This window comes from Notamacropus eugenii, chromosome 7, assembly GCF_028372415.1.
Source record: "Notamacropus eugenii isolate mMacEug1 chromosome 7, mMacEug1.pri_v2, whole genome shotgun sequence".
NCBI lineage: Eukaryota > Metazoa > Chordata > Mammalia > Diprotodontia > Macropodidae > Notamacropus > Notamacropus eugenii.
Window position 1 is genome coordinate 142,191,163 of NC_092878.1, and position 120,960 is coordinate 142,312,122.

The following is a 120,960-nucleotide window of genomic DNA, read 5'->3' on the forward strand; positions in this document are numbered from 1 at the left end:
TATATATATATATATATATATATACATATATATATATGTATGGAGTGTGCAAAGTCACCAGCCCCACTTTCTCCTGCAGAGCTTTCTGGGTCTAGTGGCAAGACATAGATCTAGACAGCTGGAGATGGCCCCTAATGCAGTGGGAGGCCTTGGCCTTCTTAAACTAAGGTCTTTCACAGGTCTCAGTTTGATGGAAGCAATGGTCATTCAGCGATTAAGGGTAGGTAAGAAATGAGAGAAAAAAATGATATCTTTTAGCTAGTCAAAAAAAATCACTCTGGGAGAGGAAGACTCTCAGGGTGTCTGGCCAAAACAGAAACAATTGCTATATACATCCACTCTGAGCTATCTTGGCCCAGACAATGACTGCTAAGTGGGACTTGGGGTGAGACTTATCTTGGCCACTCAATGACAGCCAGAGTCAGCTGGGTTTAAGACATAGTCCTTAAGATAGAAATCTAGCCAGCAAACCCCAAGATACCTTTCAAGGTTTCAGTGATCAAAATATACATTCCTTTGGGCAGAGCATCCACAGGTATGATACCCTATGAGGACAGAAGGACAAATAAGAGGAAGGAGAAAGGAGAGGAAGGAAAAAGGAGAGGAAAGAAAAGGAGATAAAAAAGAAGGAAGGAACTGTATTGCCCAATTGGAACTGGCCAGTTGGGTCCCTTTTTGGGTAACCTATACTACTCACAGGTTGTTGTTTGTACTCCATTGTCATAGAGGACCATGGCATCAGGAAGGAGACCCTGTGAATTGGATTTAAGTGAAGGAGGGCTGTGCAAAACCACTAGCCTCCCTTTCTCCTCCAGTGCCATCTGGGACCAGTGGCAAGATATCTTTGCCAAGAAAACCCCAAATAAGGTCACAAAGAGTCATATACAACTGAAACAATTGAACAACAACTAGCAGAATAAATAGAAAATAATCAATAGAGAGAAGTCTCCAGAATTAAGAGGGATTGGGGAGGTGGAAACAAGATGGTAAAGGGAGCATTCCACCTGAACTCTTCCAACATTCCCCTGTAAACAGCTTCAAAATAATATGTCAAATCATATTCTAAAGCAACATAACCCAAAAAATGTTGGAATGAAACATTTTTCTAGCCCAATACAATTTAGGAGGATAGGAGGAGAGGTCTATGACATTAGGGTGTGAGCTGGTCAGGAGCGTAGCACAGCAGCAACACCAGTTATGACACTTGGAGGTGGTGGCATCTAGAACAGCAGCAGCAGTGATACCAGGAGCTCTCACCTCCTAGAGATAGTGAGGGTATTGAACATCTGGTCAAAAAAGAGATTTCAAGGATTCCTTGTGCTAGCTCTGGGCACAAGACTGGGAACCATTTGACAACTCCATTGCCTGCTATGCAGCTCTAGGTCACAGTTCCAGGGCAGAGGGGAGCACTTGTAGTTGCAAGGGAGCAGGAAACTTACCTGGGTAAAGGTTACACACAGTTCTGGGAAGGAGAGGAATTGTGGTCATGAGAAAGCAAGGACAAAGTACAGAAGAGGGCATCAGTGACCACACCTCTCCCTGATGATACCTGAAAGCACTGAAAAGTTATAGGCCTTCAGAACTAGGTATGAAAAGAGCAGAGCAAAATAGCCGAAAGTTCAGGACAGTCACCACACCCCAATACTGCCCAAAGGTAACCAGGGGCCCATTCTTACATAAAGTACAAAGTTAAGAAATAGGCTAGAAAAATGAGCAAACAGTGAAAAAGAACTTCATGAAAAGGAAGCTCAAGACACAAACACAGAAGTATTATATAACCTCAACATCTGAAGAGTTTTAGAAACAAATATGTTTGTCCAGAGCCTCATATAGGGTCTGGAAGGTTGATGTTATGTAGGATTTAGGCAAAGGTATTTACATACAAACCATATTATGCAGTTAAGCAATTTTGAAGAGAGGAGAACTTGAAAGCAAGGTATATTGAGATGGATATCATTAAATATTAATTCAATAAAATTTGAGTGAAACCAAAATACAGTGAAAACCCAAAACACAAACTTGGGTGGACCCAAAACAACAATGTTTGGAGTGGATTTATGACCTGGGGAAATCCAAACTTCCTTGTAACCATCTCCAGTATTCCTGGAAAGTTACAGAATATTAATAAATTATAATTTACAGAAGACAACAACATGGAAGCATTCATAAACAAAGCCTTAAAATAAAATACAGATTGGACACAAGCCAAATAAGAATTTCTAGAAGAAATATTTTAAAAGAGCAAAAAAAAATTTTTTTAAGTAAAATAAGAGCAGCAGAGGGAAAAAAATGTGAAAGAAATGAGAACAATGAAAGAAAAATACAATAAGAGAGTTAACACTTTGGTAAAAGAGGCACAAAAAATAATGAAGAAATAAGTCCTCAAAAGCCAGAATTGATCAAATGGTAAAAGAGGTTAAAAAAACACTTCAATGAAGAAAATAGCACCTTAAAAAACAGAATTGGCTAAAAGGAAAAGGAGGTACAAAATTTCACTGAAGAAAATAATTCCTTAAAAATTAGAATTTAGCCAAGTGGAAGCTAATGACTTCATGAGATAGCAAAAAACAATAAAACAAAATCAAAAGAATGAAAAATATAGAAGAAAATATAAAACACTTCAACAGAAAAACAACTGACTTGCAACATAAAGAAGAGATAATTTAAGAATTGTTGGACTACCTGAAAGCCATGATCAAAAACAAAGCCTAGACATCACATTTCAAGAAATCATAAAGGGAAACTGCCTAGATATTGTAGGAGTAGAGAATCAAAATAAAAACTGAAAGAATTTATCCTGAAAACCACTTGAAAGAGTTCCCAAAATGAAAACTCTCAAGAATATTATAGTCAAATTCCAGAGATCCCAAGTCAAGAAGAAAATACTGAAAGCAGACAGAAAAGCAATCAATAATTTTATTAAAGATAATGACAACAATCAAACAACATTTATGGGGATCCACCAAAGAAGTACTTGGGGGGAAATCATATCTCTAAGCACTTACATCAATAAAGAGAGAAAGAACAGGTTGCTCATGCAAGTAAAAAAAAACTAGAAAAAAAATAAAAAATCTCCAATGAGACATCATAATGGAATTCTCAAAGGTTAAAGGAGAGATTAATAAAACTAAAAGTTTAAAAATCAACTAATAAATAAAGTTAGGAGTTGGTTTAATGAAAAACTATAAAATAGATAAATCATTGGTTCATATTATAAAAGAAAGAAAATCAAGTTACCAACATCAAAAATGAAAAGATTGAATGTATAACCAATGAAAATGAAATTAAAGCATTTATTGTTGTGCGCAATCATATGCCAATAAAACTCATAATTTAAATGTGGATGAATATTTACCAAAAATATGAGTTGCCCAGAATAATGGACGAAATAGAGTACTTAAATAATGCTATTTTAGAAAAATAAATTGAACAAAGCATAAGTTAACTCCCTAAGAAAAAAATCCCCAGGACCAGATGGATTTGTAAGAGAATTCCACCAAACATTTAAAGAACAATTCATTCCAATACCATATACACTATTTTAAAAAAATAAGTAATGAAGAAATTGTTACATATTTTTTCTATGACACAAATATGATTTTGATACCCAAATCAAGGAGATCAAAAAGAGAGGAAGAATACTATAGACCAGTTTCTCCAATGAAAATTGGTGTAAAATTTTTAAATAAATAGCTAGCAAGGAGATTATTGCAATATATCACAAAGATCATATACTATGACCAGGTTGGATTTATACCAGGAATACAGGGGCTCACTGAATATTAAGAAAACTATGAGTATATTTGATCAGGTCAACAACAAAACCAAAAATCATATATCAAAAGATGCAGAAAAAGCTTTTCACAAAATACAACACCCATTCCTATTCAAAACATTAGGAAACATAGGAATAAATGGAGCTTTTCTTAGAATGATAAATAATTATTTATCTATCCATAGCAAACATTTTCTATGAAGGGGTTAAAACTAGAAGCATTTCCAATAAGATTTGGGATAAACTTAGGATATTTATTATCACAATTATTATTCAATATTTTACTAAAAGAGCTAGCTATAGAAATGAAGAAAAGAAAGAGTAATTAAAGAAATAAATATGAACAATGAGAGAATAAAACTTTCACTTCATAGCTGATATGATGGTATACTTAGAGATCCAAAGAGGACTAACTAAAAAACTAGTTGAAATAATTAACTACTTTATCAAAGTTGCAGGATATAAAATAAACCCATATAAATCATCAGTATGTGTATATATGTGTGTATATATGTATGCATGCATGTGTGTATAACCAACAAAACCCAACAGGAAGAGATAGAAATTCCATTTAAAATAACCACAGACAGATAGTACAAAACACTTGGGAGTTCACCTGCCAAGACATACATAAGAACTATATAAATGCAATTATGAAACACTTTTCACACAAATGAAGACAGATCAAAACAACTGGAGAAATATTAACTGCTTGTGGATAGGCTGAATCAATATAATTAAATGACAGTACTACTTAAATTAATACATATTCAATGTAATACCAAACTACCAAAGATTTTATAAGTTAAAAAATATAGCAATTCACCAAGAAAAAGAAAAAGTCAAGGATATCAAGGAAATCAATGAAAAAAGTGAAGGATGATTTAGCGGTTCCAAATGTCAAACTATACTACAAAGTAGTAACCATCAAAATAATCTGGTACTGGATAAGAAATGTAGTGGTTGTTAAAAATAAATGACAACAGTAACCTATTTATCGATAAACCCTGGGACAAGGATTTAATATTTGACAAAAAAAACCTGGTAGGAGAACTGAAAAGTAGTCTGGCAGAAACTAGGCATCAACTAATATCTCCCATCATTTACCAAGATAAGCCCAAAATGCGTACATGATTTAGACAGAAGGGGTGCTATCATAAACAAACTTTGTTGCTCTTATTTTTCAGTCATTTTCACTTCTGTCCAGCTCTTCATGACTTTATTTTGAGTTTTCTTGGCAGGGATACCGGAATGGTTTGCCATTTCTTTCTTCAGCTCATTTAAAGATGAGGAAATGGAGGCAAAGAGGGTTAAGTGACTTGCCCAGGATCACACAGATAGCAAGTATCTGAGGTCAGATTTGAATTCCTAGCCTGGCACTCTATCCACAGCACCACCTAACTGCTCAATTTTACAAGGAGGACACAGAAATAAAGCTGAGACCAGCTTTATCTCCATGTCGGGCCATGAAGAAAATGTAAAGAGACAAAGTGAGACCTAGTTCTGGGGCTACAGAACAGGGTATTACTTGAATCATGTTTTCCACTTTTTTTATTTTAATCTACTTATTTGTCTTCCAATTTTGTCCTCAAAAACAATATTTTAATTTTTATCTTGTTTCATTTCTTTTCTCTTCTTTTGGAGTCCCTGGTGATCAAAGTAATTCTTCTTTTTTGACATCCCAGTAGTACTTACTGTGCTGTTACCCTTTCTTCTGCCATATACCAATTATGAAAATGATGGGGAAATTCAGAAGCTGCTAAATGAAAAAAGGCAGCATTTAATTCCATCAAAAGCAAAGTACAAGCAAAGCTTAGAGAGATGCAGGATTTCTGGCTCAGTAAGAAGGCAGATGAAATTCAGTTTTATGCTGATAGTAACAATCCAAAGCACTTTTATGATTCGCTTCTGGTGCGTCACAACTACTCAGAGCTGATGGAGCCACAATGATTAGTGATAAAGACGTAATCCTAGAGAGATGGGTTGAACACTTCCATGGTGTTCTCAACAGACCATCGCCAATCAATGCAGAGGCCATTGACTGTTTACCCCAGGTTGAAGTCAATCCCTCCTTAGCTCAGTTTCCAACTGAAGAAGAGGTTTTGATGGCCATTAGGCTCCTTTCATGTGGCAAAGCACCTTGTGCTGATTTTATTCCAGCTGAGATTTACAAGCCAAGGGGACCATTGGTCATACAAAAGCTGACTGAGATTTTCCAGGTTATATGGCAAGAGGAGGTTATCCCCCAGGAGTTCAAGGATGCCTCCACTGTCCATCTCTATAAGGCTAAAGGGAGTAGATTATTCTGCGACAATCACAGGGGGCTCTCTCTCACTCGTTGCTTGCAAAATTCTTGCTAGAGTCCTCCTTAATAGGCTGATCCTTCATCTGGAAGATTGGAAGCACCAAGAATGGAAGCACCAAGTATTAGGCACCTGAGAGCCAGCGTGACTTTGGAGAGGGCCAAGGAACAATGGATATGGTGTTTGCTGTCCAATAACACCAGAAGAAATGCCAGGAGCAGAACAGAGTTCTGCACACAACATTTGTGGATCTGACCAAGGCCTTTGACACTGTTAATCATGAGAGCTTACGGAAAATTATGCCAAAATTTGGTTGCCTGGAGAAGTTCATCAATATTACATGTCAATTTCATGATGGCATGTTTGCCCACGTTCTGGATAATGGACCAAGCTCTCATGCCTTCCCGGTCACCAATGGAGTGAAACAGGGCTGTGTGCTTGCTTCCATGCTTTTTAGCATGATGTTTTCAGCCATGTTGATAAATGCTTTCAATGAGGATGAACATGGCATCAAGGTCAATTACTGTACCGATGGTAAGTTCTTCAATTTGAAAAGGTTACAAGCCGAGACCAAAGCGGAGGTAGTGTTGATGCATGGTTTTCTGTTTGCAGATGATTGTGCACTCAATGCAACCTCTGAAGCTGAGATGCAACAAAGTATGGATCAGTCCTCTGCTGCCTGTGCTAATTTTGGTCTAATAACTAACATCAAAAAAACACAGGTGCTCCATCAGCCACCACCATGCCATCCATATGTGGAACCATTGCTTACAACAAATGGAGAAGTTTTGAATGCTGTGGATAAGTTCACTTGCCTTGGTAGTGTACTTTCCAGGGATGTACACATTGCAATGAGGTTGATGCACACATTGCCAGAGCTAGCTCAGTGTTTGGGAAGCTCTGAAGAAAAGTTTGGGAGAGAAGAGGTATTAGACTAACTACCAAACTGAACGTCTACAGAGTCATTGTGCTGACTTCATTGTTATATGCTTGTGAAACATGGACAGTCTACCAGTGTCATGCCAGGAAACTGAACTGCTTCCATTTGATTTGTCTTAGGAAGATTCTGAGGGTCACCTGGCATAATAAGATACCAGACACTGAAGTCCTTGCTCAAGCTGAACTGCCAAGTATTCAAACTATGCTTCAGAAAGTGCAACTCCAATGGACTGGCCATGTTGTTTGAATGCCAAATGTACACTTGCCAAAAAGACTATTTTATGGAGAACTTGCATGGGGCAGGCGATCACATGGTGGCCAGAAGAAACAATGCAAGGACACTCTCAAGGTCTCTCTCAAGAACTTTGGATTTGACTGTGCAACATGGGAGACACTGGCACAGTACTGCTCAGCATGGCGTGCCCACGTAAGAAAAGGTGCTGTGCTCTTTGAGCAAAACAGAATTAAGACAGCACAAAGTAAATGCAGGATGTGCAAATTTGGGATATCCACCCCAAATATTCAAGGGACTATCTGTGCCCAACCTGTGGTAGAACATTCCAAGCTCATATTGGCAGACACACTGAAATTTCCCTTGGCAATGGGTGATTGCCCATTTTGGTCCTCTTCAAAGATGAAGGACAACAACCACCAATTGTGAGAAACAACTAACCCAGAAGATAGGAATAACTTAAGAATTATTAGATTCCTCTCTGAGAGGTGGAAAGGGAGAAATACCAGAGATAACTATGATAAGGTAGGAAAGAGAAGATATCAATAAAAACTTAATTCTTAAAAATAGAATCAGACTCCCTGAATACTATATTTTAAGAAACCATAAATAAAAATTGTCCAGATCTATTAGAACAAAACAGTAAAGTGAAAATAGAAATAATAAACTGGTTACTTCCTAAACAAACCCCAAAATGAAAATACTATGTGCCAGGCATTGTGCTAAGTATTGGGCCAGAATTTCTGGGTCAAAGAGTATGAACAATTTAGTGACTTTTCTGGTAGGGTTTCAAATAGTTTTTCAAATGGTTGGACCAATTCACACGTCCTCCAAGAGTATATTAATGTGCTAAATTCCCACAACACCTCTAAAATGCACTATTTCCATTTATCATCTCAATCAATTTGATATTTATGAGGTGAAATATGAGAGATGTTTTAACTTTCATTTCTTTTATTTTTAATACGTGTCCACATGTTTTTGATCATTTGAATTTCTTCTGAAAATTTTTTTTATTCATAACATTTGTCTGCTTATCTTTAGGGTATGTCACCGGTGTGGCTCTAAATCCAACACCTTTAGTTCAGGTTTAATGTTGGGGTGAAATAAGGCACTTCTGAGTCATTAAACAAAGCAGATTTACTTTGTTCATACACAGCAAGATTACAACACTTAGTTTCTCTGAACCTGGCTCCTTTTGGACATATCTGGAAATGTATCTGGTTTTAGGTTTTAGTATGGTTTTAGGTAGTCACAATGTCTGAGATGCACCAAGTATTAGACTTGTCTGGGACCTTTTACCAAAAAGCTGCATCAGAAAAGCAGGGTGCAATCAGGTTGCATGGGATAAGGAAGTTCACTGAGGTATACTTAGTCAAGAAAAAGTGGTATCATCATAAAGAAACATGATCTGTTCTTCATAAAACCATTTTGGCTCTTTGTGATCACTACTTTCTTTTTTAATTTAATTTTAAATTTAATTTAATTTTAAATTTAATTAATTAAATTTAATTTAATTTTTAATTCTTTCATTTTTTAAATGTTTATTAATCATTCCTTAAATAAAGAATTCTAGAATTTTACCAGAAATTTAGTCAAGCTCTCTGATATGTGAACACCATGCTCTTTACTTTTTTGACAAAAAAAACATTTACCTTTCTCCAAACTTGTGGCACTATACCTGTTCTCCATAAGTTTTGACAGATGACCCAACTAGCTCAGCAATTACTCACCAGTACTTTTGATACCAAAGAATATAGTTTGTCTGAGCCTGGTGACTGGAACTGATAGATTTTAGGGTGGGAAGAGAGAATATCTAGATCAATTTCCTCATTTTACAGAGGAAAAAAACTGAGTCCCCTGAAAGGTTAAGTTACTTGCCCAAGGTCATTAAGGAAAGACAGCTAGGTGCTCTCTTAGTACCTGCCTATTTATATTTGGTATCAACTCTCTCTGCCATAGAGCTGGCCTCAAAGGCAGGAAGATCGAGCTTCAAATGATACCTCTGATACAAACTAGCCATAAATTGTTTAACCTTTTAATGCCCTAGGCAACTGACTAGGACCAAAAAACGGCAAAGGAGGCACATTTTAGGTAGAGCTTTCTCATCAGGGAATTCCCTATAACAATAAAATTCCAATCTCTCTTGATTCTCTAATCATTGTATTATTCCACCTTTTTCAAAAGTTCAGAGATAATTATCTTGAGAACACAGAAGCAAAATAAAAGTTGAATAGCTCTTCCTTCTCTGTATCATTAATTATCATCATCCTATCACCCTAGAGAAGTGGTTCTATCTTTTCCTTAATTCCACCAAATAGTTTTTTAAAAAGAAGAAAAAGTTGGAAATAACAAACATGAGCATGAACGTGGACAGACTTCAAATGATAGTGGAGGACAGAATGGTCCATGGGGTCACAAAGAGTTGTACAGAACTGAACTGAATGACAGTAATAATAGCCCTTAGTTTTCCCAGATTGCCTCAGCTCATTCTGAGCTTTACTGCTCCTTGCGCTAGTCTTACAGGAACATATCCCATTTTGTTTTTAAAGCTCAGATAAATTTTGTTTCAATACAAATAAATGTCAAAGAATGTTTTATACATGAAATGAAAGATTCAGAATCTGATATATTTTCTGAAATTAAATAGTTTTACTTTGATGATAGATTATATCATAATTGCAACAAACCAGATGATCCCTTTATGGAGATTCAATGAGTACCTTGGATGAATTAGAAAAAGAGTAGTGAGATCAGATGAGCAATGATAATGATAGGTGATACTACCCCTGCCCTGTGGGTGACCTTTAAAATCAGTTCGGGTGGAAATAGGTCTAAATTTTAAAAAAAAACAACTGAATTTATTGTGTCATCTAAAAGGTAATCATTTTGCTTTTTCTTTACCTATGATTATTCCCCTAACCTCCTTGTTTTATTGAGATAGTTGACATTCCTAGAACAATAGCAAATGAACATTTTGACAATGGACCTCCTTGTTTTATCCTTGATCTTACTGGGAAAGCCTCTAACATTTCGCCATAAAAATAATGCAAACTAATTTTACAAGAATGTGTATCATATCTAATTTTTCTAAAATTTTGGTCAGGTCCTTACCTTCTTTTTTGTTGATTTTTTTGGTTGGATTTGTCTAAATTTAAACAGGGTATATTGAGGTCCCCAACTATTGTAATTTCTCAGTCAACTTCATCCTGAATTTATTTTTTTCCTTTAAGTACTCAGTGGATACCATTTGTTCATACTGATATTATTTCATTGTCAAGGTGATTTGAGTTAACCAGCTTTTCTTTTTTAGTATATACAGTTGGTTTAAGATTGTGATTGACACCCTTCCTTTTAAAATATTGACTGAGGCATAATAAATTTTGCTCTAGCTCCTCCTATTAATTCTGGAAATCTTTTATCTTTTAAGGAGTCTCCTTTATAATCCATTTTGCTACCCTCTTCTGTTCTGTGGGCGTTTATATCATTGATATCTCCAGTTGTGATTATTGTGTTTTTCCTTCTGTCAGACCTTCTTATAATCTTTTCTCCTTTTGCATCCACTTCACCCACCTTTACAAAAAAAAAAAAAGGAAGGTGAGGAAATATGTTACAATGTAACAATGTGTTACAACTCAATACTAACCATCTATAATTGTAGTGATCTGATTCTACTTTCTCTACCCTTGCTCTCAATATACAGTCCAGACCCCAATCACTCTTATTCATGCTTTGATTTTTCTCCTTTTAATTTGCAATTTAGAATCTGAAGCTTGTTTTGCGTGTGTTTATTCATTCCCCAAACTTCTCTCAAATCCCTCTTTCCCCTTTCCCTATCCCCACATATTTCCCCTTTGAATTTCATATATTTCTATTAGGGTATTCTTTTTTATTGTCATTGTTGTTAATTTTCTTTCCTTTCTTAAAACTAATACAACAGGATAAAACCATATGAAGGCATTGTGATGCAGTACAGTGGCATAATTTATCCCAAATCAACATATGTCTCTGCTCTCTCTTATTTAGTCTCCAACATCTAACCTCATCTGATCACTATAGTTGGCATAATAATCTAAGTATTATCAACCCCAATGGAATGATTAAGAATAAAATGGAAAAATAGTTGCTCACCCTTGAAAAACCCCACAATGGTCCTTTAAACATTTAAAATCTTAAGCATTATGCAAAGCACTGTGTAAGGGATCAAGGCTACAAAGATAAAAATGAGTCCTTGTACCCAAGAACTAGGAACATGGAGAGAGTCTGGGGTTTAGAGATAAGCATAGTGTAAATTAGACAGGAATGGGAGCAAATGAGTGCACCTGGAAGACAGTAGACATTTAATAAATGTTTGTTGACTTGACTCAATGGTGAGATGCAAGGTGTAACTATTCCTTACTGAGGTTCTACTGAAATTATGGGAAGTGAGAGACTGATGACCTGTTCACCAATATTCAGCAAAGGTACATTGATAATCAAGTATGACTGAAGGCAGGACATGATATGAAGAAGAAAACAGTCAGATCACAAAGAAAGAGAATAACCTATAAGTCAGTAGTTGATAGTGACAAGAATATAGGTAGGGAAATATAACTGGATGGGATGAATTTCGGAGCAGGAGAGATGACTAAGTTATGATATCAGAAAGAGGGTCTAGAAGCAACAATGGAGAGGAAGGAATGAGCCAACTGCAATTTACTTTGGAGCAGTGAGTCAGAGGGTCAGAGGGAGCAGCCAACCCTAGAAAGAATGGCCACGTATGATGTATCATTCAGTGAAAACCAAAATTTTGTGAGCTCAAAAAGATGGAATGACTATATAGGGAAGATAGACAAGATGAAGGGGAGATTTTAAAATAATGATTTGAATAAAGATTCCACAGAACACAGTGGAAAACAAAGGAGGATAGGGACCAACCCTGTCATTTTCTGGGAGGAGTATACTATAGGGAGAATAGTGAAGGATCATTTCTTAAATGTATTAGGGAGAAAATTCTTATTCTCATCTGGATTGAATTAGATAGTCTCTGACATTCCTTCTGACTCAGAGATTCTAAGATACTATGCATGAAGAGGTATAAGTGAGAGATGGAAAATAGGCAGGGAAAGTTAGGAAAAGAAGGAAAAAAAGAGTTTTTTGCCTTCCTAGACAATGAATTAATTATAAGAGCAAGTGATAGTAGTTTGCTGGCTAGAAGACAGAAGGATTATCAAGTTTAACAGGTAGATTGTGTTGGGACAGTATCCCTAGGACCATCTTTTAGTTATCTCTGAAAGTCTTCTTCCAGTTCAGGTTGTTATTCTTGGCCCGTCCCTCACTCATTGGAAATCCCTCTTATATAGATTCAGCCATTTAAATAGACTCAAACAAGGAAACCTGGAAATATAGTAGACTAAGAAGTAGGCTATTATATAAAATTTTTGAAGATTTTACAGGAAAAAAAATGTGATTTGACTAACAATGGAAACTATAAAGCGAGGAAACATCTTTGTATTATGTATCAGCTAAAAAGTCTGATACCCAATGTACACTAAAGACTTGACACAAATATGTAAGACTAAGTAATTACCAAATAGGTAGTGGTCAAAATATGTGAACAAATAGTTTTTAAAAGAAGAATTTCAAGCGATCAACAATGATGTGAAATAATATTGCAAATTGTAAATAAAGAAAGTGAGAACTGTTAACTCATGAAAAACAGCTTGTCTGGGAGGGACCCAACCTCCCTTTTCATCTTCTTGCTGGGAGTGGTATTGTGAGTTAACTTTCTTTATTCCTACTTCTCTACTCCTCCTTCCTTCTTTTTTATTAGGTAATACAGAATACAATCTACCTTCAACTTTACTGACCCATCTTATAGACAGTAGAACAGACTTCCATTGGTACCAATCATATTTGTCTTTGTCTCCCAGGATAAAGGTCTCTGAATTTTGATGGGAACATGTATATAACCCCCTGTGTATTGCCCACTGTGGGCATACAAGCTGAATAGTAAGACTGTCCCTGCTAGCCCCTGTTCTTCTCTTCCCCTTTTGAAAAACAATAAAGTTGGGGGGCAGAGTCAAGATGGCTGAACAGACTTTGAAGAGTGCTCTAGCCAAGCCCAGCCAAATACCTATAAAAAAATGTCTCTAAACAAATTCTGGAGCTGTAGAACCCACAGAATGATGGAGTGAAACAAATCTCCAGACCAAGACAGCCTGAAAGGTTGGTGGGAAGTATCTGTCACCCATACTGCGAGCAGAGAGCAGTCCAGTGTGGGCTGCAAGTGCACAGTCCCTTGGAGGAACTAAATCTCTCACACCTGTGGTGGTTTCCAGACTTCATGATCCCAAAATGCTGAGGATAAATTAGAAGGTCAGTGGGAAAAGCCTGCGAGACCAGTGCAGGATAGTGGAGCGGGGCAGCCCCAGGGTGGCAGATGGGGGAGGGAGAGGATGAACCTGTGGCAGCCATAGCAGCAGAAGTAACAGGGGCAGCTGCAGCCACTGTTTCTGGAACTCTAGCCCCACAGATTGTGGGGGAATTCAGCAGCTGATAATACACCCCCACACACACCCCACTGGAAGTAGGGAACTACCTTGACAAAGAGCTCAAAAGTCAAGTAAATGGCTGGGGAAATGAGCAAAAAACAGAAAAAGAATCAGACAATAGAATCTTACTTTAGTGACAAGGAAGATCAAAGCATGCAAACAGAAGAAAATAAAGTCAAAGCTCCTCCATCCAAAGCCTCCAAGAAAAAAATGAATTGGTCTCAGGCCATGGAAGAGCTCAAAAAGGATTTTGAAAATCAAGTAAGAGAAGTAGAGTAAAAATTGGGAAGCAAAATGAGAGTGATGCAAGAAAATCATGAAAAACAAGTCAACTGCTTACTAAAGGAGACCCAAAAATATGCTGAAGAAAAGAACACTTTAAAAAATAGACTAACCCAAATGGCAAAAGAGATCCAAAAAGCCAATGAAGAGAAGAATGCCCTAAAAAGCAGAATTGGCCAGATGGGAAAGGAGGTCCAAAAGCTAACTGAAGAAAATAATTCCTTAAAGATGACAATGGAGCAGATGGAAGCTAATGACTCTATGAAAAATCAAGAAATTATAAAACAAAACCAAAGGAATGAAAAAATAGCAGACAATGTGAAATATCTCATTGGAAAAACAACTGACCTGGAAAATAGATCCAGGAGAGACAATTTAAAAATTATGGGACTACCTGAAAGCCATGATCAAAAAAAAGAGTCTAGATATCATCTTTCATGAAATTATCAAGGAAAATTGACCTGATATTCTAGAACCAGAGGATAAAATAAATATTGAAAGAATCCATTGATTACCTCCTGAAAGAGATCCAAAAAGAAAAACTCCTAAAAATATTGTAGTCAAATTCCAGAGTTCCCAGGTCAAGGAGAAAATATTGCAAGCAGACAGAAAGAAACAATTTGAATATTATGGAAATACAATCAGGATAACACAAGATCTAGCATCTTCTACATTAAGGGATTGAAGGGTTTGGAATGTGGTATACCAGAAGTCAAAGGAGTTAGGATTAAAATCAAGAATCACCTACCCAGCAAAACTGAGTATAATACTTCAGAGGTAAAAAAATGGTCTTTCAATGAAATAGAAGACTTTCAAGCATTCTTGATGAAAAGACCAGAAATGAATAGAAAATTTGACTTTCAAACACAAGAATCAAGAGAACCATGAAAAGGTAAACAGGAAAGAGAAATCATAAAGGATTTTCTAAAGTTGAACTGTTAACATTCCTACGAGGAAAGATAATATTTGTAACTCAAGACTTTTGTCAGTATTTGGGTAGTTTGAGGGATTATATACATATAGACAGAGGGCACAGGGTGAGTTGAATAGGAGGGGATGATATCTAAAAAAAAATAAAATTAAGGGGTGGCAGAGGAATATATTTAGAGGAGAAAGGGAGAAATGGAATGAGTCAAATTATCTCTCATAAAAGAGGCAAGAAAAAGCTTTTTCAATGGAGGGGAAAGCAGGGGAGGTGAGAGGGTAAAAGTGAAGCCTACACTCATCACATTTGGCTTTAGGAGGGAATAACATGCACACTCAATTTGGTATAAAAATCTATCTTACACTACAGGAAAGTAGGGGAGAAGGGAAGAAGTGGGGGGGGGAAATTATAGAAGGGAGTGTAAATGGGAGGAGGGAGTAATTAGAAGTAAACACTTTTGGGGAGGGACAAGGTCAAAAGAGGAAATAGAATAAATGGGGGCAGGATAGGATAGAAGGAAATATAGTTAGTCTTTCATAATATGAATTTTATGGAAGTCTTTTGCCTAACTACACATGTATAGCCTTTATTGAATTGCTTACCTTCTCAGTGGGGATGAGTCAGGGGGAAGAAAGGAGAGAAGCTGGAACTCAAAGGCTTAAAAATGAATGTTAAAAATTGTTTTTACATGCAACTGGGAAATAATAAATACAGGTAATGGGGTATAGAACTCTATCTTGCCCTACAAGAAAATAGAGGAGCTAGAGATAAGGGAAATGAGGCATATGACAGAAGGGAGAGCAGGTTGGGGAAAGGGGTAATCAGAATGCATGCTATCTTGGGATGGAGGGAGGGGAGAGATGGGGAGAAAATTTGGAATTCAAAATCTTGTGGAAAGGAATGTTGAAAACTAAAAATGAATAAATTTTTTGAAAAGGAGGAAAAAGAAAAACAATAAGGTTTATCAAAATTATCTCCATGCAAGATAACACTTTTCATATAGTCTCCCTAGTACTAAGGAGGAGAACAATGAACAGGGTGGTGGGAAGTTTTGTATAGTCTTTCTAAGAGAGATCTTCTATCCAAGACATGTAGGGAATTGATGCAAATATATAAAAATGAGGCCCATTCACTAAGAGACAATGGTCCATGGAGTATGAACAAGGAAAAAATGCAAGTTATCCCTAGCCATATAAAAAATGCTCCAGATCACTAATAAGGAGATAAGTGTAAATGAAAACAAAGGCTCTACCTCACACCAATCAGATTGGCAACACAATATGACAAGAAAATAACTGTTTTTGTGGGAGATGTAAAAGAATAGATATGGATGCACTATTCATGGAGCTATGAATTGATTCATCCATTCTGAAAAGCAGTTTGGAATTATATGCCACAAGTCAGTAAACTGTATATAGCCATTGACCTAGAAATGGTCCTGCTATACCCCAAAGTGATCAGAAAAGAATGGAAAGGATCCATGTATATGAAAATATTTGTAAAAGCAAAAGGTGTTCATCAATCGGAGAATGGCTAAACACATTAAAAGAATGTCATGGGATATTATTTCTCCATTTTAAAAAATTACTGAAAGGACTGATTCAGAGAAACCTGGGACAACTTGTATGAGATGATATGTAGTGAAGTAACCAGCACCGAGAGAACAATTTATGCAGTAAGTAAAACTTGCAAAGAAAAACAACTTCGAGAGATTGAAAAACTCTGATCAATGCCATGACCCATCACCATTCCAGCAGCCTAATGATGAATCATACTCCTCTCTGCTTCCTGAAAGGGAAATGTGTAGAATGATATGACCAATGTGTGGGTTAGTTTTCTTTGACTATATTTATAAGAGAGGGCTGAAAAATCACAATATAGAAAATAAAGAAAATTAGTGAAATGTTTTAAAAGGCAATGAAGGATAAGAAAAAAGGTCAGAAGGTGACAAATATAGCAGAGTGTTTAAAATACTATGTTAAATTCAATAGGTAGTTTTATAAAAACTATATAATAGAGATTCATGATGACATATGCAATCTTCTTTCTGTTCTCTGGGTAAAGCCAGTCATCTAACCTATCTCTTCTGCAATATCTTTATATGTAAAATGGAGGAATTGGATTTGATGGCTCCTCTTGGGTCTAAATCTGTGATACTGTATGAAATATTCATATTTGTTTATTCCTGCCAAGTTCAAAATAATAAAAAACATTCAATCACTAGTAATAAAAGTTTTTTAAATCACTAAATAATGGGAAATGTTGAAGCTCACTTTGAAGTTTCACTTTAAGCACATCAAATTGGCACAGAGAATGCTGGAGGAACAGTGGGAAAAAAATTAAAATTACGTGAGAAAAGTCAATAAACTATTCATACCCTTTAATCCAGTAATTCTCTTACTGAAAATTTACCTTAAGTGGTAAAAGACAAACAGAAATTTACCGTCTCTACTAAAATATTCATAGAAGTACCTTTTGGAGGCAAAACAAAAACAAAATTGGTTTCTATAAATTGAGAAATGACTGAACAACTTATGTAATGGAGTATTATTTTACTATAAGAAATTATTAAGATGAGGAAGTCAGAAAACTATGCAAACATTTATGTATATTTAAAAAGAGCCAAGAAAGCAATACCAGAAGAACAATTTACACCATAAGTAATAATATAAATGATGTACAGTAGTACCTAAAACAGCTCTACCTCACTTAACTCCAAGTCACCTGCAAATCAAGAAATCACCTTCCTGATGTCACTGGTCCTCTTTGAGAAGAAAGTTTGAACAATACACAACAAAATAGATTCATCGAGGAGACTGTCCATGGTCCTAATATGTAGAATGGTACCAAGGAGCCTGGTTTCTTGATTCTCCATCAATTCATACTTATATATGTATATATGCATGTATATATGTATATATGTGTGTATATACGTATGCATATGTGTATGTGTGTGTACATATATATATATATATATATATACATATATATATATATTTCTCTTAAATAAAACTGCTTTATGTATTGAGACCTTGTAAGCAGTAGAACTTGAAATAGGAAGATACTGGCTACCCTGTGGGGAAGCAAAAATACCAGATACTGAAGTTCCCAGTAGAGGCAATAGGCAAATAAGTGAGGAGTTCCCATAGTGTACCCAGACCTTTCATAACAGAAGAAAACCTCTTTCATAAAAATTTTACAGGAAGAAAAAGATAAGCCAAATCCTTTTATCTTAAGTTGCTAACAAAATAAATGTTTGTTGAAGCATTTCCAGTTGCATAGTGTTCTTTTTAAATAGGTCATCATAATCTACCATGAGCTGGGCAAAGAGTATTTTGTTCATTTATTTATTTTTTTATAAAAAGGAGATTTACTTGCATTCAAAATAAGGATAAAGTAAAATAAACTGTGGGACTAGTTACTAGCAAAAATTACACTTTAAAGAATTGTACCTCACTTGTCAAATTCGGGCACTATTAAATGTGCTCTTGAAAACAAGCCATCATTTGGGCTATATAACTTTGTAAGTTGTCTTCATTCTTCAAATATACTTCTTTAGTGAGTATATAAAACTTCTTAGAAACCTAAAGTATGATAAGGAATCATGTACCTGGTTGAAATTTAATGCTACCTCTAACCTTTAACCTGATTGTTTTTTTTGTCCTTATTCTAATTTTTTTTAAACTCTGTTCTTTTTGAGTCATGGATGGAATCAAATATCCTGTGTTATAGTAGGAAAAGACCTTAGAGAATTTATAATGAGAATTATAAATGATGAATATATATGATGAGAATTTATAATGAGAATTAGCAAATTATTTCTTTATGCTTAGCATCCCCCAAAGAAGAAGTATTATAAAAAGAACAGGGCTGCTGGACAGCCCCATATGCAAAAGGACACTGGCTCCATAACTGGATTCTGAAGAGATCAATAAATAAAATATGATCAGTTGACTGGGGTTAAATGAATTATAAATCTAGTTAAGATCCTGAAAGAAAACTTTGTCACAGCAAAATTTAAAACTTAAGCTAACGATCTCACAAATTCCTTCTTCATTTACATTCCTTATACTCACTAAATATTGAAATAATTATGTGTGCATGACAAGGGACTTTCTTGCCACTTTCCTCTCATTATCATTGCTTCACAATGCGATAGAGCAAAGACTATAGTTCTGCAATCATTTGTTTTCCTTAGCAGATAGAGAAGTCAAAGGTTCCATGGAGTAGCAGTAGCTTTGCAGATGCCTGTATCATCACAACTGAAATAGTCAAATGCTGCCAATGTCATATCTGAGCACACCAAAAGGCCTGAATGAGCTCCTTTCATCAAGATACCTTCCCAGATACAGTCAGTGATGACCAGTCCAAAACCCCAGTAAAAACAGAATGTGAGGACGCTGGTCACAGAACTCAGGTATGGATAGTTAGCTGGAAAGAAGCTAAAGAGCAATGTCCAGAGTCTTCTCAGCAATCGAACGCAAAGCTGCATTGTAAGAGTAAGTAGAAGTTGGCAGGCAGGCAGATGTACTATACTCCTGGGGCCAGACAATCCAGCAGAGACACTAAGACAAACATGGGTGTGTCTACTCATACTGAGGAGAAACTAATCCTTTTAGGTGTCGCATAGAAGATTCACAAACCCCAAAGCCACGTGCTATGAGCTTGTATGTCTGAAATTCTGAAGGTCACACAACAACCTAGATGTCCTTGGGCCACTCTTGCCCAACCTCCAAAAGATGAGAGAAGGATTGTGGTTAGGATGGGCACATTAAAACTCATAGAATATCCCATTTCTCCCGCTTGTACTGTAGCAATGATCTAGGGCAGCTAGGTTGCACAGTGGATAGATAGTACACTGGATCTGAAGTCAGAAAGAACTCAGCTCAAATTCTGACTTTACTAGTTGTGTAACCCTGGATGAATTTTTGGATGAATCATTTTCAGTGATTCAAAGAAAACATTTTTTTTAATCTGTATTTTTCTGAGAATAAGCTCTTTACCCATGCTGGGGACGGTATCAAGTTTTTGCCCAGTGAAGTGAGCCCTTACTACAGAAGTTGAAGTCTTTGGGTTTATCTAATACTATGCTACTGTGGTCATCTGCTTCAGAATCTTAGTGAGGAATTTCTCAGTTTCTGGTCCATAGAATCCCAGAAAGAATCTCATCCTCAACCTGGATCCACAGACTGGAGTTCCATAACTCTAGAAATGAACAGAAAAGGGAGCACTAAAAAGATTCAAAGCTAGCTAGGGAGCAACTTGATGCCAAGTGACTTTCCATTGTAGCATGACTTTTAGTAGAACTTACACAGCCATTACGCCCCACGTTGCATCAAACAGAAGTCAGTTGGGGCAAAGGTATCCTCATGAGGGGATGTCATTTTTTTCCTCCTCAATCTTGTGTTCTTAATTGACCATTGACCAATTTTCCTATTTTTTAAGCAATAATAAATAGTTTTAGTGATTATAGTATAGTTGGAGATCTAATTCATATTGCTAAGCCTCTTCCTTACTTTTCATTTTTTTACATTATTGACAACATTTGCACTATTCTTTTCATATCTTGAGATTCCTGATCTTTGCTTCCTCAAGATGAACACCACTACTATTTTTTCTAGTTCTATGATATAACCCTTTGGTAGTTTGATTGGTATGGCATGAATAGTCAATTAGCTTTTCTAGTATTGCCATGTTTATACTTGGGCATTGCCTAACAAGGAGAAATGAATATTTCTCCAACTATTTAGGCCTGAGTTATTTTAGTAAACAGTGTTGGCAAGTGGAATCTCCTATACTTTATACATTTTATAGTGTTTGTTAATAGATTTTTTCATTCTCTCTCTGCTGGATTTTGTTGGTAATATATGGGAAGGCTGATAACTGACAGTTTATTTAACATTCTTCTACTTCACTGAAGTTATTAATTGCTTCATTTAATTTTAGGTGAATCTCTAGGATTCTCTAAGTAGATCATCATGTCATTACAAAAAGTGGTAATTTTGTTTCCTCTTTTCATAAATTATTCCCTTAATTTCTTTTTCTTGTCTTAATGCTGTCGTTAACATGCCTATTACCGTATCAAATAGGAGTGCTTATAAAGGACATCATTATTTTACCCTCATGGGATTGGAAAAACCTCTAGTATTTCTCCATTGTACCTAAGGGTGACTCTTGGTTTTAAGTATATACTATTTATCATTTTAAGCTATGTCTCCAGGCTATAGCCAGGACTTCCTCCACAAAGCCCAAATAGGTACAGTTGTTTCCCCTCCTCCTTTTCAGCTTCCTTTTATGTGTTGAATTCCCATTAGAATATAAATTGTTTAAGGGCAGGGATTGTCTTTCTGCTTATTCCCATCATTTTTTTTTTTTTTTGCAGAGTGCTTGCTTGACACAAAGTAAATGCTTAATATGTTGACTTATTAATTAACTTCTCAATTGTAGTTTTGAGAACAGTCATCAAATCCCTATTACTACTCCTTAGAAGGATATTTCAATCAATTGCCCTATTACGCCAATCATCATCACCTTAATGATCATCAGCAGTAGAGTTAAGGTTCTGCTCTATGGTGATTACTAGGGATACTTTCTGTTGTTGTTGAGTTGTTATGTCTGACTCTTCGTGACCCCATTTGGAATTTTCTTGGTGGAGACACTGGAGTGGTTTGCTATTTCCTTCTCTAGATCATTTTACAGATAAGACACTGAGGCAAACAGGATGAAATGACTTGCCCAAGATGATATAGCTAGTAACCGTCTGGGGTCGGATTTGAACTCAGGAATATGAGTCTTCCTGACTCCAGATTCGGCACTCTATCCACTCTGCCACCTAGATACCAAATAGGGATACAAATAAAAGGCAAAAACATGGCACCTGCCATTAAGGATCTCAGATTCTAATGAGGAAAACAAAAACATTGATATTTCTTCATATTTTTATTGATAGCTTTTCTCATCGGCAACACTTTTGTTTTCCCTTTTCCCCCCAGTATTCTGCCTTCCTCCTATCAGAAAGCCATCCCATATAGCAAACAATATGTTTACAGAAAGAAAAACAGCAAAAATCAATAAAACTGATATAACAAATTGAGAGTTTGAAAATATGTTCAATGTACCAGAAAATCTGCCCTCTTTGCTAAGCAGATGGAAAAGGATTCTTATTTCCCTTCTTTGGAGTCATTCATATTTCCTTTTATCTTTTGTAACTACCTCAGACCCTTGGTTAGACTATATAGCCTGCTCACAGTTGTGAAATGTATTTGATATGCTACTCTTCTAATTTTTAGATATAATCTTTAAAACTAAGGTTGTACATCCATTTAGAATGTATTGTATAATATGGAGTAAAGTCTTGAGACAAGCCTAATTTCTTTTCTTTCTTTCTTTTTGGGGGGGAGGGGGTAGAAGTTGGATTTGGGAGCTGCCTAAGATCACACATCTAGTAAGTATCTGAGGTCAAATTTGAACTCAGGTCCTCCTGACTCCAGAACTGGTGCTGTATCCACTGTACCACCTAGTTGCCCTTCTAAGCCTAATTTCTGCTATACTGCTTTTCCTATTTTTTAACCCGTAATAAATAGTTTTAATGATTATTGTTGTGTAGTATAGTTGGAGATCTGATATTGCTATGCAAGATTCATCAAATAGGGAGTTCTTTCCAAATTTATGTTTTCTGGTTTATCAGACACTGAGTTATTGTAATCCCTTGTTTAGTTCCTTGATCTGTTTCTCTTTGATTTAACCTAATGGTTTTGATGACTGCTATTTTATTATATAATTTGAGATCTGGAGTTACTCTTTATCCCTTCCTCTTTTTATTATTTCCCCTGATAGTTTAGATCTTTGGTTCTCCAGATGAATTTTATTATTCTATTGAGTTATGTAAAGTATCACTTTTATAGTTTGGAGATAGTTAGCTGGCACAGTGGATAAAGCCCAGGGCTCAGAGTCAAAAAAACCTGGATTCAGATCAAGCCTCAGACACTTCCTACTTCTGTGACCTTAGGCAAGTTATTAAACCTCTGTTTGCCTCTATTTCTGGGGATAATAATAGTACTGTCTCAAAGAGCTGTTGTGAGGATCAAACAAGATGATATTTGGACACAGTAATTGGTACACAATCGGTGTAAAACAAATTCTAGCTATTATTATCAAGAGTGGTAGAGCATTATAACTTAAGAAATTTTGTGAGTATCCTCTTAGCTTAGAAACGTTCCTGGCACATAGTAGATGGTTAATAAGTGTTTATTGATTGACGGATTGATTGATTTACCATATCATCATAGCCCACCCACGAACACTGAAGATTTCTCCGACTATTTCAGTTATTTTTCAAGGAATATTTTACAACTGAATTTGTATCAATATTTTGTGTGCTTTGGTAGATTGATCCTCAAGCATTTTACAATTATTTTGAATGACATCTTCCTTTGTATCATTTCCTCTTGGATTTCATTAGTATTACATAGAAATGCTGTTGCTTTTTGAAGTTTTATTTTGAGGTTCCACCACCCCCTCTACTTGTAGGAGCATGCACTTCATAGGGTCACAGGTGTAGAGGAAGAAGACAACTTCTTTTCAGAAGGGATTCTGGAGAAGCCCAAAGAAGACAAGTTCCTTAAGTCCCAGAGAGAAAAGTAATAGCTTGGTTCTTTAACTCCTGATCAATTGCACTTTCCATTTTACCACACTTCTCACTGGTTACTTGCCCTTGAGAGGACAAAATTTCTGTAACAAAGAAACTTATTTATAGAAAAGTTTAAGACATTTTAATCTCATTTTTCTCAAAAAACAGAATCTATGACTTTTAACTAATGAAACAAGTGTTTCCTGAATAAAACGGAGATGTCAGTCATCAACTTACAAAGAACGGTTTTGGACCCAAAATGTTTTCGTTTCACTTTTCTTGCAAGAAATGAGAAGCGGTTAATCACAATTGGGGAGAGTAAACAGGTCACCACCCAGAATGAGTTCAGAAAGCTGGAAAAAAACTTAGTGAAAACCTATTTCGGCCCCATAACCTCCTTAATCAGATGCAAAGAGAGCAAGGAAGCTTTGCCCCCTTTAGGACTTTGTCCCCTCCCTGGTGTGAGAAGCTGGCTAGTGAGTAATCGGTTTGCAGTCACCCGAGCCAATTGCAGAAGACCTCATAAAACGCTGCCCTGCGGAAGGAGTCTTTCTCTGCCCTGTTTGTTTCCCTGATTGAGGAGCTGCCTAGCCCAAGGCGCTGATCCGCTGGAGAGCTCTTTGCTGCAAAAATGCACCTCGTTTTGGAACTACTCCTGCTTCTTCCTATTCTGATTTTCTCCATCCTAGAGTCATTCGTGAAGTTTTTTATTCCCAAGAAGAGAAAATCAGTCAGGGGAGAAATTGTACTTATAACTGGAGCTGGTCATGGAATTGGGAGACTCACTGCCTATGAATTTGCCAAACTTAAAAGCACACTGGTTCTGTGGGATATCAATAAGGTAATATCTCTACTCCGTTTCTAAACCTTTCACAAGAATGAATCTCTTACAGCATCTCAGTGAGGCAGGTATGTTGAATTATTTTTATTGCACAGTTGGAAAAATTAATACAGAGCAGTTAAATGTGTTTATTTAGGGTCATGTGACAAGCAGAGAAGCCATAGTTCTTAGATCTTAATCCAAAGCTCTGCCCACCAGTAATATGACACGATTTTATTCATCTAACTTCCTCCTCTCTGTACTCCCCAGTTCCCTGTTTCTGATCTCAAAGATTCTCTTAAATCCTTTTTCGCTCCACCTGCATCCTTGCCTAGGTGCAGGGAGTGAGAGATGCCCGTCTGTTAAGCATCTTGCCCAAGCCAGAGATAAAGGACTTGGTCATTCCTGTCTTTGATATAGTTCCACTTTGGTCACAGGTGCCGTGAAGTTCGCAGTAAGATTAACTAAAATTTCATGCGCGTATTCTTTGAGCTTTTCAGGCATTGGCTTTGGAGTTAGAAAACCTGGGTTCAACCCCACCCTCCCCTTTGATGCTTACCTACTGTGTGATCCTGAGCTAGTCACTTAACCTCTCTGGGTTTCGGTTTCTTCCTTTGAAGATGGTGGAAGGGATGGGATTGTGGGTCGCGAGGGTGGACTGGTTCCTGAAGTCCTTTAGAAATCTAGAGGAAACAGCTGAAATCCTGTACAATACAATGGAATACGTTTTGAATAAATCCCTGTTTGGGATTACTGATGAAAATAAAATAGCCTTTCAAGATTGTGCCCTCACAAGCCGCTTGAGACCTCCCAAGGCCTCCCTTCTTTCAAATGCCTCCTTGCCTAGTTTGTTAAATGCTTTACCTACTAGAAACAATAAATATTTGTGGATCATACTTTTTAGTGAGTATAATGTTCCTCTTGCCTTAGTGGAGTTCCAGGTTTATGGTAATGGAGTACTGATTGACCTTGTCTGTCCCTGCTTTCAGGTGACCATTCAATTATACCAAGGTATTCTGGACGCCACATTAAGGCCTGGGGCATTACTCAACCCTTCTAAGGCCAACTTGCAGTCTGCTGTGTTGGGGTCAGAGGGTGATAATTCCCACTTTAAAGTGGGACAGGGCGATCCAAAACAAGATTTGAGACGATCACTACCTACCTACCTACCCAATCCAAAATGCATTCACTCTAGGGAATTTGTACATGCACTTGTTTCACTTAATACAACTATGAAGTAGTGAAAACAAGTTTAGGGAGAGATTAGTGACCTATAATGAGCTGCCTGAGACCTTGTAAATCATCTGCTCAAACTCCCATTTTACAGAAAGGGTAACTTCAGGAATGTTAAGTGAGTATTACAGTGGCACAATGAGCCAAATTGGAATTCAAGCCCAGGTCCTGTAGCTTGAGATCCATTGTCCTGTCTGAGGCATCACAAGAATTGTTAATGTCAACTAGGCCAGTGTTAACTCATTGCGATTTAGTAAACTTTCACTGTTTTTTACAATAATGTCTTTTGGCGAAGTTATAAATAACGACTAAATTAAGTGTATTTTGCAACTGAACATTCTTCAAACATCCTTTCAAAAACTATTGTTAAACTAAATATAAGCTGATCTCATCCTTAAGCAGATGATTACTTTTTTAAAAAGAAAAGTTTTAAAAATTGCTTAAATGTAAACTATCTTATGAATATCTTGTGTGAACTGTTAAGAGGAAATAACACTCCCATAAAATGATTTGTTTTCTGAAACTGATGCGGTAACTTTCTAAGGCTGATGCTATAACTGAAATAAATTTTCTCCCATCCCGTCTATTATAACAGAATTAGTCACATTTTACTCTCTAAAAGGTCCAGAGTATAGTCTAAAATGGCAGTTCTCAAACTTTTTGCAATAGGGGAAAACTTTACTTTAAACAAAACTCTTGTATTAAAATATTTTTTAAAGATTTTATTTAAATAATTTCCACCAATGGTTTCAAATAATACTGAGCTAATTTTGAAAGAATTTTTTTCAATTTTTTATTCTCAGTCTAACAATATTACATCCTGTGACTATTGTTGTTTGCTACCAAAAAGGATCTTATATTTGAAAACATGTTTCACAATATTTTTCCCCTTTGACCTATATAAGAGTTGAATTGCCTGAGGAAAGGGGGTGGAATCATGAGAGTCAAAAAGAACTGAGGACAGAAAAGCTTCTTAGCAGCAGAAAAACTGCCTGTGTCCCTGGTCCTTAGCACAGTGCCTAGCACAAAGTAGGTGTTAGTAAGGAGTTAGCAAGTGTTGCAGACTAATTTAAAGATGAGTAGAGGGAGTTTACTCACTGCCCTTAAACCAGTGAAATCACAGTTTAGGAACATAAGATCAGAGATGGAGAACTTATAGGGGCCCTAGAGGTCAACTAGCCCAACGTCCTCATTTTACCGATGAGGAAACTGAGTCTACCTCCAATGGCTCCCTATATTGATTGAACACAAAAACTGTTTGTGGGTAATAGAGATAGTGGGTGGGTTTGCAGCATGTCCATTACCGTGTACTACTACTTTGGACTACTTCAAGAAAGTTTTTATAAAATTTAAGCCATAAGCAATATGTCAATTTGTTGTGTGATTATAGCCACAGACGAAGCCAATACCCATCTTTCCAGACCCTAGGTTTAGAGAAAGGTACTGAGGCTTCACATTCTGCATCCTGAATAGAGTTAGTTTTTTTAATGCTATTTTTATTTAAAAATTTTTAAAGATTGTTAAATTGATTTAAATAAAATTACCAACTTAATTTTCAATTGTCAGAATACAATGTGATAGTCATTTGAATTCTAGCCTCACCCCTTTTTTCTTTGCTTACAGCATGGCATCGAGGAGACAGCTGCACAATGCAAAAAATTGGGTGCAAGAGTTCACACCTATGTGGTAGACTGCAGTAACAAAGAAGAAATTTACAATTATGCAAAGAAGGTAACAATTCAGTATAGGTGTAATATAAGTGGATGGACCATCTAACATAGATTGACTTGCCTACTTGTGATGTAGATATAGATATAGATATAGACCTGGGATCTAGCTCATCTTGTCTACCGATATTTCTATTTCTACATTTGTGGAGAGTCCAAGGAAGTCCATGGATGAATTAACAGGCAGAATCTAGGACATTCTTGGCTGGGTGATCCATCACTCTCTTATCTGCAAGAGGGGTATTGGGCTAGAATTATATCTCTATTACAGTGTATATATGTGTAGTCTAGGGGTGTAATATTCTTTTACATTTTCAAAATAAAAGGGTTCAGAATAAAAGTCACTTTCCCTGGCTGTGCACAAAGGAGTTTACTCTTGGCAGCTTTGTTCTGTCCCACAAAATCCTGTTTACATGACACGTATAATGAGCTGTATATCAAGCAAAGGCATTTCTTTAAGCAACCAATAAACAGAGATGGGAAATTATATGGATTAGGGCAGATAATGTAATACATAAGAGCAAATCTCACCTCACCCAAGGAAAAACAACTTCAGTGTAGGCACAGAGAATCAAGGGATGGATTCCCCATATGTATGTTACCATTTAAAAGTTCAGCCTTTGTCTCTCATTTTCTGCTCTCTTTCCACTTCTCTCTCCTTCTCAGAAGTCTCTCCAAACTGAGGCAGCATTGCTCCATCAGAGGTCCCTCAGTTAATGAGCTTCCCAGAGATCAGATCTGAGGGTGGCTATTCCAGATTGAAAGTCCACAGCAGCAACAAACATTTGTTAGGTGTTTGTTATGTGTCAGGAACTATGAAGTTCTGGGGATAAAAATATGAGTAGAAAAAAAAAAGACAGTCCCTGCCTTCACATAAAAGAAATAAAGTGAAAAGCTATGTAGATAGGCTCTGACTTATTGATAGATTTTCTGGATCAACAACCACTCAAAACCATAGCTTCTTCTAACCCAATGTATCTCTTCACTGAAAGACCTATAATTCAAAGCAAAGCACATTTCATCAAACTATAAATCAAAAGTGAAATAAGTGGTACAGAAGAACCCCTCCCCCATGTACATAATGGTTGCCCTGATAGCAGGACACATGCATCAATCTGGTGAAGTTAGGGAACATGTATAACCAAGCCACTGAACAATGCATAGTCATTGAGATCCTCTGGAGATAGTGCAATGCTGCTTTTTGCTGACCTCTGTCCTGGAGAAATCGGGTTTTGTGTTTCAATTCTGTCTCCTGGTCTTAAGCTTGTAGCTCTGGGAACTGTCGAGAGTTCTTTGGTCACCATTCCCAACCAGCTGGCTGCAAAAGCCCTTAGACATATTTTTTAAAATTTAATTTTCAAGATTTTTCTCTTTTTATCATAAATTGAACAAATACACCAAATTTAAACTTTCCAGTCTAGTACTGTGCCTGGAATATAGTAGATGCTTAGTAAATGTTTGCTCACTTGACTGGACTTAACACTAAAAACCCAAGATCTTTTGTTTTCTAGCTATGCTCATTCTTGAGAAGTTGAGTCTTTGAACCTGTCTGAGACTTTATAATTATCCCTATTATGTTGTCTCACATTCACCCCAGTGCTACTTGAACCTGTCAAGGCCCTTGTAAGTATTGATTCTGGCATAAAATATGCTAGCTACCTTGGTGTCACCAGCACATTTAAAAAGTATCCTGTGCAATTAATTTTTTAAATCGTCAGTAGCATTGGAACCAGGCACAAATTTGGAGGGTACTCAACTTAAGGCCTCCTTCTAAATTTACATCAGAATTTTAATGACTGGTCCGCATCTGGTCCACATCTTTCTTCATCTTTTCCACAAGAATAATATGAGATATGGAAGTGTCTCAAATGCTTCACTAAAATCTAAGTATGGTGCATCTACAATATTACCTTGATCTACCAGTTTTTTAATTCTTCTTTTTAAAAAGGGAAAAGATAAGTCTGGCATAGCCTGCCTTTGATGAAGCTGGCCTAGGTCTTTAAAAGAACCCCTTCCTTTGTTGGATATTCACCATCTCTCTAATGATCCATTCTAGAATTTTGCCATCAATCAAATTTAAGTTTATCAGGTCTATTTAAAATGTATTTAAATTAATTTAGCAATCTTTTGAAAAATTTTAAATAAAAATAGCATTAAAAAAAATTTAACTCCAGTCGGGATGTAGAATGTAAAGCCTCAGTGCCCTGCTCTAAACTTGTGGTCTGCAAAGATGGGTGTTGGCTCTGTGGCTATAATCACTCAGCAAAGTAATATATTGCTTTTATATATCAGGTTTCCACACTGTGTTCTCAGATAAGTGGAGGACATTTGACCCCTATCCGTGCAGTCTCTCCAATTTTCCATATCTTTTCACTGTCACTGACAATGGTTCAGCAACCCCAAATTGCAGGGTTGTTTTTTTTTTTCAGTACAAAGGATAGAGTTCATCTGGTTCAGACAACTTGAATCTATCAAGGATAACTCAGTGCTTTCCTTATTTGTCTTTGCCATGCCATCTCCAGTCGTCCTGATGAATATCTGGCCACTGGACCCAGATGGCTCTGGAGGAGAAAGTGAGGCTGGTGACCTTGCACAGCCCTCCCTCACTCAAATAAAAATCATGTCATCTTGATGTCATGGTCTTCTCCGAGAATGAAGGACAAACACAACAACACCTTTGCTGTGAACTCCCTTATAGCCTTTTTTCGATCTGGCACTTTCATGTGCAGCTCATTATCCTTGAAAGAGAAGTTAGAAGCAAAATGAAACTGAGCAACTGAACCCTATCTCTGTCACCATCTTCCTGGGCATCTCAAGAAACCAGCCACAAGAGTGTCCTAGCTCCTTCTTTGTTTCTCTTCTTTCCTGTAATAAAGAAAAAAAACAACAACAAAAAGCAAACCCTCTTTTTGTTTTCCTCAGTTTCCCTCAACATTTTTGGCTCACTGTGAGCTGTAGGGCTCCGGAACTGATTCTTATATATAAACTGTGCCATATTTATATGCTCATCCATTATTACCTATCCTTGCTTGTATCTTCTGTATACATCTTTTAATTTCTAACTTTAAAAATAATTTTTACTCCAAATTTAAGTAGCAAAAATTTGAGCATTTTCATATATATGTGTGTACATATATGTGTGTGTATATATATATATGTATACATATATGTATATATCACAATGCAAAAAGAGGATTGTATCTGAAACCATTAGTCACCATTTCACACAACTTGATTTTTAAAAAACAGATAATGCCTTTCACATGTGACTTTCAGAAGAGCCCTGCTTATGTATGTTTCCTGCTAAACTTTTTTCTTTACATTTTAAAAGATGTTCCAATAAGCCTCTTTTTCACGACATTACTATGACTGATCTCCTTTCTCCTCTAAACATCTCCGATTAAAACATTTCAAGGAAGTGGGAGAATCTTATAACAAATAAACAGTCAAGCAAAATAAAAGATAGTTTCATAAATCTAGTAAATTTTTACACTTCGAAGAAAAATATATTCTAGAAGTACTGTTTTGTCATTCGCTTATATCTAAGCCTATGTTTAATAGTGCATTAATAACATTTTCATTTACTTTATTTTAAAAGGTGAAAGCAGAAGTAGGAGATGTTGGCATCTTAGTGAATAATGCCGGTGTAGTCTACACGGCAGATTTATTTGCTACTCAGGACCCTCAGATCGAAAAAACCTTTGAAGTCAATGTTCTGGCTCACTTCTGGGTGAGTACAATTTATTTTATAAAATTGTTTCATTTGAAATTGTCTGAAGGTCAGATTTACAAGGGCATTCTAGAAAAAACAGAATCTTATTAGGACTGAGTATGAGGTCTGGGTACAGTCAGGCTTCCCTTCAGTTCAATACAGCCACACTTTAGGAGTTTAGTATATTCCAGTTGATTTGCGCTAGTTACTTAATGCTCAGTTTCTGTGTGTACATACACACATATATACACATGTACAGAAAAAAAAGAGTAAAGAGTCCCTATCCCCAAAGAGTTTACATTCTATTGAAATTTCCCTCCACCATACACACCGATGAACAAATACACATTTAGCACAATCTTTGAGGTACTTATCTCAACTACCATTTTCATTGAGTCGGGGACCCCCCAGAATATGGAGACCTACCACTTCCTCTCAGGGTTCTAGGGTAGCTTTTCTAGAGATAAAGTTTCTAGTACTGAAGTTCATGCGGCCCTACTAGTGTGCTTCCTTCTGTGATGATCAGTTGAGAACCAGTTTAGTCATTCAGCCTTAAGTGGCCACCCACCCCCTTCCCTGCCCCAAGCTTGATCAATTTATTAGTTAGGCTATCAGTAACCCATAAACTGAGTCAATGACCAAAGACTCTGAGTGAGGGTCTTTTAAACCTGGGTGTGTCTTAAGTAACTTTAAAAAAGGATTATTTACTAAAGTAGAATAATGAAAGCAGTTGTTACACAAGATCCTCTTCCCCTTTTCTTGCCCCACACCACCCAAAAACCCCAAATCTTTGGCTCTCCCACAAGTACGGAGTCCAAAGAAAAGTAGGCTTAGTTTTGGAGAATGCATATGACAAAAAAATAACTCATATTTCCTAGCTGCTGGAAGTTCTCCTTAGACATGATATAGTTTTTTCACTGGGCTCCATCCATATGGAGCCATGAATGATGTCCTTGGCTCACAAAACAGATGATGCTTTCAGCTGATGAGTGTGTGCCACTAGGAAACCAAGGGGAAGATGGGAAGTCTAAAGTTCTTAACACTCTTCAAATCTCGTAAGGTTCTCCTCAGGCCAAAAAAGCAGCAGTCAGTAGAGGTAGAAGTCAGAGTGAAGGCAGGAGGGAGGAAAGTTTAAAAGAAAAAAGGAAATAAGCAATTTTATATATATATATTGCAGTTCTCAGAATTCACTTCCACAAGAATTTGAATTTAAAATTTTCTCCCCATCTCTCCCCACCCCCCACCCCAGGACATCATGCACCCCATCCACCCCTTCCTCCAATCTGTCCTCCCTTCTATTACCCACCCTTCTTCCATCCCCCTTACCCTCTGTTTTCCTATAGGGCAAAATAGTGAATTCTTTCCATTTCTATTTTACCCTCTGGTTCTAAAATATCAGGGCAGTTTTCCTTGATAATTTCTTGGAAGATGATGTCTAGGCTCTTTTTTTTGATCATGGTTTCCAGGTAGACCAATAATTTTTAAATTATCTCTACTGGATCTGTTTTCTAGGTCAGTTGTCTTTCCAATGAGATATTTCACATTGTCTTCTATTTTTTCATTCTTTTGGTTTTGTTTTATAATTTCTTGATTTCTCATAAACTCATTAGCTTCCATCTACTCCATTCTAATTTTTAAAGAACTATTTTCTTCAGTGAGCTTTTGAATCTCCTTTTTCATTTGGCCAGTTCTGCTTTTTAAAGCATTCTTCTCCTCATTGGCTTTTTGGACCTCTTTTGCCATTTGGGTTCATCTGTTTTGAAAGGTGTTATTTTCTTCAGCATTTTTGGGGTCTCCTTTAGCAAGCTGTTGATTCGCTTTTCATGGTTTTCTTGCATCAGTTTCATTTCTCTTCCCAATTTTTCCTTCACCTCTCTTACTTGATTTTCAAAATCCTTTTTGAGCTCTTCCACGGCCTGAGACCACTGCATTTTTTTTGGAGGTTTTAGATGTAGAAGCCTTGACTTGTATGTCTTCCTCTGATGGTATGCTTTATTCTTCCTCATCCAAAAGGATGGAAGAAAATATTTGTTTGTCAAGAAAGTAACCTTCTATAGTCTTATTTTTTCCCTTTTTTTGGGCATTTCCCTAGACAGTTACTTGACTTTTGAGTCCTTGGTCAAGTGGAGGATATACTTTAGGCCCCTGTAAGCTCTCAGTTCCTCCAAGGTGGCACAATCAAGAGAGAGGAGTTTACTCCTCTCCTGGTCTGTGCTCTGGTCCGTGAGCAACCACAAACACTCTTTTCTACCCTGTAATTGTGAGTGGGATTCCCTCTCCACTACTACCACCAGCTCCACCATGCCTGTGTTCCTCCTCACCCCAGGACTGCCCCTCAGGACTGAGACCCAGATCAGCTGCTCAGTTCTCCCAGGGTCTTTAGGCTGAGGGCTCCAAAAGTGGATGCTGCTGCCACAGTGGCTGCCACTGCTGCTCTGGGGCCAGGGCTGGGGCCAGACAGAGCTCCTCTCTCATCTGGGTGGAAGAGCTTTCTTACTGACCTTTGAACCTGTCTTTGGCATTGGTGGGTTGAGAAATCTGGGAACCACAGGTACTACCCATGATTCCACACCCTGAAGCCAGTTCTAGTCCTGTCCTTGCCATGTGACCCAGACTGCACTGCACTCCACTCCAAGCTCGGTGCAATAGACCCTTCCTGTTGACCTTCTAGACTGTCTTGGGCTGGAAATCTGTTTCACTCTGTCATTTTGTGGCTTCTGCTGCTCTAGAATTTTAGAGTCATTTTTTACAGGTATTTTTATGGGCTATGGTGGGAGAGCTAGAACAGACCCATCTTTCTACTCCGTCTTCTTGGCTGTACTAATAAGCACTTTTTTTAAGAGCCCACTACATACCAGGCACTGTTCTAAACACTTTAAAAGCACTATTAAAAATATTATCTCATTTGGTCCTTACAGTAACCCAATGAGGTAGGTGCTATTATTGTCTCACTATACTATTATTACAGATGGAAACTGAAACAAATAGAGGTTAAATGACTTGTCCAGGAGCTAGTAAATGTCTGAGACAGATTTGAACTTGCAACATTACCTACATGCACAGAGGGGTCGGGGGATCCAAGAAAGGTTGCCTAGGCCTAGGTTGGAGCTGAGGCTACACCTTCCTCCTTAGGGGTTCACCAGAACACCATGCTTGCTCCAATCTCTCAAATAACTCTGGTTCTCAACTAGTTTGATATTTTTATAGATGATCCCTAAGGTATGACAAGGTTTCCTCAGCCAATCTCAACATGATTCCAGTATAATTAAAGTTCCAGTGTCTTTTCATAATTAATCTAAAGCCTATGACTGATTACTTGATTAAAACCCAGACTCGTGATTGAATGAGATATAGTTACCTTGTTAAAGTATTAGGGTATCTTAAGATAGATAATTAGGGTATCTTAAGATAAGACATTAGGGCAAGTGAGATGACTTCATTGATTTAATTAATTAACTCCACCTTTTCACAAAATATATGAAAGCTAGATACAGTCTTTTTGGGGGGGGGGGAGTATTAATAACTGAGAGGATAAGGAAAGGCTTCTTATACAAAGTAATACCTGAGCAGGATTTGAAGGTAACTAGAGATTTCAAGAAATGCAGGTACAGCAGCAAAGTAGATAATAATGCATCTTTGTTAATATCATTTCTATTGACTAAAGCATATCTATTTCTGATGTTCCACTTTTTGGGGTGAGAACTTTATATCTTGTCTTCTTGATAGCAATGGAAGCCAAGGAAGAGAAGGATGCAGCATCTGCAGAGGCCAGGCTATTGGATGATTATTTGAGGGATAGAAGTGGAGAAGAGTCTGCTACTTCTAGAGCAATTGCTGATGGTTGGGTAGCAGTCTCATCTCCACAAGTTTTGTTTTCCTGGATGATGACTGTGGGATAGAGCTAGAGGCAAGGCTGGTAGTGTAGGGCCCTGGGCTATCTCTATTGGCATGTGAGGATGACAGTAATTGAGATGATAGGTTGGTTTCACTTTCCTGGAAGAAGGGGTAGCATGCCCCTTCTTTCTTCCTCTGAACAGCTTACTCCTTCAGTTAGGCTGATTTGTCTCGAACTAAGTCACAGGCAGGATTCTAATCTGCCTTGTAGATTGTAGATGTAGAAGGAGTTTCCACATTAAGAATCATCTATGCTAATAAAATCAAAACCTTTCACATATTTGCATAGTTGGGGGTAACTTATAAAAGTTTTATCATTACTTTTTGTTTTTAAAGATGTCAGTTTTCCAGGACTAAGATTCTTCATTGAAATTCTTTAGTACTCAACTGCCTTTTATTGTTCTTCTTTGTGTTATTGTAATTATCATTGTATATTTTCTTGGTACTGCTTTCTTCTCTATGTATCAGGCCATATTAGTCCTCCCGTATTTCCTATATTTTTCACTTTTTACATCACTGTAACAATCCATAATATTCATAATCCACAATTTTTCCAGCCATCCTCCAGTCAATGGGTACTTACTTTGCTTCTAGTTTTTTATTTTATATGTTATTGTGAATTGGTGAATTTTTTTAATGCTACAAGATCTGTGAAGATGAAATACAAATGGGATGAGGATGCTCTATACTTCATCTCTATTAACTGGTTGTTGTTCAATTATTCATTTGCGTCCATCTCTTCATGTCCCTGTGGACCATAATACACCAATTCTATCCATGGAGTTTTCTTGGCAAAGATACTGAAATGGTTTGCCATTTTCTTCTCCAGTAGATTGAGGCAAACAAAGATAAAGTTGTGCAAACAAAGGTTGCACAACTAATAGATATCTGAGGCGAGGTTTGAACTCAGGTCTTCCTGACTCCAGGCCCAGCTCTTTATCCACTGAATCACCTAGCTAGTCTCCTGGCCAACTATTTGTTAGTAATTTAGATTATTGTAGAATATTTAGATTAATTTATTCTTGCATGTGGTTGTTGATATCTTGTATGTCTTTCTTTGAAAACTACTGTTCATACTTTGATCATTTATCTAATATGGAATGACTTCTAGTTTTATAAATCTGAATAGGTTCCTTATATATCTTGAACATGAGACCATTAGCAGAGAAACTTACTGCAAAGATTTTTCCCAATTATCTGTTTCCCTTCTAATTTTAATTACATCCTATTTGTTCACACAAAACCCTTTTAAATCTTATAATCAAAATTGTTAATTTCATCTTGTGTCCCCAGATCTTTTCATTTATTATTAAATGTTTTTGTCTTTTATTTTTAATATCATCTACATTTCCCACAAAGTCAGTTATCCTTTCTAACAGCATAAAAAAAAGAGAAGAATATAACAATTTAGCAAAATTCACAAACACATCAATCATTAGGTGCAATGTTCAAGACCCATAATGGTCACCTGCACCTAAAAAGAAGAGAGAACAAAGCATTCTTGTACCTGTTCTTTGGGGCTCAGTTTACTTATTATATTTTCACAGTATTTATTTTTGAGCTTTTTGTTTTGGTTCTTTCCATTTCTATTGCTGTGGTCATATTGTTTCCCTGGTTCTTCATGTTTCCCTTTGCATACTTTGTTCATCCAACTCTCCCCATGCTGCTCTGCGTTCTTTATATTCATCATTTATCATAGCACATTGATATTCCATTTCGTTTATGTACCCCAATTCCTTTAGCTATTTTTCAATGGGCATAGACTTTGTTTCTTTGTTACTACTAACAGTTCTACTGTAAATATTTGGATATATATGAGACTTTTATTTTTCTCACTAGATCTTTTTTGGATAAACTATGGCCTCTCTAGCTTGTACTGTCAAAGTCGATTTTCTTGAACCTAAGTATAAGATGTTAGGTTTACTTTCTAATCCCCCTTTTCTGCTATCCTCTCATAGTGCCACAGTGGGTTAAGCTTTACTAAAAAGAAATATTTGAAATTTTAAGAATTTCAATAACAATTCTTGGTAGATCCATTTTTACATGAGGAACTGAAGTCCAGAGAAGATAGATCGATGTTTAAGGTAGAGGCAAGACAGATGCTCAGATATTTTTTAGGTTTTCCTATGTTGTTTAATTTTTTTACACTACACAGGCTAACCAAGTCTAGCCAAGCTTTAGCATTCATTTTTACTTAACATAATGTTTTGTCTTATCAAATACAAAAATAATAACTTTTCAAATCTCTAGAAGTGTGTTATGAATAGATAATAACAAGATCTTTTTTTCTTTTAAAAAAATGACAAAACTACGTCAAGACTACAAAAGCATTCCTCCCTGCAATGTTGAAGAGCAATCATGGCCATATTGTAACAGTGGCTTCAGCTGCAGGACATACGACGGTACCCTTCCTATTGGCCTATTGGTATGTTAGTAACTTATTTTTCTCGTTTTTGTATTGTTTTTTCTTTACTGTATGTTGTTTCCCCAGTTAGTTAACAAATAGTGTCTACTGTTAATGGTTACGTGATAGCTAACTTAAAGAGGTGACAATCACATGAAGTCATTTTTATCAGGGTTATTATGTATGTGTAAAACCGGTTTCCCTAGTAGAATCCTAATGATGTGTGAAAGGGGAAAAATGCATTTCCAAATCAGTCAGATCTCATAATATTTCTCATCCCTTGCAATATGGACGAATCATAAGAAGAAGATGGATGCTTATACTGTAAACATTGTTCCTTGTTCCCAAAAAAACTCCTGGTGTAGTGAGCCATTGAATAAACATATGGGATGTAGATTGTGGATCTCCTGCATTCCAGTTTATACCACTGCAGCGAAGTATTCAGGACCAGAAGTGGTGAATGCATCTGCACTCCTCAGAAGCTAGCATAATAGAGCAGTTCTCCCTGCTACCTTGAATGACAAGGCCATCTCTCTATCAGCTATGCTATGGCTGTTAGGAATAAAAGAATAGCCAAATACAAGGCTATGGACTAGGCTCATGCTCCCTGCCTTCCCTGTGTTGCAGGAATAACATTCTGACTCAATGGCAAGAATTAAAAATGGTGGAAAGCTCACTAATAGAATAGGACGTACACATTCCCTAAGCCAAGCCAACCTCCTTTGCTAAGAAGGCATTTCCAATTATAATCTGAAAATACTTTGAAGTTTTTGATCAAGTTCTGACCTATTTGAACTGACCCTCAGTCTGCTGAAACAAAGTCACTTGAGGAAGGGCCAGTGGAAGAGGCAAAGTTATAACTGGGTCACTGGCTGAAGCGTGCATCCTCTTACTCTTGTAAACATACCCCAGTGAGCCACGTACATTGAAGAGTTCCCAAATTTGGAATCAGTGAGCCTGCATTAAGCCCCTTTTGGCAGATGTTCTGTATCCCCTCCCTGACAGTGGCTTAGCCTGTAATACTTGTCTGGAACAGAAAAAAAAAATCACAACTAAATATTTTCATTATCCTCCCAAATGGATAGCAGTGCTTTTCCTGTGTTTCTCTTTGCAATTATGTTATACTATGGGAATTGCTTCTAGCAGGGCTTTGAAGACTGGAAAGCATCATTTCCACATTTCTCCTATGTAAATACTTACACACAAAAAAGACATCTAATCATAGACCCTGTGAAGCACCACTTTAAGCTTTAATCTCCAAATTACTTTATAACAGTGGATATATTCTTAGAATCATATCATTCTTTGATTCCTGCTTTCTTTGGTACTTCAGAAGAGCCACAATTCCAGCATTGTGGACACTTCTACTGATGAGAGATCATAATCTCCTCACATCTTAGTACACAGTTTCTTGAGTTGATATGGTCGAACAAATCATAACGTGGCAGCTACACATAGCTAGGCTGGGTCCCAGATGGTGTATTGCTGGACCTATATTCAGTGATTTCCTACCAAGGCATGGCCTTACAGAAATTGCATTCCACTGACAGTTTTTGAGAACCCAGGATCATGAATAAGTCACCAGCATTAACGGGAGCCAAGTTTAGTGAATATAATGGAATAAAATGAACAAGCTACTACGATAGTAACTTCCTCTGACAATTATAATATGGCTCTAGGTCATCACTAAGACAGTGATGCCATTGTCATAGAACCTGGCTATAGAGATGACCTTCAAAACAGCTGCCTTAGTAAATTGTTTTCATTGTACTCTTTAAAGTAATATTTAAATAGTTCAACCTCAGAGTTTTATTATGTTGATTCTTCATGACATCGAGTTGCCCTTAGGTTCTAGACAGCTCTGTCAGGAGCGAACAGGTTCCTTAAAAGACTACCATGTATGAAAGATTAGTAAAGCATAGTTCTGCCAACAGACACCATCTGCTTTGCAAGTCCTAACCAATTTGAATATAAGAGACTTAGCAACAGGATGCTAGTCACATGGTCATGAATTCTTTGGGCATAAAACAAATAAAATTATGAAATGGCCCTCAGTCTTATGAGCAGCTCCATGGTGCTTCTGCAGTAACAGAAATATAATTCAATATGAATCTGATTATAGTCTAGCATAACAGGCACTTACTGATGTGGCAGTCACTGTTTTATACTTCATTCAGTATTTTATTTTCCCCAGTTACACGTAAAACAATTTTTAACATTTGTCTTTAAAACTTTGAGTTCCAAATTCTCTCCCTTCTGCCCTCCCCCCCCCCCCCCATTGAGAAGGCAAGCAATTCGAAATGTTATACATATGTAGTCATGCAAAACATATCCATAATGGTCATATTGTGAAAGAAAACATAGACAAAAGAAACCTCAAGAAAAATTTAAAAAGCAAAAAATATATGCCTTAATTTGTATTCATACACCATCAGCTCTTTCTCTCTTTTTCATTATAAGTTCTTTAGAGTTGTTTTAGATTGTTGAATTATTGAGAATAGTAAATCAATCACAGCTGATAATCATATAATATTGCTGTTACTTTGTACACAGTACATTTCACTTTGCATCAGCCCATGCAAGTCTTTCCAGGTTTTTCTGACAGCATCTTGCTCATCATTTCTTATAGTACAATAGTATTCCCTAATCACATACCACAACTTGTTCGGTCATTCTCCTTGGAATTGATGGGCAACACTCAAATTCTTTTAAAAAGCTATCTAAATAGCCAATCACAGAGCAAGATAAAAAGATAAAAATCAACATCAAATTAGGATAAAAATTATATATTGCATGCAATTGAGTCGGCTCCAACATAACCAGTTTAAACAAGCTATTTATTCCATAAGTGAAAAAAAAGAAATAGATAAAGCAACATACATCAATACAGAGTATCATTTTCTGCTAGAGAAGTTTAGCAGATGGAAATCAGTCACCACACTGAGGAGACCAAAAGAGCTTAGAAACTTAGAAAATGTTGCTTATGAAGCAAAGAGATATTTCATCTAGATTAACATTGATTTAGAATATAATCTCATTTGTAAAATCTGACAGAGAAAGGAGATTATGTGAAGTATCATCTCTTTTTTTTTTTTGGAGGCAATCAGGGTTAAGTGACTTGCCCAGGGTCACACAACTAATAAATGAGGCCAAATTTGAACTCGGATCCTCCTGACTCCAGAGCCAGTGCTCTATCCACTGTACCACCTAGCTGTCTCCAGTGTCATCTCATAAAACAGAAACAGTGCAAGGGAAAACAAGTTTGTGGAAAGCTTGTGAAAGATTCGACTAATCCAGATCATCCCAAGGTCATTTGAAGATTAAATTGGAAGGACAATGAACAGATGAAAATGGAAAAGAGTTTTATAACAAACCATGATAATGAATCCTCAACATTGGGACTATAATATCACAATCCCTAATATGCTTTATGAGGAAGTGGAAATAATACTCAAGAAAATGAAGACAGAGCTGCTGAACTAGACCAATTATACAAAGAAGAGGTGAAACTGAAGCAGGAAAAGAATAAGTGATCCCTGAAGGATCAATTCTCAAAATGACTGAAATATCTCAGGATAATAATTGCTTCTAAAAAACCATGGGTATTATTATTACTCCAAACAAGTGGAGGAGAAAATTTAAATATCTAACAACCCATTATCCTGCTTTCCCATCCCTATAAAATTTTCATGAGAATAGTTGAATACATTCTTAATGAACACTGAAAAGGGGAACCCACTGAATATTTGAGAAGGGTTTTGTGGATAATATTCCCTAGCACACCATACTGTACAGTTGCACAAGTTATTTTAAAAGTGTCATTGAGTATTAGCTATTTGATTCAGTGGAGCAAAATACTGCCCTTAAATAAAATGACTTTCCTTCAACAAAGTGTCTCCTCTAAAAAAATATAAAAATTTCCTTAACTCTGTTATAAACAAAACAAAAACAACTTACAAACAAAAGTAATTTTATTCTGCCATTCCTTGATTCTTAGTATCAAGTAAGCCCTAAAATAAATATTTGCTATTGTCATGGGAGCTATCTAATAAAGAACACAAAGAGAGATGGTGAGATTTTCCAGATGTTTCTATTTGTGGGTAACATTATTCTGATTATATCAAGTGAAAGAATATGGAAGATGTTCCTAAATGAAATCCAGAGTTGCTGGAAAGTTTAGCCTAATTATTCACATGGGAATACTTAACTGGATAAAGAATGCCAACTGTCCAGATGGGATGGATTACCCCTGTAACTAGCCTTTGTGGACTGTTTCTTGGAGAAATGCTTCATTTGGACAAAGAGCCTGCCTCAGAATTAAGTAAACAAGAAAAACAGGTTGCCATACTTTTTGATGCTGAAATAAATTAGATTCTCCTTGAAACAGAGATTCATCTTTTGAGCACTGGTATTCTTACAGTGATATTATGTGCCTGCGTATCATGGAATATCATAATCTGTAAAGAACAGGAGTTGTAGGTTACCCAAAGTCATATGATGGGCACCATCAAAGACTGTATTGACAAAATGGCAGAAACCATGTATTAGGGAGATGGATGATCAGAAAAGGAAATATGCTAGTAATGTACAGAGAGGGAGAGATAGTCAATGGAAAGTGCTTGGGCCCCACCGATATTCTTACTGGGTCAGAAGATCTAGAGGAAAATCTCTGGTCCTGAGGGTGACTGCCTTGAAAAGATTTGTGAGAGCATGCAGACAAAATTCGCATAAAATAAAAAGTCATAGATGTTATGATTTGTGCCACTGAAGAGACTATACATGACTGTGAATTTTTAAAAGAGCATAGAATGTCACAGAAATGGATATGGGAGAGCTGTCAAAGTTAAAATTGTTTCTATTATGTTTTTTTCTTATCAGTTCAAGCAAATTTGCTGCTGTTGGATTTCACAAAGCTCTTACTGCAGAAATACATGCCTTAGAAAAAAATGGAATCAAAACATCATGCCTCTGCCCTAATTTTATAAACACGGGCTTCATCAAAAATCCAAGTACCAGGTTAGTGTAAACTCAAAGAAGGTAAGAAAAAAGAAACTGGAAGTTGCTATGACCATCAGCTTCATAGATAACACAGCATCTAAGGCAAACTTTTGAAAACCTTACCCAAATTTTGGGTTTTGTATCATGTGGGAACACAGATGACATGGGCAGAGAGAGAGCTGGGTCAGATAAATTTGTTTACTAGATCTTCTTTCCCCATTGGAATGGGGAAGTTCACACCACACGTGAGTCCCAAGCTGAATTCCTTCTTTCGTGCACGTACATAGCAGGTTTTGAATCTGATTTCCAAGTCCTGTTTGTTCCCACTATCCTCCCTCAGTTTTTAGCAATTTTGTTGAAATATTTCTCAAGCAAAGAAACAATATGGTTGACCTTATCAAAGACAGAACAAGCTCTATCTAGAAGACAGCAATCACAACCAACCCTAAAGATATAACAATAACAGTAATAATAATAGCGTGGCATGATTGTGGCATCATTTCTATAGTGTTTTAAGGTTTGCAAAGGGTTTTACATATATTACCTCATTTACACACCTTACCTCATTTGACTTCAGGCACCACCCACAATGATCTGAAAGCCCCCATGGAAACAAGGAAGGATAGGGAACTGATTGTGAAAGAGACTAGTTGAAATTCACTTATGTTGAGTGAGAATAGTCTTTTCTCTAAAACCCTTCCTGTTTCCTCTAGCATTATCTATTAAACACATTTTTTTATAGCTCAGCCTCAAGTTAGTCCTGACCATAATCATTTATCTCTTATATTTTTCAGTAGTTATAGACTCTTATAATTTGCTTCAGCTGAAATTCCATCTCTGATATAGGGATCATGGCATACAATCCAACTTTATGATATAAAGCCATATGATAATAAAATTATGTAGATTATCTTAGTTCATATTTACTTAATAGAAATGATGATACAAGTCTTTAGAATGGAGATGAGTGCCTATATTAATTAACTGGCTTTCCTTTTTTTCATCCTAACACTAAGGAGTTGCTACTAGGCCCACAGAGGGAATTGGGTTCTGTGCTCTCTCCGTTTTCTCTACCCAGGTATGTAGTCTGGGCTAAGTTTAGTCTTGAGAAATTTAGCTTCTAAGTCAAATGTTGGAGACCAGATTTGAACTCAGGTCTTCCTGACTCTAGGGCTGATGCTCTTTCTACTGTACCACCTAGCTGTCCCTTTTTCTCATATTCTTGGACTTGTTAAATCTACAGCCCAGTTTCCCCAGAAAAGAATTTTTCTTATAGCTTAAGTTATGACTTACACCCAGGATTTTTTCAAGAAGAGGGGCTAAAATGATACTCAGTTATACAATGTGAATCAAGTATGGGATAGGTAATAGGTAATTCTTTTGTGTATAGACTCAAAGGAAATGCTAAACATAGGATAACAGATTTAGAGCTGTAAAGAATTTTAGAGGGGATCAAGACCAATCCTCTCATTGTAAAGATTAAGAAAATGAGGCACAGAGAGGTTGGTGTCAGAGATAGGATCTGAATTTAGGTCATACTGACTCCAAGTCCAGTACTATCCACTAGGTCACAGAAAACACTCACAGCAAGCATTAACAGAACAGCTTAAAAGAATAGTCAGTAACAACTTTTAACTAATTTTATAATCTGTGGGCTAATACATAAACCTCACCAGAACAAAAAGCAGGTTTAAAATTTTTTTTTTATTAGGAATTTTACAGTTTATCTTAACTTTTTCACTATTCAATTCCTTGTCAATGTCTATACATAAAGTGACCAGATTTGTACCAGTACTCTTCTTGGTGACTATCCTCTCCAAAAATGCTGAAGCAATTGTTAAGAACTCTTTTTCTTGCCTCCATTGATGGGATCTATAAACCTCTTGAACTCACCAAGTCACCTCCAAGTCTGAACGTTCCATTAGAATGTGAGCGTCTTTGAGAGCAGAAACTGTTTTTACCTTTCCCCTTTACTTACTTAACACAATATGTGGCTTGCAGTGAGCACTTAATAAATGCTTTTTTAATGATCTGATATCAAGACAAAACTGGAAAAGGCAATCAAGGACCCAGGTATAGGCTTGCTTAATTGTGAGTCTCCCTGAACAAGCTGACATGTGCACATGGTCAACATGATGCTGGAGTACAGAAAGGCAGGCCTTTCCCTATCCTTCCTTGGAAGTCCTGTAGTTACATGATGCCTTCTAAAGAGTCAGGAAAGAGAGAGCTATGGGACATAGATTGTCCTGAGACACAGAATAATTTACCTCTAATAATTTACAGCTAATAAGTTGCAGAGGCAAGACTTGAATACAGGCGTTGCTGACTTCAATTCTACAACTGTATCCATTATGCTACATTACCTCTTATGGCAAATACACACACACACGCATTCATACACACATGTGTGTGTATATACACACATTTTATGCACACACATACTATATACATGTGTATGTGTATAATGTGTGTATTGATATATATATATATGTACATATATATAGGTATTGAAAACTGTGGTTTGTAAGAAAGAAACTGTCATAGTTAAAAGAACCCACAACTCACAATCTAAAATGAGAAAATTTAATTGCTATTATAAGCCAAGATGGGGAGAGATACCAGTTGGCCAAGGCAACAAGGCTATAAAGCCAGTAGGGTCTCCACATACAGACAGTTTTTAGCTGAAACCTAAGAAAATGGAGAAGTAACTACTAAGAGCAGTTATATTAAATTACAAATGATTGCAACAGAAAAAGTGACCGAAATTGTCTCAGCCAGGAAGCACTTGACTTCTTTGCCAGGAAGACAGAGGTGAGAGTCAAGGGTAGCACCAGTGTAAAAACATGATAATTTATAATTCTTACAGGGAAAGTCAATGGAAAGTTTTGAACAGTATTGTGTCACAAAACCACAAAAAGCAGTGGAGGAGAAAAATGTCTGAAGGAAACTTGGCATGAAACCAAGCTAAAACAGATTAGCCCAAGATCAGTCACAGATGAACCTGAAGAAAAAATACATATGAAATGGAACATATTTGCCAATGTTCCTATAATGACCTATGTTCATGAATGACAGTGAAATTCTCTTATGCATACTTTACTATAGAATCCTCAAAGTACCATAAAAATGACAATTATGAGGACAAACAGCAGGGTCCCATCAAATAGGTACAGAAGAAACCCATGCGGGAAGCAACAAAATGGAATTCAGAGGTTTATTTTTAAAGTGCCTCAAAGATGGGAAGGTTCCAGAAGAATGGGAAAAATCAGAGACCGTAAGTCTACTAATTTAGTTTGGAATTTCAAAGTCATCCAGCACTTATTAAGGGTGTATTATGTGCCACCCAGCATGTCTTGGCCACATCAGAGAAGGAGCTGTACCCTATGAGCAAAGCAGAATTGAAGTAGTTAGAAAGAAAATGAGATGTGCAAATTTAGAGAATCCACCCCAACTGTTCACATGGACTATTTGTACCCAATCTGTGGTAGAACATTCCAAGCTCTCATTGGTCTGATCAGCCATGATTGGACACACTGTAACTTGGCTCTAGTATAGTGATGCCATTTTGATCCTATTTGAGAAAAAGGGCACCAAACAACCCACTCTGTGCCAAACTCTGTGCTAAGTATTAGGAGTATAAATGCAGGCAGAAGAAAAGCCCTTGCCCTCAAGGAGTTCCTCAATGGAGGAAGACCACACACACACACACACACACACAAAGTTGAAAGTTGGAGGGTGGAAAAAGGGGAAGGTACTCGGTGAAAGTCCAGAGGGTTGAGTGTATAGGCTGGAGACGTGGCCTAAACTCATTCTAAAATAGAGGTTCTGGAAAGAATTAGCCAATGATAAAGATAGAGAGAGAGGTTAAAGATGGAGAGTACTTCCAGTGGGGGAAGTCCAAGGGTAGGACAAGCTTCCAAGGTGAAGAATTTTCTGTGGCATGGTAGAGAAAATCATGAGTCTTACAAAGGTGGGATTTATCGATAATATCCAAACCAACTTAGTGGATTAAAGGTATTGAGGATGCATCTATCCTGGCTGCTCCACCACCACCCACACCAAGATACTGAGTCTGCTTCTGAGAAATGAAGCACTATAAACAACAGTCCCATGCAACCATCCCTATCCCAGGGCAGTTAATGCCCATAGGTGTTATACTGAGGCAGAGAAAAAGGAGCTGGAGCTTTCTAACCATGCAACAATCGAGGGTAAGTAGACTCCTGCAGCATTAGACCAGTCATAAGTTGATGAGATAAAGATAAATACAGAAGTTAGTTTTTTTTAAAAATTAGAAATTTTTGGTTTCAGAGGTGATGAACTTGTGATTATCACATTCTTCAGCTGTCCTTTCCCACTACTGCTTAGATCAGCTGGAGAAGGAGAAAGGATCTAGATAGAAGAAGGGATATAAGGTGGCTGTGACAGAGAGATGTGAAGCTCAGACTTAGGGTGGTGGCAGACTTCTTTTAGATGGCTAGCCACTGAGTCTGCCCCACCCTACTCCATGATGGATGAGTTGTAGCCAAAGTCAGACTACAACTGCCAGGATAAGACAGGCAGAACTAAGATTACCACCTGTCCTGAGTCCCAGGTCTGGAGTCCCTGCAAAATGTCTCTGTTTTCATATACATATTGGTTGTGCTTTTGAGTCAAAATTGAATGTGCACAGTTTTGCCCTCTTGCAGGTAGTACAACTAAACAAATTCAAACTGTGGCTTTCCTGGAATTACGAAGTTTGAGAAAGCTCATGTATTATCTAAAGGCTTGTTTAGAAGCAGCCAGGTAGTGAAATGAATGGAGCACTGGGTCTAAAATTAGGAATATCTGAGTTCAAATCTGACCTTAAGTGCTTCCTAGCTGTGTGTGGCCTCAGTTTCCTCAACTGTAAAAAGGAGATAATAACACCACTGACCTTGCAGAATTAAATGAAATAATGTATCAATATTATTTGTGCCAATGCCTGGCACATAATAGAAGCTAAAAAAATTTCTTATTCCCTGACACTCTGAGAGACTGGCAGTGTCTGCCAGCAGATGTTTTATTGCTAGGCATTGTCTCCTACTTATTATACACAGTGCATTTTCTGGTCAGTTACATACTAAAGAAATGTGTGTGCCTGCCTGCTTTTGTGAAGGGTCATTTCTGTTTTGACTAGGATTTATCAAAATATAACAGATTCAGATAAAGAGAAGGGATTTATCAATGAATAGGCATCAGAGCTGAATTCTGGGCAAATCCCCAAATCCATGGGCTCTCTAACTAATTAGCATTGCCTCCATAGAAAGAGGCAGAACTGAATGATAGAACATTGCTGACTCAGAGAATCATAGAGAAAACAGCCCTTACTTAGGTCACGTTTTGTACCTCTTGGGATAAGAGGCACCCTCTTTGGAGCTAAATGGGATTAAGTGGCTGTCAGAGCCACCTGGTAGTGAATGACTTATCAGTCATTCTAACTGTTTCCTTCTACACATCCTACATCCTTCCTCTGGGTAGAAGACCTAGTCATATTAGCAAAATGTCATCAGTATTATTCCCTAAAAAATGAAAACCAAAAAGATTTTAGCAACTGAAGACTAGCTAAGATGGTAGAGTTTGAAGGAAATAGTACAACGGATCTCTCATCCACAACTCCTCCATGAAAATCTAGAATGTGCACTAAGCTGAGTCCTGATCAGGAAATCCAAGGAAAACAAATCAAAATGAATCATTTTTTAGTCCAGATGAGCATATGGAGACAGACATTGAAGTCTGTGTATACTAGGAATAAAGTACAGTCATGAGCACATTGTGTAGAGCCTTTCAGTGCTGGGATTGGACCTGTCTGTCCCTGGCTATGCTCCAGGACAAGAAGGGGACCATGTCTATCACAGAGGGGACCTGACCTTGTGCAGGAACAGATTGTCATCTGGCTGATGCTGGGTCACAGATCTGGTGCAGGGGAGAGGACCTGCAGCTATGGGTGGTGATCTAGGGCATGTCATGGTAGTGGGCCCTAAGCTATGTGCTGAGTGTAAAGCAAGTACAGAAGAAGGCAGCATCTGTGTGATTCTGATCCGGGGGAGGGTGGGGGTGGGGTGGGCCGGGCTGGGTCTCACTTTGAGCTTCTGGTCCATTTTAAAGTCTGCAGTAGAATAACTAGGGCAGGAAAGGCAAACCAAAGAGGTCCTGTAGTTCTGTCCCTCTGAACCTGCACAACTTTCCTTCTGGCAGACAGTAGCTGAGACCCCCAATAATCTACTAGTATTCCAACCAGGAAAAAATTCATAACTGTGTTGCTCAGACCCAGACACAGGTTGGGAATTTACAGAGCTCAGATCAAAAGAGCACTGCTGTCTTCTCTCTGGATTAGACCAGTTTAAAAGTACTGAGAGCTTGCAGGTTGCTCGACTGAGCTGTTCTTGATAACGCAATACCCAGAAACAAGAAGACCCAAAAACAGGAGTAAGTATAATTCCTTCTGAAGTGCCCAGAGCATGGCCCTAACACAAAGTCTAAAATCAGGAAATAAAGTCTGAAAAATGAGCAAACAACAGCAACAGATCCCACAATTAAGTGTTATTACGGTAACTAATGACAAAATCCTGGAAGAACTGAATGACTCCAGAATGTCTGCAGGAAAAGTCTCAAAAATGAACAGAGCTTGAGCACAAGTTCACTAGAATTCATGGAAGAGATGAAGTTTTTTAAAGAGTTAAAATGATTTTATAAATGAAATGAGAGTGAAAAAAGAGTTGAAAAAGAAATGAAAGAACTAGAGGGAAATTGGGTGGGAAGGGTGGGAATGAAAGCTATGGAAGAAAGGATTGGGAAGAAATTAATTGTGTGCCTCTTATTCCAAGAGGTACAAAATATAACCTGAGAAACAACCTTCTTGAAAAGAAGAATGAACCAAATAGAAGTTAATGACTTCAAGAGACAGCAAAAAATATTAAAACAAAGTCAAAAGATTGAAAAAAAATAGAAGGCAATTTTAAAGTATCTTATGGCAAAATCAGTGACCTGGAAAAACAGATCAAGTAAAGATAATTTAAACCAAGACTATTTGAAAGCCATGGACAAAGAAAGAGCCTAGATATCATATTTCAAAACATCCAAGAAGAAAACCACCTGGATCTCCTACAGGCAGAGGGCTAAGTGGAAATAGAAAAAACCCACTAGTCAGCTCCTGAAAGAAGTTCAAAATGAACTTCCAGGTCCAAGAAAAGATACTGCAAGTAGTTAGAAAAAAAAAAGAATTAAAGTTCCGAAGAATCTCAGTCAGAATCACACAAGATTTAGCATCCACCATTTTAACAGAGCAGAAAGTTTAGAATACAGTATTCAAGAATGCAAGAGATAAAGGCTTACAACTGAGAATAATTTACCCAGCAAAACAATATATTCTTAGATGGCAAAAAAACAACCTCTAATGAAATAAAAGATGTCTAAACATTGTAGATGAGAAGAACAAGGTTGAGTAGAAACTGAAATATGAATACAAGTCAAGAAAAAGAAAAAATATTTTATGTAAATATTTATGTAAATATTAGTAAATAATCAGAAGGGGAAAAGCCAGAATAAACTATTTACATTCTAATATGGGGAGATGATACATGTATCCTCTCAGAACCCTCTAATAATCCAGGTTCATAGAGGAAGTCACATGAAACAGAGCACCTGTAGTAGGTTTTGGGGGTGGGGAGGAGGATATTGTTGATGATTTAAAAGGAAAAAAAGAAAAGGAAGGGGAATGAACACTGAAGGAAAAAGGAGACAAAGTGTTGGAAGTGGGAGAAAGTTATTCCAAATATGCACAAATCATAAAAACAAGGAGGAAGGGGTAGGAGTACAGTCTAACTCTTGAACCTGGCTTTCATCTGAATTGGTCAAAGAGGATGATGAATACAAGCACAGGGCAGAAATATATTTCAATCTATTGAAGGGAAAGGGGAGAAGTAAGTGGGAGGGGAGAAAGTATGAAAGAGTAGGTTAAAGGGAGGATTAGTCCTAAGCAAAACAAACTATAACCACAGAGAGTAATTCAGTTTAAAAGGAAAAGAAAAAATTATAAGAACATGTGATTGGTCTCTGGATGAGGCAAAGAGAAGAGGAGGAGGGCAGGATCAGATTGCATTAAACCTAGAACACAAGTGGTGAACACACTCCTGTCATACCAGCCTCAAAACAGCTATCTCAATCCCAGCTAATTATTATTAGGCCCACCCAATAATTAAACCCACCCAACAGCCAAGTAACAGACTAATGTAGTCACTGAACAATAGTTTCAAATAAGGTATTCAGGTTGCTGCAGCCTTGCCTATAGAAGTCTTAGGAATATGTGGAATAAGGAAATCTCAGAAATAATTTGGATTTGTATGAAGGCATCCAACTTTCAATAAGGGATTTTTTAGATGAAATCTGAGGCTGACCTATGTATTGTATTGTTATTTCTACTTTTGAGATATTTGGAATAGTATACTAGTGGTATGTCTTCATTTCCTCTTGATTAGAGAAAGATATCTAGTTAGCTAAGTGATGACATGTTTGACTATGGGTGGAATCCCCCAAACATTTCATTCAAGCAAGTTGGCTTTTTGATTTGTTGAGAGTCATCTATTATGGTAAAAATGGCAATCTTGCTACACCATGACTAGGCGAGCAGATCCCAACATTGGTGCAGTGGTATGTTTAGACATGGCACCATTCTTTTCTGGGCACATCACTCACTAGTGTGGATTATGGGCCAATCTCAGGAATATTAAATAGATTGAATATATTTAGAAAGCTTAATGACCATCTCATCTAGAACTAATCAAATTTCTAATTACCTTATCCTAGCATATTACTTTAAAATGTGTATAGTCTTTCACCTGATAAGTCCTTAAAAAGGCACTCTTGTGGTCTAGAATATATAGAGGGGTGAACATCGGACCAGGGCATCCAAGACTGGTGTCAGTGTTTGAAGAAGCAGGAAAAGATCATTAGAAATTGTATGTAGTGAATACTTGAACTCAAGGACCAGGAAAGCCTAGTAGTTATTGCCCTTTAGTTGGTGCCAAGTGAATAGGAGAAGTTTTTCACTAGCACAAGATGAAAGTCATGGGACAAAAAAGTGAATGTGGTTGTCAGTGATAATAAGACATATTTATACATATATATGCTTATACACACATATACGCATACATATACACATATACATATACTGTATATATTGTATATGTGTACATACATATATGTATATTACATGTACATATATGTTTATGTGTGCATATATACAATACACATGTGTATGTTTATGTATTTGTGAGTGAAAAAATATATATGTATACATTTTGTGTGTGTGTACATATACAAACACACATATTGTATGCATATATTTAAGTTCTATCTTGGAATAATATAATGAAAATTATACTAAAGTTATAAAATAATTTTTCTACAGAATTAATAGTTCTCAAAAAAGTAAAGCAAGAGTAAAATCCCAACGTATAGTAAATGTTTAATTTCTGTCATTATTTCTATCACACAACCTACATCTTTAGTTAACATCGATAATTATTTTTATTATATTTGTTTCCAAGTTAAGCCTAAAGTCTTAGTGAAATATGACTAGTTTTTAAAGATTTCCTTTTAATTTCAGATTTTTACCTACACTGGAGCCAGAGGAAGTAGTAAACAAGCTGATGAAAGGCATACTAACTGAACAAAAAATGATTTTTGTTCCATCTTCCTTAAGTTTTGTACTGTTGCTGGAAAGGTAAGCATCTTTTATACTTGTGTCAGCATTGGAAATGAAAACTTACATGTTTATGTCAGATTTAAAATTAAATGTTTAGATAAAGTCTTATTTGTTTACACTAGAATGAAATTACTAAAAAATTGATAGGCTTAATGATGAATTTAATGTTCAAAAGCATATTTATGTTATCCATGAACCAAGGCTCTCCAAAGACTCTGAACACATTTGAATCTGATACTGAAGGCTGACTCCAAAGGAGTCAATATCACCCCAATCAGGTTCTCCATGGAATAACTCTTGTCTTGGTTGCCTCAGATATGAGTAAGGCTGACAGCTATACAAATATGAAGCTCTCAAAGTGCCCATTAAAATACTTAAAACACCCCCCAAAACCCTTTGTAAGGCTGCTGACTAAATAGTCCTCATTCACCTCATGCCTCCATCATCTGAGCAACTCAAAGAGTTGGCACTGTCTAGTACTGATCCTTCTTGGCATTGCTTTAGCCTTCTACTATAGGGTGAATCTTCTATGGATGATTCTCTTCTCTGAAAATGCTGTTAAGGAAATCTCTCTTCCACTTGCCTGGGCTGGGGGTGGGGATGGGGGAATAATTTTCAAATTCAGGAACTTTCAGTCTCTTGGGGACTCACAAACTCAGGTTTTTACCCACAAGGTCAAGACCCTAGGTGCAGAAGAATTCCATCATAAGGTAGTGAAACTAAAAACAAATGTGATTGCGCTGTCCACCGTCTTTCAGCAATCATTGAGAAGGTGCTAGAAGATGGAAGATAGGAAAACAAACCCAATTTTCAAAAAGGGGATGGGGAGACTATTGAGGTTGCTGTGGATTCCTGGAAAAACTGTATAATTTTTGAGCATATAGAAAAACTGTATAATTTTTGAGCATATAGATGTGATCAATAGGGGCCAGTTTGGGTGCACTTAGAAGTAATGCCCAACCAGCCTTATTTCCATCTTAGAGAGTAAACTGAGTATCTGGTCCAAAATGATGCCATATGAAAATTGATTAAAGGAATTAGCCTGGAGAAGAAACAATAGTCATAGGATTTATAGTTATGGGGGTCTTAGAGGTCAGAGGAGCATTATTTAGAATTAGAAGGAGGTCTTAGAGATCATCTGGTTCAACATTGTCACTTTACAGAGAAGAAAACTGAGATCCATAGAGAGTAACTTGACAACCAATAAATGGCCAAGTCAGGATTTTAAAACCAGTTCTCCAAGTTCCTAATCCAGAGGTCCTTTATTTGTTATCATCATTATCCATTATGCCATTATTTATTACCACCACCTTTAAGTAATAAAGGGATTAAACCTATTTTGTTAAGCTCCAGAGGGTAGAATTAAGGTCAGTGGGTAGAAATAACAAGGAAACAGATTTCAACTCAGTATAAGAATTTTCTAGTAATTAAAGCTGTTGGAGGACCAGCCGAGATGGCAAAGTAAAAGAAAGCAGTATAGCTCAGTTGGTCCACCCCTGGGCTACTACATAACTCAACCCCTGACCACAGCACAACTCAGCCCTCTGACCTCAGTTCCTCTGATCCAGATCACAAGAGGAGGAGGGTCCTCAGATAGCTACCAGGGTGAAGAAAAGGTTCTCAGAAACCTAGAAGAGAGGGGACCTCTGACAGCAGCTAGGGAAAGAAAATGTTGCCCCATAACTCTGTCCAATCTGAGGTCCCCTCTTAGACTCTAGACAAAGGAAGCCCCTCCCCCAGTAAAGAGTCTCAATAAGGTTACTCAGATCCAGAGAAGATCTGTTATCTCCAAATAAGATGATCTCAGCACCAAAAATGAAAAAAGATATGTTACCAAAGAATTGTTATAATGTCCATGATGCCTTGAGACATATACCCAGAAGAAAATAATTCCAAAACACCAAAGCCTCAAAGAAAAGCAAAGATCAATTAGAATTCCTAAAAGAAATTAAATTACACAAGAGTTAAAAGTTTTAAAAATATATCATAAATGAGAGCAGTAGAGAAAAGAAATAGAAAACAAATGAGAGCTGTGGAGGAGAGACTTAGAAAGAGAAGTAATAGCTTAAAATAAGAGGTTATCCAACTGACTCTTTAAAAAATTAGAATGGATCCAAGGTAATGACTCCAGGAGATAAGAAGGAATATTAAAACAAAGTCACAATATTGAAAAAATAGAAGAAAATATAAGATATCTCATATCATTAACAACTGACCAATAAAAGATTGAAAAGAGATAACTTACTAACTGGACTACTTGAAAGCCATGGCAAAAAAAAAAAGAGCCTGGATATCATATTTCATGAAATGAAAGAAAATTGCCCAGGTGTATTAAAACCAGAAGATGCCAGAAGACCAAGGATATAGGCCAAGAATAACTTACCTCACAAAACTGAGTAAAATGCTGCAATGAGTGAAAAATGAATCTTCAATGAAATAGAGTATTTCCAATGAAAAAAATGGAATTGCATAAAAAAAGATTAAAATATAAACAGAAGCCCAGGGAAATATTAAAAGGTAAATATAACAAACATTCAGAAGAGACTTTATGAGGATGAACTGTTTGCATCCTGAGGGAAGTGGAGATAATACAAGAGTTCCTTTAGAACCCTAATGTCAGGAGGGGGTCACAGGGAGTCGCATGAGACAGAGGGCTTGTATGTAGTTTTGTTATATTCTGATGATGTCTAAAGAAGAAAGGAAAGGAGGGAAGAAAGGTTATACTAGGGAAAAGGGAGAGGAAGGGTGAGGAACTTCTATTTAGGATGCACAGGTTGAAGTCTATACAAACAGAGAAGAGGTGGAGGGAATATTACATGAACCACACTTGATCTCCAGAGTGGAGAAGACAGAACCATGAAAGTTAGGTGTGAAAGTACTTTAAACTCAACATGGAAATGACAGAATTAGAAAGGGGAAAGGAAGGTATTAGTGATAAGCAAAACAACCTTAAAGGTTTCAGGGGTTTTTTTTTGAAAGGGTGGTAAAAAGGAAAAAAAGAATAATAAAGAAGGGATAGGAAACAAAGAGAAAAGAGGATGAGAATAGCATGGAGGGAAAAACACAACTAATGATCACAAATGTGAGTTTGAATGAGATTAACTCTCATATAAAACAAAAAAGTTAGGAAAATATATTGGACATCAAAATGCAACATTATGTTGCTTAGAAGAAACACTTGAATCATAAAGACTAACACACAGTTAAAATAAGATGTAGTGAAATCTTTTATGCCTTAACTAGACTCAAAAAACCTATGGTAGCAAGCATGATTTCAGATAATGGAATACTAAAAAATCAATTTAATTAAAATAGGTAAGTGGGTATAACACATTTTGCTAAAAAGGTACCATGGACGATGAATTAATTTTAATACTTAACATGTAGACATTAATGGAATAGTAACTAAATATTTAAAGGAAAAGCTAAATGAGTTTTGGATAGAAATAGGAAAACTGTAATAGTAGAGGACTTTAACATACCTCTACCGGAAATAGAAAAGTATGCTACAATAATCATCAAAAAAATTGGCATTGGTTATAAAAATAGACCAGTGAGGGGAACAGATTAGGCATACAATATACACAAACAAAAGAACATATTGACATAATATTTGATAAATCCCAAAGTCCCAGCCAGTGATTAAGGACTCACTATCTAATAAGAACTTCTATGAAAACTAGACAGCAGTTAGACAGAAATTAAATTTAGACCAATGCTTCACACAATATTATTAAGAAAAATTCCAAATGGTTATATGACCCAGATACAAAAAGTAACATCATAAACAAATTAGAAAAAAAAAAAATTATCTTCTCTGAATAGGGGGAAAATCCATGACCAAAAAAGGGATAGAGAGGATCACAGGAGATAAAATGGACAATTTTGATTACATAAAATTTAAAAAATTTCACACAGACCCAATACAGTTAAGATTAGAAAAGAAACAATTAACTAGGGAAAAATATTTACATTAGGTTTTTCTGATAAAGGACTCATTTCCAAAATGTATATAGGAAACTAATTCAAGAAGATTTAAGAGCCATTCTCTGGATGATAAATGGTTGAAAGCTAGCAGCTCTCTTGGGAAGTAATCTAAGCATTCTGTAGTTATGTGGGAGAATGTTGTAAATCACTAATTAAAGTCAAATGAATTGAATTATTTATTTATTGGTGATTGCAAATTAAAGCAACTCTGTTGTTCTGCCCTATGCCCATCAAATTAGCAAAACTGATAGAAGGAAAAGACAATAACAAATGTTAGAGAAGTTGCAGGAAAACAGGCAGATTGATGTAGTCACTGCTGGAGGAATGAATTAGTCCAGTCATTCTGAAAAGCATTTTTAAATTATGACCCAAAGTTGTTAAGCTCTGCACACTCTTTGACTCAATGATTCCACTACTAGGCCTATATCCCAAAGAGATCAATGAAAGAGAAAAAGCCTGTAGGCATACCAAAAAAAATATGTCTACAGCAGCATTTTTTTTTCTTTGTGGTGTGAAAGAACAGAAATCTAAGAGGCGTGCCCATCACTTAAGGAATGACTGAATATCTTATGGTATATGACTACAAATGAATGCTTTTATGCTATAAGAAATGAACAAAAAGTTTCGGAGAAACCTAGAAAGACTTGTATGAAACAGAAAGGTTCAATATGAGGATGTCCTGTCAGAGGTATTACAAAGGGAATTTACGCCTAGATGACCTCTCACGTCCACTACCAGCTCCAAGTCTGATTTCATGAACCAAGTGCAGTGTAATCAAAATCTCTTCATACTCCATATGCTGTTGAACTGATTCATCTACATGTTTGACTTCTTTCTGAACAAATAAACAAGGCACTAATATGTATTTACATTTAGCAATGCCACTTATTTGATCACTTTCTGGTGAATATAGGTATGAATTTCTTTTCAAGATTGGTAGACTTATACTTAAAATGTTCAAGGTCTAATGTTCTCATTTAAAGAAATTAAATGTATTCCAAAGAGGCAGCATGGCGTAATGGACTGTTCTCAGGTTGGAGATAGAAGACCTAAACTCAAGGGCTGCCTCTGATACATCCTGTCTCTGCAGCTGTGGGCAAGTCATTTGACCTCTCAGTGTCCCAGGCAAGTCTCTTAGACTATCAATTGCAGGACAGGTGCTAATATGCAGTGATAGAGGGTATTCTTTCATTAGGAGTTAGTTCCCTTAACCAACGAATCATCGGTCCAAAAGAAATTAAATATATTGCATCATCTCTTAAGAAGGAAAAGATAAATCTTTTTTAGTAGAAAATATCATTCATTAAATTAAAATTCATTAAATAAAAATTCTTCCCATTAATATATGGAGTCTTAAAACCTGTAGATTTTAAAACCTGGAGACAAGCTTTTCCTTCATTGTCCTAAAGAGAAGTTCAGCCTGTCTTTGATGAGCCCTGACCTCAGTTGTCTGGTTCAGAGGATGTGCTGAAAGCTCAGGTTCTTATCTTACACAATATGGAGATTTGAACATGAAGAGATCTTTGAAAGGTGACTAAACTTAAGGACAGTTAATTGTTATGCAAATACTGATGTCTTAAATTATTTCATACGTTGTCTTTCTTTTAGAATCCTTCCAGAGCGTTTCCAGAATACCTTGAAACGCCTCATCAATATTAAGTTTGATGCAGTGATCTCATTCAAAAACAAAGCACAATAAATACCTTGGACTTCTTTGCTGAAGAGTAGCTGCTATTTCATGTAATTTGGATACAGCTTATCCAAGACTTGAAGATTTGAAGGTTTCTATTTTTTCTGATTCTCTTTTTCTAGTAATAAATTTTCTGGAACCACACTCATTTTCATTTGCCCCCTGACGATCATATCCAGTGATGGTAGAGTGCCCTCAATTTTGCACCTTGGCATCACACACTATTCTACCACTAAAATGGTTCACAGCATCTGACATGGGACGATAGCTCTTCAAAGCTTATACTCAAATTCTTATACTTCAGTCACGTGAAAGTTTTCTAACAGTTCAACATTCTTGAGATGACTCCTCCTTTCCTCTACAACATCATTCAAAGCTTTTTTTTTAACCTTGACTTGTGATATCAATGGTGTAGGGAAGTCTTAATCCAGAAAGTTTCTTTATCCATGCAGATGTGCAACTGTACTTCAATTTAAAATCTTCAAGAGTTTCCTGGACCATTGAAAGGTTAAGAAACTTAGTTGAGACACTATGTGTCAGAGGATGGGTTTGAACTCTGGATCTTATAGTGTCTCTGATCAAAAAGTAAAGCTATTGTCATTATCTGAGTGAAGATGACCGTTGGGACATTTGGTGACGGAACTTTCTTTGGAACAAGAAATGGCAATTCAGACCATTTGTTAAGCCCTGTTTTTCCTGAAATATAACCTTTTTCACAAAGAAATTTAAAATATGGGGGTGTTAAGAGGAAATGACTGGGGTAAAAAATAAAAGGCAATAATAAAACTTTATTTTAAAAGAGGGAAATATCCTTTATTCTAATACCAAGTTTTTTTTAACTAAAGTATGAAACTAAAGAAAGTATAGATGTATTATTGAAATGGAAAGATCTCAACAAGAAACTTTGGCGCTTGAGGAAAGGAATATACTTATGAATCATGATAATAAAGGAATTAAATCTAAATTTTTGGTATCTATTTTCTTTGGTGTTTCCATGCTCCAGGATAGTGTCTGACTCAAAATAGTTGATTTTTTCTTAAAAATTGTAAAGACTGTAAAGAAATTGTAAAGGAAAAATTTCAATATTAAAGAAGCTCCCTAGATAAGAAATTACATTTGGAAAAGAAAACAATGTAATAGTACCACTACAAATGAAACAGAAGACAAATTAGGTAGGTTTCTGTTTAAAGAAACCACCTGCAAAAATATGCCAAACATATACAACCACACCAGCAAAGTGGATGTGAGGGTTTACATTAGCCTTCAGAGATCTGAAATTGGCATGAAGTTTGCATGACCCAAAAGAGCTCATCCCCCTCTCTTAAGAATTGATCCCCTCATTTCAGGAAGTTATCAGGAGAGAGACCACCATTGTCACCCAGATTTGAAGGCTGGGAACTTAGTATCTAGCCTTATTTTATATCAGTCAGCACGTAGTTATTAAGGGTTTACTATGTGCCAAGCACCGTGCCATGCATTGGAAATACCAAATGAAAACACAACAGCCCCATTCCTCAAGGAATTTATGTGCTGTGATTTGTCCAGTGAAGTGCTAATGCATCTGCTACCTTTGCTTCAAATAACCTTAAAAATTAAAACCTAATTTTGATTTAAAATTAAATCAAAATATTACAGAAGTAGTTGAAGATTCCGGTTACAGTCCTGGGCTTTGTTTGAAGATAGAGGAAATGCAGAATAATGACGTTAGTTTCAACTCTTTATTAAGCTCAGCAGAACTGAGAATCAGTAGGATATAGAGGAAATGTCAAGTTTCCAAAGTGCATGCTGTACTTTTAATTGTTATTATTGTTACAGTTAACTTGCTACACTTTCACTGACAGCTGAAAAGATTTGTTTTCCTGATATGTTCCAGAGAATAATCAAATTCTGTCTGTCTTGCCCACCAGATCCATATATATATATATATATATATATATATATATGACTCTATATATTACATCATATATATATATATGACTCTATATATTACATCATATATTTATATTATATTTACATATTTTATATCTATGTTTATCTATCTATATCTCTATACATATACACATACATACATATATATCCCTTCTGGCTCGGTAATGTATGCATTCCCAAAGAATCTTTGCATGAGAATATTGTGAGTCATCTTAACAGTATGCCCTGTTTCTTCTTTCGTTATCTGATAAGAAATTAAACATTTAGGTGGAATACTAAATAGAATTCTAGTACCCTCAGAAATGGTAGAGATCCCTACTTCTCCCACAGCTCCTCAACATTACTAGTTAATAGTCTTCTGTCACTTTTATTGTGATCAGCCAATCATTTTGCACCCACACCTGAGCTTATTGATGGTCCAGGCTGAATACTAGTTTCCAAACACTGTGGATGGCTTCTTTTCCCTTAGGTCTTCCAGCTAACCCATAGGATGATAGATTTAAATGTGAAAGAGAAGTAGGATGTCATCAAGGTTATCTCCTTGATTTTACAGATAAAGAAACTGAGGCAAAAAGCAGTTGTGGTTCCCTAAATCAGAGTTAGATCATGCCTGGTGCAGAATTTGATCTTCTGACTTACATCTCCAACTGCTTGCTAGACATCTAGAAATGGACGTCCCACAGACTTTCTACACTTAACATATCCAGTTTGAATTCATTCTCTTTCCCCCCACATCTTCCAGTCTTCCCTATTTAAACTAGTCTTCCTAGTTTTCCCTATTTACTGTCAAGTGCTTTCATCTATCCAGACTCGTAACCTAGGTATCGTTGTTAACTCCTCCCCCTCTCATACCCCATCCCCATATCCAATTAGTTGTCAAATCTTATCATTTCTACCTTCATAACATCTCTCATTTATTTTCCTTTCTCTCCCTCTGATACTGAAATCACCCTGGTTCAAGCCCTTATCTCCTCACACCTACACTATTGCAACACCTTGCTTGGTGTTCTCCTTGCCTCATGTCTCGCCACTCCAATCCATCCTCCACTCATCTGTCAAGTTTAGCTTCTCAAAGTGGTCTGACCATATTACCCTTGTATTTAATCAACTCCAGTGGCTCCGTTTTACCACTGGCATCAAATATAAAATCCTCAGTTTGACTTTAAAAGTCCTCCATGACCTGGCCCCTTTGACCTTCCCAGTATTCCTAGACCTTATTTCCCTCTCTTATAGCAAGGACCCTGGCATACACAGGAGGGCCTGCTGGACAGATTCTTAGGTCTGTTTTTGTAAAAGGAAAGCAACTTTTGAGGGGTCAACAATCACTTTAATGAAGTATGTATATCATTCACTTAGTTAAGGGGGAAAAGTCAGCACCCTGAACTTCAGAGAAAATACAGAGAAATAGAGACCAACAGACAAGGCTTCCAACTGTCTGACCATAGACAATAAAATGGAAAGATCTGTCTGACCATTACATACATACATACATAGTCACCAGAGAGAGGAGCACCAACATCTGGGTTTTCAAAGTCAGGGGGAGAGCGCTGCTTAGCAGCTATCCAGAGTCTCATCTGGCAAACAAACCTTCTTCCAAAAAATAAGTCCCCCAAACAAAACCTCACCTCAGAGTATGTATACACTTTTCAGAACCAGAGGGCATCAGGACCCTAGAGAAGCAGTGCCTCTTAGAAATTAACAAAAGGTGTGGGCTTCCCCTAATCAAGCTTCCCTTAATAGGCAGATCCACTAATGGATGGGGAAGATCTTTAACTCTCCTTAACATAATTAACATTACACCCTCCCAGGTATTCTACAATACAATGACAAAGATCTCCTTGCTGTTCTTTGGACAAGACACTTCCATCTTCTGACTGGGAATTTTCATGGGAGATTGGGCTTTCCTCTATGCCTGGAACACTCTCCCTCTTCATTTCTGCCTCCCAACTTTCCTGGACTCTTTCAAGTTCCACCTAAAATCTCACCTTCTACAGGAAACCTTTCCCAATCCCCCTTAATTGTTGTGCCTTCCCTTTAGATTATCTTCAATTTATCCTGTATTTAGTTTGTTCACAGTTATTTGTGTATTATCTCTCTCATTTGATTGTGAGCTCCTTGAGGAGAGATGTTTTTTCCCTTCTTTTTATCCCTAGTCAGCTTCGCACGCTGACTGGCACAGAGTAGGTACTTAATAAATGCTAGTTGACTCTACCCACTGTGCCACTTAACTGCCTCATAATTCTACCTGGTTTTGATCACATAAATCAGAAGTGTCAAACTTGTGGACCACATACGGTGCAAAAACTCAGGCTTAAAATGTAACTGGGAAGTGCTTAACAAAATAAACAAAAATACAGTACAACATAGATAATGTTAATTTGTGATTTTCTAAGTCAGCATGCTACCTGCTGGGATCAGTTTTCCCATTTTAGTTTGATGCCACTGGCATAAATCATTGTCTAAATTTAAAAGTCTACTTGCATCTGGTAAATGAGCTCTTCTTTTTTTGAACTTCTTTGGTTAATTCCATCATTCTCCTGTGCACCAGGGAATCCAACTAACTCTTCCATGAGCAAGAAACACAATGTGTTGTCCTAACAGGTCCCAACCACTCTCTGGGGTTATTTTGTATACTAATAAGTTGTCTGTTCTCTCAGCTACTTGGGATAGTTTCGTGTTCTTGCCCTGTATACCAAGATTTCTTAAGAGAACCTTACTTAAGTTCTTGACAGCAAATTCAAGCATCTTGCTGTCACTTCTTGACATAATATATGTTACATTATGCTTTCTGTTTCTATCAGAGCTTTTCTGAGGGAAGGTTATACCTAAGTGATGGGCTTCCTTTACAAATCCTCAGGCAAAGTACACACATGTAGTGAATCTCTATGTCTTCTTCTTCTGGGACCCCAAAGGATGTATTTTTTTTTCTGTATTTAAATTTAAGTTTTCAACATTCATTTCCACAAAATTTTGGGTTCCAAATTTTCTCCCCATTTCTCCCCTCCCCCACCCCAAAACGCTGAGCATTCTAATTACCCCTATCACCATTCTGTCCTCCCTTCTAACATCCCTCCCTTCCCTTATCCCCATCTTCTTTTTTGTCCTGAAGGGCAAGATAAATTTCTATATCCCATCACCTGTATTTCTTATTTCCTAGTTGCAAGAACAATACTCAACAGCTGTTCCTAAAACTTTGAGTTCCAGCTTCTCTTCATCCCTCCCTCCTCACCCATTTCCTTTGGGAAGGTAAGGAATTCAATATAGGCCATATATGTGTAGTTTTGCAAATGATTTCCATAATAATCGTGTTGTGTAAGACTAACTATATTTTCCTCCATCCTATCCTGCCCCCTGTTTCTTCTATTCTCTCTTTTGATTCTATCCCTCCCCAAGAGTGCTCCCTCCTCCCACTGCCCTCCATTCCATTATCCCCCCCACCCTGCTTATCCCCTTCTCCCCTACTATCCTGTATTGTAAGATAGGTTTTCATACCAAAATGAGTGTGTATTTTATTCCTTCCTTTAGTTGAATGTGATGAGAGTAAGCTTCATGTTTTTCTCTCACCTCCCCCCTTTTTCCCTCCACTGAAAAGTCTTTTACTTGCCTCTTTTATGATAATTTGCCCCATTCCATTTCTCCCTTTCTCCTCCCAATATATTTCTCTCTCACCGCTTAATTTCATTTTTTTAAGATATGATTCCATCCTATTGAATTCACCCTGTGCTCTGTCTCTCTCTCTATGTGTGTGTGTATGTGTGTGTCTGTGTGTATGTGTGTGTGTGTGTGTGTGTGTGTGTGTGTGTGTGTAATCCCAGCAACTACCCAGATACTGAAAAAAGTTTCAAGACTTACAAATATTGTCTTTCCTTGTAGGAATGTAAATACTTCAACTTTAGTAAGTCCCTGATGACTTCTCTTTGCTGTTTACCTTTTCATGCTTCTCTTCATTCTTGTGTTTGAAAGTCAAATTTTCTTTTCAGCTCTGGTCTTTTCATCAAGAATGCTTGAAAGTCCTCTATTTCATTGAAAGACCATTTCCCCCCCCCCAGAAGTATTATACTCAGTTTTGCTGGGTAGGTGATTATTGGTTTTAGTCCTAGTTCCTTTGACTTCTGGAATATCCTATTCCACGTCCTTTGATCGCTTAATGTAGAAGCCGCTAGATCTTGTGTTATCCTGATTGTATTTTCACAATACTTGAATTGTTTCTTTCTAGCTGCTTGCAATATTTTCTCTTTGACCAGGGAACTCTCGAATTTGGCCACAATGTTCCTAGGAGTTTCTCTTTTTGGATCTCTTTCAGGAGGGGATCGGTGGATTCTTTCAATATTCATTTTGCTGCCTGGTTCTAGAATCTCAGGGCAGTTTTCCTTGATAATTTCATGAAAGATGATGTCTAGGCTCTTTTTTTGACCAAGGCTTTCAGGTAGTCCCATAATTTTTAAATTGTCTCTCCTGGATCTATTTTCCAGGTCAGTTGTTTTTCCAATGAGATATTTCACATTCTCTTCCATTTTTCATTCTTTTGGTTTTGTTTTGTGATTTTTTGGTTTCTCATAAAGTCATTAGCCTCCATCTGTTCCATTCTAATTTTGAAAGAACTATTTTCTTCAATGAGCTTTTGAACCTCCTTTTCCATTTGACTAATTCTGCTTTTTAAAGATTCTTCTCCTCATTGGCTTTTTGAACCTCTTTTGCCAATTGAGTTAGCCTATTTTTCAAGGTGTTATTTTCTTCAGCATTTTTTGGTTCTCCTTTAGCAAGGTGTTGACTTGCTTTTCATGCTTTTCTTGCATCTCTCATTTCTCTTCCCAATTTTTCTCCACCTCTCTTACTTGATTTTCAAAATCCCTTTTGAGCTCTTCCATGGCCTGAGCCCATTGAATACTTATTTTGGATGTTTGGGATACAGAAGCCTTGACTTTTATGTCTTTCCCTGATGGTAAGCATTGTTCTTCCTCATCAAAAAGGATGGGAGAAGATATCTGTTCACCAAGAAAGTAACCTTCTATAGTCTTATTTTTTTTTCCCTTTTTTGGGCATTTTTCCCAACCAGTTACTTGACTTTTGGGTCCTTTGTCAAGAGTAGGATATACTCTGGGAATCTGTAAGATCTCAGTTCCTCCAAGGTGGCACAATCAAGTGAGTACTGGTCTGGACGCAGAGAGGTATTTTTGTGCACAGAATCTTAGCAGTTTCCTCTCCACAGCCACCTGGCCTCCAGTTCCACCAAGTCAGCACTAGGGGCTGATTTTCAGATAAGCTGGATGGGCAGGGCCACCATTCAGTGTGAGACAAAGACCTGCTCCCCCAGGGTCTCCACATAGAGTGAAGGCAAGAATCCAGTCCTCAGTGGCCTCACGGTTTTTATGCTCCAACTATGGAGACTGCTGCTGCGCTTGCTGATGTGGCCTCTGTGGCAGCTGCCTAAGGCCAGAGCTATGGAAGGCCCTTCTCCCTTCCTGGTCAGCTGAAAAAAACCCTGTCACTGACCTTTGGCGCCTGTGGGTTGAGGCATCTGTGGACCTGTTACTGCTGGGACTGGGGATTATATGACTGGAGATTCCACCCCCAAGGGCTGTTCATGACCCGTGGGGTGGGTGGCCAAGGCTGGGCTGGGCTCTGCTCCATGTCTGGTGCAACAGATGTTTCCCATGGGCCTTTCAGGTCACCCTGGGCTGGAAATCTCCTCCACTCTGTTGTTCTCCACTTCTGCTGCTCCAGAATTTATTGAGAGTCCTTCTCTACAGGTATTTATGGGCTGTGTGAGGGAGCATCTGTATATGTGTCTTTCTACTCCATCATCCTGGCTCCGGAGACCCAAAGGATATATTAGTAGGCAGTTATGGTTCCTGTCCTGTCCCTCAAAAGGTATAGAATAAAATATATGGTATTACCATTGGTAATACCATTGTATACAGACAGTAGGATTGTTGAGAGGAACATTCCAGTGGGCTCAGGTTTCCAAATCCCCAACATGTTCAGCAGTATGCATCTTGCTGAGGTGTAAGATGTAGTCCTACACTTCCTGAAAGAGAAGTCTATATACTGAAATATATATATCTATATAGATATAGATATATATATATTGAAAAATATTCCTCCTTCAATACCTTAACAACTATCGAAGCTTTCTCATTCTTGGTTGGGTGGTGTTGTTCAGTAACAATTTGGCATAATTTCAGTCATAACTGACTCTTCATGACCCCATTTGGAGTTTTCTTTGCAAAGATGCTCAAATGGTTTACCATTTCCTTCTGCTGCTCATTTTACCCATGAGGAAACTATGACAAACAGGTTAAGTGACTTGCCCAGAGCCACACAGCTAGTAAGTGTGTGAGGTCAGATTTGAACTCAGAAAGATGAGTCTTCCTGACTCCAGACCCAGCACTCTATCCATTAAATGCTGGCTGGGTACAACTCAACATACCAGGTAAAATGGTATGTCATCACTAGGATAATACTCATGATCTTCCTTCTTCCAGAGATAAATTTATAAATACACATACTCCAATAATTCACTAGTACTTGTGTTATCCAAATATATAAGCATGAGTTGAGAGCAGTTTACTCTGAAAACATTGAGCACAAATCTTACACTACTTACAAAGATCTGCTACCATCTTAGGCCAGTAAATTCTATTTTTAATTAATTCAAATGTTCTCTCTCGACCCATGTGTTCAAAGTCATCATATCTTAATTTCATGGTGAGGGAACATAATGCCTTGAGTAGCCCCAACCCTTCCCTGATACTATGTGTGATATCAATGACAGGCAGTCCAGTATAGCAATCCACCACTCCATTCTAGGTTCTGTCATATTCTAAACAGTTGGGTTCCCTCTGCAAAGCAAAACTTGTGTTCCCTAAGATCACACCCTGCCTTCTTGGTCTTTATCACTTCACATCACCTTTTTTCATGCCATCCCTTCTTCTACCAGCTATCCAAAGACACTTGGAAGCAGAGATGATTGTTTCAAATGCTACAAGATTTACTTCTACTGATTATACTCTCTCTGGTGGGCATCCTAAACTTTCAGCTGCATTTTCATATGGTAAAGGCCTCCATCCCTATATGTCACATGTCATTTTCACCCTTTCCATGGGTATTATCATAGTTTCACACTCATGTGGTCATGGGAAAGGGAATCTGCATTCACATTAGTGTTCATTGGTCAACAGTTCAGCTTGAACTCATACTTGACTAGTGCCGGTACCCATCTCTATCAGAAAGCATCTAACAACACTGGTCAAAACATGATAATGGGTTATTATCTTTTCATACTTGAAATCTGGCTCTATAGCATAGACTTTGAACTTCAAGAACTTTAATTTGTATAAAACAGGTTTCACTTCTTGCAACACAGCTTAAAGGCTTAAGGCTACTACTATCAGGGTGTAACAAAAAGAGCTTGCTTGTGCTGTATCTACATAAACCCAACACAGGTGAGTGTGTGAGGCAACTGACCTCACCTAGAAATCTGTTCATATTGCCCTTCCTAGTGATCTCCAAATAGTGTTGTAAGGGCCAGGCTACACTGTTCTTTCTTACCTTTCTGTTTTGTTCCTTCTCAACTAATTATCTACAAGTGAGAATGTTACAGCTTTCACAACAATGGCTTAGTTCTTCACAAATTTTTTTATAGTGGTCACCAAAGCTGAGAAGAATCTGACTCTGAAAGTCCTTGTATTTGGCCAACTAATGAGTATGACAATCTGATAAGTATTTGTATCTTTTCTAGTACAGTGTTCATTCCATATTGAGAAACTATATGACCCAAACAACTAACACTTAGATAGCAGCTACTATGTGCCAGGCACAGTGTGAGAACTTTACCATTAGTATCTCGTTTGATCCTCTGGATTAATCCTCAACCACTCCTTCCATTCCTCAAGAATTAGAGTCAATAATCAGAGCCAGGAAGACCTCGGTTCAAACTCCACCTTTAATATTTATAAGCTATGTGATCATGGGCATGAGGCTTACTTCTTCTCTGAGCCTTAGTTCCTCATCTTTAAAATTAACATAACAATACTACCTTCAAGACTTGTGAGAGTCATATGATGAAATTATGTGTAGAGTTTTGCAAACTTCAAAGTTTACGTAAACTATTTTTAGACAAAAATTTTCTGTGCTCAATAATGTATAAATTCAAATGATACTCAAGAAGACAGTACAAAAATAAGTTCTGAGCAAGTTAAATTATGTTGATGTAAATAAAACAAAACTCATTTTCTCCCTTTTAGAATTTAAGTGTATATTAAGGGAATATAAGCCAAAGTGAACAGTGGCTAAGTTAACGAAGATTGTTTACAGAATGACAATAAAGTCTGAAATTCTGCATGTTTATGAGAACAATCTCTTTTTAATAGATATTCATGCCCTGATTTCACTTCTGTAATTTCAAATGTTCACAAATCTTCACCTTAACACTAAAGGGTTACAAATTGGATTGTAAATATTTTCAATAAGGCTCCAGACTCCCCCATTGCTGAGATTTATACTGCCCTTTATACTTCCAATTATAAAGCAATTGTTTACAAACTTATATTTTAAGTAAACAAGTAAGCAGTTAGTTGCTGCTTATGAACTACATGGTCTAGTTCCTCTACAGAGTGAGATAGGAACTTTGAAAACATGTCATGGAAATAATTGTCAACTAATCAAATAACTGAGCTTCTTTTGCGACTTTTAAGTTGAAATCCCAAAGCGTTTTTCTTTTTGAAATCCATTTAAAACTCCATTTCTATTTTTTTCTCTCATGCAAATGTTCATTTTTGTGAGAAAAAAGGCCAATTCCATTAACTTATGTAGTGTTTTTAGAATCACCCCAAATCTAATAATTCTCTAATTCTACCAGGTGCTTTAGGATTTAAGGATTTAAATCAAGAGAGATAAGAGGATTGTCCAATCCACCCTTCTGCGGAGATGCCCCAGGGATGGCCCATTGCCCATGTTTTTGGATTTTTTCAGTGTATTGATCAATGGTGTTGACTTTTTTCCTCCCTAAAAAAAAATATTTGTCCTACAGGATGGAGATAACTTTGGCAAAAACAGAAACTATCAATCCAAACTTATTTTTTAAAAAATTTAAAGTTTTTCACATTGCCCCTTGCATTAAAGAAGTGATGCTCTACAGGTGTGGAATTCGCATGTGTTATCAAATGTAGTTTGTTTTGCCTAATCAAAGGGTTAATAAAATTAATTACATTATAAAAAAAATTAAAGTTTTTTTTAAGAGTTCTGCAAACAAATGCCATGAATAGGTTAATTCCTCATCACCTTTTGTGCAGGCGTCTGTCAGCAGCTGGCACCGCTTCAAGTGAGTCTATTGCAAGAGAATCAACAGTACATGAGGAGAAAGCCTGCTCTTGTGGCCTCCCTTATCAGCCTCCAGTTCCCTTTAATACCGGGGACGCAGCTGGATTTCCAACCTTCTGACACTTACCTCTCCATACTGGGGCTCTCTCCACTAACAGAAAATAATAGGTTAGAAGACAGAACTGCAGCCAGAACAATGAACATCATCCTAGAACTCTTTCTGATCCTAGCTGTTGTCATCTTCTCCTACCTGGAGGCCTTGGTGAAGCTATTTATTCCAGTGAAAAGAAAGTCTGTCAGTGGAGAGATTGTCTTAGTTACTGGTGCCGGACATGGAATTGGGAGACTCACTGCCTATGAATTTGCCAAACACAAAAGCAAACTGGTTCTGTGGGATATTAATAAGGTAATGAAATACATTTTTATTTCTTTCACCTTCACAACTTGTGGGGCCCAGAGGAAAAAATACTGGATTTAGAGTCAAGAGAGCTTGGGTTTGAATTTAATTTCAAATATTTACTATCAATGTTACTACCTTCAGCAGGTCATTAAATCTTTCTCAGCTTCAATTTCCTCATCTGTAAAATGAGGATAATATCTGTAGCATTTACATTGCACAACTGTTATGAAGATTGGGATAATATCTGCCAAGTGCTTTACATTTCTTAAAAATCAACCCAATTATCAGATGTTCTAACTACCAACTGAGAACCTTGTAAAGAGACCAGGAGAGTTTTACTGTCTTTTTTTTTTTTTTTTTTTTTTGCATTCTCAGTTTTAAAACTCGGGGAAACATCTTTGGAAATAAACTCTGTGGTGCCATATTCTCCCCTTGCACATGACATCTTAGAGCTTTAGAACTCTGTGTGAGACCCCACAGTGACAAATGAGCCTCTCTTTCACAGAGCACTACATGTGTGGAAATCCAGTTCATTCCACAGACAACACTGAGCTTTAGAAGGAGAGATAAACAGCTTTCCTCCTTTCAAAAGGGATAATGCCACCAGATCATCTCACTTCCATGGAGAATTTTCAGTTACTAATATTGGATTTGAGTTACCATTCATATTGTTTAGACTGAACAGTCTTTGATGGCACTTGCCTTGTAACATGGTCTATTGGTCTTAAAAAAAGATTCTTGAAGTCATCAAAAGAGTTTTTATTGAGCCTTTTTGACTCAATAAAATTGTCTTCTGATTTTTTTCTAATTTCAAATTAGCAACTGCTACTTTCAAAGTCTATTTTTCCCCATCTTTGATCTACAAGAATCTTGGAAGTAGCCCATTCCTGCCTTTTTATTATCAAATCAAATGGCCCTAGAATCATAGATTCAGAGCTGGCAGGAACCTCAGAGACCACCCTCCTTCAGATGTTCTTAACCCCATCTTTTTCAAATAAATATTTTGATAATTGTTTTTCACTATTGTTGATTTTCTTTGACATTTTATTTAATGCATTAAGAAAAAACAGTCCTCAAAAGGAACCTATAGGTTCCATCAGAGTGCCCCATGGGTTTTTGACACAATAAGTTAGTCTAGTCCCTGGTCATTTTACAGATGAGGAAAGTGAGCCACAAAGGAGTGGAAGTGACTTACCCAGGATTGCACAGGGACTAGGAGTTTGGAATCTTGTTCATGTATATTATAAATTTAATGAAAAAAATTCTTAGTGTTCAAGAATAAAAAGTTGTTGTGTAGGGTCTTTTCTTGTTCCTTTACCGTGCAGGAAATTAATAGGTGGCCATGTTTACACAGTTGCTGAGTCTATGAAGTCATTACTTTGTACCTAGAATTCTAAAGTTCATTTTGTTGAGTAAAGATTTTCTCATTAAGAAATTTGCAGCTAAGCAATGATGTAATGATGATCAATTGTGAAAGACTAAACTACTCTGATCAATATAATTATCCAAAATAATTCTAAAGGACTCATGCCAAAAAAAAATGTTATTAACCTCCAGAGAAAGAGGTTATGAATTCTGAGTGCTAAATGAAATATAATTTTCTCACTTTTTTTGGCATTATGGCTAAGATGGAAATACATTTTACAGGATTTCACATGCATAATTGATATCATTTTCCTTGCCTTCTCAGTAGATACAGGAGGGTTAGGAGGGAGGGAGAGAATTTGAAACACAAAATTTTAAAAAGAAAAAATACTAAAAATTGATATTTTTAATAAATTTGCAGCTGAACTGAGAAATGTCTATTGTAGCCAGATAACCTTCACAGAATTCTGTGACATGAAAAAGAACCTACATGTCATTAAGTGTTCTAATACAATCTTTTACCAGCTCAGACACCAATAGATTTCCCAGAAAAGTCCCTTGTGTTTTTTAATAGGCTTTTCTTAGTACATAAACTATTCACGGATTTTCATCTTTTCTTTTTAATTTACCAGATTATTTTTAGAAAGCATTTCTACAGTGAAATCATGAAGTAGAAATTTGTTTGTAGACAAAGGAATTAACAAAGAACTTCTTTTAAAACAGTAATTCAGTTTCAATAAAAATTAGTTACCTTTATAGTCATATCATATTTCCTTCTCATTTATAGACCAGAGGCATTGTATGCCCCAAGCAAAGATGCATGGAATTGAGCGTAGTAACCAAACATTTCATAACATACATATGAATTACAGGAAAAATCATACAATATGCTAGAGCAGCCAGATCTCCTTGAATCAGTTGAATTTTCATTGTAAATTATATCATTTGACTAAAAATCCCTCACATTATACAATCTATGTAATGGAAAGATGGCCGAATCTTAGGGGGCTACAATCTCTCTAAAACTGCCTTATTATTCCCTATGTCAACAAAACCACCTTAAACCCTTTCTCTCCTTATACCCAGATGCCCAGGTGTGAACAAATAACCTAGTTCTCATACTTCAGTTTAAAAATGTAAGGGAGAAAGTTTGGTCATATTAAGCAGCAAAAAGGAAAGGTTTCATTAATTTCAACAAACACAATCCTTACCAAAAGTCAAGCTTGCCCAGACACAAGGAAGGAAGGCACATAGTTTGTTTGCCTTCTCATATACTCCTCTCTCCCCTTTCTTTCATGTTAACCCAAGGAGAGGAGGAAGAAGAGAAAATTCAGAATCTACAATCTGTACTCCTTAATCCCACTCTCTAGCCCCCACCCCAACACCACCACCACCACCCTGTCCTGTCCAAGGCAGACACTTCTGTTCTCTTTAGTCTCTTTTGAGCCTGCCACTAGAGGATTATATGTGTTTTCCAAACTCTAGACAAACCAGGAAGGAATATTCTCTGCTGATACCTAGTTAGCACTCATTCTCCTTGCATATGTATCTTAAGATAGTGTGTGTTCATCCTTCGTTGCCCAAGAAGACCACGCCATCAGAGAAATCATGACATGACTTGCGCTTGACCTTGTTTTGAGTGAGGGAGGTTTGCGCAGGTCACCAGCCTCACTTCTCCTCCAGAGCCATCTGAATCCAGTGACCAGATATTCATCAGGATGACTGATGATGATCCAAGATGATCCAAGATGAGGCAATTGGGGTTAAGTGACTTGCCCAAGGTCACACAGCTAGTGAGTGTCAAATGTCTGAGGTGAGATTTGAACTCAGGTCCTCCTGTCTCTTGCACTGGTGCTCTATCCACTGCACCACCTAGCTGCCCCATTATCTTAAGATATAGAATCTTCAAAGAAGTTACTTTGTAGTTCTGGTTTTAGGAAGATAACCATCTGCAGTTTTTCCTAGTAAGTAGTAACAAAATTCTCCAAGCTAAGGCATATTATCAGTTAACAAGTATCTGTTACACCCTTACTGGACATGTTTTGATAAATAGTAAAATGATTAATTGGAGTCTCTGTCCTCAAGAAGCTTAAGAAGACAGCAAGATGAAAAAAATGTATAGGAGAAGTGTGTGTGTGTGTGTGTGTGTGTGTGTGTGCGTGTGTGTGTGTGTGTGTGTGTGTGTGTGTAGTAAAACAGCATTACAGAAAGAGTCAAAGCAAAAGAAAAAGATTGGGAGGTAAAAATAACAAAGAAAAAGATGGGGAAAACATGATTCTGTCCATGAAAAACAGTTAATAGAAACTAACATCCAAAATATCTATTCAAATATGTCCTTTTAGGAAAGCAAGATTTTTCTTGGAGATTTTTAAATCTTATAACTCTCAGTTATATAAGGATCAAAAATTGAATTGAAACATGAAGGGGTTGTGTAGTTAGCTCCCTGCCTGAAGAATAAATAAATAAAATGGCCTCATAAAGTCCCGCTGAACCCCAGGATTCTGTGATTTGCAATTTGGCACAATGCCCAACTCTCAGACATTTTGCAGCTCTGGGAGATGTTTGATATTCCCTTGTACCTGGGTCCTTTACTCCCACAGCCTGAGGACCATACCCCCATTTTGCCCTTGGTGATACAAAGTGTGACCGTGGGAAAGGAATGGGATATGCAGAACAAATATAACACAGAAAGAATAGTCAAGGTTGAAGCTAAACAAACTTTCATGTAAAACCAACATCATATTTCATAATCCCCTACTCAGGCTACAAGTCTGTAATACCTACATTTCAGTGTCCATTTTGTAATTTTAGAGGTAGATTTCATAATGAAAGCTCAGGTTCCTTGTTAATAGTTGATAATGGATATAGGGGCAGCAAAGAAGGTGAAATGGCCTAAGCAGATTCTCCCCCACCCTCCTACTCTCAACACCCACAGACATGACTTGTAAATGGACCACCAATGGATCATATGGGGTCCAATTGGCATTGACTCACTGAAAGGCTTACCTTTATTCCAGCTCTACTTACATGTGATCCCAAGAAAGGACAAAGAGGTAAGGTTAGCTCTGTGACTGGAAAATATCTCTATGGGGTCTGATTTTGACTCACCATGGATCTTAACTTTATAACCCTATAAACAGGGACAGTTTGTTCATTTTCTAAGGTTGACTTACAGACCAATATAGCATCAAAATGCTAAGGGAAAGCGTTATAAGACCCAAGGTCATGGATAAAACCAGCATAATTTTCATCAAACTTTACTTCTTTCTTTTTGAGAAGAGAACCCAAGTAGAAAGAGGTAAATAAAACTATCCAGAGTTAGGCACCAAGTAAATCTCCCCCACTAGAAAGCCTGGTAAAAGTACCATATTTCCTGAAATATTCATTAAAGAACACCAAGGTAGTTACTTCAGGAGAAGGGAACCAAATTTACTTTAGTTTAAAAATGACCAGGAGGGTCTCAGAACAAAGCTATGCTTTCAGTGTATTTCAGTGGTTTCCTTTTAATGATGATTTTAGTTCATTATGCATAGTTATCTAGCTAATTAATATATAGGGAGCATTGTTTGCTTCTTCTTCAAATCCAGATTCTATCCAGACTAAATAAACTTCTTTCATTATACTTTGTAGGACACATCCTATAGGAATGTTCTTAAAATTATAAAACCATTCCACCTTTGAGAAAATTCCAAGGGCCAACTAGGTGGTACAGTGGATAGAGCACTGGTCCTGGAGTCAGGAGAACTTGAGTTCAAATCTAGCTCATAAACTTACTAGCTATGTGGCCCTGGGCAAGTTACCTAATTTCTGTTTGCTTCAGTTTCCTCAACTGTAAAATGGGGATAATAACAATATTTCACCTCATATGATTGTTGTGAGGATAAAATAAGATTATATTTGTAAAGTGTTTAGCACAGTGCCTTGTACGCTGTGGGCGCTATATACATACTTTTTACTTTCCCCCTTTCATCTCTTTTTCCATTTGCAGCATGGTGTTGAAGAAACAGCTGCTGAATGCAGAAAATTAGGGGCCACAGCTTGGGCCTTTGTGGTCGACTGCAGTAAAAAAGAGGAAATTTATACCATGATAGACAAGGTAAGGACTAAGTATATCTCTGCACAAACTCTTAATGAATCAATTACATGGGATCCTGGAGAAAAGAAAGCCTCTATCTAAACATTTGAGACCAAAGCCTTTTGCATTATTCTTAGCCTTGAAGTAGTTGCTCTGTGGTAGGATTTGTTTCTTGCCTATATATCATACTCTCTTATCCAAGCATTGTTGTTTTGTTTTGTTTTAACGGGAAATTACCAATGAGGAAACTCCATCTACTAATGCAGCTCTTCTCATAGGTTTAAGAGAATTGCCTGGGGCTTCAAGAGGTCTAAGAACCTGCCTGGCAGGTAGAGTCAGCACAAACACACACAAGCACACATAAATGCACATGCTCATTCTCACAACCACATAGATACACATGAACATTCTAACACACTGAGCTATCATGTTTTTATTTACCTGGAGATTGACTGGAGACAAGATATATATTTTTTATTGGGTCCATTACTTTTTTAAGCATTCCTGTTTTGCATTGCATTGGCGGAGTGGTACCATGGATAGAGCTCTAGGCTTAGAGTGAGTAAGACCAAGTTCCAGGATGGACCAAATTGTTACATTTTCAGAGTGAGCCTTTACAATTTAAAAATTGGCAAATGATGCAAATCAGGTTTATTTATTTGTTGATTGTCTAGATTTGAGAAAATGATAGAAAAATGTTAATAATGCAGATTATACATAAAAGTATGTCTTGTGTACATTTGGGGGGAAAAGGAAGAGTTGTTTGTTAAATTTTAACTAGCATATTCCTGCCTAACTTTGAATCTTGCCTCAGACACTACCTGGGGGAACCTGGACAAGCTACTTAACCTACTCAGCCTTAGTTTTCTCAGCTAAAAAATGCGGATAATAACAGGACCTACTTCACAAGGTTGTTGTGGGAATCACAAGAAATTATATATATATATTTGGAAACCTAAAGCATTATGTAAATATTGGCTATGGATAGGTATCAGAACTTCCCTGATGAATGCAAGTCAAGGTACTTTATCTACAATTTATAATCTTAGTGGGATGTATAAAATATTGAGAGATTATATGACTTGCCCAGAGTAACTCAGCTAGTATGTGTTATGGGCAGGATTTGAACCCAGGTGTCTCTAGCTTCAAGGTTTTCTCTCTAGCCATTACAAGATATCTTCATAATGTTACTGTGTTATGATGTTACTTTTTTCTGCTAATCTGTAAAAAGATCTCTTGAGATTTGGTGAGAAACATTCTATAAAATAAATTTGGATAGCTGTAACACCCTGTTGCACTGATGAGTTCATTTTTAAGCATAAGGACATGATTCCCTTCTCTGTATCTTGAAGGAATTTCTTTTAGATGAAAAGTTCTAAGTTCAATTAAAATTACTCTAGCCCCCCAGTTTGGAACATTCCTAATATTTAGGCAGAGGATGGACTTTATGCTTTAACTTCTGTTTAAATCTGTCTCTAGCTAACCCCTGGTCTCTTTGTGGTTAAGCCAAAATTCAGGTTGCTGAGCAGTGTACGTGGATAAACAGGCATGGGGTAGGCAATTTTAAGACAAGAGGAGCCCTTTTCCCTTAGTCCTTCAAAAGTTTGTGGTTTCAATCTGAGTCTTCTGCTCCCTAGAGATCCTCTGACAGATTCTCCTTCATTCTGTCTCCTGGCTTCATGCCTTCACCCAGGCTGGCTTCTTATATATTCCCAGTCCCATAGTTTCCTTCAAGGCTCATATTAAGTGCCATCTCTTCTCCTATCCTCCCCCACCCGAATAACTTTATATTGTTTCCCTTCAATCGATCAGGTATAAGCTTCTTGAGGGCAGGGACTATTTTTATTCCTTTGTATCCCCAATGCCTAGCATAGTACCTGGCAGACAGTAGGAACCGAATATATGAATGAATGTTTGCATTAATATAATTCCTGCTTAAGCTAGGGATTGTAGTGGGGGTGGAGGTGTGCTTCCTCACAATGCAAACTGAGGAAATAATTTAGTGTTTGCTTACCTCTACCTGAAACCTTCAGGGACATTGTGTTACACAAAATTAATCTGTTCTTTAAATTTCAAAAGATAAAGAATGAAGTTGGCGATGTGACCATCGTGGTGAATAATGCTGGAACAATTTATCCAGCAGATCTGCTGAGTACCAAAGATGATGAAATTACCAAAACATTTGAAGTCAACATTCTAGGTCACTTCTGGGTAAGTATAAACCACAAATATGGACCTGCGAAAGGATCATTTCACTTCCGTTGGCATCGTTCTTTGCTGAGATTGACTAGAATATCCAAAGAATAAAATAAAAATCTGTATGGAAAGTAACGTCCATGTCTCCATCTCTCTCCCTTTTGATAAGATTGTTAAAGCACTCCTGCCTTCCATGATGCAGAGAAACCATGGTCACATCATCACTGTGGCCTCCATATGTGGTCATGGAGTGATTCCTTATCTGATCCCTTATTGGTATGTATTGATTTTTATGAAGGCACTTTTCTACTTTCTTAGTTTAAAGGATTGTTCATGCACTCAATCCTCTTCCTGGTACTTTCAGAATTGTAGAGCTAATACAGTTTGTTATGTCTTTACCTGCACCAGAAAAGATGCTTTTATACATATTTGAACTACTTTTAGATTAGAAAACAGTATGGTGTCAGTCAGAGATAACCATAAAAAAAAAAAATAATGTTCTTTGAACTGTAGAATACAATAAAATAAAAAACGATAGAAGCAGAAACACTATTGCCCATATGTGATAGCCTCAGAGCCAGTGCCAAGACAGCTGGAGATCTCCTGCTTACAAATTTGCATGTGTATGTGTATTTGTTTTAAATGACTTGGTGTGTGAACTATTCTTTATTTGTTTCTACTGTCTCTTTACATAATAATATTAAGATAAGTAGGCATTAGACTAACAAACATGGTGCCAGTGCCTGTCTGTGAAAGAAAATCGGCTTGTAGTGACACACCACTTGCACAAAACTCTACATTATACATTCTATCAAAAACTATTCTAGTTTCTTCCCCCTGCCCTACACCATCCACCATGCTACAGGTTAAAAAAATAGCATCCCTTTGTTGATATTTTGACAAGATCTTTACTTACTTGCAATATGTTATGATAATGGAAGTATATGTCAGTGACTTAGTGGGGACCTTGGCTCCATATTCTTGGCGATATTCAGTGTTCTCCCTGGCAGACATAATGTAGATATGCCCAAAGGACGAGGAAGAGACTAGGCAGGCATAGGAGCACCCTAAATGTTCAAGCTCCTTTCTCTGCTTGAGACATATATATGAATTATACAACTTAAAACACATGCTACTATTTCAGTATTTGGGGGGGAATCCAAACTCAGAGGAATTTCCCCTTTTTTCTCCTCTAAAGAACAATAGCTCATATTTATACAGAACTTTAAAGTTTATAACACATTTTCCTCACAACAACACTATGAGATAAGTAGTATATGCAATGTCATCCATACTTTGCACATGAGGAAATTGAGTCTTAAAGAACCCCAGAGATCTTCAGAACTAGATTGGACTTCAGGTCCAGCTTGTTAGCCTCTCTCCTCTACCACCTGTGTAAGAAGCTGCTAACATTTTTCTTTTTCTTTTATATATTTTATTTATACTTTTCATTTATTACTTATACTTTTATAAACTTACAATTATTTATGATTTATAGTTTTTGTCATTTTATATATTAACTTATTAATTTTATTATAAATTGAGGAGTTCAGATATTACAGGCATATTAAAAAGAAAATTAAGAAGTCGAAGTGGTAGCTATTTTCCTGATTGAAAACTGCAAAGCTGTATGCAAATGCTAATAGGGAAATGTTTACCAAAGGGTCATAACTTTAGAGCTAAGAGGACACTAGAGACCATCTAATCCAAACTCCTTATTTTACATCTAGGGAAAGTGAACCCCAGAGAGATGAAAAGGCTTGCCCCAGGCCACTCAGCTCCTAAATATGGGAGCCGGGATTGAAACCCAGATCCTCTGTCTCTGAAGCCAGGACACTTTCCATCATATAGTACAAATATTTCAGTATAGCTATTGTTTTTATAACTTTTTGCAGTTACATTTATTTTTTTCCTATATAAGAAAAAATAATTAAAACTATAGAGACTGAATTCAGAGACATTATAAGGACAATTCATGATTAACTAAAAATACGTTATAGTTAAGATTTTAAAAATCACTTATGCCTGTGAGTAATGGCCATGATTTGTCCTCGGGAAATGGCCAATTTTACAATTTTCTTTCATATATTCACTCTAAGCATGTAAGAGATTTAAGCTATGATGAATTTTTTAATAATCTAAGAAGATTCAATGTGGAAGATTTCATGAAGTTGGATAAAATATTCTACTCATTTTCTAATCAAATAAACACTTTATACTGTGGAACTCTCATAGAGAAAGGAGCCTCTTACTTTCCATTAAATGATAATTATTCATAATTCTTTTGTAGTTCCAGTAAATTTGCTGCTGTTGGGTTTCACAGAGCCCTAACATCAGAACTTGCTGCCCTGGGAAAAAATGGAATCAAGACCTCTTGTCTCTGTCCTGTTTTTGTGAATACTGGATTTACCAAGAACCCAAGCACAAGGTAAGAATGACAGAACTTAAGAAGTCTAGTTTTCATGTGGGTCAAAGCTGAGAGAACCTGAAAGACTGGAGGAAACAATACAGCTTTACCTATCAATCTGACTATATTGTCTATGTGACCTCTAAGTGCGGGGCAGAGTTGACCGCCTGGTACTAGCTCCTCAGTTCCCCCTGCAAAAGAAAATGGAAGGACACAGCACTATATCTATCTCCATCCATAGAACTGGCAGAGAGATGCCACTCTCTCCTCTTCTCCTCCCTTTTCTCAGAAGTGGAGACTGCCTACCACAACCACCCTGTTCAAAGCAACACAGGCTGCAAGAGACCAAAAAGATAAGATCACAGTTTTTGCTACTAGGAACATCCTAGATTCACAAAGATCCTTTCCTCTGCTTATTTAGAAAGTTTACAAAATATAGACTTTATTATTAATCATAAAACACTCAGTAAATTAATGAATAATAAAAAGTTTAGAGGTTAGAGTAGAAATATCATTTAAGCATTGGATGGACACTGAAATCTCCCTGCATTACCTTACATTCTGCATAAATCTCCATTAGGGACTGTTTCCTCTTATCCCAGGACTATTTCAGAAAATACAAACAAATAACATTTGTTATTTGTTAACACAGATGCTTATGAAAAGGAAAATAACTTTTTATAAAAAGTAGAACAATGTCAATAAGACTAATGAAAGGGACAGAATTCCATCTGAACTATTTAAAATCCTAAAAGATGATGCTGTCAAAGTGCTGCACTCAATATGGCAGCAAATTTGGAAAACTCAACAGTATCCACCGGATTGGAAAAGATCAGTTTGCATCTCACTCTTAAAGAAGGGCAATGTCAAAGAATGTTGAAATTACCAAACAATTGCACAAATTTCACACAATAGCAAGGTTATACTCTGCAAACTAGGCTTCAGTTATATGTGAACTGAAAATGACCAGAAGAGCAGGTTGATTTTGGAAGAGGCAAAAGAGCTAGAGACCAAATTGCCAACACTTACCGGATTGTGGAGAAAACAAGGGGAGTTCCAGAAAACATCTACTTCTGCTTCATTGACTACACTAAGACCTTTGACTATGTGGATCCTAACAAAATGTGGTGAGTCCTCAAAGAGATGGGAGTACCAGATCATCTGACTTGTCTCCTAAGGAACCTGTGTGTGGGTCAAGAAACAACAGATAGAACCAACCACAGAAATGACTGGTTTAAAATTGGAAAAGGAGTATGACAAGGCTGTACATTATCATCTTATTTATTTAACTTATATGCAGAGTACATTATGTGAGGTTCCAAGCTGGATAAATCAAAACACATGTTTGTAACATGTTTAGATTCACATTGGTCCACCCACTGGACAAACCTTGTCTTCTAAGGCCAAGAAGAACAAGTCTAACCCTTTTCATATTTTTTCATGTAAAAGAATAAGTACATAGAAACAAAGTGTGATCCTTGTGCTTGGGGAGATAGTACAATAGGGACACAAAGCAAATTGCTAATATTTTTTTAAAAAGTAAATAACCTATTTGCAAAAGGTTTCTTTTTTTCAAATTTCTGTTTTAGCTCATTTTAAATCTATTTCTTTTTTTTTTTTTTTAAGGTTATGGCCTGTTTTGGAGACAGATGAGGTTGTGAAGAAACTGATGGATGGGATTCTAACTGACAAGAAAATGATATTTGTTCCATCATATTTGAATCTCTCTTTGGTATTAGAAAAGTAAGTACGGTAAAATACACACTTTACTGGAGGAAAGGAAGCAATTGGGGTTAAGTGACTTGCCCAAGGTCATACAACTAGTCAGTGTTTGAGGCTGAATTTGAACTCAGATCTTCCTAACTCCAGGGTCAGTACTCTACAATACATGCCATTAAAACAAGTCACCAGTAGTAGTACCAGAGGTTTATAGCTGCACAGTTTGTCAAAGACATACTATAGCCCTGGGGGAAGTAGTCTGTGACCAACATTCCTTCAGGAGAGTAGTAATGACTGCTTTCTACCATTACCATCCACTCTCACTTTAATCATCTAGTCAAACAATGAGTATTTAAGTCTTTACTATGTATCAAACACAGCGCTAAGCAGTAGGGAGCAAACAGCATAGTCCCTACACTCAAGAAGCTCACATTCTAATGGGGGAGACAACACGCAAAGAACTAGATATTGACAAGATACAGAGATAGCACAAGAAAGGTAATCTCATAAGGAAAGCCACTTGCAGCTGGGGACACCAAGAAAAAATTTCCATGCATGGAAAATAGCTAGTACAAAACATGGAAAGGGAAAATGGAGAGCCATGTGGGCGAACCTGCAAGTGGGCCAATGGAGATACAGCAATCTTTGAACAAGTGTTTATTAAATGCCTGCTATGTTCCAGATTCTAAGCTAGGTCTGGGAATGTAAGTATGAGAAACAGTTCCTACATAGTAGCTTATACATTCTAAGGAAGAAGATAAGTACATGTATAAATAGAAACAACATGAATATAAGATGAATAAATGCAAATAGGTACAAATCAGTTCATTACAAGTTAGTTTGGGAGGAAGAATGCTGGTGGTCAGGGGGATCAGGAAAGGTTTCATGTAGAAGAGAGTGTTTGAGCATCATCTTAAAGAAAGTGAAGGACTCTCTGAGGTAGAGGTAAGGAAGGAGGGCATTCCAAGCATGGGGGGCAACCAGTGCAAAAGCATGGAGATGGGAGATAGAATTTCATGTATGAGAAACTGAGGTGACCAGTTTGACTGGATCACAGAGTGTGGGAAAGGGAGTCTAATATTTCCAAAGAGTTATGGAACTGTCCTTGGAAGGGAACAGATCAGATTATGAAGGGTTTTAAGTCCCAAACAGAGGATGTTGTATTTGATCCTAAAAGTAATAGGGAGCACTGGAGTTTATTGAGCTGGGGAGTGGCACAGGCAGACCTATTCTTTAAGAAAATCACTGACAGAGAAATAGAAGCTAGATTAGAGTAGGGAGAAATTTGAAGCAGGGAGAGCAGTTGGGAAGGCTATAGTCTAAGAGAGAGACAGGTAATGAAGACGAAGTAGAATGGAGGCTATGTGAGCCAAGAGAAAGGAACATAGAGCAGTGATGCTGTCATGGTAAAAATGACAAGATTTGGTAGCACATTGGATATGTGGAGTGAATGCAAGTGAGGAAGACTCCAAGGTCTTGATGATTGAGAAGAAGGTGGAACCCTACTTAGATTATTAAGTAGGAATTTCAGAAAAGAGAAGGGTTTGGGGAGGAGGAAGTTAATGAGTTCTGTTTTCGATTTGTTAGATTCATAAGAGATTGCCTTTTCTAAAAAGGAGGAGGTGTGGTGATTAATGACTGTGGATGGTGGAGAATGCTTCTCCTGCTGTAAGCTCTAGAAAGAAGGAGGAAAAAAAAGATAGGCACGCCATTTTTATACATAGATATCTGTTTTTCTGGATATCCCTCTGAAGCCTTTTTCCAAATGAGTTTTTTTTTAATTCTTAAGAGCGGTAGGCAATGAGGATACAAAGAAACAATGGAAAATGTTTTTTGCCTTTCTTTACACCCCCAGCACTTAGCAGGCTACCTTACACATAGTAGCATTTAGTAAATGCTCATTGATTCACTTGGAGAGAAGGGCTTTCTCTTCTGTCATGCTCCTCAGTGCAGATACTCTATTTTTAGTTAAGTTGGAAATGAGGAAACCTATTCAGAGATATTGGAAAGGATGGAAGTTTTGCACATCAAAGAGGAGTTCTTGAATAGTAACTAAAGTACAAAGAGATGATCAAGGAGGAATAAAAATGTGGTTCCACAATGAGGGACCACCACCCGAGATTAGACAATATGAATTGGCAGTAGGGCTAGTTAGCATGACGTCACAACCTCCTCCAGCATGTTCAGCAGCTCCAGAGTAGGTGGATGGTGCGAATGAGTCAGGGTTAATGATTAGCAAGGGTGAGAATGGCAGTAGAACAAGAGGGAAAGTAGGTAAAGGACAGTGAGTAGCAGAACTAACTGCTACAGAGTCCCAGATGTGAACAGAGGAAAGTAAGGCCAGAGCAGTAATGGACTACAGGGTTGTGAGGACAAAAATAGCTTTAGGAGGAATGACAGACAGGAAGAAGTAGAAAAGCACAAAATAATAATCCAGAAGGAGAAATCTGTGAGATTGAAATCAAGGGAGCAGAGTTATAGGTTACCTGGGTTATGAACATCCTTGTCAATTGCTGAAGAAAAGGAAAGTCAATGGACTAGAAGAGGTTGTTGACCTTGGAGGTCAAAATTTGAAGAGTTTATTTGATATCTCTATGAATGACGGCAAAGATTCAGCTGGATAGAAACCATGAGCCAGCCAAGAGGAGAGGGTAATCTAGATCCTAGTAGGCCACAACAAAAATCTGAATAGCATATTTATTTCATATAGGTAGAGTGAACCTCCGGGAGGAGAGATTGTTGAGTGACACTGGTAGAGGGAGAGAATCTAAGGCAAAGACAATACCAAAACTGTGTAGTAAATCTTCGCCAAATAGAAGCAGACATTCAGTTGAGAACCCAACAAGTAAAGATTTAGCACCATAAGTCAGGGACAGGAAGTAAGAAGATTCACTTGTAAAATAATCTCACTTAGTTATGCTCTTGGGAGGGTATGATTGGTTTTCTTTTTTTTTTTAAGCAAGAAAACTTCAGCTTAACCAGGAAGTATACTGGATTTTAATATACTTATTGCCATATGACAATTTAGACAAATAAAGATTCCATTTAGATAATTTTGTTAAGTAAAGTCACCCCTGTGACTGCAATTGGAAATGTGTGATCTTGTTGAAATTATTTAACTTCTCTGGATCTCAGTTTCCTCATCTGTAAAGTGGGGGATTGGGGCAGAGTTAGACTCAATGAACCTTAAGGTCCCTTTCACTAAGGGAAAATATCTCACAGAAAAACATTGAGTTAATATTATATTCTACAAATAAATGTTTTCTTTCTTCATCTTTAAGCCATGAAGGAAAGGTACCTAGAGCTATAATTTAAGCCTAGGGTGGTCTGAAATATGCCTACCTATGCCAGGTGTTAGAGATGCAAAGACCATAAAAATGGTTACCAAGAATTTCCAGGCATCTCCTTCATTAACATTCAAAGGATGGTCAGATTGGACTTTCTCACTGACAATTAAAGTGAGTTTTCTCTCTTTCTCAATCGCACGTGTCTCTATTTCAATAAAGTCTTCTTTCTGCTGGTATATTTAGTTCCTTCCTGGTTTTAACTAACCAGTACATCCAATTCAGTCATTAGAAAAACACTGGAATAGCCATGACAACATTGCAAACTATCACAAAATAGGGAAATATTTCTTTTCAGCATCAAGTACTAAATGATACTTTTCATTCTGAAATATTTTCAATATTGCAAGTTTTCAGTATTTTGTGGTTCATTCTGATATAATCATCTTGCTTATTCTGTAGCCTCTCCTTGCCTAAGGAAGTTATTTTCAACCTTGATTCACATCTAGTAATCATATTTTTTTCTTTTTTTTAATTTATGGAATATAACAAACAATTCCATGACACAGTAAAATAAAAAGAAATCGTACATGAAACTACAAATCTACTATGCACAACTCTCAGTAAAGCTGAATGTGCTGTTTAGTTGGTATTTACATGAGCATGTCATAGAAAGGTTTTGGTTTGGGGGAGGGAGGCGCTCAACCTATTTTGGGTCTGAGATATTCCAGTCTTATAATCTTCTATTACATGACTATTTTATCTCCATTTCCAGGGAAATTGTCTTGGTGCTATACACAGAAAATAAAAATGTTATATATGTGATGTCCATCTTGCAAATCTCTCCAAAAACCTCTGAGCATTTATTAAACACTTACTGTATGCTAGGTGTTTGGTATACAAAGTTTACTGGGGAAGGCAAGATATAAACCTATGCAAAGTTAAATAATAATAATACATAATTAAAATACATATTCAAGGTAAAAGTAAAAGGTTAGTAAAAGTAAAAGGTGCATTGGATAGAGTACCAGGGCTGGAGTTAAATTAGGAAGACCTGAATTCAAATTCAGCCTCAGATATTTACTAGCTGTGTGACCCTGAGCAAATTACTTCACCCTGTTCCCCTCAGTTTCCTCATCTGTAAAATGACGTGGAGAAAGAAATAGCAAAGCACTCCAGTATCTTTGCCAAGAAAACCCCAAACAGAGTATTGAAAAGTCAGTCACTACAAATAACTGAAAAACAAAGAGAGAAGAGGTCCCCTAAGGACCATACCCTTGAAAATAAATGATGAGGATTCTTTTCAAGTTTGTAAAATCACCAAGGGCTCTTCCAGCTCTCAAATTCTGAGATTCTGTATACCAGCTCCCTCCTTCTAGTTCAACGTGTTGAGAATTAATGGAAAAAGAAGCAACCAGCTTTGAAGCAGATGGCCAAAGATGTAGGGTCATTGAGAGCAAGCCAGTTTTCTGTTAGTGCAAAATGGAGATAAACAGTGTAAAAAGACAGTATTGAAGAAAAAAGGATGTTTCTTAATAATTTAGAGAAACCTTGAATGTCTTCTAAAATATAGGACTGACATATTGGGGACTTTGAATATGAATATGAAAAGGCAGTAGGGGAAGAAAGAACGTTAATGTTTTCTCTCCCAGTAGAATATAAGTTTCTTTAGGGCAGAGAGTATTTCATTTTCCAATACCTAGCACAGCACCAGGAACATAGTAGGTGATCACTAAATGCTTGATTAATTGATTAATTAAGAGAAAGGAACCGAATCCAGGCTAGGCAATCATCAGAAAATCAAAATTTGGCTGTGAGAAACTAGGTGGGGTAATGTCCTGTGCATCTGCTACTTTCACCCATTTCATATGATTCCTGGTATCTACATTCTCAAACAATGTTCATTTGAAAAGTTCTTATTTTTCTTCCACAGATTTCTTCCTGAGCGTGCATTGGCATTCATAAACTGGGTTCAAGATATTCAGTTTGAAGCAGTGATTGGCCACAAACACAAAAAGAAATGAGGACATTAGACTGAACTACTTTAAGATGCCTTCCAGTGCTAAATCTTAGGAACTTTTATAAAGATAGAATGAATACTGGGTGATTATGCATATAGGATTGCTATCTTCATCTTTCTTAATTTTGAAAGAATATCTGTTTCAAAATTTTATTGTATTTCTGTTTTATGCAAACATTTTTATTCTACTTTATCCTTTTCATACCAGAATGTACAAAAATAACTTTTCTGCTAGGTCTCACAAAAAGATTGTAGAATTAGAGCTGGGAAGGATTTTGGTGGCCATTTCCTCATTTAAAAGATGAGGAAACAGTCTCAAGCATATTAAGTGACTTGTCTGTCACACAGGTAGACTCATCAGAGGTAGGATTTGAACCCAGTTCCTAAATAGCTAGGGCTCTTTCTATTATACCAGCTGCCTCCCAAGAAGTTGGATAATTTAGGCAAAATGGCAAGTTCTCACCTCTATGTTTCCTCTGCAAGACTAACTGGTCTCCCAGGTGACTTGTAGCTCTAATTCTATGATCCCATTATCAAATATTGCAGTCTTAAATGAAGTTTAAACAGGCAAGCAGACCATGAAAGGCATAGCTCTTAAATAATTACGTTTTACAGTTAGAAAACTGTAGCTTATTAGTGTGATGTCCCCTTTGTCAAGTAGGGTGGCTTTTATCTTCTCCCTCCCACACAATTCAGTTGAAATTGGAATACTTCATCTCACTCTCTCTGTGACATTTTAGTATCTAAGATTGCTGTCCTATACCTCAAAGTCCCCCTGCCTCTATCATTCCTCTTCCCCTTCTACTTCCAAAAATCCCTTGAGCTCAGAAAAGAGGGGAAGGGGGAATCAATCTTAAAAGCCTCGTTTCATTTAGAAATCTAACCTTAATGTGGCTTCTCTATTTAGACAACCAAGGACCCTGCCTACTCCTGTGTTCAGGGATATTCAGCCACCACAAAGATTGAGAATGAAAGCTGACCCAGAAAATGAGCCAGAATTCTTGAGACTCTTACAGTATATCTGGGACATTTTGCCTTGGGGGAATTAAAAAAATTTATAAACCAAAGTACAATATGTGTCAACTAAATATTTACTCGTAATTAACGTCATTTCAAATCAGTTATGTTTTTGCAATCAGCTAGATGGCAGAGTACTAGCCTGAAGTCAGAAAGACAGATCTTCCTAAGGCCAAGTCTGGCCTCAGACTACTACTAGTGACCCTAAGCAAGTTACTTTACCCTATTTGCCTCAGTCTCCTCATCTGTAAAATAAACTGAAAAAGGAAATGGAAAACCATTCTAGTATCTTTGCCAAGAAAACCCCAAATGGGGTCACAAAGAGTCAGACACAACTGAACAAATGTTTTTGTGTCAAGTATCTCTTACTTACCTTTAGATTAAAAAAAAAAATCATACTATCTTTTAATAAATGTTTGTTTTGTATCATGCTTCCCCCCCCAAAAAAATCCAGTACCAACAGTACAAACATTTAATTTATTTTCTATATACTCATCACTTTTTCACAAATGTGGTCTCTATAAGGAACTGGGTGGGTACAATTAAAGGTCCCAGAGGATGGGAGATCATGGATGAGATACACAGAAGGAATACAGCGTTCAAATACCATAAGTCAGGTCATTTCTTACATGAATGCTTGCAGAACCATAGCCCCATGGGCAATCACAAGCTTGAACTGAGGTGCATGCATGCCCTGAACTCAGAATTCTGGGCCCCTCTCCTTTCATCTTACTATTGCTAGGCAGATTCATGGGGACCAAGTAGAAAGGGAAACCTTAGAGACAGGTGACCTGGATTGCAACTTCCTTATTAACTCCAAGGGGATCAGGATTAGGAAAGACACTCCAGAGAGTCTTGAAGAGCTTGTCTAGATGAAGCTGGTTGGCTTCAGCTATTGTGTTGTGTTTGTCCTTTGTTTTGAAGAAGACCATGACATCAGGGATGTGGTAACATGACTTGCAACTGACTTTGATTTGAAGGAGGGAGGGCTGTGCAAGGTCTCCAGCCTCATTTTCTCCTCCAGAGCCATCTTGGTCCAGTGGCCAGATATTCATCAGGATGACTGGAGATGGCCCAGGATGCAATGGGAGACCCTGACCATTTTAGTCTAAGGTCTTCTCAGAGTATCACTTTGGGTACATAAGAATGTCAAGGGACATAGGTGGGACAATCAGGGATCAAACATGGAGTCTACAACATGACTTCTGTCAGTTAGGGCCTAGCAATATGCCATTCCTCACAAGGAAGTTCACCACTCTCTCTAGTCTGTGAGTTACCACAAGCCCTGGAACAGTAAACAGGGTCCTTACACCCTGGGCCAGCAAGCTCTAGTATGCTAGTGTTTCTCCTCATCCTCGGAGCATGATTCAGGACTGTGAGCTGGATCTGAATATGGGCAATGCAACAGAGTCCTGTACCTGATGCCAGTAAGAGGACCCCTATATTCTCCTTCTGACAAGTTGTCCAACCCCCATCTGTGGGCTGAGAACTCCAGAGGCAGCTGCTGCTACTCTTGATTCAGTAGCTTTCAAGGTCTTCTGCTGTTTTGCTGGGGTTCATCCTGCCCTCTACTCTTACCCCCATGCAATAGACCTTTCCTGCCTACCTTCTAAGTTGTCTTGGATTGAAAAATTGTTTCACTCTGTCCTTTCTGCCACTCTAGAATTCGTTTTGAGGTGCTATTCAAAGTTGTTTGGAGGGGGATTTGAGAGAGTTCAGATGAGTCCCTGTCTTTTTTCCGCCTTCTTGACTCCATACCACCCCCCTCAAAAAGGCCTACATTTGACAATAGCCAGTAGCAAACAACATTAAAAAATACTCCCTAGCTTTCGAGGGTTCCAGGGTGGTGATTGACAGAGAGCAAGGTGTTACCTATTACCTCCACTTTCAGATGTGTCATTTAGGTTCTTTGGGTGTAGTACGTGATTGAGGAGTACAAGAAAATGAAATTTGAATATCTCCTCATTAATTTGAGTAGAGAAGACTTTGTTTAAGATCCATGGTGCTATGGGGCCATTTGGGCCCAGAGGAGTAATTAACTATAAAGTTATAATTGGGGAAACAGGGGAAGATCTTGCAAAAGCAAGAAGCAAGTAATCGAAATACACAGGAATGGTGGACCATAGCCAATTAAAATAAGCATTAGTCATCCCAGGGAGTTCTGGTCTTAAACTGGCCCATTCCAGAATGATTGTTCTGAATTGTTTTCAAAAGCAGGGATCCAAGGTAATTAAAACATTTTTCCTTGAGATATTATATGTGACTGTTCACTCAGGTTTTATGGGGAGAAGGAAATAAACTTACAATATACAAAAATCCTCACTGAAAAAAAGGCTTTAATTATTACTGTAGTTGCATATAATGTGTGTATGTATGCTTTTATTTTCTAGCAAGCAATACTGATTCATTTGCATTCCCTAAATGAAGATTGGCAGTTATAGCTACAAAGGAATCATTCTTATACACATGCTAACAAGGGTCATTAAATGAATCGCAGCAGTGAAAGTTAAAGGTTCCCTAAAACACTCAGTCCCACTGGCTTATTTTAATTTCATATTGTTTGTTTAGTTAGAAGATGAGAACCGGAAAACCTTTAGTTGCTAAGGAAAAACAAGAGAATCAGTCTTTAAGATGCTCCAGTTCACACACCGAAGTCCTCTGCTATCTTCCTTGTGAACTAGTGATACATGGAGAAACCAACAATTCTTTGAGTAATTAGAAATATAATGATGAGGAAATGGAAAGGTCTTACAGGGGTTTTCTTTTCCATATATACACCCCTATTACTTTGGCTTCAGGGATTCATGATGAAAATGATACTGAGATTCATCTTAAGGCATCTCTTGATGTCTTATCATGGTCAGAGGAATTTGCTACAAGAGGAGATAGAAAAACATGAGAAAAATATTTGGTTTACCAGGTGTGATTCTTTAAGTCACAAGCTGATAATCAAGTATGATGGGACAAGAATCCCTTTCTCAATATCATCTGTCATCAAAGGTTACAGACATTTGTGGAAGGACTGATTTATGAAATTGTAACTTCACGTGTTCAAGGGCCATAGTCACCACACTTAAGGGCTAATTTGGGGGAAACTTTCCCTTTCAAAGGCAACAAGCAGAACAGTGGGGAAAATGCATAAGGGGAAATCTGACACTGCCTTCTAAGGATTGCTTTTGTAACCTTCTCACCAAACTACACCCAACTGGAAATGATGGACATTCTAGCCAGGACTCCTTGTAAGCAACCATTGGTCTTTTGATCTGTATAATAGGTGCCAACTTGTAGATACAGACACTTTTTCTCAATGGGTGGGGGAGAGGCTTGAGAGAGAGAGAGAATTTGGAACAGAAAATAAAAATTTTTAAATAAATTGTCTTAAAAAGAAAGAAAAAAAAGGAGAGGCAATGATACTACAAACTACTGTTAGGAACCTCAAATGTCCTTCTGCCCTCCACCCCTCCTAGTTTCCTGTTCCCTTCAATACTCCCAGGTGTATAGGCTCCAAGTGTGCCCATCAGCTGCTTTGATGTAGGTATCAGTTGCCAGATCTTAAGTCCTTTTTTATACTTTAGGTGTGTACTTAGAAACATAGGGCAGCCAGGTGATGCAGTGTGCTTTGGATAAAGCACTGGGCCTGGAAACAGGAAGACTGAGTACAAATGTGGCCTCAGTCTCTGTTTGCCTCAGTTTCCTTGTTTGTAAAATGGGGATAATAATAGCATCTACCTCCCAGGGTTGTTGTGAGGAGCAAATGAGAAAATAATTGTGAACCACTTAACACAGTGCCTGGCTATCTATCTATCTATCAATATATACACACATACGTACATATCTACATATATATACATATCTATCAATATATACATGTATATACATAACACATATATATGTATATATTACAAAGCTATAGAAATATTATTCTTATTACTTGATAACAGTAAACAAGGATCCTGACGTACTTGCTGCCTCAGGACACAAGAAAAATGATCATCAATTATCTGAGTTCATTATTAATGTTATTAATTTCCCTTATGTATTCTTATACACTAGTTTAGGTTTTCTAAAACATGTTACTTCCCATCCATCACTGCTCTTTTAAACTTGTTAGAAAATCTGAATGAATTTGTGATTGAATCAACTCATTTAATTTTCTTTTTTATCATAAATTTGACAAACATAAACAAAAACCAGAGGAAACGTATAATTTTTCAGGAGAAAAATGTACCAGTCTTTGAGACCCTATTATATACACCTTGTTATTTATGTATATGTTAAATTCAACATGGTAATAATATCAACTGCTCTCTGATACTTTTCTGAATTTCATTCTTCTGTCTTCTGTATATGTTTGGTTATTTTAATACCTTTGTTTTTGTATCCTATTCATTTTTTCTCCCTCCCTCCACAGCAAACCATAATTTGAAACAAATATTTTTAAAGAAAAAAGCAATATAGAAAAATTGAATAATGATTATCAAGCATTCTTTTTTTTCTCCCTCCCACCTCCTCCATTCGAAAAAACACAAAGCCCCCGTATTACATAAGCACAGTCAGGCAAAAAAAATTCCTGCAACGGTCACATCCAAAAATGTGTTTACTGTTCTTCATTAGTATTATTTTTCTGTCATGGAACGGACAGCATTATTCTTTACCAGTCCTCTGGAATCACGGTCATTTTTTTAATTCATCAGAGTTCGGACATTTTTCAGAATTGCTTGTTGGATATTAAGAGCATAAAAGGTTTTAGTTCTGCTCAGTTTGCTCTGCATTATATATGAACAAAAAGGTTGTTCCTAAAAGTTTTTCTGCCTTTTCTCTCATTTCTTACAATAGTATCCCATTACATTCACTTGCCACAACTGACTTCACCATTCCCCAGTGGGTGCCTCTACCCTTTAGTTTCTAGGTTTAGTTTGGTTGCTTTTCTTTTGTTTTATTTTTATCACTCTCTGTTTCCTCTATGTCACTGCTACCCAAAGAGATCAGAGAAAGAGGAAACTCCATTTGGAAATGCAGCTCAGGACAGTCTTTTTATTCTTTTCCTAGCTTCCCTTCTTACTTTGAACTCTGGTCTTTGCCACCATGACCCCACTGCTTTCTCACACTAGAAGTACCTTCTCACATTGGAAGTTCCTTCTACCCCTATGACCTCATCTCCCTTTGGTGAGTTCCTTCAAGGAACTCCATTTTGACCCAGGGCCAGGTCTGCATTACTTTTCCAGCTTTGCTTCTGACTCTTTATTCTTTACTTGCCTGATTTCTGAAGAAATCAGCCTCTGCGTTTTTACTCCCTGTTCCTTGTGTTGTCTTTCCCCATTCAAATGTAAATCCCTTGAGAGCAGGTACCATCTTTTTTTTATTTGTTTGTTTATATATGTATCCTCGGTGCTTGCACAGCATGTGGACTGCCTGGAATATGATAAACATTTAATAAATGTTCATTGTTACATATGTGCAAAAATATTTCTAGCACCTCATCTGAGTATTTTAAATATTAAATTGATGGCCTTTCTTTTCTTTTTTTTGCATCATTATCACTAATCACTCATACCCCACCACAATTCTCCCCTCCCCAAAATAATAACCCTCCCTTGTAATAAATTAACGTAATTGTGTTCATCCTTCATTGCTGAAGAAGACCATGCCATCAGAGAAATAATGACATGACTTGCACTTGACTTTGTTTTGAGTGAGGAAGTGCTGTGCAGGTCACCAGCCTCACTTCTCCTCCAGAGCCATCTGAATCCAGTGACCATATTCATCAGGATGACTGGAGATGACCCAGGACATAATAAAACCAAGCAAATGGACACAATGGTCATGTTTGAAAATGTATGTTTCATTCTGCACCTCTAGGCCACCAGCTCTCTACCAGGGTAAGACGTGGAGAGCATGCTTCATCATCAGTCTGGTAGTCATGCACAGTTGACAGTTCTTAAGGCTAAGCTTTTCTTGATAATATTGTAGTCACAGTGTACTTTTTTCTCTTGATCCTGCTTTTTCCACTCTGTATCAGTTCATACCAGTCTTCGTAGGTTTCTTTTAATCTATCATTCATGTCACAATGATATTCCATTTATACTTATAATATGGAGTGTGGAGAGTGTTCAGGGAGGACTAACACCTCTGATGAGAAGGCTTAGGCTACTTATCTATCTTTGGTGTCCACCTGTCACCCATTCCAAGAAGCTATAGTACGTGCAGCAGCCACACCCTGGTAAAACTGTCTTGGCAGATTGGCTAAACCAGGTTAAGGATAAGGGACTTGCCTCAAATCTGTCAGTGAGTCAGAGAATGTCTAACCTAAGCAGGCAGAATGGGTAGATGAGAATAATTGGTTCCAATGGCCATGGAGGTGGCTGAAGCAGGTGCTGTGGAGTGCTTTGAGCTTGATCAGCTGCCAAGGTCATACATTATACCCTGGGCCATGGCCAATCATCTTGACTACTGTCCTGCCAGTGAATTTTTATGACCCTGAAAGAGAGAGTGAGGCTGATGACCTTGCTCAAGGTAGCTTCATTTATATCCAGTTCACAAAGGAGTCAAGACATCACTTTGTGACATCATTGGTCCTCTTTGAAAATGAAAGATGAACAACCACAGTACTATAATTTATTCAACCACTCTCCAATTAATGATATCCCACTTTATTTTAAGTTTTTTGCCACAACAAAAGCTGATATTATAAATTTTGCTGTACATGTGTTCTCTTTCTTTGACCTCTTTTAGGATAAATGCATTGCTGGATCAAAGAACAAATCAATTTTTTTTCCCTGAGGGAAAGGACTCAGTTGAGCTTTAATTGTTAAACTCTGAAATATCCTTGTGGTCTTCATCACCACCAATGCTGTCCAGACCTCTGTCAAAGCATCTTCCACTTCAGCCTCCCAGTCATATGGTACTACCATGGTGAAGCTTGGGAAGATTGCTAAAAATCAAAGTGAACCAAAAAAATGGTCTCCTTCCCCCAAGGAGATAGAAGAAAGAGGATGAGGACACATCAGAAGATGAAGAGGGAAGCAAGGGGGGAAGGTAGTGGTCCCTCAGAAGGGGTAAGAAAGCTATGGCTACACAAGTAAAGGTACTACCAGCCAAAAAAAAATTGTTGTTGCCACCCAGAGCAAAAAGGCAGCCATGGCCCCTACCAAGAAAGTGGCTTCTCCAGCCAAGGCTACCATTACACCAAGAGGGCAAGAAGGGAGCCACTCCAGCTAAGGCAGCAGTTCTTCCCTCCCCCCAACCCCAACCAAGCGGTCAAAAATTGGGAATAATGACAAGAATGGGGAAAGTGATTCTGAAAAGGATAACTGTGAAAGTGAGGAGGATGAAGAATTCATCACCCAAAGTGATGAAAATGGGAACCACTAGCGTCAAACAAGACTCTGAGGTTGAGGAGGAAGAGGATGAAGAGGAAGAAGGTGCTGAAGATGAAAATCAGGATGACTCTGAAGGTGATGCTATGGATGCCACATTTGCCAAAGGGAAGGTTGCTGCTCCTGGGAAAGCTGAAAAAGACAAGAAGTCAGAGAAAGGGAAAGACAGAGGAGGAAGATGGACCAGGGAAGAGAGAACAGGAAATGGGCAAACAGAAAGCCCCTGAATCTAAGAAACAGAAATTGAATGCGAAACATCAACAAATATCAATCTTTCTTTGTAATTCGAATTTCAACAAAACTACTTCTGGGCTTAAAAACTAGTATCATGGACTTCTTTGCAAAAAAAAGTGATCTTCCAGTTGTGAACATCCCCACTGATGCCACCAGGAAGTTTGGCATTGTGGAATTTGGATCTGTTAAACAAATGGAAAAAGCTCTGAAACTCAGTGGCTCCAAAGTCCTTGGTGAGAAAATCAAACAGATTCTGATTCCACTGTGTAATTGATTCTACTCTGTATCACTTCCAATACGTTGGAAAAATTTCCTGAACCATATTTCTTTGTCTCTCAGTTAAGCGCAAAAGTTCAGCTTTCCTCTGTGAGCTAAGTTGTCCCATAAATCACCTTAATTCAAAGAAATATTTTGTATCTATATATTTCACTGGCCAAGTACAATTAAGGGAAGTCTTGCTCACTAGATGTTGGTGGTCACAAGGAAGTCTGCTATCTCTACAGTACGGGCTGGACTGTTATCACTATGGCTCTACCACATGGATTCATGCAGGGGGACACCACTAATGAGCTTTCCATAGCAATAAGATGGGAGGAAGAGTTGTGACTAGTCCTGCTTTCCTAACTTCTGTCCAATCACATTGTTTTCCATAATCTATGCTACTTCAGACGTTGTAACCAATCATATTGTTTTATGTTTTATGTTCTTTTTTCTCTTGTACTTCATAATTGCTAGCCTTACCAATGAAATGGATGTGCTTGGAACTTTGTGCCTCAGTGTGCCTTAATTTCAATCATAACTGACTTTGAAATGAAACTGGAAACAGAAGATAAAAGAAAGCAAAAAGATTGAGATTCAAAGATATTCTTGATCAAAAATCTGCCCTATCAAGTAACTCATTAAGGAACTCAAGGAAACCTTTGAAGATGCTATTGAGGCTAGACTGGTCTGCACCAAGTATGGGACACCCAAAAGGTATTGCCTAAGCCGAATTTAAAACAGAAGCTGACAAGGACAAGGTCTTGGAAGGGAAATAGTTTACTGAAAATGATGGTCGGTCACTCCTTCTGGACTACACAGGGAAGAAAAGCCAAGGACAAAAGAATTCAAGAGACTCATAGACACTAGTGCTGAATAGCCTAGCCTACAGAACCACTGAAGAAAGTCTCCATGTAGTGTTTGAGAAGTCAGTCAGCTTGCTCCAGAACAACCAACACTGATCTAAAGTGAATACATTCATTGAATTTGCCTCTGCAGAAGATGCAAAAGAAGCTTTGATTTCTTGTGACAATATAGAAATTGAAGGCAGAACCATCCATCTGGCTGAAGCTAAATGGACTGAAAACATCTAATGCAGCACCAAGGAGCCAGTCCTATGAAACTTTGTTCATTAAAGTTCTCTCTAAAGACATGACTGAAGAAATATTGAAAGATTCATTTAATGGTTCTGTTGGTGATAGTAACTGACAAGGTAACAAGGTCATTTGAAGGGTTTGGTGACTTTAACTGAGAAGATGCTGAAGCTGCAGAAGGGAGTATGGAAGATGGGGAGACTGGTGGGAACAAAGGAACTCTTGATGGGGCCAACCTCAGTGGCTTTGGCATTCATAGAGATGGCAATCACAAAGGCTTCAGTGGGGCTTTGGTGTCAAAGACTGAGGAAATTTTGGAGGTCAGGATGATTTCCAAGGAAACCAAGAAGGAGGAAGAGGAGGAAACAATAAGCCACATGGAAACAAAAGATTGAACAATTTCTCCCACATTCTCTTTTCCTTTATTATTTGGGGGTTTTATCTTGTCATCAAATCATTGACAGAGCCTTCTGTGGACATTCCAAAACAAGCATAGTCCAGAGGTCTTCTTCAAAAAACCTGCATGACATTTCAAAGAGAATGTGTTGGTTTTGATTGTATGGATGTTCCATATAAACGTTTTGCAGATATGGGTGATAGAGGTGGAAGTCAACTTTTTTGTCTATGAGTTGTCTCAAGTTTATAATGTTATATCTCATGTACAAAACCATTTTTTCCTATTAAAAAAAAAGTCTGAAGTACTAATTGTGGCATCCATTCTGAAATAGATAGGAGGCAAGGAGAAGTTCCTCAACAGGAGGCACTTTCACCACATCCTGCATCAGAGATCTGGACCTTTGTTCACTCCAGCCCAGAACTGATGCTTACTGATCCTCCAGGTTGGAAAAAAAATCACAGGTCCAAGTCCCCAGGGTTCTCTGAGTCTTCTAGAGCTGGGAAAGGGGGGTGGCAGGGGAGACAATTGTCAGGACAGAAAGCCTCAAAAACTGGCCATGAAGTTTTGGGGTAACTCTGCATTCATCCAGTAATCAGTCACTAGAATAGATAGAATCTAAGTTTGAGGGAAAAGACACTTGATCTCACAGTGGTAACTAAGCGGGGTGAACTGGGAGTTAGCATCACTAAATAAGCACATGGAGCCAGAATAGGTTCCCTAGAACAGGGGAAAATTCATGATCTTGTTCATCGATTGGATCATGGCTCCACATCCCTGCGGGTATGGGGATTTAATTCAATTCAACAAGCAGGTATTAATCACCTACTATGGGCCAAGAAGTGCTAGGGGTGTCTTTTTAAAAAGGTAAAAGCAAGTCCCTGTCCTGAAGGACTTTACAATCTAATGGAAGAGATGACATGCAAACTAATGTGTACAAAACAAATCATATAACAAACAAATAGGAAATCATTAAAAGAGAAAAAGTAATTAAGGGGGTTTAGAGAAGGCTTCTTATAGAAGATGGAATTTCAGTTGGGACCTAAAGGAAGCCCAGATGATTAATAGTCAGAGTGGAGGAGGGAAAGCATTCCAGGAATGTGGAATCGATAAAATGCCCACAGGCAAGAGATCGAATTGTTCATGGAACATCCAGGAGCCCAAGGTCACACAATCAGAGAGTTCTTGCAGGAGAGTATAATGTTACAAGTCTGGAAAAGTAGGAGGGAGCTTTTAAGGGCTTTGAGTACTAGCACATTTTGCCTTTGCTCCTAGAGCAATGGGGAGTCCCTGCAGTTTACTGAGTACGAGGTGGGGATAGGTGTGACATGATCAGATTTGTGTTTTAGGAAAATCATTTCAGTAGCTAAAAAGAGGATGGAATGAAGTGGGGAGAGACTTGAGACAGGAAGACCTACCATCTGGCTTTTCAATAGACCAGGCTTGAGGTGATGAATTTTGGGCCAGAAAATTCCCATCTGTAACAAAAGTCACTAAGACAAGCTCCTGACATATTTAATTTATTAGAGATATCAATGGTCCCTAATCAATTGGGTCCAAGATCTACCCCATGGTCAGGGACCCTCTTACTTGAGGAATAATTGCTTTTATAGCCATTGAGGCTTAAAGCCATTGAGCCCCAAAATAGAATGGGGCAGCACAATTCTATAATTGGTCATTTCCAGAAGTGGGAAAAAACTCTTTGATTAGTTCAGGAGCATGCACAGTAATCATAAGTACTTGGTCAGAAGGCTTTTAAACAATTAAATCCAGGTCATTAACCACAGGTTTTTCTTAGTAAAGGTGTTTCACCTGCCACCTCAGCAGAGGTTTTGATAGGGAATCAAACATCTGGTATTTTGGTCAGCAGTAGCCTAGTCATGCTGCTTTCTGATTGGCTAACTATTGTGGTCCTGTCTTGGGCTAGATGTATGATGTGCTTGTGGTTGAGTACATGGCAACACCTGTTTAAATGTGAAAATTGAATCTGAAGGCAGTGGCTAACTAGGGGAAGAAGCTGTATTGAGTTTGGGAGCTTGTGATGTGGTTAAAGAAAAATTGTGTGGTCAAATCAAGTCATGCCTGCTGTTCAGTGGAGCCTACAAGGAAGTTAGAACATTGGTGCTGAGGGAGCTTTATTAGGATTCCGTCAGTTTTGATAAATTTCAGTCTTTAAGGTTTCCAACTAAAGTACTTCATGAAAGTTTAGTGATTATTCCTTTTACCATCAGGATAAATTGTAAGCTGTTTTTTAAGAAAGGGAAATGCTTTTTACAAAGAAATGTTTTGAAAAATCTTTTGTGTGATTTGAGAAGGCCTACTAAATTTACATTTGCAAGCTAATTTGTTACAATAATAATTTGATTCTGATAACAATTATATCCAACCTACTGTGAATTTTCCAAGCTTCATTTGTAGGTTTTTTGTAAACTTGGATCAGCGTTAAATGGGTGCTTTTGGAGAAACAAAATCAATGGTTCATGCTTCGAGTGCCCTAAGAAATGGCACTGGTCTCACGAATGCTTGTTGCAGAAGATGGCCCTCCTCTCTCTCCCTTACCTCCACCATGTCCCACCAGCCAGCAGGAGGGGTACTGGAAAAGAGACTGCCTGAAGGGTGATAGAGTGACCAATTCCCAATACCACAGTGTCTTCTGTGTGTAATCTGACATACTGTAAGGTTTGAAAAGTTAAGACAACGAAAATCATCTTAGCAGATTTACAATCCCATCACTCCCTTCCCCCACTCCCTCCTCTTGAGTCAAGGGGGTATCTCAGTATAGGAATTACAAATAGCCCCACATTGGGCACTGTAAATTTTTTTGTGGGTAACACAACAACACGCCAAGCAGGCTCCTCTACTCTCAGCTAAATGGAGATGGGTCCTTAAAGGAGACACCCATCAAGGAAGACCCCAGCTTAATGGGGATATCCTCTGACAAAGGAAGATGCTCCAATAAGGAAGATGTCTGAGTAAGGGATCTGCCAGGCCCTCCCCCCCCCCCCCCCCCCCACTTAAGGGGATGATTTCTACTTAAAGAAGACACACCGCTAGCCAGGAGAGGTTAGAGATTCTTATAGAGGAAAACCTATTGTGGGCAGAGAGATGAGGTGACCCAGGAGTTTGGACCATTATCTTTTCCAGTGGCCTACAATGGCCAAGGTCCCACATTGCATCCTGGGCCATCTCCAGTCATTGCAATGAATATCAGGCCACTGGACCCAGGTGACTCAGAAGGAGAAAATGAGGCTAGTGATCTTGCACAGTCCTCACGCACTCAAATAAAAGTCAACTGCAAGTCATGTCATCATCTTGATGTCATGAGGGGAAATTTAGATTCTCTGAACATGCAAGAGCTATAGTTCCTAAAGTCCCTAACTTGTGTGATATAAAGATTGCTGTTTCATTTTCATTAAAGAAAGAAGTAGTTCCCAGAATATAGATGGTACTTTCTGGGTTCTTCTGGCCTCCCTTTGATGGTCACAGTGTTGACCCTCAAAAGGAACAATATATAAAAATAAATCTGAATTAGTCATGAAAGTAAAATGCCAAACAAAATTCAAGGGGAAAATTCAACAACTGAAATGAGACTTCTCAATATATGAATCCAAGCTCTCAAAAGAAGAGAATGAATCAGTTTCTTCATTCCATTTTAATTCCTTCATTTGGTAGCAAATAAGTCTTCAAATGAATGATAATGTGGCAATCCAAAAATCTATACTAAAGAGGGGAAAAAAGAGAAAATATGCACACACAAAGACTTAAGTGTCCAAAGAGATTTACAAGATTACAGTTTTTTTTTAAAGCAGACTAAAGACAGGAAGGGAATGTTGCAGTTTTCCAAATCTGAAAGATTGAAATGATGGTGTGGCAGTGCCACCAAAATGATTTCCCATCTTTCCCTATTCCTAGAGATCCTCTTTCCTTTCAAGTGGAGGGGTTCCATGATAGTGATTGGTGGAGAACAAGGTGTTATCTATTACTTTTACTTCTAGATCTAATTTTTTCCCTTGAGATTCTTCATGTATGTGCTAAGATTTGACAGGGAATTTATTTCCAATATGCAAAGATCATAAAGAGGGAAAGGCCTTCATTATTAATTATTATTCATAATCATCAATATCATATCTTAATACCTTATGGTATTAATATTGCTATTAATTATTAATTTATTATTGTTAAAAAAAAACACTAACAGCTAGATACAGATAGCTAGGAGCCCTCTCTGGTTCCATATAAAAGACAAAATTCAGTAAAAAGGAAACCTAGTCTCTAAAGAAGGGGTCTGTTACTGCCCATGAGCTGATGCAAAGTGAAAGATATTGTCTCCAAAGTAATAACAATATTATGAGATGATCAGCTGTGAATGAATGACTTGGGTATTCTCAGCAATGCAATGATCCAAGACAACTCTGAAGGACTTAGGATGAAAAATGCTCTCCATCCTCAGAGAAAGAACAGATGGAATTGTAGATTGAAGCATGCCTTTTTTTCTTGCCTATGTTTACTTTCACAACGTAACCATTATGGAAATGTTTTGCATGACTATGCATGTATAACCTATAACTAATTGCTTACCTTCTCAATGATGGGAGGGGAGGAGGGAAAAAGCAAGAGAATTTGGAACTCAAAAGTTTAAAAAAAACAAATGTTAAAAATTATTTTTACATGTAACTGCAGAAAAGTAAAATACTAAACAAATTTTTAAAAAATAAAGAAGGGGTCTAACTCTTGTACACTCTAGCTCTGTATACCCCCACCCCAAAAGCCCAAGGAAAATCATTTAAAATGACTGACTGAGGGGTACTGGGTGGCACAGTAAATAGAACACTGACCCTAGAGTCAGGAGGACCTGAGTTAAAATCTGGCCTCAGGCACTTGATACTTACTAGCTGCGTGACCCTGGGCAAGTCACTTAACCTGGATTGTCTCACAAAAAGTAAATAAAATGAAATGACAGATTGGTAAAGATAACAGAGTAACAGGAATTCTATTAAACTTTAAAAAAAAATTAGTATTAACACTATACAAATTATTCTCAAAATTTGAGAAAGCACCCTACCAGATTCCAGATTCCTTTTAAGAGACAAATATAATGCTAATAGCTAAACCAGAGAAGGATGAAACACAGAGTTATAGGTCTATATCATTAACAGCACTTTCAAAATTTTAAATATAATCCTGTCAAACAAACTTCAATTGTTCATCCAAGAAATTATTGTTACCAAGTTGAATTTACACCAGAGCTGCAAGGACGATTCAACATTAAGAAATCAATTAACATAATCATATTAAAAACAAAAACATTGGAATAAGGAACATCAACTCCTTGGATAGACTAGTGCAATGAGGAAGGATGGTATTTGGTACTTGCTGTTTTGTTGGAGTGCCTTTCTAATTTGTCCTGATGGATCAATAAATACCTATTGTAGATGTGAGGGGAAATGATTTGTTACAACATAAGTCACTTAATAGGCAAGATTGTATTTCATCAAGACTTTTCTTTAGTTGAATTCCATATGTTACAATAGATCTACATTGTTTCAGTTTTGAATATTTTGAGTCTTCCCTTTAATTAGCAGGAAAGGTTTCCATTTCTAGAACTTTTACTGAAAGAGAACCCTTTCATCGTCAAAGAAACCCTACTTGCACCTTAATGCACTTAATACATGGATGATAACAGTGAGGATCTTGGAAGTCAAATAAGTGATTTTCTGTCTTTCTATGAAATGATTTCTATTTATCAGGAAACATTCCCTCCTTGCAAATCCCTCGTCTAGCTTAAGAGGAAAGCAAGCTATTGAACTCCCATTCATTTACATTGAAGCCAATGCAACATTAGGGCATTTGAGTTTTCACCATAGATGTCAAAACACAGACTTTACGAACAGTGTTGGGAATCTTTCAAGAAGATTCCAATGTAATCTACCAGAATCAACCAATGCCTTCAGTATCTTGGAATATTCCCTAACAAAGGATCTTTTGTTAAGATCCTCATGGATGGATGCATATTGCTATGAAATTAAACGGACTCCACTAAATGAACTGTCGTCATTACGTACAAAGAGGAAGAAGATCTTAACAGGGGTGTTCCGGTCCAGTGCTCTATTTATCCAGCAAGCCATCTAGTTACCTCTAGAGTCAAGAAGATCTGAATTCAAATTTGGCCTCAGACACAAAAAGAACAACGAACACATCCCAGAGTTCTTGTGGGGCTCAAAGGAGATTATATTTGTAAAGTATTTAGCATAGTGACTAGTACATAGTAAGTGCTATGTACATGTTAGCTATTATTATTTTTAGCTATCTTTGCTCTAGTGGTGACCCTAAAAGTGTTGACAGCAGAGTCGGCATCAGGGGCCAATGATATACTGAAAGAAAGGAGGAAAGAGATTCAAGGCTGGACAAAGATGCCAGGAAAAAAGTTACACCAGATGACTGAGGACCACATCTTGATGGCTTGTACAAAGGAATTTCAAGGAGCTGTGAATTAATCTTTTACTGAAGGAATTCTGTGAACTTGAGCCTACTTTCCCCCTGAACGTGAAGTATCAGCAGAACAATGTGTTGCAGTGGTTAAAGGGGAATACTTTCATCAAGTGCTTTTATCACACCCCTAGAGTAAATACTTATCTCTAAAAGCAAATTAAATCTATCTTACTTAATGCTATCAAAATGATAATCGTGGCAGGCAGCTGTACCAATGGGACCTCTCCGAGTGAAAAAGCATTAGAAAAACAACCATAATCCCTCAAGGTTGACCCTCAAGCCCTGAGGTGGCATAGAAACTACCCTCTGGAGACCAGATTCATGAGTATGAAGAGAATTCAAAATGGTAGCTTCAAAGCATGTGCTGCATTTAAAAGTAAAACATGAAAGTCTTAGTGCAACTTAAACAGATTTTTCATCTTCACTTCTGCTCTGCATTATCCAAATAACTCCCATAAGGTCCGTCTCATCTGGCCAGCTGGGAAAATCCGAAGGACACCCAGGTATGGTGCCAAACCCTTCAGCACTGAACTAGACCACACATGACTCACAGGGAAGTACCTCAGAGTCCCCCAAATCCAGCAAGACACCTGTTTTCCTTTGTCATACTAGCTATACATAATTAACTTAACTGTTAACTTTGCCAAAGATGAGACTGTTAGAGGCAATGCACTATGCTATCAATTTTTTTTTGTAAAGGAAATCAATTTTATTGAAATACAGATATAATTTTTCTATCTAAATTCACTGATTCATTGTGATCTATTCATAGACCCTAAAATACTTCTTATGCAAATTTCATTTATATATTTTTAAATAACTTTTTGTTTTCTTTTATTTTTTACATCACTATAGTTTCCCCCTGTATCCCTGACCCTAGCTTATCCTGAGAGACATCCTCCACATATGTATGTCTACATATACATACATAAAATAAAAAATATTTTTAAATACAAAAAATCAATAGATGATGAAAAATGGGATAACTGAACAACACATACAATAACATGCTTTTTAAAAAACAGAACCCTGATAATCTTGTTTTATTTCTTCCAAGAATTCTAGTTGAGAACCATCACATTTAAAGAGCTATAGATTTAAACTCAAACTACAACCCAAGATGTAAATCATAATTCTATATATGCGTATATCTGTTTCCTAGGAAACAGTAACAATAACAAGTGTTCTAGAAACCACAAACCAATCACTATTAAATCATTTCAATTATAATCTAAACATAGATCCATTAAAATACCAGAAAAATCCATTAATCAACCAACAAGTATTTATTAAGTCCCTACAGTATTCTCAGTACTTGGAAGGCAAAGATAAAAATGAAAGTCCCTAGCGCTTACATTCTATAAGGTGAGACAACATGAACTCATATATCTATCAATATCTAAATATATTACTATACATACATATATACACACATACAAAACACATGCAATAGAGGGAAGAAAAAAGTTACATGATTATTATATATTTAAAAGGAATAGCAAGTTGTACATAATAGATTTGCAATTTCATATAAAATCATATTTTTATTATACTGTGTTATGGAAATGTTTGCTTAATTTCTGAAGAATAAAATAAAGGAAATTTTTTTTAAAAAAAGATAATTTGCTTTTTAAGACAAACTTACACTTGAAAAATTGTTTTCATATTTTTTCTTTTCTTACTTTTTATGAAAGGGATTAAAGACCTGGTAAATTTTTTTCCAGGTAAATAAAGACCTGGTCAAAGTAAATTTGGCTTAATGAGTGACAATGGGTATCACTTCCTCTCATTCTGATGATCTGCTTATTTGTTAATGTGGGCAAAGGTAATGAGGCCATTCTATCTATCTTGGCTAAGTTAAATGTTTACATGAGGACTTTCATTTTTTAAAAGTTAAACATTCATTATTTAGCTAAATGACATCCTTGAACCTGTCAGGAATTCACCGTGGCATAACACTCAATACTGCCAACTAAAACAAACATTCATTTTTATCCCATCAGACTAAAAATATAAAATAAATCACAGGGTCAATTAATCTACACAGAAGGAGATTTAATTTTCAATTATTCCATATAAATTATATTTCGCACGACCTTAGATATATAACCTATATAAAATTGCTTGCCTTCTCAATGAGGGAGGAAGGGAAGTTGGAACTCCAAAAATTTTAAAAAAACAAATGCTAAAAATTGTTCTTACATATAATTGGGGAAACAAAATTTAAAATACCAGATTCAATTATTCCATATAATTACCATAAATAAGAGCACATTGAAGAGCTATCTAGGGCATGATACTCTGCTCCCTTTGCCCATTTCTTTTACATATTTTGAAAGCAATTGTTTTCCTTTAAAATTCCATCCAGAAGTTCTAAGTGCTATGACTAATCTAGTGATCTATCACATTTTTTCCTGTGTATTTTCATTTTATTTGTTCACCTGCCTCTTTTTTTTCCAAATTGAGACCTTGACGATTTTATATAAGCATAACCTATAAATCATAAATAAGTATAAATTATGCACAAGCATTACCACTTCCTAGAATGTCCATTTTAAGATGTTCCAAAGAAAATGTCAGTGCTAAAGGCCTGGTCAACACAGATTCATTGCACTTGAAAAGTGGGATAAGAGGAGTTGGATACAATCTTTCATTTCTATAGGGTTCTATACACTGGTAGTAAGAGTGAAAAAACTGATGGTACTGATGGAGTCCAAAAAGAGCTGCCCCCAGCCCCAGTAGTCTAACTTCATTACAGGCCCATTGTACCTACCTATGTGCTCACTAGAACAACAGGTGTGTCCCTGAAACTCATAGTTCTCACAGAAACAGCAGGCATGGGAACCCAGTCACTGCCTCTACCCAACCATGACCTTAGACCCATTCCCACAGAAACATGTGTGTTCATGTAGTGAATCACAATCACATCATCCATCGAGCCCAAGACAGGATCACAACATCTAACTCTCTATCTTGACCAGACAGGATCACAATAGCTAGCCAACTGGAGGGTAACCACCAAACCATAGTTGGGAGCCCTCCTCCATTACCTAATCCCTTAACAAACTCCTCCTGCCTTCTTAGTATTAATCATATTACTATATTCTATGCAAATTTCTTTTATGTAATTGCATCTTTACCCTATAAAAATCCACCTTGTTTTCTCTGAAGTTGCCGGTTCCTCTTGGAACATAACCTGCTTCAGGAGAGGCATCAGTCTCCATAAATGCTACACTTAGATTACAGGTGGTTTGACTCTAAATTATTTGAGATGGTCCCACCACCACAAATCATGAAACCTCAACAGTTTTTGGTGTCTCTGGGTTTAAACCTCAACAAGAGCACAGGTCAGGAGAGTAGTAAACACCTCTCCTTAGATGAAACCACCTTGAAAGAACTGAAAACTTAGAAGTATCTCTGAACACAGCTGCACAAAACCTGTGAAGCTTGGGACAGTGTGCCTTCCACCCTGGAAGCAGAGCCTTACTTTAACAGAGAGTTAAAAATCAAGTAAAGGACCGGGGAAATGAGCAAGCAATAGAAGAAAAATTCTGACCTAAAAGTTACTATGGTGACAAGGAAGATCAAAACAAACACTCAGAAGAAAATATCAGAGTCAAAGCTCCTACATCCAAAGCCTCCAAGAAAAATAAAATTGGTCTTAATCCATGGGGGAGCTCAAAAAGGATTTTGAAAATCAAGTATGAGAGGTAGAGGAAAAATTGGGAAGAGAAATGAGAGTGATAAAAGAAAATCATGAAAGATGAGTCAACAGCTTAGTAAAGGAGATACAAAATATACTGAAGAAAATAACACCGTAAGAACAGACTAGGCCAAATGGCAAGAGAAGCACAAAAATTCCTCAAAGAAGAAACCTCCTTAAAAAATAGAATTGGTCAAATGGAAAAGGAGATACAAAAGATCATGAAGAAAATGATTCCTTCAAAATTAGAATTGGACAAATAGAAGCTAATGATTTTATGAGAACTCAAGAAATGATAAAAACAAAACCAAAAGAATGAAAAAATAGAAGACAATGTGAAAAATCTTGTTGGAAAAAACAACTGACCTGGAAAATCGATCCAGGAGAGAATTTAAAAATTATTAGACTATCTGAAAGCTATTACCTTTCAAGAAACTGTCAAGGGAAGTATTCTGATAGTCAAGAACCAGAGGGTAAAATAGAAATTGAAAGAATCCACTGATCACCTCCTGAAAGAGATCCAAAAGTGAAAATATTATAGGAATATTATAGCCAAATTCCAGAGCTCCCAGATCAAGGAGAAAATATGTGTTTCTTCTCTGCAGTAATTTGCTCACCTTGGTATTATCCCACAAGCTGATCTAACTACTCAGATAGTCAGAGACTGTGCTGTTTGCTGGTCTTTCTACTCATGAAGACGTAGACTTAGAAGTACCATTCCTAGATCTCCCTGTCCTCATGAGTTATGGCAAATGGACTAATTGGACCATATGGGCAGGTTTTTATTTTTCTAACCTATTTTAAACCTTGGGTCAAGCAGTTAATGCTCACACCTTCTGGTTCAATAAAACTCTTGGCTGACCATGGTGGCCTATGAGCTATTTCTCTTCTGCTGCCTCACATAGCCAACTCAAGCCCTCTCCTAATCCGCAGTCTCCAAAAAGAAACTCCTTCTTCCCAAGACTCACCTGAGCCTGAAATCAACAGGTGGCCAAGGGAATTCTCCATATCTGGGTCTGATTAGGAATGGTCCTCCCATATCTGGCACTGATTACCTAATTCTCTGCCAAATCTATTTTGGGGGTGGTAAAACTTCCCTACCTAGACCCCAATTTTGACCATGTACTCTACCCCACACAACTTCCTCCACCTCACATTGGGTGAATTTCTTACATCTGTGGGGATGAACCTCTGCCCATCTATATTGCCATACAGTACGTGTATATGTATATTTTTTTTTGTTTGCTCCACTGCATAGCAATAAATCTCTTGTTGGTACCAATTTCCTGTAAATTCCCAAATGAAGGGTCTTTGTTTTAACATGAGCTGAGAGGCTAAATAAAGAACAGAGAAATTCAAATGAAAGCAACTTTGGGACTTCATACACACTAATCAGATTAGCAAGAATGACAAAAGAGGAAAATGACAAATGTTGGAGGGGCTATGAGAAAGTCATATAATGAATGTGAATTGATATAGTCATTCTAGAAAGGAATTTGGAACTACGCCCCCAAACGACTAAACTGTGCATATGCTTTGACTCAGCTGTTTAAAAAAAGATAAAAGGACCTATGTGTATAAAATATCTGCAGCAACTCTTTTTGTGGCAGCCAAAATTTGGAAACTAAAGAGATGTCTTCCTATAAGGAAAATGCTAAACAAATTGTAGTGTATGAATCAATGTACCACAGATAATGATGAAATGGACAGTTTCAGAGAAAACTAAGAAGATCTCTGAACTGATGCAGAGTAAAGTGAACAGAATTGGAACAATTTTTACAATGACAACCTTATATAAAAGGGAATATAAAAAGAGAAAATTTAAAGACTGGTCAACTGAATCATAAACTGTGAGTTCAAAAGAAAGAAGATGAATCATGCCTGTCACCTCCTGGCAGATGTAATAAACAAAATGTAGAAAAAGACATACATTTTCAGGTATGGTCAACTTGGAGTTTCTTTTGCCCCAACTCTCCATCAAGGATCTGGGGAGATATTTGCTTAATCTGGGGGATATTTGCTTAATCATGATGGGAGAGGGGGGGAGAACAGTATAGACAAAAAAAAAATCGATGGAGATAACAAAATGTAATTAAAATTAAACTGATTTTCCAAAAGAGTGAAACTTGTTAATGATTGTGTTCCAGCAGTACCAATTCAGTCCGCTGAATTCTGGGAGTGTATAAAAATAAAAGATAGGCAGCTAGGTGATGCAGTGGATAAAGTGCCCAGCCTGGAGTCAGGAGGACCTGAGTTCAAATTAGACCTCAGACACTTAGATGTGTGACTCTGAGCAAGTCACTTAATCCTATTTGCCTCAGTTTCCTCATCTGTAAAATGAGCAAGAGAAGGAAATGATAAACCACTCCAATTTCTTTGCCAAGAAAACCCCAAATTGGGTCACGAAGAGTCGGACACAACTGAAACAACTGAACAATAAAATGAAATCACTAAGTTACTAGAGGTCATGTGCGTTGACTTTTTGTCAATGGAAGGAGAAAGGAAGAACATGAGCGCCCCCTAGTGGTAACAGACTCTTTCACTTAGAATGTGTAGACTTGTCCAACTATAATATATCCAAGAGGGGGTGACCCAAGGTTGAAGTGATAAGACATTAAAATTACCTGGATATGAGGAATTAATTTCCTGTGAAGGAAGAGTCAAGGATGAGTCTGATATTATGAACTTGAGTGACTTCCCTCAACAGAACTGGGGAAATAAGAAACATCCCTTGCTCAAAGAGTCTTGGTTTCTTGAACAAGCAAGCCTCTGAAAGAGAATTTACACTCTTCTGTTTGGCATTTAAAGCCCTTTCTCAATTGACATTTGCTTCCCATTGCAGATGTATCAAACATTATTTCCCCTCATGCTGTATCCCACCAAATGGTTCTCTTTCTTCATCCTCACTTATGATATTTGAATTTCCATCAATTTTCCTTCCACAGGGTCACCCTTATGCCTCAAATTCTCTCCTTCCTTACCTCCACCTCCCAGAATCCCTTGCTCACTTCAAGGCTCAGCTCAAATGATTCTTCCTTCTATAAGAAACTTTTCCCAATAATCCTAGTTCTTTTCCAAAGTATATTTGGTGTAAATGGGAATGGATGGATGTAACAAATGTTACTAGATTAGATACAATGTGCCAACTGATTGAATGTGGGGTAAGAGAGGGCAGAGGGAGTCCAGGATCACTTCAAAGTTAAGAACCCATTATATCTGTAAAGTAATGGAAATGGAAATAAAATTATAAAGTTGGTACCATAAAGTTCTTCATTGTTAAATATGTAACTGCATATTACATTTTTATCATACTGTTCCTTGGAAAATATACATTTTTCCCTTAGCTTTTTTTAATAGAAAGATAATTTCTTTCTCCTTTCTTCTCCAGGAATTCTCAATTTTCTATCAATAAGACAATAAATTCTGTTTGTTTCTGTTGCAGATAAAATTAAGCTTCCAAAGATTCTAACTAGAATTTACTTTTGCAATAATAGATGCTTGGCAAGAAATATAAACCTTGGCTTTTAGCTATGATTGGCTCAAATCAGACAAGTCTTTTAAAGTACAACACAGTAATCCCTGGGGCAGCTAGGTGGTGCAGTGGATAGAGCAACACTGCAGGAGTCAGGAGGACGTGAGTTCAAATCTCACCTCAGACACTTGACACTCACTAGCTGTGTGACCTTGGGCAAGAGACTTAACCCCAATTGCCTCATCCTGGGTCATCTCCAGTCATCCTGATGAATGGATGACTGGATTCAGATGGCTCTGGAGGAGAAGTGAGGCTGGTGACCTGCACAGCCCTCCCTCACTCAAAACAAAGTCAAGTGCAAATCATGTCATTATTTCTCTGGTGGCATGGTATTCTTTGGCAACAAAGGATGAACACACACAGTTATCCCTCTATTTAAAAAAAAAAAAGATACTATGCAGCACTCTCTTTGTCAGAAACTTCATTATCCAAGGTAGGACAATTTTAAACAGCATAGAGATGTGCTCCAAAATGTCATCTTGGAGGGTTGATAAATGAGTTAAATGATAGGAAAATACTGTAACAGATCATAATAACATAAAACATGACAGAAAACATAAAATGTGTATCTTGGAGCTTTGGGACAGAGGAAAAGGAGAGACTGGTTTAAAGTAAGACTAAGAATAGACGGAAAGAGCTGGCTTGTCCCTAGATAGCCTTGCAAGAATACACCTCACTCCAAATCTGGTCAGAATCATGTGATAGAAGCATTCAATCCCCTATTCTCTTCTCCCAGTTTCTCGTTTAATTATCACAGACCATGCTATCTAGTTACTTGACCCAATTCATTGATAAGGAACAGCGTCCAAAAATACCAAGTTCATCCTGGAAGTTATGTACTCTATATTTCTAAGAGGGGGGGCTAACTCTCTCCCCAGCTCTGCTCCTTTCTGAGTGACCTCATACCTCTTATTAGTCTGGTAAATATGGGCTTATCCAGTTAGTCTCTTGGTTCACTTTCTAACCACTGGAGAAACTGTGCCCTTCCCTTCCCTGCTGCATTCCAATACATGCTAATCATGTAAGCACAACACAGTGGAGTCAATTACACCACATTCTCGTTCATTTACTTTTCTATATTCATCCTTATTGAAAGGAAGCAGCCCTGCTAAAAGGCAGCTTGGAATTATTCCTTGGAGAAGAGTTTTGTGAGCTGAGTGCTGAATACACAGAGCAAGACAGGACTCCTGATTGACTGAGAGATTGCTGAACGTGTGATGAGGATGCAAGGTATCTGGACTTGGGAGAAAGAGAGAAAGAAATTGAATTCGAGAGATCTAGGAGAGAGAAGGATCAATGGGAATCCCCACAGCTACAGACATGTAAGAAATGCTGCCCCTACCTACCAATATGCCCCTTGGCTTTCAGCACCTTCCAAGCAACTTCAGAGACCATTAAGAGTCTATTTTTCTAGTGGGATCTTTCTTTTGGTTGTTGTTGAGTTCAGAATTCATTTTGCTCCTGAATCAAATAGCTTATTTACTTTTCTTGTCTATACTATCATTTACTCTAATCTACATAATTTCCTTGATTTCTGTTTTACTATTTGCCTTCATAAACATGTATTTGCTATTTGTGATTGTCTTTTGTGGAATCAGCATTTGGTGATTTCAGGAGTTCTGAGCTGCAGTGGGATATATGGATTGGACCCATTAATTTCTGAATTAACAGAATGAGACCCAGAGAGAAGGGGGCCAATAGATGGCCCAAATGAGGTCCAACTTTCCCGGGTCAGAAACAAAACAGATCTAAAGCTCTCATATAAATACTAGCAAAAACTTGTGCAAAGCCCCTTTTCTTCTGATCAAGCCTAGAAAGGAAAATGAAGTTAAAAAAAAAAAGATTACTGCTTTGCAATATAGTTTGAGATTTGGTATCAGTAGGTCTAACTTCATTCATACTTTTTTCATTACTTCCCTTGAAATTCTTTCCTTTGTTTCTCCAGGTGAATTTCATTATTATTTGTTCAGGTTCTATAAAGTAATCATTTAGTACTTTGGTATAGCACTAAATAAATTATTTAGGTGACATTGCCATCATTATTATATAATTTTGATTATTATGTTTAGCTGACTTGTGAGAATTTAATATTTTTTCCAATTATTTAGGGCTGTGCTTATTTGTGTAGAGAATTTCATAATTGTACTCATTACATTCCCCATGTATGAAATGGTAGAAAAATTCTTGTGTCTTATACATCGTTCTTTTAAGTGGCTTTTTTTCCTATCTCTTCCTGCTTTGCATTGTTGGTAATATACAGAAATGTTGACAATTTGTGCAAATTAATTTTATATCTTGCAATTTTGCAGAAATTATTTAGTTTCTTTTCAATAGACTCTTTAGGGTTCTCTAATTGACTGACATCATCTGTTAAAAAGTATTATTTTTCCCCTCTTACTTATTCTAATGCTCTCAATAGTTGAGGTGATAATGGACATCCCTGCTTTACCCTTCATCCTTCTGGAGAGTCCAAGCTTAAAATTTTTTCTGAGATTGAGTTAAGTTCTATATTTCTTGTTCTGTTGATTTTTCAATTTTGTGCATTTTGTATTTTTGTAAATATTTATTCATTTCATTCAAGTTGCTTGTTTTACTATCTTATAGTTGGATAAAGTAGTTTCTAATAATTTATTTTATTTTTTCTTCATTTGTTGTCAATTACTTCTCATTTTTGATATTGGTAAATTTGGTTTTCTCCTTTCTTTTTAAAATCAAATTAGTTAACTGTTTGTTCCCCCCCCCAAAAAAATCCCAAGTATTAGGATTATTTATTGATTCCATTTTGTTGCTTTTAATTCTGTTAATCCCTTTTTTGATTTTCATAATTTCTATTTCAATGTTTATTTGAGTTTTTAAAATTTTTTGGTTTTTTAGTCATTTTTTAAACTTGTGTACCCTATTCATTGATTGATTCTTTCTCCTTTTTGTTTCTGAAGGATTAGGATGCATAAATTTTTCCCAAAGGACTGCTTTGGCTATATAAAAAAAAATTCTGTTGCATTATCTTAGGTGAAAGTATCTATTGTTTATCTAATTTGTTTTTTTAATCAATCCAATTAATTTTTTTCAATGAATAAAAATCTATTTTCTCTTCCCTTACTTCATCTCTCCCAATTAAAAGAAAAATCCTCCTGACAAATATACCTAGGTCAGGCAAAGCAAATTCCCAGATGGTCATATCCAAAATTATATGTCTCATTCAGCTCCCTGAGTCCATCAGCTGTCTGTTAGGATGTTAGTGCCATGCTTTATCATTGGTCTGCTAAAATACTGATTAGCTATGGCATTGATAAGAGTTCTCAAATTTTTCGAATTTGTCTGTTTCACAATTACATAAAATTTTCTCCTGATTTTGGGCATTTCATTCTCCATCAGTTCTTAGACAAACTTTCCCAGCCTTCTTAGAAACTGTCCTTTTCATCACTTCTTACATTATAAATAGTATTCCATTGTATTCATATACAATAACCTCATAGTTTAGTTATTTGACATTGCAAAAAAAAAAACCTGCTAGAAATACTTTGTACATATGGATCTTAGTTCTATTTCTCTGATCTTGATATTAGTGGTATGGTTGGGACCTATCAATTTTTTAGGATTAAGTTATTTAGTCTCCAATTAATTTTTAATCCATTTTTAAGGGCTCTTTATTGAATATAATTTTTATTGCACTGAGTAACTAAAAAATATGTTATTAGCTCTGCTTTTATGCAGTCGTGTAAGCTAGATAGACTTGGACTCAGGAAGACCTGAGTGTGAATCCTGCTTCAGACACTTACTAGCTGTGAGGTTCTGAACAAGTCACTTAACCTCATCCTTAGTTTCTCCTGTAAAACTGGGATAATAAAAGCATCTTCCTCACAGGACCAAAAGTGTGAGGATCAAAGGAGATGATTATTTAAATCACTTTACAAAGTACTATATAAATGCTAGTTATTATTATTAGTTTGTGAGGTTTTATGTTTTAATACATGTCAGTTTCTGTAGTTTTTGTATACATCTGAGAAATATTTATACTTTTTTCTATTTATATACTCAGTAATCATCAGAGATATATCATAGTTAACTTTTCTAAAATTCTGTTCAGATCCTTAACTTTTTTCTTTTTGTTAGATTCTCATAAGTCTGAAAGGGATACATTAAGGTTTCCAACTATTATAGCTTTGCTGTCTATTTTCACCTTTAATTTGTTTTGCTTTACTTTTAAGTATTTAAATGTTATAACTTTTGGTAAACATATGTTAAGTATTGACATTTATTATTTGTCCATAGTACCTTTCAGCACAATGTATTTTCCTTATTGATCTTTTATTTTTTAAAATCAAGTCTAGGTTTGTTGTTACCTTATTTAACATCATCATTATTACCTGTGTTGTTTTTTTTTTGTTCAGCTGAAACACTAGATTTTTTTTCTCTAGTCTCTTACTTTAACTATGTGGGAATATTTCTGTTCCAATTATGTTTCATATAAACAACATATTATTGAATTCTGCTTTTTAATTCATTTGGCTATTCTCTTCTGTTTTATAGGTAAATTCATCCCATTTATATTCACAGTTACCATGTACGTTCATAGATTCTATTTATATATGTATATGTACATGTGTGTGCTTGTGTGGGTGTATGTGTGTGTGTCTCTTTTTCTCCAGCCACTTCTTTACAAAGAAGAGGGTGCTGAGGGAAAATGAATGTGCTCAGTGCCAGTGCAATATGCTTGATGCAATCTGCTTCTGCTCATTGGTCCTTCTTCTTTTTCTCTCACTCTTATCCCAATCACAAATTCTTACCCTTCTTTTTTTCTCTTTCTTTCTTTCTTTCTTTCTTTCTTCCTTTCTTTCTTTCTTTCTTTCTTTCTTTCTTTCTTTCTTTCTTTCTTTCTTTCTTTCTTCCTTCCTTCCTTCCTTCCTTCCTTCCTTCCTTCCTTCCTTCCTTCCTTTCTTTCTTTTTCTTCCTTTCTTTCTCTTTTCTTTCTTTCTTTCTTTCCTCTCTTTCCTTTTTCTTTCCTTCCTTTCTTTTTTCTTTAAATCCCTCTTTACAATCCACCCTCTGAAGTAAGAATTTATTATGTTGATGAGTAATCCCTTCCTGAATCTGTCATTTCTCTTATTTCTCCTTTACCTTTTCCCCTACCCTTCTGTTTCCCTGTTGAAGTGAATGCATTTCTATACTAAATATGTGTGTGTGCATATGTTCAATTCTCCTTTGACTAATTCAGATTAATTAGTCAAATTATTCACCCTTGGTTTTGTATAATTTTCTACTTGGTCAGCCAGTTGCATGACATAAGTTCCCTTTCTTTCCTAGAGTATTTCTTTTTCCTTCTTTTCCTTTGTCTTTTAAGATCATCAATATCACTCCCAGGCCTTCTGTCTTATTTAAATCCCTCTGTTAGTCCTGATGACATTAAGGATCTGAGGGCATATTTGTATCATCTTACCCTATTAGAAAGTAAACACTTTTTAAAAATCTTTTCTGTGAAGAGAACATGAGAGATTTAATTCATTAGTTTCTTAAAATCAAGGTAAACTATATTTACTGTATTCTTCTCAGGTATCATTTTAGTAATACTGTCAAAAAAAGAGAACAAAATTTGGTCTGGCATGACCTGCTTTTAATGAAACCATACTGGCTCTTTGTGATTGGTGATTCTTTTTATAGATATTCAGTGATCATTCCTTTAATAATATGTTTTAGAATTTTGCCAGGAACAAGTCAAACTCACTGTTCTACTTTGAAGCAAAATATTCCAGTTCTACTTTCAAACCCCTCTCATTACTCTCTCTCTCTGTCTCTCTCTCTGTGTATGTCTCTGTCTCTTTACACACACACACACACACACACACACACACACACATGCATGCACACATATATATGTCTGTATGTGTCTTTGTGTGTATACTACAGATAGTAGTATAGGTACTACACACACACACACACACACACACACACACACACACACACACACACACACGTATAGGTACTATGGGCAAGTAGATGGCCCAGTGGATAAAGTGCCAGGCTTGGAATCAGGAAGACCCAAGTTCAAGTGTAGCCTCAGACACTTACTAGCTGTGTGACCCTGGGCAAGTCACTTAACCCTGTTTGCCTCGGTATCCTCATCTGTAAAATGAACTGGAGAAGGAAATGGCAAACCACTCCAGTATCTCTGCCAAGAACATCCTAAATGGGGTGGTGAAGAGTTGGACACAACTGTATAACAACAACAGAGGTACTGTACACATACACAGACACACACACATATGTATATATATATGTATGTATATATATATATATACATATATTGATAGGTACTCTCAGTCTTAGCACAGTAAACACTTCATTTTTCTGTAGTACTTTCTAATTGCTCACTCATATTTGTCCTTTATTGACTCCTATATTCGAATTTGAAAGTTTCTACTCAGTTATGAGTCTTTTCACAGCAAGAGTACTTGGAAATCTATTTCATTAGTGGTCAATTTTTCACCCTATAGTTTTTCTAAGTTGTATTCTTAATTGTAAGCCTCTGTCTTTTGTTTCTTAGATCATATTCTAAGCTTACCAGGCCTTTATAGGGGGAACTGTTTTACCTTGAGTGATCCTGAATGAGGCTCCTTTGACCTCTGAAATTCTGTGATTCTACAGTATTTCTTAAGACCTTTTGAAATTTGAAAATTAAAATTTGAAAAATCCTAAGATTTTGAAGAAAGGAAACTTAGGGTGTTAAAAATTGTGACCTTCTTCTCTTCCTGCTACATAAATGTGAGCTAAAAAGCTTGCAATCATGAAAATGACTCCTAGAAAATTGTTTATGTCACATTAGTTTTTGTAGGTAGGCTAAAACCCAGGGAGAAGTGTGCTGGTAAATGTTTAACAACAGGCTCTCTGGGGGAACAAATAAACACATGACCTATTTTTAATTTTCATTATTAATCTCCATCGCTTGCTTAAATCTAGAGGTAAGTAGACATACTATGGCCCACAGGCCAAATATGGTTTATGTGTTTTTGTATGACCAGCAAGTTAAGAAATAGTTTACATGTTTTAATAAAGTTTCATTATATTTAAAAAAGTAAAGCCCCCTGGCCATATAAGAACAGATGGAGAGCAGGATTTGACCCTCAGGCCATAATTTGTCTTCCCCTGGTCTAGACAGTCAACAAAACAGCTCACATTGAAAATCTGACATTTGGCTTTCCTGACTGGTACTGCTGGTTGGTTCCACACATCCCTGAATTCAGGGGGGTGACAGCTTCTTAAAAATTAGAAGTTTAGTTTCTGCAAGTTCGCAGCAGAATAATCAAACCTGCATATGTAGTAGTATATGTTAATGCTCATTAGTACCAGAGTGGGACTTTATCCTGAAATAGACGGAAGAGGTTAGAGCTTGCAAATACAGAAATTTGTATCTATACCTGTATAAAAGGTATGGGCTTTCCTGAATTGGGCCAGAAAGCCTCTTCCTGGTCATCTCTATATAATCTACATTCTGAACATCTTCCTTCGACCACCTGATCTCCAACTCTGTCCGTGACACCCTGTACTCTCTCAGGTGAGCCCTCACCTTACCTTGCCTGTAACCAGACTGTCCTGCCACTTTCTTCTCACTGTCCCAACAAGCCACCTTCACCTCCTTTCACAGGTCTCCTCTCATCATTCTATAGGTTCCTTGAAGGCAGGAATTATCTTATTTGCTTATATTTTTAGCACAGTGCCAAATACGGAGAAAACATTTAAATACTTTTTCATCTATTCATTCACTCATTACTGTGAAATCCTAACATTTCTTTCCTCTTCTTTTTCTTTGTAAGATTTTGTGGGTTTTTTTTTTACTTTAATCTCATTATCTCTAACCATTTCCCCCATCATTATATTGCATTACTGAGTTCATGCATTTTCTGGAAAATGGATGTTTTATGTCTTCCCATAACTCATACTGTGTAATGATTTTTTTTTTAAGTTTTGGCCTTGAACATGGTTCAAGCACCTGCTTTCTTGAAATTATAAACATTATGGATTCATTTATATGTAAGAAAGGAGAGATATGATTCTCTCCTTCACCTCTCAGTTGATGTAGTCACGAAGGACAAGAATGTAATATTAAGAAAAGCTAGACAAGAAAACTGCATGGATTGCCTAGGTTCACATAGCTAGCATAATTGTCTGCAGTCAAATTTGGATTCAGGTCTTCCTGATGCTAGAATCAATGTTCTATCAATTGTGCTGACTCTATGCTAATGAGGGGCTAAACTCATTCTAAAAGCTCCATTTATACCCTTATCCCTTGTGAGGTACAAATGCTTTTCTGTTGGGTCAGGGGCAGCATGGTTTGGGATTGGCTAAGCAAAGGAATTGGCCATGTCTTTGGGAGCTTTAAATATCTAAAAATCTTGATGAATTTCAGTGAGGGACAATGGGACTTTTTTTCTTCCTCTCTCCCTACATTGACCTCTTAGTTCCTACTACAGCAGTAGGAGACACTGCACCCAGTCAGGTACAAAGATCCACATTCCAGACCTATGCAGATTCATAGAGACAGTCACTTGGTTGGGGAACTACCTTCAGGTGGCTCATCCCAGTTATTGAAAGTCAAGTTATGGAGAACAGCAGACCCTCAGGACCTTGAATAATAACTACAAAAAGGCTCAGCAGTGACAGTAGTTATGAATTCCCTTTGTCATACATACATCCTATATATTTCCCTTACCACCAGTTGTATTCTGTGATTACCTGTTCTTCCCTGTTTATATATGATATAGAAGAGAGATTATGAGGACAGTGTTTTGCAATTATTATACTGGATATGCCATTGGAATAAATGACTTTCCTAAGAGCAGAATCTTACTGACTGTTTATATGGGAACCATTCTGGTGGGGGAATCATGAACCAGAGACACTGATTAAGCACTTACTATATACTAGGCACTGTGCTGGGGATATAAATACAGGCAAAAAAAAAAGACAGTCCCTGTCCTCAAAGAGCTTACTTCTAATGAGGGATGACTACACATGAAAGGCAACTGAAAATAACAGTGAGGTGGTAAGAGCATAGGGTCAAGAAGGGACCCAAACAGGTTTGTGATTGTGAGGTCTAAAGAGTCAAACGTACAGCTGGAAGGTAAATGATGCATGACCAGCCTTGGACCATCTCCAGAATGGAGTTTCCTAGAAGGAACTCACCATGAGGAGGAGGAGACCATTTTGGCAGAGAGACGTTCCAGAGTGGAAAAGCCCCAGGTATTGGTGCAAGGTTCTGTATGAGAAAACAGTCATGTTTGATCAGTCATGGTGATAAAGTCTGGAGTGTCAGAAACACATCCTGGTGGAGAATAAACTAGAGAGTATAAGAAATGCAGACCCAAAGGATTACTCCTGGAAGCTGAGTTAGTTGCTAACCTCCAGGGGACTCAATTTGCCAATGCATGTTCCACCAAGTCCGAGGTTATGTGTAAACAGAGTTTCTATAAAGATTGAGTAAATTAATTAATTAATTAAAATCATAAGTTTGAAACAAGAGTCTCTCATAAATCCTGTCTTCACAAAATATGAAAGCATTCAGACAGGCAAGGAAGGGAGGCTGGCTAGCTTAGGGAAACCATGGAATAGCCTTGTGTTTACTTTCTATATATGTAAAGGGGATCTGGTACAGGCTTAGAGGACACAAGGGAACTTATTTCTGGGAGAATTTGTAAGGAAAATATCTTAGCAATTATGGTTCTTATTTGGACATTCTGTAACTGGTTCTAGTCAGTTGACCTGGTGTGGAAAGAAGGCTCTCTGGTTTTAGAGGCATTCCAAAAAGCCTGTCAATTTCAGTTACTTTCCTCTTTTTCCTCATTCAAATCATCAAAAAGTATTTATTAAGCCCTTTCTATTTATTTTTATTGATATATTATATTATCATATATTAGCATGATATATAATATATTATTATTAATAAGTATTTATTAAGCACTTTTCATTCACTTGACAGTATGCTAGGCACTGGGGATACAAAGAAAGGCAAAAAAATCCCTAACTTTAAGAACCTTACAATGAAAGATGGGGGGTGTGACATTTAAAAAGTTCAAGAGATGTAATGTCCGGGTAATTAATCATTTTATTAATAATGCCAACATTTCATTAATAAAAGAGGTCAGTGACATTTTCAAATGCCAAAGATGCTCCTCATGGGAGTGGACTCACAATTTATATGCCCTTGAAAGAGTGGGTGTTCCTGAGGGTGGCAATCAATTCTGATTGGTTAGCCATGAGAGAATGAATATTATAATGAGGAAAGGACCTTTTCTAATCAACTTTGATTATGTCATTTACTCCTAACTTGCCCAGCCTTGGGCAATCTATTG

At 37.1% G+C, this 120,960-nt stretch overlaps 2 protein-coding genes and 1 pseudogene across 2 annotated transcripts; all 3 read left to right on the forward strand.

Annotated features, from left to right (window-relative positions):
* Window positions 1-24,162: 24,162 nt before the first annotated feature.
* HSD17B11 (hydroxysteroid 17-beta dehydrogenase 11) lies at window positions 24,163-58,768 on the forward strand. Its single transcript, XM_072622468.1, has 7 exons — window positions 24,163-24,459; window positions 27,295-27,402; window positions 30,997-31,128; window positions 37,323-37,429; window positions 42,287-42,424; window positions 52,029-52,145; window positions 57,723-58,768. Exons 1-7 carry the CDS (start codon window positions 24,250-24,252, stop codon window positions 57,811-57,813), a joined length of 903 nt encoding a protein of 300 aa, XP_072478569.1. The 5' UTR covers window positions 24,163-24,249; the 3' UTR covers window positions 57,814-58,768.
* A 10,336-nt stretch (window positions 58,769-69,104) lies between these two features.
* On the forward strand, window positions 69,105-87,587 carry HSD17B13 (hydroxysteroid 17-beta dehydrogenase 13). The gene is made up of 7 exons (XM_072622485.1): window positions 69,105-69,460; window positions 74,808-74,915; window positions 76,974-77,105; window positions 77,260-77,366; window positions 79,381-79,518; window positions 81,124-81,240; window positions 86,434-87,587. The coding sequence occupies exons 1-7, from the start codon at window positions 69,251-69,253 to the stop codon at window positions 86,522-86,524; spliced, it is 903 nt and encodes a 300-aa protein (XP_072478586.1). The 5' UTR covers window positions 69,105-69,250; the 3' UTR covers window positions 86,525-87,587.
* Window positions 87,588-94,446: 6,859 nt separating this feature from the next.
* LOC140513401 (nucleolin-like) lies at window positions 94,447-97,016 on the forward strand (annotated as a pseudogene).
* Window positions 97,017-120,960: the final 23,944 nt, after the last annotated feature.

Bases quoted from the DNA above. Each gene is read 5' to 3' on its own strand.
- HSD17B11 (XM_072622468.1), top strand. From the start codon at position 24,250: ATGCACCTCGTTTTGGAACTACTCCTGCTTCTTCCTATTCTGATTTTC. The intron at 27,403-30,996 runs GTAACAATTCAG...TTATTTTAAAAG, and splicing joins TTTACAATTATGCAAAGAAG to GTGAAAGCAGAAGTAGGAGA. The intron at 37,430-42,286 runs GTATGTTAGTAA...TTTTCTTATCAG, and splicing joins CCCTTCCTATTGGCCTATTG to TTCAAGCAAATTTGCTGCTG.
- HSD17B13 (XM_072622485.1), top strand. From the start codon at position 69,251: ATGAACATCATCCTAGAACTCTTTCTGATCCTAGCTGTTGTCATCTTC. The intron at 79,519-81,123 runs GTAAGAATGACA...TTTTTTTTTAAG, and splicing joins ACCAAGAACCCAAGCACAAG to GTTATGGCCTGTTTTGGAGA. The intron at 81,241-86,433 runs GTAAGTACGGTA...TTTCTTCCACAG, and splicing joins CTCTCTTTGGTATTAGAAAA to ATTTCTTCCTGAGCGTGCAT.